Source organism: Episyrphus balteatus, chromosome 4 (genome assembly GCF_945859705.1).
Source record: "Episyrphus balteatus chromosome 4, idEpiBalt1.1, whole genome shotgun sequence".
In the NCBI taxonomy this organism is placed as follows: domain Eukaryota; kingdom Metazoa; phylum Arthropoda; class Insecta; order Diptera; family Syrphidae; genus Episyrphus; species Episyrphus balteatus.
The window spans coordinates 79,319,408-79,452,061 of NC_079137.1; the positions used below are offsets into that span (position 1 = coordinate 79,319,408).

The 132,654-nt window shown below is 31.7% G+C and overlaps 6 protein-coding genes and 1 long non-coding RNA gene across 11 annotated transcripts; 3 read left to right on the forward strand and 4 right to left on the reverse strand.

The window, feature by feature from the left end:
- Window positions 1-284: 284 nt before the first annotated feature.
- LOC129918225 (probable E3 ubiquitin-protein ligase makorin-1) lies at window positions 285-12,809 on the reverse strand. Of its 3 annotated transcripts, none has more exons than XM_055998629.1 (5): window positions 12,559-12,797; window positions 7,122-8,101; window positions 6,917-7,055; window positions 3,290-3,427; window positions 285-616 (listed from the first exon to the last, which is right to left on the reverse strand). In XM_055998629.1, exons 2-5 carry the CDS (start codon window positions 7,928-7,930, stop codon window positions 515-517), a joined length of 1,188 nt encoding a protein of 395 aa, XP_055854604.1. In that variant the 5' UTR covers window positions 7,931-8,101; window positions 12,559-12,797; the 3' UTR covers window positions 285-514. The 3 variants fall into 3 exon arrangements, with proteins under 3 accessions (XP_055854604.1, XP_055854605.1, XP_055854606.1); XM_055998630.1 differs by lacking the exon at window positions 12,559-12,797 and adding an exon at window positions 12,180-12,292; XM_055998631.1 differs by lacking the exon at window positions 285-616 and adding an exon at window positions 2,785-3,021 and having other exon boundaries at window positions 12,559-12,809.
- Window positions 12,810-16,241: 3,432 nt separating this feature from the next.
- LOC129918183 (cyclin-dependent kinase 12) lies at window positions 16,242-33,860 on the reverse strand. Of its 2 annotated transcripts, none has more exons than XM_055998567.1 (8): window positions 32,983-33,860; window positions 21,375-22,966; window positions 21,153-21,312; window positions 20,757-21,087; window positions 19,859-20,695; window positions 19,415-19,803; window positions 17,099-17,572; window positions 16,242-17,036 (listed from the first exon to the last, which is right to left on the reverse strand). In XM_055998567.1, exons 2-8 carry the CDS (start codon window positions 22,714-22,716, stop codon window positions 16,886-16,888), a joined length of 3,684 nt encoding a protein of 1,227 aa, XP_055854542.1. In that variant the 5' UTR covers window positions 22,717-22,966; window positions 32,983-33,860; the 3' UTR covers window positions 16,242-16,885. The 2 variants fall into 2 exon arrangements, with proteins under 2 accessions (XP_055854542.1, XP_055854543.1); XM_055998568.1 differs by lacking the exon at window positions 32,983-33,860 and adding an exon at window positions 32,432-32,722.
- Window positions 33,861-37,642: 3,782 nt separating this feature from the next.
- Window positions 37,643-46,240, forward strand: LOC129919547 (serine/threonine-protein kinase PLK4). The gene is made up of 8 exons (XM_056000464.1): window positions 37,643-37,784; window positions 37,847-37,942; window positions 37,999-38,389; window positions 43,886-44,245; window positions 44,299-44,887; window positions 44,942-45,458; window positions 45,521-45,649; window positions 45,713-46,240. The coding sequence occupies exons 1-8, from the start codon at window positions 37,746-37,748 to the stop codon at window positions 46,022-46,024; spliced, it is 2,433 nt and encodes an 810-aa protein (XP_055856439.1). The 5' UTR covers window positions 37,643-37,745; the 3' UTR covers window positions 46,025-46,240.
- A 2,891-nt stretch (window positions 46,241-49,131) lies between these two features.
- LOC129917848 (neuronal membrane glycoprotein M6-a) lies at window positions 49,132-77,953 on the reverse strand. Of its 2 annotated transcripts, XM_055998035.1 has the most exons (6): window positions 77,635-77,953; window positions 77,492-77,554; window positions 52,622-52,781; window positions 52,356-52,515; window positions 52,120-52,264; window positions 49,132-49,738 (listed from the first exon to the last, which is right to left on the reverse strand). In XM_055998035.1, the coding sequence occupies exons 2-6, from the start codon at window positions 77,493-77,495 to the stop codon at window positions 49,461-49,463; spliced, it is 747 nt and encodes a 248-aa protein (XP_055854010.1). In that variant the 5' UTR covers window positions 77,496-77,554; window positions 77,635-77,953; the 3' UTR covers window positions 49,132-49,460. The 2 variants fall into 2 exon arrangements, with proteins under 2 accessions (XP_055854010.1, XP_055854009.1); XM_055998034.1 differs by lacking the exons at window positions 77,492-77,554; window positions 77,635-77,953 and adding an exon at window positions 60,522-60,869.
- LOC129917849 (uncharacterized) lies at window positions 75,049-77,475 on the reverse strand. The gene is made up of 2 exons (XR_008772887.1): window positions 75,970-77,475; window positions 75,049-75,911 (listed from the first exon to the last, which is right to left on the reverse strand). It is a non-coding gene; the product is annotated as an uncharacterized LOC129917849 (long non-coding RNA).
- A 3,235-nt stretch (window positions 77,954-81,188) lies between the features above and the next one.
- Window positions 81,189-86,430, forward strand: LOC129918581 (lipoyl synthase, mitochondrial). The gene is made up of 4 exons (XM_055999200.1): window positions 81,189-81,342; window positions 81,400-81,741; window positions 81,811-81,967; window positions 85,772-86,430. Exons 1-4 carry the CDS (start codon window positions 81,304-81,306, stop codon window positions 86,347-86,349), a joined length of 1,116 nt encoding a protein of 371 aa, XP_055855175.1. The 5' UTR covers window positions 81,189-81,303; the 3' UTR covers window positions 86,350-86,430.
- Window positions 86,431-86,566: 136 nt separating this feature from the next.
- Window positions 86,567-93,155, forward strand: LOC129918580 (cationic amino acid transporter 4). The gene is made up of 2 exons (XM_055999199.1): window positions 86,567-87,207; window positions 90,156-93,155. Exons 1-2 carry the CDS (start codon window positions 87,066-87,068, stop codon window positions 91,985-91,987), a joined length of 1,974 nt encoding a protein of 657 aa, XP_055855174.1. The 5' UTR covers window positions 86,567-87,065; the 3' UTR covers window positions 91,988-93,155.
- The last annotated feature ends 39,499 nt before the right edge of the window (window positions 93,156-132,654 follow it).

The window sequence follows — 132,654 nt, forward strand, 5'->3', positions numbered from 1 at the left end:
TAATTAAAAAATTATAAATCAAATTAAAAAAAAAAAAATCAAAAAAAAATTAATGAATGTATTGATTTAATTAATTTTTGTATATTTTTTTTCTTTAAGCACAGAAAGCAGTTTTTTTTGTTTTTGTTTTTACTTAATTACATTTAATTTCATAGAATTTAAATTAATTATTTTTTTATTTGTTTTGTATATGAATGAGTGAATTAACAATTTTGTGTGTATTTATTTTTTTAAGTTAAGAGAAGCAAAAAATTAATAAACTATACAACAACACAGTTGGTATATTCTTTTTTTGTTTTTTTTTTTCTTCTTTATGTTGGATGGATTTTTAAAGAGAAAAAAAAAATTAAACAGAGATATTTTTTGTTGTGTTTCATTTTTTTTTTAACGTGGGACAGATTAACATTTTTGTTTTGTTTGTTTTTTTTGTTTACACATTGAATGTTTATATTATTTTCAATTTTTTCAAGGTGTTTTTATGTATGTGTGTTTATGTTGGGTGAAGAAAATTCGTCTATTCTTCTTCAGACCAGTCAGAGTCATCACTATCAGTTGGATTTGAGTGATTTTCAAGCCAATGATAGTCACGTTGATCAACGAATTCCCATAGATAGATCTAAAAGAAGAGGAAATTCGAAGTGAGCTCACAGTGAAAAGTTTGATTTGTTTTTTGATTTTTTTTTTATTGGACTTTGAGCCTTTGGAGTAGGAGAAATGGTTGTCACATCACCACTTTATAATAATTTTATTTTTTTTTTAAAGAATTTAAAATTTTATTTATTTACATGGAGCTGAAAGTACTAGGAGGAAGAAAATAAAGGAAGAATCAAGAGTGACTGTTTTTGAGGAAAAATACCACAGAAAAAAAAATTGCACTAATTTTTTTTTTATTAATTTGATAAAGTTGTTTCTGCACATTGCAATTATTATACAGGATGTTTTACATAAAACGCAAAAAATGGCATGAGCCTGTAGTAGCCAATAGAAGAACAAACTTATAGGAGGGATACAATTTAAAAATTAAAAAAAACACAACAAAGATAGCGTGTTCTACCAACCATTACTTATTTCAAGGAATAGTTTTTGAAATATTTATTTTCAAACTCAAGTTCTGAAAACCCAGATGTTACTACAAAAGTTCAAAAATGATATACAACACCTTTTAATTCATATCGAAGCTGCTGCTAATAGAGTGATGCGTATTTCTACCACGTCTAAGTTTGGTATACCTATCAAACTGGTACGCCTTTTAAAAATGAGACTGAAGAATGTCATTTGCGGACTCATTTGATGTTAGAGTTCTGAATGGAAGTTGTTCAGGAAATGTTCAAGGCGAATACACATTTAACCGAGGAATGGGGTATTCAACACGACTGTTCTCTAGTTTCGGGAGGGTGGAATGCTTTTTGAGCAATTTTATTGTGGAACACAAAAATTCTTCGGATCATATACTTTTAGAAATTACATGCAAATTTGGCCCTGATGAATTATCTTTTTCAAAGACACTTGAGCTCTTGGACTATCGCTTAAATATCTCCTTGATCCACCTTTTACAGTTCTGAACTTTTACAGACTTGATCTGTAAAAGCGCCAGGAGAATTATATATTAACTGTACGTCCGTGTACCTGTTTTCGCATACCAAAGAGCATAAAAAAGGTGCGTTTGATAACCCCTAACTTATAAATTCTTCAGTGAAGCTATCAAGTACACTTACATATATGTATTTGAAAGGCTTACGAAGTGGGTCAACGATAAAAACATATTTAACATGTTTCAAATGGGTTTTAAAAAAATCCACTCGACTATGGATCAGATTTTCATCTTATTCCACTTTGCCGATTACTTTAAAAGCAGAAAAAAAGTCGTTGTAATGCTTTCTTCGTAGATTTCTGAGAAACCCGTGAATCATTATTTATTATAAGCTTTATGCTTTGGGAATCTCGAACAGTTTTGAATCAGCTGAAAGCAATGTATGAAAGCAATGTATGAAAACAATGTGTCCCATGTTTGGGACGGACAATTTATGTCAGATGACGCAATGGGAGTAAGGCAACAATGTGTGTTGAGTACTTTGCACTTAATTTCGTTTATAAATGATATTGTCAAGGAAGATGGAAGTGGAATTGAGTTCGGAGGTTGCTGACAGTTCTACAAAGTGATTCTTTGTTCTAAGTTTGGCTTGCGTAAAAAAAGATCCTCAAATCGTATTGATTTATTTCGGAAAAGGTCCGGCAGTTTGCTCATCGTCTATATGCAAATATCTTGAAAGCAAGGATTCAGACAAGTATGTACACAAGTTACAACTTAACGGAGTTCTTACTTGGTGGAAAGAGCATTTCCTTTCACTTTTGTGTAGAATTTTCTCCAGCTATGCGCACAAAAAATATTAATGACCCCCACACCCAATGTATTCCCGTTAAGATTTATTTCTTATATTGGCCCACCTTCGCATTCCAGCCATTTATCGCCATTTAATGCAAAACATCCTGTATAAAGTAAAATCAAACCACATTAATATTCTAACCAAACACATCAATGTTACATCAGGATCAGGAAGAAGAGGAAGAGATGGAATTAAAAAGAATTAATTAATGGCACTTAAATAACGAACGTATTGCTAGTTTCTTATTTTTTTTTAAACAAAATAAACTTAGGACTACTTAAGAATTAAACCTTAAGTACTAAGACTAGCCTAAGGCTTAGAAATCTAATTTATTTTGGGCTTATTTAAAGAATGATAATTGTTTTTTCGTTTTTTTTTTATTAATTTTTTTTTTAATTATTTAGTTCCTTCTGTGGTCTAGATTTAGTTTTTCTTTTTATTTAATTATTTTTTTTTTTTTATTTGGGAGAAAGTATTGTAGTTTGTAGATATATATTTTAATTGTTTTTTTGTTTTGTTTGTTTCTTTTGTTTATCACATTTTAGAGTATATATTCAATAGCATCAGCTCCGACACATTTAAAGTGTTGGTTCCGACCGATTGGAAGAAGGTTTGATAAGTTTTTAATATATCAGCCCTGTACAGAGTGAAATTAATGGAAAATTTGGAAAAGGGAAGTATACTGTTATTACTAATAAATATATATATTTATTTAATATTTCTTAGGTATTAAAAAAAAATTAAAACATAAAATAAAAATAATTAAAAAATATAATAAACACTTTCGCAAATGAAATTTACAAATTTCTATCATTTATTGATAGTTTTGGTTTTGTTTTTTTTTTTTAACACTGCGAAAGTGTTTTTATTAAGAAATTTAATGTTAAAACAATATTACTACTTACATCGAGTAAATCAATCAACTCATCGGTATTTCGATGTAATTTTCTGGCACGTTGTGGTAATCCAACATCAACTAATTCACCATTCGGGAGAGCATGTTTGTAGAAACATTTATTGCCAAAGGGACATTTGCCATCACCCTGAAAAAATTTATGAAATTAAATTAAATTATGTGGATAAATGATAAAAATAAAACTTTTTTTTTTTTGGAAAAAAATAACAAACTGAACACGCTGGTTGAGAAATAAGAAGTTTTTTTTTCGGAAAGAGCGTTTTTGCTTTTAATTTTTATGGACTTATTGACCCACCCTTCTTCATAAACTCGTATGATAGGTAAGATGTTTGCTAAGCTGTCAATTTAAAAAAAAAATAACCTCAAAGCTTAGAACATATTCATTAACTTTGATTAACAAAAAAAAAAAAAAAGTATCACGGTTGTTATGATTTCCATTCGAATTTTATTTTCTTCCGTTTTCTTCTCCCAATTCCGTTTTCGAACACATTTTGCGGATTCATAAGTGTTTCGAAAAACGAACGGATCTACAATCCGATAAATGTTTGCCGTTTTCAATCCGGGTAGCAATTTTCTACAAGAAAAAAGATTCTCCAACAAAAAAGTCGAATGGAAATCAGAACAACCGTTTTAAATCCGTACGGATTCAATTTTCGTTTCCGTTTTCAAATTCGAACAAATATTAGAACAGACGTGAATAGCTGAATTAAGAATAAGGGCAACTAATTTCGTATCAAAATCGTACAACGTACATTCAGAGTTAATATTATCAGAAATAAGGATAATGGTTAATTGGAACATCTTGTTATTTAACTTCAAAGGCATGTTTTAACATTAGTAAGACATCAAAACAATCTTGCGCGAACATTTATTGGCTAGAAAGCTATGTGCGCTTTGGATTCCACAAAAATTGACAGATACTCGAAAAAAGAATCAAGTCAATTGGTGGCGGCAAATGCTTCCGAAATTATTAACAATATTATTTGTTAAATTTGACCAATTTTTTGGTGTAAATATTCCACTGTTGTTAGGCTGTTTTGGTCCACATAAAGAAAATGCGAATAAAAACAAGTTCTATCCCATTATTTTCCCAATGGACCGATAGCATTAAACAAAGCTATGCTGTAGCAATTTAATTAAAGTACCTGATACCCAGCTGTGATATAAGTGTCATATTTGAATTTTGCCGTCTCCGGGATTTATGCAATAGGAGCAGAAGAGAAGCAAATTATGTATTATGTTTTGATTACTTAAATTTAATAGGTACCCCTTATAAAGGAAGGAAGCACTTACGAAACGTTGGGAAAATAATGGGATAGAACTTGTTTTTATTCGCATTTTCTTTATGTGGACCAAAACAGCCTAACAACAGTAGAATATTAACAATATTGTCACAGGAATAAAATCGAGATCGGAGGGTTTTAAAGCAAATGGCGTTTTCCGTTTTTCCTTAGCAAAATGTTTTGAACAATTCCGTGAAACTGAGGAAATGAGGATCATTATGCATCACCATAAAGTAAGTTCATCAGCTCAAAGAAGTGATAATTTGGCTAATCAATAGATCCAATTGATTAGTCATCCGCCTTACAACCCCGAATTGGCATCTAATGAGTCCTTCCTGTTTCCAAAAATCAACGATAAGATCTCAACAAGCAGTTGAAATTTTAAAAACAAACGTTTCAGAGCAGTAATCTTCAGACTTATGAAAGTGCTTCAAAAAATGATTTGAACCAATGTACAAATGCATAGGTCTTAAAGGCGAATATTTTTAACAGGAATATAGTCATTTCTATTCAAAAATTGTAGTTTTTTTATTACCATTTATCGGAACTTTTAAGATAACTTACGTACAAAAAAATGCTAACATGTTAATATAGTAGGAGCACTTAAAACCGAATTCACCCTCGAAATGTGAACACAACCAAGGCAAACCAAAAACTAGTACATCATAGGTATAACAATTTCTCCAAGGGTAATTATTTTTTTCAGTGAGATTTAACAAATCTCTCTCTAATAAGCAAAATATTTGTCCAACACTCAAATAAGTAACCGATAGGTTTTCAAACATTCTTTGATCATTAAAATTCTTTATTATTCTTCATAGTGCTTAATGTTCATTTTATGAAGAAGTTTTATCTAAAGACTTTTGGATTAGATCGACACATTTATGTTCTAACAATTGAATATTTATCGCTTCCTCGGTTTGTATGCATTGTTTGTTTATACTTTTGACTTTATTACCCTCACAGAAAGTATAACATACAAATAGTAATATGATGATTTCGTCGTTTGTTGACTGCTTAGAGAAAACCATTACTTTTAATTATGGGATAAAAGAATCGAATTAGGTTAGAAGTAAAAATTTTAATTGTTTTATGACAATAAATGAAGTGGTCCCTGATTCGATTCTACCAAATCTGAAGACCGTTCGTTTCTTATTATGATCTGATATCAACCAAAAACAAACAAAACAAGCCATCTTAGACAGAGAGCTCACAGCCCGTAGACGGTTAAAAACAAAAACAAATGTTATATAGATTCGTCTTTCTCCACCGAGAGGGCGTGCGGCAGTGTTGCCATTAGTGCAGATTTATCTGCGTTTTGCAGATTTTCAACCCATTCCCAGACTTTTAAGAACCATAAATCTGCAGTGCAGATTCTATCTGCAACTGAAACTTAACGTTTCAAAAACGGAAATGGATTTCATTAAAAATAATCCAGTAAATTGGTAATTAAAGTAAGGTCAAGGCCGAATTAAGACATCATTTATCTTCCCAAAACTATCAATTTTTTCGATTATTTAACTTTAGTTTTCAAATCAACTGGAGTTTGATCATAACGGTCTTTAATTTTCCTTCTTGACTTCTAGATTTCATTTTCTCAAATGCAAATTGTAACAAAAATTCAATACTATTTTGCTTTAGAGGAAAAAGTCTAACAATACAATTATTAAGAAAATTTTACAATTTGAGCGTGAAAAAATATTCTCGTAATTAATTTTGCTGACACCTATTCCGCAAGAGTGAATTCCTCTGTGTCCACGAAAAAAAAACTTGTAAATTGCCTATGAAACAAGGCAGAGAGATACTCACTAAGAAAAACTCACTATTGCGGAATTGGGCCCCTGTTCGCAAACTTTTTCAAATTGAGTCTCCCAAATTTTTTCGTCGTTTCTGCAGATTTTTCGAAACATTTTCATGGCAACACTGGCGTGCTATCAGGCTCATATTGCCGATTGAAGTCTTGATACGGATCGTGGTTAGGCACTCGTTGACGCATTCAAAACTCAAAAAATTCTAGCTGAGTTTGCTTCCAACAACGAATCTGCATTCAAATGTGCGCTGTTGGCTGTAGCAATCACCGTAGTAGATGTCATGGGTCTTCAATTTTCTCTGACCCGACCCTTTGCATATCAAACTTTGAAATTCTTTTTAAACATTATGGTTATTCATGCCATGCCCTAAACTAATGGTAAACGTGGAAAAGTGGTAAATGCTGTAGCGAACTGTTAGTTCCCATAAAAACAAATTCAAGCATTTATCAATCTTACCTCGAGTTATGAAACTAGACTACCGTGCAGTTAATCAAATAAAATATTTTATATTTTATTTCTTACCTTTTTGAAGTACTTGCAGTCTTTGATGCCAAGCGCATTTCTGTAATCAACCAAGAGTTTGTCCTTTTCTTCCTTTGTTTCTACCCAAAAGGCACTTGGACAGACGAAGTCCGAAGCCACACGACATTCAGGACAAGCTCTGAAAATTAATTTAAAATTAAAACAAACATTCTTCTTCCACTCCCAACAAAATCCAACAACATACCTGGTGATCTTGTGTTCAAATTGCTTAGCTTGACGCCACTTCCGTATGCATTCCAAACAGAATATATGACTGCAATTGGGCAGGATGCCGAATCTCTTCTCACGTCCGGCCTTTTCCATTATAGTATCGAAACAGATTCCACATTGCTTGTCCTTTGACCTGGCAATGGCAAACGACAATTCCATGTCGCGTTCGTGCTGCTGCAGGCATTCCTGTATGTGCTTCCGCCTCTGTTGGGTATCCGTTGGATGCAGACAATACGAATCGCACATTTCGCACAGCTCAATATGCTGATAGGTACAGGCCAATCCAAAGGGACAATCATATTCATATGGACACAAGCCACCGGGAATAGGTACACCCTGTATTTGGTTAGCTATGCCAGCATTGCCACCACCACCAGCGCCTCCGGCCACTTCGGCCCAGCTGCGATTAGGATCAACATCTTTGCTGCTATCCAACCCAATCGATTGTTGGCGGAATTTTGGAATGAAAACAGGAGCATTTGCCCATGACTTGCTAGTACTTGGTCTGGCAGTTTCGGTGGTTGGGCCCACTTTCGTCGACGTCGTCGTTGGTGTTGTTGTAATTGCTGTTGGGGCGGAGGAGGAGGAATTTGTTGTTCCAGCTGCTGCTGTTGGATTCCATGATAGATCATGCGAAAACCGGCACATTTCACCAAAGCGACAAATGCCGCGCACAAAGAATCGACACAGCGCTGGATTAGCATCTCCTGTTCCAGGTGCAGTACCAGCTGCAGCTGCTATAGCGGCTGCGGATGTTGTTGTTGCAATCGCTGTTGCACTCATTGTGAAATGATTATTTTCGTAATTCTCTTTTTTTCAGATTTTGTTTTTGTAATTTTTAAGCAAAATTGATTAGGAAGTATAATTCTGGCAGAAAAAATAATGATCTCTTCTTTATTTCTAACAACTTTAGAGTGTCGGTAAACGAACTTAAAGTTGTTGTTATTGTTTTGCCTGAAATGGACAACAAGAAATTTAAAAAAAAAGGTTGAATTCGAATTGACAACCAGCAATTGGCTGTCAACATTATTGAAAAAATATGTATTCCGATTGACAAATACATTTTTGCTGTTAATATGTTACATTCATAAAAATTACATTCATAACACAGGAAAATTATCAATCATCTCTTGGGTTAAATGTAAGGAGTTTTGGATAATATGAGGAGACCAACTACTTAGAAGCTTACATACCACTATCTTCTGAAAGTGAAGCGACGAAAAGAGTAAAGAGAAAACTTAAATTTTCTCATATTATCAACGAATAGTTCCAAAAAAGATTAGATACACTATCAAACCTGGATATAATGCTCTTAAAACTCAACATGTTAATTTGAAGGACTTAAATTTTTTTCCAAACTCTAGTACAGAAGGTATGGGATGGATAGTTAGAATATGAAGTTGTTTAATTTTCTACAAGCTTACTGATTCCCGATTGGACAATAATATCATGATCAGAATTAAATGAACTAATGATACAAATGAAGATTCAGTAAAAATTATGTAAAGCTGAGAGTTGTTTTGTTAGCCCTGTTCCATTGGGAGGTGGCAAAGTACTACTAGTAGTTTACTAGCGATTTTCAATGGAACGCACTTTCAACGAATACAATATATGTAAATCGTATCTATTCGGGAAGACGAGCATGAGTAGTTGATAAAACTAGATTAACCAAAACATCTACTATTAGTAGACTACCACCTCCAATGGAACAGGGCTTTGTTAAAAAAAAAGTCTCGTTAACAAATTTTTTTCTCTAAATCGGGGAACCCCCGCAATGACTGTTGTTTTCGTATTCTCTATCAAAGCAAATGTCGACTTTTTCTACGACCCGATTTTAGCCGCAAAATATGTCGCACTAGAATTATTCTATGATGATTGTCACTTTAGTCACCTGCGACTTACGTTCACACGAATCGATAGCATCACCGCACGGCAAAAATCGAATCTTGAAAAGTCGGCATAGCGATTTGATGGCGGATTTTCTATCAGGAAAGATACTGATAATATCCGATGAAAATATCACGTTCAGTACAGTTTGTATAAGTTTGGAGGTGTTTCCCTAATACGGTAATAGCGACATATTAAGCGTATGCAATCACTTTCAAACCATCTATTTCTAGAATAACTAGTATGTAGTTAATAAACAACAAGTTCCACAGGAGTAGTAAAAAAACAATTGTAAGCTTTTATACAAGACATTTTTAAACGCGGTCTAATCGTGCTCTATCAAAGTTTTCCTCCGTCTGATGTTTTGCAACATAAACCACATAAAACCAAGACTAGAATATCGAGAAAAGTTTTGTATAAAGTTTCCTTTTTTTGGATCGTTCTTTGTTCATATAAAATACAGTCAATTAAAAACCAGTTGGAATTGCTTGTGAATTAAAACTGCGCCTTTTCCTCTATTATACTTTTACGGCCAATTTCTTCACATGAGTCCTAAGTCTGCCTAGTACCCGATCTAGCTAGACCAGGTCCTAGCACTAGTTCTATTACTCGGTCCTAACGAAAAGTTAGTACCTGAGCATTTATAGGACCTGATCTAAGTTCACAACGCAGTCCTAAGAATTAATTCTACCTACAACTGTTTTTAATTGCTGGACAGATGTCGTTTTCTAATTGTGCATCAAAAATTAAATCCATTTTCTTCAAACAAAAATTACAAAATGCACAATTTCGACAAAAAATAAAATGCCAAAATCAGAATAAAAATCAATAAAAGAAAAGATTATCTATATAAAAAGACATCAAATCTCCAAACAGCTAATTAAATTTTCGATGAATGCAAAAAATCCCACCAATTCAAGTTTTATCGTCGCTAGACTGCCGATTTTTAGGTTCTAACTTTTAGGACGTCCTAAGCAAAAATCGGTACCAATTTGACAGTTCTAGGGTTTAGAACTTGTGTGAAGAAATCACTTGGTACCGATTTGAGTACTAACGATTGGTATAATAACCAGGTACTAGCAGATTTTGAGGAGCTAGCTAGTACCGAGTCCTAACTAGTACTCGGTCCTAAATTGACAGTTCTTAGGCTTAGTACTTGAGTGAAGAAATGAGTTGATACCGATTTGAGTACTAACTTTAGGACTAGGACCGGTACTAGCGCTAGGACTCTGTGAAGAAATCGGCCGTTAATTATCCCAACTCATTTTTACTGGAAGAACAAAAGTGAAGTAATTCCCAGTAGGTTTTTGTTGTTGGATTTAATTTTTACCTACTAAACTTCGAAATCTCATGGCTTTCCCCCATTAATTTCTATAAGTGGAGTAGAAGAACACGTGAAGCGCCTTCGAAAACGTATCTACGAAACTAGGGACATTATTCAACTCCCCTAAAATCCGGACTTACAAACTACCTAAATGGCTTAAAAAACACCACCATACGTTGAACGAAAAACTACAGAAGCAGTTCCGACTCCCCGATGGATTAAAAAATAAAAGGTAAGTCAAAAGTCAAGTGCCTGAATGTAACTTTGAGATAAATAGGAGGATTACAATTTACTCATCCTCAAAATCTCAAATTTCGCCACCACAAGCAATTACTTATTGGCTTCCATACTTATTGCTGTTTTATTGGTAACTCAGTACTTAGCTCAGTAAAATTTAGCACGAGAAACAACAACAAATGATTACTAAGGATAAATAAGAGTTTTTTGTTTGTTGGTTTACAGAGAATTTTTTTTTTATAAACTTATACATTTGTAACCCTTTAACAATAAAGGATTGTTAATAATAAAATAAGGTAATCGTTTATTGTTGTTAACAGCAGAAAATGTTTACTCAGTAAAATACTAAGTACCACCGAAACACGGCTCATATCAAAAAGCAAATCCTCCACGATAGAAATCAAAAATTCTTTGTATGGAGCTTCATCAATGAATAAATTCATACTAAACACTGCATAATAAAAAAAAAAAAAAAACTATTACTGATGAAGAGGGATACCTATTTTACAAGGACCCAGCGTCATATATGACTTCTTAACAATGGCTAAAGGTAAAACTTATTTCTATGCAAAGCAAAAAAAACAACACCAATCACGTGTTTTTCATGCGTTAACATGAATTTTTGAAAAGATTTCATACACGTGGGATTAAAAAATGTCCTTTTAAATAAATAAGAAGCCAAAATATTCATTTTCTTGAAAAGAAGTCTTTCAAGGGTCAGAATATTGTTGACGAGAAAATATCATCAAATGATACAAGTAAAACCTGGGTTATTACTCCCATACACTCTAGAATTCATCCATCCATCAATAACAGACCCATTGGAGAAGATCTTTCTACTCCAACGTATGTAAATCCATCATTGACATTTTACCTTATCCTTTTCAATGATGTCATTACCATGGTTTTTTTTTTTTTGCATTTTACCTACTAACTACTATACCATGTGCATTGACACGAGAATTGTCATCGTCTTCGTCATTAAGTTTCTTCTTCAAGATTCCTATCAAATTGTAACCAAACAAAACCCCACTTGTAGAAATGTCTCTCTCATTTCATATATTGGGGAATCAAAGGATTATGAAAAAAGGCCAAATAAGTTCTTAAAACGAAGCATATCATAAAATAAGTTAACTTTTAACTTGCACTATGAAGAAAAATGTTTGCGAGCGAAGAGGAGTGGAAATGGAAATGGAGACACCATAGAGCGTCATCGCGACGATGCAGGTCAAAATTGTTTAAGATTCAAGGCCATTTACACAAATTGCTTTGAGCTTGTTAAATGTATTCAAGTAACACGATGTGAAATTCAATACAACAACAACAACAACAAACCAACAAACTATAATCATCGTTATAGCAGCTCTTAAAGTGCGTAATTTAAATTCCATTGCATCATGGCAAGAGAATTTCATGATTCTCAGTCTCGTGGGCCATTGGAGCACCAACCAAAAAAAAAAAAAAACTAATTACACATACAAAAGGGGCAAGTGGATAGTGGAATAATAGAAGAAATGGAAATACAAAGACAAATTACCAAACTAATTAAGAAATTGCTTCCCAAAAAATAATGTATTTATTTACTTTCAAGTAAAAAGTTCCAAGAGGAGAGGATTTTTTTTGTGAAATAGGTTTTTGACTACACCAAAAGAAGAAGGAGACAAGTCTTTTGTAGTCTCAGAAAAAAAGTGGCTTCTCCGTTTTTTTTCTTTTTTTTTGCTTCTTCCAAATTTGAGTGCGAAGTTTGCAACAGCAGTTTTTTTTTTTGTCTCAGCCAGAGTACATATACATACACTACCACTACTACTACTACTATCACCATTTTGCAACACAAACAATTTTTCGGGTTAAAATGCACTTTTTTCGAAATGATTTTTTTAGTCATTTTGAGATGAAAAATTGATGTATTTTCATATAATTTCAATTGGTAAGATATTAATGAAGAATTTAATTAATAAATTACCTGAAATTGAGGCTTTTTTTCAACACAATTAGATGAGTTTTTTTTTTTGTATGAATTTTTTTTATTTGTAGCTCATCTATTCTCACTCACAGTCACTCTTTATTTCCACCCTTCCAAGTTCACTACTTTTTTGCTTCTGTCTTTTTTTTGAAAATATATAAATTCTGTGTGTCTGTTGTTTTCGGAATTCGTTTTGGTGCGCTCTTTCTTGTGTGGACCGTTGGGTCGAATGGTATAAAAATATGATAAATGGTCGAAAAGTTAGTGAAGTTTGTTGCAGTTTTGAATGTGTAATACTTTAAAGTGATGCCAAATTTATATCAATTATGAATTTTGTTTAGATGGATTTAGAACGATTTTTTATTCGATTATTTTTAAAAGGTTTGAAATTGTTTTTGTACACCTCTGTAAAGCGAAATTGGAACAAAAATTCTTTTTTTGTCGAATCAATCAATCTGGGTTATATTCACAACAAAACACCTATGGTTTTTTATTTTATAAGGATAGAAATGATCAAAACCTCGCGATATGCTTTATAATGTCTAGGTTTACATTCAACGATTTTTCCAATGACGATTTTTTTTTTGTTGTTGTAAACGTGGGAGAAAAAAGGAAGGCAGAGCTTTCTTGTGGAATGATATCTTCGTGATAACAACAAAAGAAACCAATCGTCATTGAAAAAATCGTCGAATGTAAACCCTCTCTTAAAGATTTTTATCGGTCAGGTTCAGAAAATTGTTAATCTAAATTCTAGCTGCCATACAAATTATCGATAAAATGCTCATATAAATTTTAGCTCGGCTAAATTTTTGCGATAATTTGCATGGGAGTTAAAATTTAGCTCGATCTGCGTACCAGGCTTAAAGTTCAATTTTTGTTGCTATTGTAGTATTCTGACAAACCTCACAAGGTCACAAGTCACAAAAACCTCACAAGGTATTCATAATTCGATTTTGTGAGGATTTTTTTCACAAACTTCTTACTAGCAAAAATCAAACCTGTGAGTTTTGTGACCTCCTTCTCCTTCAGAGTAGATCACAAATTCGAAAGTTTTTGTGGCGCAAAAACCTCACAAAATCAAATTCAGCTCACCTTGTGAGGTTCTTATAACTTATGAGGTTTGCCAGAATAGGGCTGTAAAACTCAGCTTTGCTATTGATTTCAACTGGCTTCTAAACACTTCTTATTTAAGACGCAAGTGTGAATCAAACCAATATATCAAAGTACATATCATCATATATGACAACTCATCATGGACAGCTCATCACAAGTTTCGATTAGAACAAATTCATTTTTAGTGCAATTTATTTGAATGTTTTTCTTCTAGGAAGGGAATTTCACTGACGATTTTTGTTTTCCTTAAAAATGGTTTCTTTTAATGAAATGTTCCCTATGATTACTTGCCCTGTGATATTAGGCATGAATAGTTGAGTTCAAACCCTCAATTGAAATAAATAGCAGAATGAGGGTGAATGCTTTATTTATATTTCCACGTGAACAAGATTACACCTGTAAATAACTATTTACTCTTTTGCGAAAATTGAGTGCGACGCCCTCTAGATTGGTTCCAAATCAGGAAAAAAAGCCTTCCTGGCCCTATTTTGATAAGAAGTTGTTAGTAGAGCAGGGGCGATATTCTGTGTCCAGTATAGGTATGATAGTTATACGTATGAAAGTATAAAAGTAAAGAGGCCCCACTGTTTTTTTTTTTTTTTTTGAAGAGGCTATAAACTGTAATTTTTTTCCTTTAAAAGCAAATAATATATCGAAAAATTGAAAAAAAAAAAACAAAAACTTCTTAATGAAATAGGGTCAGGAAGGGTTAGGAATTAAAATTTGAAAAAGTAGGGCTTTTTTCCCTGATTTGGAACCAATCTAGAGGGCGTCCCCAATTTTTTTTTGAAAATTGGAAATATTATTATAAATATGCATTTTATTGAATAAAAATTTTGTACAATTTTAAAGTTCAAGTGACCTCAACTCCAAAGCGTTTCGCCCAGGTACGACAGTGGGCTCATCAGTTAGATCTGTCGTACCCTTACTTCAGACGCCTTATTTTGGTCGTTGTTTACCGAAAACTCATAAAACTCACAGCATGTAGGTAAACATCGACCAAAATAAGGCGTCTTAGTAGGGGTACGACAAATATAACTGATGAGCCCACTATCGTACCTGGGCGAAAAGCTTTGGAGTTGAGGTCACTTGAACTTTAAAATTGAATTATATTCAATCGCTTAAAATTAAAATAATTTTTTCTTCGTTAAAAATTTTGCATTTATCTTTCTATCTTTCCACATAGTGTGCATATCAAAAATAGCTTATAATTGTCAATTCTCTAGTAAAGGTATTTATACTCGGCCTTATCACGAATTCCATTCGTATCGGAAATTTTCTACGATTCCCGAAAATAACAATCAAAAAATTTGATCGTACTGCCGATTTGTATGAAATTTTCCATTGCGAACGGATTTCGTGTTTGTTCATTTTATATAACTTTGTTCATAATAAGTTAAATTCAAATTCATTGGTTGTGATGTTTTCAATAAATCAGCTCAATTATTAAATTCGAAATCATTTAATTCATGTTTCATTCCTTCGGATTTGGCTTATCAAATTTACTATCTTTCTATTCCTTCTTATTAGTGTCGTGCAATTTGCATTTAAAAAGACCTTAGCTCTTAGAGGCATAGGTATAGTTAAAATAAGAACCACTAATCAAAGCAATTTTTAATTCACTACCACCTAACTTTTATAAGGTTGGATCATACTTACTGAAAGTGAATCGCTGATTTAAAAATTATGAGTTTCCGTTATCCTTCTTGCTTTCTTTTAACCTTGATGGTGTTTTAAATCGACAGTGGTGCATGAACTACCAATATCCAAGATTTTCACTTTTTTTGAATATCTACATCTACATTAACGAGAAAAATCCCAAAATATTTGTTGATATAAGTTGTTTATACTCGTATAATAATGACATTTTTTGTTTTTTTTATTATTATATTCGTTAAGATAAAACATTTTTGTTTTTTTTTTATACAGATTTCAAATAAATGTATTTATGTATCATTTTTGTTTTATTTTGTTTTAAATTTTATAATTACTTTACTACATTTATTTCTTAATATTTTTTGTTTGTTTTATTATTAAATCATTTTGTTCTCTTCAAGACCAGAAAAAAAAATAATAATAATATAATAATGTATGCGTGAAAAAATTGCTAAATATAAAAACAACATTAAGAATTACATAAACTGAAATATTTCCGTAAAGAACGCATTTTCGATTTTTTGTTTGTTTTGTTTCTTTTATTTTCTTAAATCAACAAATGTATCCATGCACCCATTTGAGAAATATGTATTTTTTTTTCTTTATTTTTTGTATTACATTTATTATACTAGTAGTTTAGTCCATAATAATAATTTTTTTATTATTACATTTAAATATACATATTTTTGCTCTTAATTGTTTTAATCTTTTATTTCATTGTTGTTTATTATACTTTTATTTTTTGTTCTATTTCCTGTTTTATTTTTTAATATATTTTATTTTAAACAACCAAAAATAGTCAATTGTTTCTTATTTTTTGTTTGCTTAAAATGATTTTTTTCTTTTCTCTATAAATTTCTTTGTGTTTGCTAAAATTTGATTTATGTCGATTTTTTTCTTTAAGAATATTTCAGTTTACTGTTTTTTTTTTTTTTTTTTTTTTTTTGTTATTTTCAGTCTCTCTCACACCTTTATTTATTTATTTATTTAATTTTATTTTTTAAGTTTAAATTCTTTTCTTACATACATACATATTAAATTGCAATAATATAAAAATATACAGTTATTTTATTTCAATAAGAATTATTTTATTTATTTTTCAATTTTATTTTTATTTATTTAAAATTGTTTTAAAGTTGAGTGAAACTAAGAAAGAAAGAAAAAAATATATAAATGTAGGAGATGTATGTAATTAAATTGCATGTGAATTTATTTTAAATATATATATTTTTTTGTTTTGTTTTAATTTGTATTCAAAATTTACAAACTTATTGAGGATAAAGAGTTTTTTTATGTGTTTTTTGTTAATTTTTTTTATATTTGTAAAAATGTAACTAAAATTATTAGTTAAATACAGTTTATTTCCTTTAGGAAGAATAATATTTTTTTTGTTTATATAATTTTTTTACACCTATTATTTAATGTAACAAATAAAATTGTAATGAAATTTAACAAAAAAAAAAAAAACTTAAATATGCTAATTGTTTTTTTTTTATGAACAAAAATAATAAAACTATTTATTATATGTTTCGTTATAATTCATTTTATACAGCTGCTGCTAGGCATTGCTATCGATAATGGCCGCTGATGGCCTTACAACAGGACCAGATGCTGCTACGGGCGCCTGTTCTTGTTTTTCGCGCTTTCGGCGCATCTTGCTCCAGAGTTCGTGACAATCCTGCCATGTTGGCAATTCTGGAGTTGGCATTCTAAAAAATAAATACAAAATTTATTTAAGTAAATTGAAGATACAAAATAAATAAAAACTTACTGCTCTGGGAAGACATTCTTTAGCCATGGTGATTTGAGCGCATCTTCAGCTGTTATCCGCTTATCGGGATTAAGCTCGAGCATTTTATCAAGTAAATCTAACGCAGGTGTTGGCATAAATTCAAATTCTTCACGCAATCGTCGACGATGGAGTTTCTTTTGTTTGATTGCATGGAAGAGAGGCAATTTGATAACATTCGGCCAGACAGCGGGTGTTGGTGAACCACATAGTCGGGCTATTGTATCTAATTGGGGCATTTCTGAACTCGCCTGGAAGAGGGGTCGTTTCATAAAAAGCTCACCCAATATACAGCCACAGCTCCAAACGTCAATTGACGGACCATAACGTTCTTCGCCAAGTAGAAGCTCTGGCGATCGATACCACAGGGTTATGACTTTATTAGTGTATGGACGCTCTCGATCTTCGGCGTTGTAGAGGCGAGCAAGACCAAAATCAGCCAACTTGACTTCACCCCTGTTAATTAGATTAATTATTTATTTTTGTAATTTGTAATTAAGTGAAATTACGTACAATTTCTTTTTTCAACAGTTACAAACAGTAATTATAAAAGATTTATGCGTATTTATTTTAAACGAGATGAAGCGCATCAAACATATTACGTAAAGAAACTATATAATTGCAGTTACATAAAAGCATGATACAATCAAATCTTTCGATTCGAGTGATTATTTGCTTTATACTGGTTTTGGAGTTTTATTTCTTGTTCAATCGAGAGCAAAGCATTACATCTATATTTTTTTTTTCCTAAATTTAAATTAATTTTTGACTACGTTTAAACGTTTCAAAGTGGATTTGATAAATGAATAAAACTATTAAGTTTGTGTTCGTGACCAATTCTTTATAATTTAATAATTTAAGTAGTTTAATTGGGCTTTTTTGGTCAATTTGTTTTGTTTATGTAAATAAAAAATTAAAACATAAATTTATGGGGCGCTTAATTATTACGTCTACATACATACATACATAAAATAAAAATTCTTTAATTTGTAATTTGTAAACTGTATTTGATCGAAATGCTTTCACCCTTAGAAACAACATCAGTTTTAACTATTGCAAAGATTAAGAAAAAGGCAAAGATTAAGAAAAAGGCAGAGCTGCGGCGTACTAGGACCTTGGGGTATTCAATTACCAAAATCACCATAGTTCACCGCTCTCAAAGAGCTGTTTTACATTCGTTCCTATGTCTTAAGATTTTAATTATAGGAAAAACCGTCAAAGTATATGGTTAACTTCAAATTCACCAGAGTTTCAGAGACCAACATGGAACTTCTAGATTAACCATTAAAAGAACTGTCAAAAATTAAGGTCTAAATATCTCGGAAGACCACCATCGCAAAAGGTGTAAAAAACTCTTGTAGAAAAGGGTTGTTTAGGGTTGGAACACTAAACCTAATATTCCTCTTCCATTCTCTTTGAATGAAACTATTTTTCAACCGAGAGCGACAGAAATACTATAGCAACAAGCGACTCTACGAGCAAAAATCATAGCACTAAATGAGTATCTACTGCAATTGGCGGAGATACTTGTAGGAAATATCGCGAACCACCCCAATTAATTGATTTGCCAACAAAATTTTGTGTGAATCAATGCATCTTAGAAATAAGTTAATTTTACGTAAATTGTAAATAGCAACTTCAACCAAAATTGAAAATGAATCTTCAAGATTTTTCTAGTCTTTTGATAACTTGAGCTATTCTTAACGTGGAAAAAACCAACGCGTTTTTAAACATTCTAGTGTAGGAATAAGAAAGGAAAAATTTTGAAATAAATGTTTAGCATTCCTTAAGTCTCCTCAGTATAATAAGTATAATAATAAGTATAATAATTTATTAATATTTTTTGTTTATATTTTCCGTTTTTTTTTCGCGCGTAATCTTTTTGATATTGAGTCTATTAAAGACTGATAAATTGATGGTATTTGTTCCAATTCTGATCAATTTTTTTCTATTAGATCTGTGCAATTTGAATGTTTTCGCTTCGGGAGATTGCGGTGGCCACTCAAAAACATCGACATTAATAAAAAGCTTTTTACTAACTGACTGGTGTTGTTGGGGTCGCTATCATATGGAAATAAGTTGTTTTCGAGGCCAAACTTTTTGCAAGGCGACCGGCCAATAAACCTTACAAAAGTTCAATTAAGAGGAGGAAGCGGGTTGATTTCACGAAGCGCCATATGCACTGGACAAGTGAACAGTGAAATTAAAACGAACAGAAAACTAACCCAAATTCACTGTCAAATAATATAAACTACCTATTGAAAACATGTAATAGAAATACATTTAAATATATCTTACTTGTTGTTCATTAAAATATTAGAACACTTAATATCTCGGTGCAAGAAATTCCTTTTGTGGCAGTAATTCAATCCATCGAGCAATTGCTTCATAATGCTGGCATTATTTTCCTCACTAAACGCCACCATTCCAGATTCTAACAATCCCATCAAATCATGATCCATATACTCAAAGACCAAGTAAAATGAACCCTTGTCTTTGCGGAATTCCAAAGCATCTTGCTTATCAGTAACTATCTCATGAAGATTCACAATATTTCTATGATTGAGTTGGCGTAGAATTTTAATTTCACGCACAGCTGTAATGGGGAAACCTTCTTTTTCGTGTTCCAATCGCACTTTTTTCAAAGCAACCAACTCTGATGTGTGATTATCACGAGCTTTGTAGACCTTTAAATAAATACATTCATAAATGATAGGAAAATAAAAATAGAACTAGATTTACCTCTCCATATGTACCCTCGCCAATTCTTGAAATAATTTCAAAAACATCAACACACCGTTCGCCCCAATCTCTCACATTACTTCTCGAATCTCGACGATTTAGAATCACTGGTCGTTTTCTCTTCATCGAATCGGAATTGTTCGAACTCCGCGCTCCACTAACCAAGTCCATATCATCCGGACTACCTATAATCTCATCATCTCCACTTAAATCTTCACTACCCGGCACCATTGGAGGCATAGGCAGATTCAAAAGACTCTTATTTGCAACAGAAGCAGGTGTTTTGGTAATGATAATTTTCTTCTCAGGCGTCGGTGTTGGTGTAGGCGATTTAGGCGACGGCATTAAATCCTCCCGTGGAGGACTAGGTGTTGGAGCATTAACTAAATCAGCGACACTAACTCCCGGCGGCATTGGTAGCGCTGTAAGGCTTTTCGGTTTGCTATTGACTTTGGTTTTATTCAAGACATCATTCTCTCTGTCTGAGTTGGGTTTATTATTATTATCGTTACTGCTACTGTGGCTATTATTGTTACTTATTGGCGCCTCGTCGCCAATATTGGGATGTTTGAGGAAACCTACAGGTGGCGCTGAACCATCTATTGCGTCTAAATTCACTGTGTTGCCCGTTGGCATAGGAATGTTAACTATATCTAAATTGTTATTGCCTAATTTAACACCATTCGCTACGCGCTGTTGCTGCTGTTGTGAGGAGGAATCATTATTACCTGCTTCCTCTGAAGGTTTCACTAACGTTGGAGAGTCATTCGAGAGACTGCTATCGTTAACATTGATCAAACCACCATTGCTATTTTCTTCTTGCTTTTCAATGATTTCCTAGAACAAAAACATATGAAATTTATCAAAATTTCTACGAAAGGTTTGTATGTCAGCTTACCTTTAGAGCCTTCTCTCGCTTATGCTTGTCCTTGACCAGCTCAGCAAATAAGCTCGTTTCACTAATCTTCTTGCTATAATCCAGTCGCTTTTGTTTCATTTCGTCTATGGGCGAAAGAGAATAGGACCGTGAGCGCGAATGGCGTTTTCTCGGAGATGACGACTCATATTGATGTGAGGAGGTTCGCGGCGATCGGCTGCGTGAGTAGCGGTCTCTTCTCGGGGACCTCGATCGTACTGGCGATGGACTGGACACCGTGTATTTGTGTTTATGCGAACGTGTTGATGAAGATGAGTGTCGACTATATTGCGCATACGGCGGACTACTTGGACTAGGGGGATAAAAAAGTTTTATAGTTAACAAGCAGTATCAAGAGAAAAAACATAACCGACAGACCTTGCATAACGCTTGTTAAAGTTGTATTTGTTCTTATTGAACCGGTTGTAGTTGTGGAAGTCTTGGCGGGAAACATGATGCCTTGCTTCATAGGTACGGCCCTCATTAGCTTTTCGCCGTTTGTGTGGTGGAGTGGCGGGTTGATGGTGATAACGATCATCTACAAAGACAGTTCTCTTAGAAATTATACTCTTTTGGGATAAAATTGATAATAAAACTTACCTGGCGATATTGCATTTATTTTTCTCGATTCTATTTGGCCCGCTGGCTGCCTATGATGATGATGGTGATGACTTCCCATGCTGCCAGTGTTCCTATGATGGTGATGATGATAATGCTCCATGGGTGGAACTTTTGGGCTTCCGTACATGTCACCCTTTGTCTTACTGCTATTGTACAGTGGCGGTGTGTGCGGCGAGGCAGCATACCGTGTCTTTCCACTACTGCCGGGCATTTGGCGCATTGGAGGCGTCCGATGCTTGGGATTGGGCGTTGTGCGCCTATGTGATGAAGCTGTCACATGAATGCTGGTAGTCGCGGTGGGTAATGTATTCGGCACATTAAGATGTTGATTACTACCGACGCCGCCACTGCCACTTGCACCGGGCAAGTTCGAGGCTGACTCTGAGTAATAGCTGTTACTACTGTTGGGACGTAAGGGTGGCGTTTCTACCGACAGCGGACTGACTTCTTTCATGGGCGTGTATGTTGAAGCACTGTTGTGAGTTGCACCACGATTCCAACGATCAGATGGCGAGCCACCAGACTTGCCCATGGACATGGATTTCTTGCCAATGGGTGGTGGTGTGTAATTGGGCCGCTCCAAGAGTTCTTCCAAATCGGATAGAGTCTCTATGCTGGATATTGACTTTTGTCGCTTCTTCTTGCGTTTTTTGGATTTTTTTGATTTTTTATGTTTTTTGTCTTTTTTGCTTTTTTTGCGCTTTCGTTTGTGCTCCAATTCAGAATCATCATCATCATCGTCTAATAATGAATTGTCATCTGTCGACAGGTACTCGTCGATGTCGTCTTCTTCGGCTGCCAATTCCATTTCAGCCAGGCGTTTTTGATCGCTGCTCGTAGTGGACTTTTGCATTGATGATGAATTCGATGAGGAATTTATCGGCGAACCAATTATGATGCGACGTAATTGGCTAGGTGACATTTTTGCGACTTTTTCTTCAATTTCAAGGCTTTCTTTGCGTTTAAGACTGTAGCCATCATCACTGCTGGTTGAGTCAATGGTCCCCTTGGTGGTGGTTTTTGAGTCAGTTTTGGTGACTGGCGGTACAGTCTTTTCAATACTATCGTCGTTGATTTCACCAGCTTCGGGATCGGAAAAGTCTTCCGAACTTACATCGGAGTATTCGACCAATGCATTGACGCTTTTTGTTGATTTATCCACTTTTGTGGAAGTGGATCGGTGACGATGTCGGGATATTGATTCGTCTGAGATTGATAGGGAATCGGTTCGAGAACGTTTGCGTCTTTTGTCTTTTTTGGAACTTTTTCTTGTGTGATTTTTACTTGACTTGTGACGTACCGATTGACGGTCTTTGTCCATTTTTTTCTTTTATTTTTTAAAGAGTAAGAAAAACTTTATGTATTTTTATTTACTTCCAAGCTGAGATTTATATTTTTTTCAGCAGGATTTTAAATGTTTGTCTCCTCTTAGGTTGGCTTATTTTGTAGTCAAAGTCAATGCTTTTAAGATCAGACAACCATAAAATTTATTCGCCGATTCGATTACATTTCTGGCTTTCAATTAATGGGTTTTACAAGAGTATTTTCATGGGAGCATTGATACTGAAGACCTGGAATAAAACACAAGACTTTTTTAATGTAATGTTCTGATAATTATTTAAATATAAACTATTTGCAGCGAAATATATATTTCAGCACTGAAAGTGTTTTAGAACAGCAAAAAAGCTACATAGTACATACTGCCATTGATCACATCAAAAGCAGGTAGCAATGAGGTTTTCATTAAAAAAAAAATTAATCACAAAAAGCGGCGATACTAATTCATTATGTAGAACTTCGATCGAAAATGTTCAACCAAATTATGAATGAGTCAATGCAAGACCCAAAATAGACCCAAATTTAGCAAACCTCGATTCTAACAACAAAAAAAATTAATGGTAATAAAACATACATACTTCCAAACTAAGAGGCTTAGAGGCTTAGAGGCAGTTCACCTATAGCTAAGTTGATTTTAAAATCATAGCACTTTTTTTAATTTGGAAGTGAGATGTATGTTTTATTTTTTGTTTAAATCGAGCTTTCGCTAAATTGGGTCTATTACTTAGGACCAATGTTTATAGTTTTCAACCCTCCAACCCTTCCAAAAAAAAGAAGAAAACTATAACTTTTCATACAAAGCTCGAAGCCAACGAACTTCTTTTAGACCTAGAGGTAGAAGGTTTCAAGGTTATTACTTTCGTCGATAATGCGGAAGCAGAAGGGTTATAGGGCTGACCTGGAAGGTCAGTATCGAAAAATCAGTGGCACTCTATTTATACAAAAAAAAAAAGCTGTCGGTAGCAATTGTTCATTGATTGCACATCTCGGGTACAAGACTGCAAAGGCGCCAATACCATCGTGTTTTCATCACAATGACTCCGACTAACTACAATATTAATCGGTTACCTATCCCTCACGCAAAATCTGCTGCCAACTCTCGGTCTAATTGGAACAAGAGAAGTTTGGAAAACCAAAGCGCTGTCTTTTCATGTTAAAAAGAATGTTTACCCGCAATTAAATATTGGATTCGAAACTCCCTCCACGGACATACAGTGTGGAAAACAAATAAAAAACACGCTGTTTCTTTGGAAAATTTAAGTAAGTATGTATGTTCTTAACCCTTTCGAACCCAAGCTAGGAAAATCAATATTAAAAAATGTTTTTTTTCAGTATTATTGTGTCAAAAACATAACAACTAAGAAATATGAATAGCAAAAAGTTATTTTCTAAAATAATAAATAGCTAAACTAATGTGTTACTCTCATGTTACAGTGTAAGCAAAGCACTGCCTATGACCAGCAAAAAAAGTCGGACAACTGAGAAAATAACATTTTATGGAACAATAATGTATGCTACTTCTTCTAAGCCAAAAAACAAAAACACTTTCTGCATTAACATTTTTTTATCTTTTTTTCAAAATTATGACCATAATATAAAAAAAAAATTGCAAAAAAAAACAAAAAAAATGTGAATTTCAGTCCCTTTTTCGATAAAAAAAAATTAAAGGTATGATATTTGACTAACTTTTTGTAATAATCCAGTAACTAGGCATTATTATCTTTCAATTAAGCCATCGTAACCTACAAAATAATTTAATTTTCTAAAATATGTTACATAAGAGTAACGCTGGGACCCAGCGGACCGAAAGGGTTAATATAAATACAAAATATTAGAAATATTTTTTAGTAAAGATATTATGACGAATTCTATATCTTTTCAGTACACCTAAAATATAAGGGGTTGACCTGCCAATTTACCATGTTCGGTAAATTTCCTTGCTAAAAAACAGCATATCGACGGTTAAACTTCATAACCTCGTAAGTCGTTTTTGACTTTTTTTAGAAATCGAAAAAAACCTCTTAAAACAATTTTTTTTAAATGAAAGAAATAAAAAAATTGTCGATTTGAGTTTTTAAAAAAACAATTTTTTTATTTCTTTCATTTTTTAAATTGTTTTAAAAGGTTTTTTCGATTTCCAAAAAAAAAGTCAAAAACGACTTACGAGGTTATGAAGTTTAACCGTCGATATTTCTTAATAATATTTTTACAATGTTTCTTATTCTTACTATGACCCTTAATGCGAGTGTCGTTTGTCGGTAGTCGATCATTGAAAATAAATTTGGGTATTGTGAATCTCTTTTGTGAACGATATTTGTTGTTTATCGATTCCATCGACTTTTATCGCATCGAAAGTTGAACGATAGGGCCTATGTTTCCACACAAAGTTCTATTTTATTGAATAAATTCTCTCATTATCTTCTTAATTATGTTACAATGATTATCTCATCATTCGTGTTTGCTAAAATTTTGTCTAATAATTAGTAATCATATTAACAAATAGCTAACATTTTTTAAACAAAGTAGGGTATTTCTAATCATTTTTTCACCACTATATGTGTGTATGTGTGTTTAACGGCAAAAATTTCAAATAGAAATTTAAAAAAATTAAAATTTTTGATTTATACACAAATTTTTGAATGCAATATTTGAAAAGAATTAAAAACCAATAAAACTGCATTTAAAATTATGTGATAGGTGAAAGCAAAAACTACGAAAACAGCTAATAATTTCAAAAGCCGAAATAAAATATAAAAAATTTTTAACGGGAAATTTTGAATGTAATCTTTTAAAGAAACTATTTTCCAACCAGAATCAACAAACATTTTAAAAATAGATGATTTAACTCGAGAGAAAAAAAATTTTATGTATGAGTTAAAAATTTCCCATACAAATTTGTATGGGGGAAAGTATGATCTTAGAGATCTAAACTTTCGATCTGGGGGGTGTCACCCCCGAAAACATCACTTTGGGAAATAACGGACACCCTAATGTACAGTGTACATCATGCATGTCAAACTCGCGGCATTAAACATTTTTAATAATTTTGAGCTTAAGGTTATAATTTATATTTTTTGTTCAACGCACATCCACTTCTTTTTCTACGTGCAGTATGTCAAATTTAGGTAAATCTTCATCCTCGTATGAAAAATGCTTTCATGCTCTTCATTTTCTTTGATTTTTTCCATGCATAGAATAAATTCCAAATGATTTTAAAATGAAGTCATGCGTTTCTAGTGTTGCTGCGAAGTAAGTTTCGAATTTCTGTGAAGTGGATTTGGCCGAATTTTATAAGTATTTTTCAGTCGGATTGGTTTTGTGAACAAAATGGTAGTAGAGAAGAAATTCCAAGTATCAGGAAGAAAACATTAATGTTACCATTCCTCTTATTTTTATAAAACTGTTTTATAAAAGCTCTAATTTTACTTTTTACTTTTTTTGCGGCCATACAAATTTAGATTTCGCTGTTTTGGCCCGTAGTAGCCATTGAGTTTGACATGCCTGGTGTACATGTACATGTACAATGTACATATGTAAATACAGGGTGCACCGGGATGAGATAAGAAGATTTTGAGGGATGATTTTTGGGTATATTCTAAGAAAAAAATTGTTCTACAGTAACTCTCTATCTGCAAAGTTGATACCCTTTAGCGATGATTTAAGAAAACGCTTACTTTGGTATGCTTTTACTCATGTTAATGTTAAAAACTCCGTTAATACTAATGATAAAAACTTCATTAATGTCTTGATTTTTAGAAGAAATGCTATTCTTTGTGCCTGCATTTAAAAAATATTAATATCTTTTTTTATTGCTCAGATTTTAATTTTTAAATGGAATTATTTTTTTCTTACCCATGATAATTTTTGTCTTTGGGGACGATTTTCTTCGATAAATGTCATCCCTGAAAATCTTCTTATCTCATCCCGGGACACCATGTATATTGGTGGTAAGTCAGTTAAGAATAAAATCAACGATAAATGTTTTTGATGACGTTAAAATCATCCAAGGGCTGGAAATACAGTGGCTGAAATAGCAAGCTATATATTCATCCAATCACAACTCGAACGAAACTCAAATCCTCATGGAAACCGTGGCAGAAGAAAACTTCACCTTAATTCGAGCACAAAAGTAGAGAGTGACATCAACCAACCTGAAGAAGGTACTTAAAAAGGCTTGTTACTTGAAGTCCACGTTGACGTAGAAGCTCCATTTAAAATTAAAATTAAGATTTGTTAAAGCATGGTTCCAATCAGGACTTAGGTATTACAATGAAAACCAGACTTTTGCTCCTCAACTTAGTCTAAATTAGATATGAAAAAAAAAATCAATGAATCCTGATTAACACCTTATTTGTTTCCAGCTAACAAAGCAAATACAAGAAGTAAATCTGGTGGAAAAGCAAATAAAGGAACGAGATCTTGTGGAACACAAAATATGTCAATCTCGGAGAATTTCTGGAACTAAGTGAGGTTCATACTTATAAGATTGGTGCACAGTATTCATGAAATTCATGATAAAAGGAAATAGAAACCCAAAATATAAGAAGGACAAACTATCTTAACGTTTACCAAATTTCAGTCTTTTTCTTTGCAAAACAGACAGGAAAGTTATAAAAACATTTTGGATGTTTGAAACCCTTTAATAAGACTTTTCAAGAAAAAAAAAAAAAAACTCCCAATTAGGGTAAACTACCCAGTGACCGACACCCTTGCCATTTACCGACACCTGGCACAGTTTTTCCGTTTTCTTAAGGTTTTGTTAGGGTGTAGCGTACGAAAACTATTTTCAACGCGTTCAGGCATGTATATTCCATCAGAAAACACTTTACTTCATAGTTGGTAGTGATTGGTTTTGTTGTAATAAACTGGGCAAGTTTCGAACCTCTGTGAAGTGCATGAAACTTGAGAAATTCTTAAGAAAGACGTAAGTACAAATCATTGTTTAAACAATATATATCTGTATATTGTACAAAAATTAAAATTGAATATTTTGTTAGAGAATTGCTTTGTAGATCTATTTCAATTTAAGTTATTACAAAAATAATAACATACATAATTTAATTTTACGTGGGGTGTTCATAACTAGGATATAATGTTCAACGAAATTCAGTCACCGACACTGGTGTCCATAACTGGAGCAATTAGACACGTTTGATGATATTAGTTATGGACACCGTTCTTTTGCTGCCATTATTTTCAAACAACTTTTTGTTTGCTCCTAAGGCTTAGTTTACAGTTCACCGTGTAAAACAAAAACCAAAGATTCAAAGCATCGCGTAGCGCTTTAAAATAAGTTTAAAAAGTTGGTTAGCTTTCGATTGTGTAAATTTACTTTAAAAAAGTGTGAAAGGAATCTGAAAACGGTTCATTTGATTTATGCAAGGTGTGTGTATTGTTTGACAATCATTTTCATGCACACGCTAAAAACTTAGCCCTTGTTTGCCTATTTTTATTTCCCTTAAGTTCACACATAGGTACTAGCTTTTAATTTACAAAGAAAACTTCCACCTTCAAGTTTGCGGTCAAATCTTCTTTGTGTTCCTAAATCTTTCTTTTTAATTTTAAGGCATGTAACGTTTTGTCTGGGTCCTTATTCTGGTTCTGTGAAAAAATGAAATGATAAAATTTTCACCATCGACTTTTCATTTTATCATTCCATTTTTGCTTTTAAGCTACCTGTCCCTACATTTTTCTACTGATTAAATAGATACGGCAATAGTCAAAACGTTAACGTATGATCGTAAAAATATAACTTTTGACGTATTCTATGGCAACTTTTAATTTTCTTGTTAAAAAAAAGGATGTATTTCCTTTTTCCATCAAAATTTGTGTCTTGATATATGTAGGTACGCAGTTCAACGGTTGTTTGTATTGCTCGACTGCTAATCTTTGTTATCATGGCAGGTACGTATTGTTCTTTTCACAGAAAATATTTCGATGAGAAAATTATTTTCATATGATAGAATTTTGACTTTAATTTCCATGTTTCCACTGAATCAGAATCGATGAAAACTATTTTTATCAAACTTTTTACAGAACCAGAATAGCCCACCTAAAGTAGAACATAGAACAGGGGTCGAATCACGGCACACGGTTGTTAACGTATGAACGCTATTGAAAATTAAGTTTTGTTATGCGTTGAACTGTAAGCTAGGTTTAAGCCGTTATTTTCTTGAGTGTTCGTCGGCGTCGACATTTCAGGCTATAGTTTAAAAAGGCCAAAATAGAAGCAAAACAATCTACAAAGTGCATTAAATGCAGTTCAATGCTTAGCTGCATTTACACTCTCAGTTTTATCGCCGGTGTACCATCTTCCTTCTTGAACTAACACCGTACAACGAGTAATGGGTGTCCATTACTAAAAAAATTGGGTCCACTACTGAAAAAATGGTATCGGTAACTAAAAAACCGGTAAGGTATTACATTTTTAATTTTGATATTTTTAAGGAATTACTAAATTATTTATGCTTTCATTATACTTAAAAACCATTTCTTATAGTTAAATTAACCATTTAAATAATTAAAATTGAAGCAGTGTAGGTATTGGAATTATATCAATAACAACAAACAGTTTTTAGAAAAAAACGTTATAATGTATTTCAATGTTTTTATAATGTATTTCAATGTTTAACGAAGAGTAAAAATAAATATTTTCATATTAATAAACAAAAGTGATAGGTTGCTTGGATTTAAAAGTACATAGTAGTTTAGGAACAAGTAGGTAATATAATATTTCAACACACCCACTTATTAAAATATTTAAGGGCGATTTTGTTCACTAGAAGTTAAACATAACTTGAGGATTTTTATCTTAAACTTCTGAATTTGGTTTTGTTCACGAAAAGTTGACGTTTTCAACTTTCGATTTTTAACTCGAGAGTTAATAAACTTTCGGTTTTCTTAACTTCCGGAAAAAGTAGAAGTTGGGCAAGAAAACTTGAGATTTTTATAGCAAAGTTTCATGTTTTATTATAAACTCTTATTTTAAACAATTTATCGTGGTAAACAAAATTATTTATCGACAAAATAGACGTTAAACGAACGGAAATGGCTCTTAGAAGTTGAAAGATTTATTAAATAATCAAATATCAAGGTGAACATCACTCATGGTTGCACTTTGTATTAAATATCAAAACACTAGTTTCCTGCCGAAGACAATTATAATTCATCAAATGAATCATTCACATTTCCCGCCGTTTTGTATTTACACACATATAAAAATATATATAACTTCCGAGTTTCGGTTGTCAAACGGCACATTTAAACTTTTACAAAAAAGACAATTGTTTGCTTAAAAATTCAAGTAAAATGAAACAAAATAAAGTTAAATACCGATTGTTAACACAAATTTCATATTTTAAACACAAAAAATGCACGAAATATAAAAAAATTTCGATAAAAATGACAATTAACTGGCAGTATTTTGTTTGCTGTCACAAATATCCTAGGGATATTTTTAAAACTGAAAGTTAGCCAACTTTTGTTTTATAAACTCGAGAGTTAAGAAAAAATAGTGAACAAAATCAATTCTCAACTTTTGTTTTAACTCTCGAGTTAAAGTCAACTCTCAAGTTCGTCAACTTGAGAGTTTGCTAGAAGTTGAGCAATAGTGAACAAAATGGCCCTAAATAAGATAGAATTTCAATTTTTAATATTCAATCCCATCTTGTTCACACATAGTTGATGTTTGTTACTAGGAACTGCTTTCGTTAGATTATCAGCAGCCATTTCTTCGGTTGATATGTAACGTACAGCAATAGTTCCATCATTAATTCGATCACGGATATGATGATGCCGAACTTCGATGTGTTTGGATCTTGATCTAAAACAGTTTGTTTCAGCAATTTTGATTGCACTTTGGTTATCACATGCAATCAAAATGTATTCGTTTTTGAAACATTCGTCAATTTCAGCTCCAAATTGCTTAAGCCAAGTTGCCTCCTGAACAGCTGCCGACAACGCCATATACTCTGCTTCAGTGCTAGAAAGAGCGACGGTTGGTTGTCTCTTACTTCCCCACGATATTGCACCACCACATAGATTAAATACAAATCCTGTACAAGAGCGACGTTTGTCAATGTCTGAGGCCCAATCAGCATCCGAAAAACCATTTAGAGTTTCAGAACCTTTGAAATGTAACTTTAAATTTATAGTGCCTTTTAAGTACCTGAAGATACGCTTCACTGCAGTCCAATGTGCCTTTCCATGTTTTGCATTAAATCGACTTACATCATTTACTGCAAATGCAATGTCTGGTCTCGAACCTTGCACTAGATATAAAAGACATCCAACAGCTTCCTGGTATGGCACGTTTTCGGTTTCGTCTTCTTCGTTACACATTTGTATAGATAATTTTTGATTAGAATCACTCGGTGTTCCAACTGGCTTACAGTCAGACATACCAAACCGTTTCAAAATCTCTGATATGTATCTTGATTGATCTAGCCAAATGCCATTTGAGTTTTCATCATACGTGATGCTTAGGCCAATGCAACTTCTAGCCGTTCCTATATTCTTCATTTTGAAAGTTTCACTTAAGGATTTCTTCAAAGCTTCTAGAAGTTTTTCATCACGCCAGAAAATGAGAAGATCTTCAACATAAATACCCACTATAATTTTTCCATTTGGATTGAAATAAACACAAGGGTCTAATTGAGATTGAAAAAGTCCAAAAGACTTCAATGCTGTATCCAATTTAATGTTCCATTGTCGACTGCTTTGCTTGAGACCATAAATAGATTTATGTAATTTACATACCCGTTCTGTACCATCACTGTACCCTCTGGGTTGTTCCATGTAAATCTCTTCAGACAAATCGCCTTGCAAAAAAGCAGTCACAGCATCCATTTGATCAATCTTCATTCCACTTTTAGCAGCCCATGCTATCAAAAAACGAATAGATGTATAACGAACGACAGGAGAGTAAGTTTCATTATAATCTATCCCCATTTGCTGAGAAAAACCTTTTGCCACTAATCTTGCCTTGTGACATTTAATATGACCATCACCGTCTAGCTTGGTTTTAAACACCCACTTGGACTTAACCGCTTTTCTCCCTTTTGGTAAGTCTACAAGTGTCCAGGTATTGTTCTCTTGCAAAGACTGTAGCTCATTTTTAATGGCGGCTTTCCAAAGTTTTTTGTCATCACTGGCCATTGCTTCTTCTATTGTTATTGGATCCGAATTCATTTCATTTGCAAAAGATGAGTACGTAACAAAATCTTCAAAGTTTCGAGGAACTGGAACTCTTTTTGATCTTCTCAGCTGTGTTGTTGGAGGTTCTGAGTTGTCAAAAATTTCATCCTCTTCAGATTCAGCAGTTAGCATTTCTTCATCTACATCAGCGTCTTCGTCTTCAACATTCAACAGTAGGGAAAGTTATGAATTTTCAAACACAAATTATCCCTTAAGGGTGTCGGTCACTGGGTACGTTACCCTACTCTACCCTTCACGGGAGTAACTCCCCTTTTTAGAAGGCACATCTCTAAAGTCAAAAAGGCATAGCGTCTTCTTGATGGATACTTTGTTATTAAGAATAAAATTTGAAGTTATAATGTAATAACGCCAATTTTACTTTAATGGGGTTAGGGTTCAAGATTCAGGTATTAAAAGTACCTCAACTTTGAGTCTACACATCCTTTTTTCTTACCATTGTAACTAAATGACTTATTCTTAAGTAATATACTTTTGGAACTTACTAATAAATTGTGTCATGCTGATTATCATCAGAAGAATATCTTCTTTGATCACTTTTTTCTTCATACACTTTCAAGCCTAGCTTAGAAAAATCTTCCAAAAAAAAAAACATTCTACATTCACATTTTTTATAAAAACACACTCCAAAACTTTATTTTTAATTTCACTCAACACAAATAATAAATTCTTTTAAACATTTTCAAATTTATTAAAATAATTTCCAATAAATTTTACAAAAGTTCAAAGAAAATCCTTAAAACAACATATCGATAAACTTTTTTTTTTTAACTCGAACCTGTCATTTTGAGGTTAGGTTGAATTTTCGACAGCTGTCAAGAAACAAAAAAAAAAAAAATGACAACTAAAACGAAAGAGTAACAAGGACAACTATTGTTGTTTTTTATCGTTTTTCTTCTCCTACTGCGGTGGTGATTATTCACTTTTCATGATTTAACCCAGAAAAAAATTTTAAAAATCAAAAAATTTTATCATAAAAAGAAAAGAAATTAAATAAATATTTGTCGCAAATGCAAATCAGATAACAACAACTCACCTGAGATAAGAAAGCCGACGACAACGACGACGAATTATAAATATGAAACCTGCACTCGCATCAACCTGTCATGGGTTTAGGATGCCTCTTCTTCTTCTCGGGCTCTCTCGGCCACAAAAACCTTGTCTTGCCTCTGCCGTGTCCCGTGGCCAGATTCAAATCAAAACTTAAATCACTCGCGCGACCGCAAAGAAAACAATATTTTTTTTTTCCACTTTCTGAACTTTCCCGATCGAAGTCCTTTTTTTTTTTTGTTTTTATCACAATTTCACTGGTTTATTACTTAAATAATTTTTTTTAATTTGGGAATTTTAGTACAATCACTTTTTTTCGTTTCTTACTTTTTTTTTTTGAGGGAGAGCAAATCACTTTTTCGTTTACACGTTTTTTAGCAAATAATTTTGTCACTTTGCTTGCATTTTTGTTTATCACAAATCACGATTTATTTTTTAACAAAAAAACGTCCGATTTTTTTTCGGGTTCAACCCAAACGATTGGAGGAAAAAAAAATAATAAACTCCAACTCGGGGATATTTTCAATTCATTTTTGCGATGGCGAGTGAGAATTTTCTTATTCTCATGAACGAGTGCGAGTGGGATGGAAGTAGTATTTTTTTTTGCTTTGCAAAAAAAAAAAGGAAAAAGTGAACTCTCTACTACAACTGGAAGAAGTGGTGAAGGAAGATGATGAGAAAATTTCATATGAATTGCATTTGTTCAACAACGGGGGGGAAAGTAAAAGGGAAATCCTTTTTTTTTTGTGTGATTTATTTGATATAAATCACGAAAATTGCATTATTAATTTCATAAGATGTAAATCTTTTCTCTTTTTTTTTTTTTGGGGTGTTGTATGATGGAGTTTGTGTGGAAAAGGAAATTTTTCTTTTTCGATTTTTTCTCGTCGTTTAGCAAAGAGGTTCTCTGTAATGCGTGTGTGATTACGACAGAAAAGATGGAAGAAGAATGTCTGAATCTGAATGGTGCGAGTGAATTGTGAGAGAGTGAAATGACAAGTAGAGATGAGCAAAAAATCACGACCTGTGATTTTTAACCTGTGATTGACAAATCACAATCACTACCTGTGAACAGTCTTCAAATAACCTGTGATTACCTTAACCGTGAATTGGATATTCACTTTTTACTTTACAGTTCGCACTTAAGCCTGGTACGCTGTTCGCGCTAAATTTTAGCCGAGATAAAATTCCCATACAAGTTATCGATAATTTGTACGGGATCCATTTTAGCTCGGCTAAAATTTTTCGATAATTTGTATGGAAGCTAAAATCTAGCGCGAGTGGCGTACCAGGCTTTAGCACAAATACAGCATTTACCCTGAATGTCATTTTCGACAAGTTTGTTTAGGATATGGCGTGATTTCTCTCACATAGATCAATCATAAAAAATATCTCTATGTTTGAACTAACTTGAAGGCTTGAAGTGAGGCAAAATTTTTTGTCAAAATTAAATTAAAGTGCATTTGCGGGTTCAAAACAATTCCCTTTAAGGTATACTAGAAGTCTTGTAAAAAGTTATTTTTTCCAAAATCACAAATCAAAAGTCATTTTCAATGCGTTTTCGTGAATTCCGCGTAAAATAATTCACGTTACACAAGTGCATTTGAAATTCAAATTATAACCTGCAATTTTTCAGTTTTTTCTTTATTAAACGTGAATTGGTTTGACTGGAATTCACGCAATTGCTTTGGAATATTTTTTAACCTGTGATTTTTCCCAAAACAACTTTTCAACAGTTCTTGTGTAAATGTGAACTGTTTTTACCGGAATTCACGCACGTTCGGTAAAATTAATGTTTTGTTTACCCCTTACAATCACGTATGGCTCCGGAAGAATCACGTTTTGCCTGCGAATATTTGCTGTGAAATAGCAGGTTGCACGTTTTCAACGTTACTTTCCCCGTGAAATAATAAATTTCTCCCGTAAAATCAAGAGTCGCTTAGACAAAATAATGTTTTCCCCAGTATAATCACGGATGTCTTTGGTAAATCGCGGATCTGTTTGCTTAAACCAGGAGTTTTCCTCGTAAAATCAGCTCCATTGTTTCAAATACACTCGTATTTCATCTTCAATATTACTTCCTACGTGAAAAATCGTAAAAAAATGTGTATATTGGAAAATACAAAACGTTAATAATGCTACGTGTAATTTTTTTTTTTTTGGGATTTTCATAAAAAAAATGAAATCACGGTTAATAATCACAGGTTACAATCACCGTGAATTCAAAATCACAGTCACAGGTACCTATACCTGTGATTGAAAAATCACGACTTAGCTCATCTCTAATGACAAGTGTGGGAAAAACTGTTGCGAACGAGATAGTTTTTTTTTTGTCTTTTTTTTTTTTGTGTGTTGGAAATGTAATTGTAGTAGATTGGTATAATTAAATTAATAGTTTTGTCTCGTTTTAGCTTGGTATGATTTGGTATATGCTAGAGGTTGATGGAAGATGATTCGAAATTTTCTTTTCACTATAACAAGAGTTTTAGATTAGTAAAAAAACATAGTAGTAGTTTAAAGGGTATACTTACACTTTTATATGAACCGTAGCTCAGCAGTTGAAACCAACAATAGATTTTTTTTCGTCTGAAAGAAACAATAGAATATTTTTTAAAAATGTTATCTCGACAATTTTTATCTCTACACGCGTCCGCTAAAAGCCAAGATAAATTTCAAAATATAAGGGGACTCATAAGTACCTACATTTATATCTACATTCAAGAGTTTTAAGTATTAAGGCCTTAAGCCTGGTACGCAGCTCGAGCTAAATTTTAGCTCCCATACAAATTATAGACAAATTTTAGCCGAGCTAAACTGAATCCTATACAAATTATCGATAACTTGTATCGGAATTTTATCTCCGCTAAAATTTAGCTCGATCTGCGTACCACCTGACAAACAATTTTGGTTCTATAAGGCTTTACAGATGCAATTGTTGCTTCTGTAAAGCATTATAGAAGCAAAATTGTTAGTAGGGCAGGCCTTAACTAAAATGACCTAACAAGTGGGAAATTTACAAAAGTAAACATTTTTTATTTCTTTCAAGTTCCATTTGTTTTTGAAAAAAAAACTACAAAAATTGTTTTTTAAACCAAAAAATAAGCTTTCTGCATCATTATTTTTAAGTTTTGGGTCTGAAAAACTATCACAAAATGAGTTTGGAAAATTTTCACTTTTTGACTTCTTGCAAATGGCGCGTTGTAGTTATACCTTTAGATGAGTAAAAAAAAGATGGCAATAGTTTTAAGGGTAAATTAATATTTGATTACGATTTTATTTCGGATTGAAAGGCTCAACTACATTTTGCCAATTTTTGCAAAAGTAAAGTAAACATCGCAGTTTATTTATGACAAAATAAGTGCAAATTGTTTTTAAAACCAAAATTTTTTTCTGTATCATTTATACAAATTTTTCTGGGACATTGGTACATAAAAGAACGCATGGTAACATGGTAATAGGCATGAAAATAAATTGTCAAAAATGCTAGGTCAATTTGAATTTCAAATCAAATCAATTTCCTATACGATTTGACATTTGAAATGAGAAAAATGGCGAATATATCTCATTTTTGGGCTCTAATGAAAACACGCTATAACCAACCAACAACAAAAAAGGTATATGACTTAAAAATTTTTGATTTCTTCGTTTTTATGAAAGCTGTAGACCAATCAGATCTCGTAAATTACTTTTTGTCCAATTGGTCCTAGCTAAAGTGACACATACACAAACGGCAACATTTCATTGCTATTGCTATTTTCTGCCATTGATTTCTTTGTTATATACTATTGGTTATTCTAGTAAAACATTATGACAGGAGCGCTTTTGTCTGTTGTATCACAAAACTACTGGAAAATTTTCAATCACAAAAAAACTAAAAACATAAATACCCTTCTATTAACTATTTGACAGAACAATGCCAAAATTTTCCAAACACAGTAGCTTTAAAATAGGACGCAACCTTAAAAATTCTATTAGGTGTGTTTTTTATTACCACCGGTCTTAACTGGACAAAAAAAAACGCAGTCGGGGCTAAGCAATTTACATGTTAAATGCAACAACACTTTAGGGCTTAGTTGTTTAGCCCGGAGAATTCTCTGGGCTTAACTTTTTCAACAGATTTAAATCTGTGCTACCAAATTAACTTGTTCGTAAATTGTTTAGAATTTGTTTAAAAACATCAAAACTGATGTTTGGAATGACAATTATTATTTCAAATATGTATTTAATAGTTAGTTAAACTTTTTATTTTTCAAAAACATACTAGAAAACCCAAAAGCGAAAAATATGACAACTCTATATTTTTTTGTGTCAGCTGATTTCGGAACATTTAATATGCAGTGCTGCCAATTTTTCTCGGTAAGCCCCGAGGCGTTTTTTTTATCCACTTAAGACCGGTGGTAATAAAAAACACACCTATTGTCGTTTATTTTAAGACTAGTATAGAGATGACTTTCATTTTTTTTTTTTGAAAATTTTCACTTAAGTTTTTCATGCCAATGTAAACATGGTGTTAAATTTCACAAAAACAAAATTTTCATTTTCGAACGCACTTTTAGTACTAAAATAGTACTAGATTTGTATTTGTCTAACAAAAAACCTACCTTACCGACACGCCACTTTTCAGTTTGACTTTTGAGTTTCTTTTTTGAATTTATATTGAAAAAAAATGTTTTGTTTTTATTTACATTTTATTTCTCAAAATTTTAATAAATTTTCATAAACAATTCAATTGTATCAAGTGAATAAATAATGTCTATACATTCCGCCAGCTTGGGTGAAAAAATTGAAGTAAGTTTTTGAGTGATTTTGATGTAAATTTGTGCATAAAAAAATGTTTCTCTTCCCAATAGGACTACGAAGTCTTGCAATTATTAGGAAAAGGTGGCTTTGCCAGCGTCTACAAGGCAAGATGTTTAAAAACAAATATAATGGTTGCTATAAAAATGGTAAATTAAATTAAATTTAATTAAATAAAGTCGAAATATATGGAATTTTTGTTTAGATCGACAAAAAACTCATCCAAGGTGCCGGAATGTCGAATCGTGTCCGCCAAGAAGTTGAAATCCATTCACGACTCAAACATCCTTCAATTCTCGAATTATACACATTCTTCCAAGACCAAAACTATGTTTATCTTGTCTTGGAATTGGCTCACAATGGAGAATTGCATCGTTATTTGAAACAAAGTATGCGTCCGATGAATGAAGCCGAAGCTGCCAGCATTATGAGACAAGTTATTTCGGGTTTGTTGTATCTACACTCCCATCAAATCCTCCATCGAGATATCTCGTTGTCCAATCTTCTACTCACCAAAGACATGCATGTAAAAATTGGAGATTTCGGTTTGGCCACTCAGCTCAAGACGCCACATGAAAAACATATGACAATGTGTGGTAAGTTTGTAGGTTGTCTTAAGCTTCCCTCCTTGCTAATGTATAGGCCCATAGGGCCCTAACGCTAATACTGTCAGACTTTGTGTTGGATAGTTGTATAAGATGTTTACTTGCTGTTTTATTACTGTGCTATTTTATAATAATCAATTTGTTGTTCATTTATTATAGTCGAGTCAAATTAGACATAAAATTTGTAAAATCTCGGAATCCAGGGAAAGTCGATGCATCTAAAAAACGAGTATAGGGCTGCATTATAAAAGGGTCAAATAAGAAAGTTAAAAAAAAAAATTTCACCGCTCTCGATTACAACAGTTTTTATAGACCGTTTACTGTCATTCCGTATGCAAGCGTCAATCGGAATTGCTGTCTCATTTTAGATTTTGATCAAACTTTGTAGGGATGTTCTCTAGGACTGTAAGGAAGCAAATCCATTATGATTTAATTTTAAGTTGCGTGGTTTCCCCGCTACCCGGATTCGAACTTTTTCAGAAGGTCATTTTTATGTTATTATAGCTTTGCGTCTACTAAAGATATCTTTTTGTTTGAAACGCCATTTTAAAGCTTAAGAGTAGTAATTTTTGAATATATATTAAAAAATTACGTAATAATTATCCCTGAATTAAAAATAGTTTTTGAAAAACTGGTCATTTTGCTGATTTTTCATGGTTTTTGACTGGCTCCAGAACCTTGGCTATTATATGTAGGAAGCTTATACTTACCAAATATTAAATATAGATATTTTTCAACAAAATAAATCTAAAATGAACTCGATGGCTGTACTCCTTATGTAAAAATTTTAAGTTCAAAGTATAGAGAATTTTAAAAAAGCTAATTTTTATACTGTCATTTTCTACGATTTGACTAAACGAAGAAACGTGAAACTTACAGTATGTTAAGCTAAGAGTACGAACTAAATATACTATTAATTTCATGCTTCTATCTTATGTCAAACATAGTGCAATCATAGCCTTAAGTAGGGTTTTTTTGGCTTTTTAGCATTTTTGCGAATTTTCAAACAAGCGGTACACTAAGAAGATATGAAAATAACACAATTTTATTTAGAGGACTTAAAGTTAAAAGTTTCAACTTAACACACTGTTAGTTTCATGTTTCTATCTTTAGTCAAATCGTAAAAAATCATAGTATAAAAAAATATTTTTTCAAAAAACTCAAAACTTTGAACTTAAAATTTTTGCATAAGGAGTACAGCCATCGAGTTCATTTTAGATTTATTTTGTTGAAAAATATCTATATTTAATATTTGGTAAGTATAAGCTTCCTACATATAATAGCCAAGGTTCTGGAGCCAGTCAAAAACCATGAAAAATCAGCAAAATGACCAGTTTTTCAAAAACTATTTTTAATTCAGGGATAATTATTACGTAATTTTTTAATATATATTCAAAAATTACTACTCTTAAGCTTTAAAATGGCGTTTCAAACAAAAAGATATCTTTAGTAGACGCAAAGCTATAATAACATAAAAATGACCTTCTGAAAAAGTTCGAATCCGGGTAGCGGGGAAACCACGCAACTTAAAATTAAATCATAATGGATTTGCTTCCTTACAGTCCTAGAGAACATCCCTACAAAGTTTGATCAAAATCTAAAATGAGACAGCAATTCCGATTGACGCTTGCATACGGAATGACAGTAAACGGTCTATAAAAACTGTTGTAATCGAGAGCGGTGAATTTTTTTTTTAACTTTCTTATTTGACCCTATTATAATGCAGCCCTATACTCGTTTTTCAGATGCATCGACTTTCCATGGATTCCGAGGTATAAAGCTAATTTGACTCCACTATTAGTAGAGTAACTAAAGCAAATTATTGGGGAACCCAGCCGAACAGCTCTGATCAGGGTTCGGACTTTACTTCGATCGAAGTAGATTTACTTCGATTTTGGGAAAAAAAATAAAATCTACTTCCTTACTTCTCTTTTTCAGGATCTACTTCTATTTCTTGATTGAAAAATATTTTTCAAATAATAAATTTAGAGAAAGGGATTTAACTTCAATTTTAAATCTGGTCGAGGCATTGAGAAATAAAGCTCAAATTAAATCTCAAATGATGAATGGAGGTCAATTATTCTTCGAATTCAAGATATAAATAAAGTTTATATAAATAAAGTAATTTGACTGATTTTGGAGAATTCCTGATCAAAAATTTGTAAGATTATGCTGAATTAACCGTTTTACCCCAAAGCACCGTTACAACCACTAGATGAGAAAGGTTTTTTGAAAAAGATTATAATAAAAAAAGTAAAGAAAAATAATTTTGTTGAAAAATAATTTTTTTAGAATAAATTTTTGTAAATAAATGTTCTGAAAGTTTAATTTTGAAATCTACTTCCGAAATTTGGGATCTACTTCACTTTTTTTTTCAAATTTGCTTCGAAATTTTGAAACTGAAGTCCGAACCCTGGCTCTGATTTTGACGATTTTTTTTTTTTAAACGTAGGTAATTAAAAATACTTTAAACTTTAAAGTCTATAGATTAAAAATTGCCGATGTTTTCGTATTGTTTTTTAAAATTAAAATAAAATTTTTTTTTAACAAAACCATTTTTTTTGCTTAAATTTCATAAAACAAATGATAGCAAAACATTCTCTAGGTAATTTAAGGAAAACAAGTATAAGGCAGTAAGGGACAATCTTCCATCGTTTAAGCGATAAATGCAATTTTCTCACAATCTGACCTCAAACACAAAAAAAATATTTTGAAAACAACGGCAACACCTACAATATTTTAAAATACATTTTTAAAAAGCCAGAAGCTCATTCTTATCTCTTAAATTTAAATCCACTAAATTTAATGAAGAGTTTTTGAAAAAATGGTCCTCAAACTCAGAATTAAAAAAAAAATGTAAAAAAAAAAAAATTTAAATGACTTTTCCAAACTTTTTGTAATAAAATATGAATTTATTTAAAAAAAATTTTTGGCCATAAATATTATCAGTTGAATTCCGAAGAGGAAAAGGTAATATATATTACAGTTTAAAAAAAAAAATTAAAAATTACTTCAATTTCAATGGGTTTTTTTGATATATTTAGCTTTCAACAGTAAGGGTTATTAAATTAATAAAAAATAATTTTATATTTAGAAGTTGAACTTTAAAAAAAAAATAAGTTAAATTTTTTTCCAAAACTTCTGTTCAAAATAGTTCTTCGAAAATGAATTACTTTTTAATTTTTTTCATAAACCGTAATACATATTGACATTTCCTTTTAAATTTTCAAATCATAATAAATGTGGCCAAAAAAAAATTGAAAAAAAAAAATGCATTTTATATTACGAAAAAGTTTTAAAAACGACATGTTAAAATTTTTTCAATAATTTTTTTTTTTTTTTTCAAAAACCTGAGTTGAGTTACCATTCTTTCAAAAGCCCTTAATTCAATTAACTTAATTTTAATTTTACAAATATGACTAGGCTTCTAGCTTTTTAAAAATGTACATTTAAATATTGTAGGTGTTGCCGTTGTGTTCAAATATTTTTTTTTGTGTTTGAAGTCAATTAATAAGAAAATTGCATCTATCGCTTGAACGATGAAAGATTGTCCATCACTCCCATATATTTTTTTTTCCTTGAATTTCCTAGACAATCTTTTGGCATCAATTAATTTATGAAATTTAAGAAAAATTTTTGAAAAAAAAATTTTTTTGTTCACAAAAATCTTCAATAAAATTTAAAAAATCCAAACGGCAACATCGGCAATTTTTAATCTATAGACTTTAAAGTATTTTTAATTACCGACGTTTGAAAAAAAAGATCATCAAAATCTAAGCTGTTCGGCCGGGTTCCCTAATATTGCCAATTTTTGAGCTTTAGTTACTCCACTATATATGTTTGTTCTAAAACATTATAATTTGTTTATTGTTTTTTTTTTTCAATTTTCAATGCGAATGTACTAACGCGACCCCTATTTTCATTTTAAAATTAAAAAAAAATAATCTTTTTATCCTTTTCTTGGACCCAATGCAACTTTTGCAGGGGTATGTTTTTTATTTTCAATTTTATTTGTTCCCTATGATCGGCCGAATGGCAGGATGGATTCACAATCTGCAACAGGATAAAACGATGTTAATTTAAAGATACTTTTACATACCTAATAATAAATTAAATTTATTCTTAAAAGGGGTCCGCAAACAGAGTTGCCACTTCCAAACAAAATTTGCGCAGTAGATCCATAAAAAAATGCAGTAGATTAAAAAAATTCGCAGTAGATTGTATTTAACACAAACAAAATACTCGTATGTTGAACTAACAGTCTAACTTTTCTTATTACTATTTACTAAAAATAACTGTACCTGTCATATACAAATTTCGGAAAAGTTGAATTTTCTCAAAAACGGCTGCAACGATTTTCTTTAAAATAATTTAAATACATAGTTTTTACGCAAGGTCTATCTTTCCATGAAAAACATTTTTTTTTTTTTTAAACAATTTTTAACCATTTTGAAACGTTTTTTTCATATCTGGTTTTCTGTTAAACTAATTCTTCAATTTCAACGAAATTTTTCAAATAATAATTTCAAATAATAATGGGCAATTTCAGCGCCCAGCCGAATTTCATCTATTTGACGACCTCTTCGTCGATTATTTTTCGTGCTTAAAATTTAATAATTCCACCATACCCAAACAGCAAGAAACCATCGGATCTTATTTAACAAAACCCTGTCTTGGGATACCCACATTAAAGTGGCAGTGGGTAAAGGGTATTATACCCCTCTCAAAACATATTTGATGCTGGCAAAATCACTTGTGGTCCCAATACTTACATACGAGTGTGAATTTTTTTTGCAATTGTGATGCTTAATGTTTAGGCTACATTAAGCATCACAATTGCAAAAAAAAGGCGTGTTTTGTTGTTACTCAGTATTTTACTGAGTTGATATTTTATGCTGTAAACAACAACAAACGATTACATTTATTTATTTTTGATAATCCTTGTTGAAATTTAAAAAATGTATAAGCTTATGGCGTTTTCGATTGGCAGTCCGGAAGCGTCCGGAATCATTCTGAAAAAATTTTATTCACACAAAACTGTCAGTTTTGTACGAATAAAACGCTTTCAGAATGATTCCGGACGCTTCCGGACTGCCAATCGAAAACGCCATTAGTAAACCCACAAATAAAAAAACTTTTGTTTATCCTTAGCAATTATTTGTTTTGAGCTAAGTTACCAAAAAATGGCGGCTTATAACAATATAGCCCGTTACTTATTTGGATTGCGTCGATTTGATCGCATTTCAAAATTTGCAATGCGTATTTACGACACTTCCTTCGATAATCTCTTGCGTTATAGAACTCTTGTTTACTGTTCAATTTAATTTAGACTCAACAGCCCTGCAGTCTGTAGGTTTAGTTCCTCAAACAGAACCCAACAGCTTATTCTTGCCTAACAATTTCTTATTAGCGCCATTTTTTTAAGGAATTTGTTAAATTTGCTTACTTTTTACAAAAATAAATAAACTAAACTAAACTCACTTCTAGGAACTCCAAACTACATATCTCCCGAAGTTGTTTCCAGACTCTCGCATGGTCTCCCGGCTGATATCTGGGGACTCGGCTGCATGTTCTATACTCTACTCGTTGGACGACCTCCATTCGACACCGATGCAGTGCAATCTACGCTAACAAAAGTCGTCATGTCCGACTTCCATATGCCCGAACATCTTTCCTACGAAGCCAAGGATCTGATTGACAAGTTTCTGCGAAAGAATCCTAACGAACGTATTTCTCTGGAAGAAGTTCTTCGACATCCTTTTATGATAAAGCATTCGGTTGCAGAGGATAAGACTTACAATACTACTGTGTCATCAGTAGACAGTGGAATCATTACTTTTTCAAGTGGTAAGGTGGCCTACTCTCTGATTTGTTTGAAGAATTCATTAAAAATCTTTCAGGATCATCTGGGAACTCTCGTCAACTCTTGCGTTCTCGATCGAATGAGAAGTTCACACCGATGGCTCTTGGCCAAATCCAAGAACATCATCCTTACAATACCTCCAACTACTCCTCATTCCAAAATCCTAAACCACAGCAGTTTGATAGTATGGAAACTGATTCGACCCGATGGCCTCCTCAATCAGAGCCACCAACTTATGCTCAAAACTTTAACCAGTTCTCTCACAAACCCGTCGATCCAGGTGGTGGATACTTTTGCAATGAAAATCAACCTCCTGCTATGCATTATGACCAATTCGAATGTTTGCCACCAAAATCTATCCTTACTCCTTCTCCTCCTCCACCCCCGATGATTCCCGTAGCTCCCAAAGTCGAAGAGAAAATCAGTGTTCCGCCTTTGAACACTGAAAGACTCCAGCCGACGAGGCATAAAACTAAGAATGCCATCATGAGTATTCTGAAAACAGGTGAAGTTGTAATCGAGTTTATTAAGTACAAAAGTCGGGTTCAGGAAGACCGAATCACAGATATCATTTGGATCTCTAAAGATGGCATGAGAGTTGTTCTTTATCAACCAGATTCTGGACGGTAAGATCCAAACTCTCCTTTTCTCTTTCCAAACTAACTTTTCTCCCCTTTCAGAGGCCTTCAAATTCGTGATGAACCGCCAGAAATGCCGACAACAGGTGCTGATGGGATCTTCAGTTATGAAAATCTACCATCAAAGCACTGGAAAAAATATATATATGCCTATCGCTTTGTTAGCTTGGTCAAGGGTAAGACTCCGAAAATCACTTATTACAGTTCGCAGGCAAAGTGTCAACTGATGGAGAGTATGGTGGACTTTGAAGCTTGCTTCTATAATGGCGCCAAGATTGGTAAATCCTCAAACACTCTCAAATTTGTTGATCAGAATGGAAGAACACTGACTGAGGCGGCGAATATGCTTCCAACGGCAATGCAATGTCTGCATCAACACTTTGAGGAGAGTCTTAAGCATTGTCATGCCATTTCGAATGCCTTGGAGTTGGTTCAAGGTAATGGTAGTTTGTGTTTTCCAGCGATTATTGGCAGGAGACCAGTTCATGAGGTGACTGGACAGATATCGAGTATAAGGGACAACTCGAATTTTGCATATTCGACTCCAAAGTCACAACAGGTAAAACGAGGGAATTCAAACATAAACGAACATTTTCTAACCTAGATTACTTTTATCAAAAGGGTTCATTCAACTTCTCTGTCAGTACTCTTTCATCGGTGAGAGGAGGATCGAATAGTAATTCTGCTGCAGTTCATTCGAATGTTCCAATTAAGAGGGTTAATGTTCCTGGAATTGGTATTGCAACTGAGGTAGTTTTATCTTAATTGTTTATTTTGTTCTTCTTGATTGGATCTTTTTTCTTCCTCATAAAGCTATCCCATGGAATTGTACAAATTCAATACCACGACGGATCGCACATCTCGGTGATACCTCAAGAGCAAGGAGGTGGCATTACATTCACACAATCTTGTGGAACATCCACACACTTTGCCCACCATGAAGATTTGCCACATTTGGTGAGAGAGAAATTAAATGACTTGCCTTTGGTAACGAGACATTTGAATAATGCCTCACAGACGAGACAAATTCAAAGGGATTTTTATCCATCGACACCACAAACTGGCAAATTGCAACCACCAGCTTCTCAGCAACAAATAAATCATCAAATGAAATATTTTAGATAAAATGTTTATATTTTGTTGTTGTTTGTTTTTTTTTACTCTATATATATTTTTTTAATATTAATAATTATAGATTTATTACTTTTTTTTTATATATTTAAACGAATACATTATATTTAGAGACAATTTATTTTCCACAAATAAACGTTATTTTTGTAAAAAAAAAAAAAAACATGTAAAGACTGTTAGTCTTCATTTTTAAAACGAGGCACATATAAACTATTATAAATCGATTTGACATAAATTAAAAATAAAAAAATATTCTATACTTTTATGATAGCAATAAAAACTATAAAAAAAAAGCAGCCTAACTATAAAATAAAATTACTTTAATAGAGAACAAAAGCATTTTCATTTACCAAAAATAAAAATTGAAATCTAGTTTTGTAATTGTGTACGAAATCTGTGCGTATAAAAAAAAACCTTTTTAAAATAAAACAACAACAAATGTTCAGACAAATGTCAAACAGAGGAGTGTGTGTGAAAGTGCGTGTGCTTGTATGCGTGAATCTTGATAAAAATACAGAATCAGATTTTTGAATCTCAGATTCTTTTTTTTTTAATCTCAAACCGCAAATAGATCATGAAATCTGAGATTTTTCCACTTTATCCCCTCTTCACCCCCTCTTTCAGCTGTCAGATTCACAAATCTGATTCTGAATCTCGTCAATAGAAAACGACAATAGTTTTGGTTTGCTATACAAATAGTACGTATACGCCACAGTGACCGTATTTATATTTTTCTGGAGAATAAATAGGAAGATACAAAAAATGTTGTTTGTGAATTCAAGTCATTATCAGGTGATTATTATATAACTTTAACCGGGACTCGAAGCAAAAACTCCAGGTTAGCAGTTGAGCTGTGATGTGATGGTGTACTACTCCGCTGTACAATTGGGGATACCTTTAAGCTTTTTTTTTTACCAATTTAACTGCAAACTTCTTAGCTGTTTGGTAGTTTTAACTTAGGTTTTTATTGTAAGATTAATATATACAGCTTAGTTTTAAATATTTTTTTGCACTTTTATAAAGAAAGTTTGCTTAATTATTTTATTTTTTTCATTTATCTAAGAAATTTTTCATTACAACCTTTTATTTACTTTTTTTTAAATAATTGTTATGGTTCCATTTTAAATCGAATTCTGTTACTTTTATTTTTTTGTTACTCATCCTAATAACAAGTATCTATGTAGGTTATGTTAATAGATTTTGTGTGTATTATTTTATTTATTTGAAAATGTAAAATTACAAAATTACAAAAGGACGTATTCCTTGTTTCAAGACTTTTTCTATTTTTGATATTATGTATGTAAATTTTTTATTGAATATTTCAATATAAACTTTTTTAAATGACTTTGCCAAAGGACAGATTCGATTTTTAAATTCTTAAATTTTGAATGTTTTTAGTATCTATTACATACATGTATTTGTTTAAATATAAAATTTTGTTGATATATATTTTTATTTAAGTTAAACATTGCTTCTTACTGATTGTATATTGTTGAGTTTTTTAATGATATTTTTTATGATTAAAGTTTAAATTCTATTTTAATATAATTTATATAATTTGTATATAGATATATTTAATAGAGACTATAATATAAAGAATAGCATTTTTGTGTATATATTATTAACAATTGAATGCAATTATTTATCTAAGTACCTACTGGTGCTTTACTTGTTAAAAAGTGATAGTTTTATATTGTTCTTTTTTTTTTTTTAATTCTTATTACATAAATAGTTTTATACATATTACATTACATAAGTTATTAAAATTAATATTGCTTAGTTTTTTAGTAAAAAATTGTTTCTTGTTGTTTCGTAGAAAATGTCAAATATTTCATCAGGTGGTTGTTTCGTTAAGTGAAAGCTTAAGAAAATTAAAAATAATTTCAAAAGTAAACAAAAATAAATAATAATAAGCGAACAAAAAAATCCTCCGTATAACTCTTTTAATACACAAGATAAACACTTGTGCCACACACAAAAATATTGCGCTCATCGAGAATTTTTCAACAATAATCCCAAAGGATATTACACAAAAGTAATGCTGTAACATTTGTCATATTGGAAGCTGTAAAAAAAAAATAAATAAACAAAAAAATATGTATGTTTTAAAGTAAAATTTTATTAAAAAAATAAGATTAAAAGATTTTAAATCTTTACAAATTTATTGCATATATTTTGAACTAAAATCTAAAAAAAAAAACAAATTTTAAAACTAAAATAATTCAACTAAACAAGTCAAAAATAATCTTAAAGATAGAAAAGAAACTCAGGAAAAAAAAGATATTTATAAAATTATTTAAAATTCATTTGCTTCACTTTATTTTTCATTTTATTATTAATTTTTTTTTAAAACTTAACCTACAAATTTATTAAAATTTGTAATTTTTAATATTTTTTTAATTTTGTTTAAATTGTGTACAAAATCATATGTATGTAAAATTAAATTTATCTTATATCTAAATTATTTATTTTATTTATATGCTTCAAATAAAACTTCATTCTTATGTGTGAATATTATTGTTACAAATATGTGTTTTTTTAAAACTTAATTTTATAACAAATAAAAATCATAACCGTTAATTCGTTGGTAGAAATGGAAGGAAGAATGATGTTTTGTTTCAAGCTTATAATAAAGTTTTAAATACAATATTCTGAAGAAAACTTTAGTCTTCTGTTTTTTTTTTTTTGTATTAAATAGTTTTTTTTTTATACATAAAATAGTTTTTGTACATAAAAATACAAAGATATTTTGTAATAATTTTGTGTGATTTTTTGTTTGTTTGTGTAATAGCAGAATTACAGAAGAATCATTTTGAGCAAACTGTGTTGTGTATGTGTTGTATATAATAATAAAAGAAGATTAATTATAAATCATTAATTAAATATTAAATAATACAAAACCCAAAAATAATTAAATTGGACGGAATATACGGGAATTGTTTTGTAGAAAGAAATTATATTAAAAAAAATAACTAAACTAAGTTAAAATATTATAATTAAGAAAAAAGATAAAAATTAGATTTAAAAAAATAAAACTAACAGCTGCCTTGCATTTGTTGCACAATCTTAAATTAAAAAAATGTGATTTTTTTGTTTTGCGCTGTGTGATGTATCGATGTTGTTTGTGTGATTGTTTTTTTTTTTTGTTTTATTTAATATTACATTCTAGTGATATGTTGATCTCTTGGTGGCTTGGCAATTAGTTTTGATTTTTTCATTTTGTTTAAAACAAATATAATTCAAAAAAAAAGAAAAACAACTGAATTTAAGCCAAAGAAATATAAAATTAAACTAATCTTAAAAAATAATATACAAAAGGGGATAAAAATGAACGTGTTGAACGGTTTGTGGCAGGTTTGGAATTTAATAATAATTAAATTAAAAAATTTAATTTTTATTTTAGCTCAAAATGAATCTTCTGGAATATGTCCTAGAAACGATCTTTTGATGTTGCACTATACTCGAGTTCGTTTAGATTTTGTATTTCTTGGAGTTCTTGGAATTTTTCATGATCTCTGATGTGGGCATAGTTTGCTGAGAGGCACATAAGATAATGCACCAAGCTAAGAATGACCAATAGAGTTGCCAGAGTAGCTAGAATGAACATTACTTCGGCATTTTCAACACCATCTTTGCAGAATGCTTTAATTTCGTATTTATCGCAAATTTTCATTTCTTCAATTTTCGTACTTGCTGGGAACATGAAATCTTAAAAAAAAAAATAGAAAAATATTCATTAATGGCGTTTTCGATTGGCAGTCCGGAAGCGTCCGGAATCATTCTGAAAAAATTTTATTCATACAAAACTGTCAGTTTTGTGCGAATAAAACGCTTTCAGAATGATTCCGGACTGCCAATCGAAATTACTATAAGTAAAATAACAAATACTTGCTTTTTTTATAATATTAAGCATTTTTATGTACAAATTAATAACAATAGGCGTGTTTTTTCTACAACTCAGTAGCCACTCATTTTTTTATTTTATTCGAAAAACAATAAAAACAAATACTTACTTGTGTAATTTTTATTATTGTTTTGCGAATAAAATGAAAAATGAGTAGCTACTGAGTTGTAGAAAAAAAACACGCCTGATAATTAATAATTTTAATTTTATTTTATAAGAAATGTAAAAATGTATAAAAATATAAAACTGGTTTTAAAATTACTTTTATGTATTTAGTAATTTTTAATGCTTTTGACTAAAATTCAAATATTCGTAACCTGCGTTTGAGTAGAGTTGCCAAGTACCTACTTGTTCGAAGTTTAAAATGGCATCTAGGAGGACCTTACCTTAAATTTGATGTCTTGCCTTTAACTCAATCAGATATCATACATTGACCCCCTTATTGCAAGTGTCGTTTAACATTGGAGGCGATATAAGTCGATCGAATCGATAAATATCTGTTTTGGCAATCTCTTTCGGTATCTTTTTCGACAAAGATACTTGCTATTGTGAATTATGAACTTGATTTGAGCCCATAGCAAAATTGTAAACGAAAAATATCTAACGATAAAAAAAATTGTTGACAGTAGTTAGAGATTCATAGCAGCAAAATTCATTTTCGATGATCGACAATCGACAAAAAAGTCGTCTATCGATGGATAACTGACACTCGTCTTAGGCTAAACAAAAAAGTGTTTTTGGTGTTTTTTAGAATTTGAGTAGGTTTGCCGAGTACTTAATTAGTTATATTTTGGAATTAGATCCTTTAGGCGTAAAAGAAATCAAACATTTTTTTTTTTCAAAAAAGATTTTTTGTTGTCAATTTTTTAAACATTTGAATAGGGTTGCCCCATTTGTAAGTCCGCATTCTTAAAATTATTTTTTTTTTACAGTGTAACGGCGAAGCACAGTGGTGCCTTTGTTGCTTTTTGGCTTCAGAATTCATTTGCACGGCCATTTCTTGACGAAATGTCATGAAATTTGGTACACTGAAGGATGTTTATATGGAGAATACGAAAAAGCGGTCAACTTTTTTTGATTTAAAATGGCGGCTCCAAAATGGCTGCCAGAATAAGCCTTTAAATAGAATTTTCTATTTCAAAATTGTATATAAGCTAGAAATTTTGCCTCATTCAGGTTTAAATGTTTTTAGATCTTAAATATAGAATTTATAGATTCATATTCCATAAAAAAAAATCAGAAATTTTTAAAACACACTTTTAGACCTCTTATTACGCTATTTCATGGATATTTTTGCACCATTTACACATCTCTTTTATTTATGTTTTATACAAAAATTGAGTATTTCGGGGTTATATGATTGCCAACAATGTTTTTAAATCAATATTATAAAACATGATATATTGAAAAATTTCAATGTTCAATAAAACTAAGAATTTATTTTTCCGGTAAACCAAAATATATCTTTCTAATAGATTTTAATATATTAAATTCAAATCCGAAGTCGAAAAAATCTATGACGTTTTTGAGATATAAGAAGTTCAAAACGAATTTTTATCTACGAAACGTGAAGTCATAGATTTTTTTTTACTTCGGATTTGAATTTAGAATATTAAAATCTATTAGAAAAGTAGATTTTGGTTTACCGAAAAAACAAATTCTTAGCTTTATTCTACATTGAAATTTTTCAATATATCATGTTTTATTTGTATTATTGTATTATTTATTTGTAAAATTCGTAGTTTATCATAGAGAAAATAGTCTCATGCAAACCCAAAAACTAATTGCCTGAGTATTTGTCACAAAATTAAGCCCTTATTGTCTAGCATTTTGTTGGTAATAACAGAGTGCTTTATTTTCTTTTTGAAATTTAATAAACCTATTTAAATAAGAGCCTTCAAATTTTCTTGAATAGAATAACAAGAACAAGGTAGTTCCTAATTACAAATATTCAAACAATATTCAATTGCCTCTCTACAATCTATATGTATAAGGTATTGCTCTAATAAATTGTGACTTCCTTCCGTAACAGTCCCTATAATTTATATAAATTTGCTCTTGTTTCTACTTCAAAATCCACACAAAACCTCTTCATTTATACTCAACAAGCATCATTGCTATGTTTACTTCAAATTTCTATACTCTATCCCTATGTTTATGTATATTAAATGCATGATATACTTACAAAATTGTGTCAAGTCAATGCAGCTCAACGACCTCTCAACACTCGAGCACATATTCCAGAACATCGTGTAAATAAATGTTACAATCACAAGGAAGCATAAAATCAACGTCCAAACGAAATTCAACAAATATGTCAGTCCCATCAACTAGAAACGAAAGCAAAGAAGAACCGTCGTCAATAAAAAAAGAAGAAAGAGTTCTATATTTCTTTTACTAAAATCCCATGCAATAACTTACCACTGCACAGGAAATTCGTCCGCCCACTCGAGACCGCCACGCTCGATACACTTTGTACCGAGTTGCACCAGTTGCAAGGAATCCCACAAATAGTATCATAAATCCAAGAGCAGCCATCCCTGCTGCAATTATCGTGAATATCATCTGCACGGCTTCAATCCTAGAAAAAAAAATAGGTACATAAACAAACCAACATTTATTTGATGGCAAATACTACATTGCTAGTACTCAATTTCGCCAGTAGAGAGAGTAGTTTACACACTTACCATATTAGTCGCAAGTGGAAAACCTGGTCCATCATGATTATCGTGAGCGAAGCACCACGATACATCGTTCCACAGAATATACCCACCCCCAGTAAACACATGAGGGTGGCTATTAGAGTGGCATATGGTATTCGCGCCATGCATGATTGACAGCAGTCACCTAACGGTACAGAAAAGAAAATAATTAAAGTCAATGTCAATAGAGTGTGGAAATGGAGAAAGAGACGAAAAAGGAAAAACGAAAAACGAAGCACATCTCTGTGGATGACGGATACACTACTTTAAGGGATACCCTTGATGGTGGTGTGGTATATTGGCACCCCATTGGGCGCCAATTAAAACCGAATCTGACATCCACACAGAAGGAAGAATACTCAACAGAGACGACACAAAGCGCAATGGTGATGATGATGATGGCGTTTGTGATTATATATTTGCCAGGTTTAATGAGCCACAAGGTGGCACTTGTGATGATTATTTATGGTTAAGATGGTAGTATGGCAAAAGCTATTTGGTCTTTCTCTTTCTTCTTTCTATACGCCATCATCCAATTCAACATCCAGGATGCTGCTGTTCATTTAAGTGAAACGGTAAACGCACGGTTAAGACTGGGTTCCCTTTTTCAGCAAAGTCAAATCTCATGTAAAAGCATTTGTGTGTATTAGTGAATGTGTTTCGCTCTCTCGCCATCGAATTCTCTGGTTTTTTACTCTCAGGATGTTGGTTATGGTTTTCATTCATTGTCTCTTTGTGAGATCGCCATCGCACTCACGCTTGCGGGGTGACATGCAAGTGGATGTAGGTATACATAGATCTTTATATAGATATGGTGTTTAGGACGAAAACTGGTTTGAAATTCAATATTTTCATGAAAGATTTCTGGAGTGTATATCTATTTATTTTTGAAATGAAAAAGAAACTTGTTTCCATGTTGCTGTTGTGGATGGCATTTGAGTTTTTTGTGTATCAGAGAAATTTTTTGCATTATAATAATAATTATAGTTGTTCAGCGGAGAAGCAGGTAGAGGATGTGTTATATGGGTGCATTGATATAATATACTTGACAGTATCCTTTGTGTAGTTTGTATAAAAATATGAGTAGATGCGCAGAAGGATTGATTTTCAGGTTCTTGCTCACTTTTGAGTTGTTCTTCGTTGAGAAATTTTTTGTCTCGCACTCGCGCGTGCCGGCTGACATGGAAATGTATTTACATACAATATATAGAATGTTAAGGTTCTTATGTGTATGTTGTTTGAGGATGGACTCGATATCAATCCAATTTACTTTCAACACCTTTTTAATAAAGATTTTATTAGAGTCACCAATGCAATGAACTCAGTTCGTAACTGAATCGATTTTGTTTTTTATTTACCTATACGTACATTATTAGGAAACAAAAATAAGGCAGCATTAATAACTTATAAGTTACTTTTTTTTAAACCTTGAAATTAATTTTTCAATTATGTACCTAATCAAAGTTTAGGGAAGTTTTCAAAAATAATTTTCAAGCTCAACACTTTGAAAAAAAAATGATCTATTTTTTCAAACTGATATTTTATTTATAAATTCAGATAGGCATTAGCTACTTTTTTGCTTCTGTTTCCTCAGTAGGTGTAATTTTAAAAACTTTTTTTTGCTAAGGAAACATACTGAGCATCTTCACCTATTCAAAACTATTTCTATAAATACCATCAAGTGCATTCTAACCACAAATACACTTATATAACCCTTTACCCATTCCCCCGCGAAAATATTACTTTTATACCTACAAACCTACAAAAAAAAAAAAACCGAATCCGCAACATATAAACAAAGACAATGAAAAACAAAAGGACATATTTATATTATATAACCCCGCACGCACGCGCGAGTGTAGTATAATAAACAATACAACCCAGAAATCAACCTAAATATGGAAATAAATCATTGTGCACATGTCAAATGTCAATACACATTTTTACACACAAACAAATGCATACCACATATCTAATCCTTTACCTATATCCCCGCACGAGCAATGTGAATATTACACAATGCAAAGAATTTCGCTGACACAAAAAAAAACCCAAAAGTGTCAACTCGCAAGCGCGGGTGCGCTATTATAAACACGAAATGAATTGTTAGGAAAAACCCAAGAGTCAACAAGAACAAAACAACCCTTTTTGAAAACCAAAGATATTGATCTTGCAAAAAATATCTACTATCTACCTACTCTCTGCATCATCTTCATAATTTCATGAATGATTTCTGCCTGCCTGAGTGAGGAAATAGGAAACAAAAAAAAAGTATTATGTAAACACAAAAAAAAAAAACAAAATATAACGAGAAAATGAGAGCGCAGGTTTTTTTTTTTCAATAAATAGAAAAGAACAGAAAAAAAAGAGTTCATCAGCGCCAGCTTATGCGTGGCATTCTTTTGAACTAAATTTGCATGTGTGCGTGATCAATGGAATTTTCAAAGTAAAAAAAGCTAAAATAGACACTTTTTCAACAATTTATATTAAAATTACTGTGAGCAAAAATATATATTTTTTTTTTGAAACTGATTTGAAATATAATGAAAAAAAATAATAAAAATAAATTGTGGATGATTTGACTGCCCCTTCCTCAAAAACAGAATGCAAATATTGGTTTATTAAAATCAAATTTTTAGTGTGTAAATAAAAAAAATATTTTTTTTTGGCAAACGGGTTGCATGAACAACTTTATTAACTTCTCATTAAAAAATACAAAAACATTTTAAAAAATAATCACGCTTTGCCCCACGACTAAAATGCTAAAAAAGTGCATTTTGACACCTTTCCTTCAAATTAACCGTTCGAACTAACTTCAAATTAAATTTTAGAAATTTTATTGGATTCTCCTTATTTCACTTTATTGTTTTCTTTTTGTTTCATCTAAAAACACCAATAAACGGTAAAGTTATTCTAAGAAGAGTGAGTAAAAAAACATGAAATTACAACAAATTAACGAAGCTTTTTTTCTAACAAAAAAAAAAAAAAAAAAAATCTGTTTCACGCATTGCATGAAAACACAATTAATCATTATAAAACAAAAAAAAAAAAAATAAAAAGTTTATAAACAACGGTGCCCCAACCAAAATTCTGATTCAATCTAAATTTGCAGGAAAAAAATCATTTTCGACCCTTATAAAAATCGCACAAGAAATGTTTCTAAAATTAAAATGATGCAAAAATATTCGTACGTTTATTACCTTTTCAAAAAAGTACGTTTCATAAGATTATCTTATAAACTGCAAAAGTTATACAACAATTAGTCAACCATCTTCCATTAAAATGCTATGGAAACCCCCCCTTAAGTGTACACAATGGATGAGAGTATATTATAATGGAGCACTAGACATTGCACATTAAGCTCACACAAGTGCAGTATTAGGGAGAACGACATTTATTAGACATTCAAGCTCAAGAAACAAAACCAACAACAACAAAAATAAATAAATAAAGAAAAAAACAAATAAGATGAAGTGCTATACTATATGTGTGCTGGTTGGTGGTGATGGCGTGCGAGTGCATGTTAAATGGGTTGAAAAATTTTGTCAACGAGTGATTCCATTAGCTGAGGCATTTTTTGTGCTCGCAGTTATTGTCGTCGGATATATTAATTGGAGCGCAATAATATATGGAATGTATCAATTAATTGTTAATTAATTTAACCCAAAAGAGAAAGCAATCAAAAAGTCAATGTATCACGTACAAATTGAATTTGAACATTTTTATGTTTTTTTTTTATGTTTCGCTGATCGTTTAAAGTGAGATAAATCATTTTCATTCATGCTCGTATTATATTAAAGCATTTTTATTAACTCAACTAAAAACTGCACAAATTATCATAGGACAAGTCATCATGGACAGCGTATCACAGGACAAATCAACTCAAAAAAGCATTTGAAGAGAACAAAATTATAAAAAAGCACAAAAAACTGTTCTTTTTACAAAAGAAAAACACTCAAATAATATGAACTGAAAATGAATGTATTCCAATCAAAGCTTGTGATAACATTAATCATGATGGGATGTCTATGATGAGTTGTCCTATGATGATTTTTGCTGTAATTTATTGGGTTGATTTTCCTCGAAAGACTATAAAACGTTGATATTTTGACTTCTTTACATTTTTACTGAAAATTACTCACTTGATATTACTTATCTAAATTTTTTTGACTTTGTAGGTCTTCTAAGCTTGATAGCCGTTTTATCTCAAAATAAACTTTATTCACATAATACGGGCATGAGGATTTGTTTTAAACATCAAGCTAAAACTAATAACGTTTTCAACCCTCAATTTTCCCAGTGTAGAAAGATTAATTTCTATTTTTAGAAATCAATCCAATCAATCAAACAAAATTTAAAATGGTCACTTCTTTTCCATTGCTCACTTAAATAGAAATAATTTTCCTTCTTTGTCTTTGTTATGAAATTAATTTTAATTCAAATACTTTTTATAATCAATTTAGTTATTGAAATGATAAATGAATACAATCATCTAAAATGGAGATTATACCTATAAATCCACAAAGCAAATTGCCCTGCCTATGTAATGTCCTTTCTCTGCCAAATGTATACTCATTTTTTTGTTTTGTTTAAGGTATGTATTAACCAGAACAACCCTAACATTTAAATATTAAATTAAAGTAACAAAGCGTGAAATTTAATCAATTTTGTGGCGAATTACCGTAATCATTCACTATGGAATGGAAGCAAATCTCTTAGGAATTTCAAAGTATTAAAAGGATAGAATTTTTTGGGTTAACCCAGGTTAATATTAATTTAGAATAATTGAGGGAAAAGGGTTTATTTTTGGAAAAAAAAATGTCTAAAATAATTTTTGAATGAAATACAAAAGAAATGAATTATTGTGTTTTTGGGTATTTAAGAATAAATGAAAGGATATATTATTTTTGCTAAGTAAAAATATAGAAATGGTTTGTTTTTCATTTAAGTATACATTTTTACTTGCGGTTTGAAATGAATACGAATAAAATAGTGAAATTTGAAAGGTTAAAAAAATTTGTGGGTGTTTTCTTTTTTAATTTTCTATTTTCTTTTTTTTTGCGGTCGATAAAAGATTATTTGCTTAATTTTAATAAAATTTCGAGCTCGTGAATCCAGAACTGCCACCTCAAAACTTTTTGACAGACTAGTCTAATCTGTATGTCCACCTTGTCCATGTTTGTCCACCCAAAATTTTTGTTTGTCCACCCTTCAAAAGTTTTTTTTTAAATAAATGCCCACGGCATTTGAGGTAGACGTATAAAATCAATTGAAATCGTTTTCCACCTAGAGTTCTTAATCCATACCAAAAATCCGTTCGGGAAATACATACCTATTCAAAAAAAAAACACTTATTCGCGATATATGTAGGTAAAATAGGAAAAGTTTAAGATTCGGAAAAAAATCGAATTCAAGATATCAATTTTACATGACATTACGATGATGAAGCGATGATGAGCGGTTTTCTTCCCTTGAGGAAAATTTGAATTGAAAACTAATGGTAAACCTGTCATATAACGGAAATAGAAAAGATAATTTTTTTCGAAAACGGCTCTAACGATTTTGATTAAAATTTGTGTGTGTAGTAAAACACATAAGAGCCAACTTTTGAAATAAAAAAATATTTTTATTACCGTTATTAACGGTACTTGCTATAGAACGTTTTTTTTGTTAGAAAATATCTCGTACAAGACTAAACCGATTTCAACAAAAAATTTAATACGAAAGATAAGAAAATTTAAAAACACATTTTTTGGATTTTTAAAAAATATTTCAAATTTTTTTTCAACTTTTTGAAAACGGTTGGTGAAAAATTTTTAAATTTCGTTTTTATGTGTAAATTAATTATTTCTTCAAAATGGCATTCCAACTTTTTTATATATAAAAATTCTTTTCTTAAATAACGGCTCTAACGATTTTCGAAATATTTTTTCTAAAAAAACTTGGCATACTTGGTTTTTTGTAAAAGATCATTTAAAACGGTGTTTAATTTATTATAACAACAGATTTTATTTTTTTTACTCTACTTATGAATCTCTTGAAAATATCAATTTTTAAATTTTCCTAATTGTCTCGAATAAAAAGCTTTATCAATAGAGTTACTTTTACACGGAGAAAAAAGTGTCACCTTAATTTAAAGTGACAGTCATCTTAGCAAAAAACCATGCAGAAATCCGCTTAAATTAAGGTGCGATCCGCTTTATTCTATGTGGTCTGTTTTCTCCGTGCACTAAATTTAACTGAGTTTAAGTCGAATCACCTTATTTTAAGCGGATATCACCTTAATTTAAAGTGGTGTAATGTGCGCATCATCTTATTTTAAGTTGACACTTTTTTCTCCGTGTAGCATAAGAGCAAGTACGTGCGACCCCAGTTGTGAATTTTATTTATAAAAACTTTCAAACAAAACATCGTTTTTTCAAAAAATTTTATTTTAATAATTATTTAAATAAAAATATTTGTGTTAAGATTGTTACATAAACAAAAGTTACGCATACGCCACAGTGACTTTTTTAGTTTTCTCGTTTGATACATTTTTTTAAAGTTTAAATTAAAAAAAAAATTAGATCTTTTTCAATCCTTGATCAAATGGCGGTTTGACAGTGACTGCGAAACACTTTATTAAGCCTGGGTTGGCATCTTTTCTTTATAATACAGATCCAAATTATCAAAATGAAAAAAAAAAACTATTCAGTCCTTAAATTTGGTAATTATGAAGCCAAATGGGACCATTTTCGTATTGTAAATGTTTTTCCATGGCAAAATAGCTGAGTTGGAAAAGTAGCAAAATGTCACTAATTGACAGTATAACATTGCATTAAGGAATTACGTTGTTACGTCTCAATGTCACATTTTTTAACTTTAACTTTTTTTAGGAATCGCTGAAATTGGTCGAGATAACTGTCATTTGGAACAAAATCTATTGTTTTTAATGAACTTTATTCCGATTCAAAATGTTTCTGAACCACTTTTCACATTGTGAATTGCGGAACTAAGTAAAGGTAGGTACACAAACTAAATAAATGCTACGATCATTATTATTCAAATTATACTTTTTCGAATAGGTATTATAGATATTAATTGAATCAACAACGTTTTGGCTTAAATAAAGCTTACTAGCAGAATACGTACTTATAAAATGTCAACGCTATTACCGTTGACATTACACAGTAATTATATAATAACTACTTTTGTTTATTTTACCAAGCTCGATCGCACATGCGTACCCTAGAATTAATGTCAACTAATTTACTCTTGTTACGCAAACTATAAAATGTCATAACAAAGCGACTCATCATCGCCATGTAGGTATATTTTTTATCTTTCTTCGTTGTGTTTACCGTTGTTTTGCATTTCAACAACAACTGTCATAAAAACCACTTGCAGCTGATGCTATAACCGTGTCACTATATTGTCAATGAAATCTGACACTTGATATAAATTTAAATTAAAAGATTTATTTATGAAATACACAGATGCAAGTGTGAATTAGAATTACGAATAATGTGCATAAAAAAGAATATAGAATGCGAAACGAATGAAAAAAAAAAACAAAAATTAAACAAAACACACAAACAAAAATTATTACGAAAGCTTATGACGTGTTTAGCGTTTTTAATTAACAAACAAACGAATAAAATCGCATAATACAAACAAACAAAATAAATGCAAAGAGAAAAAATGAAAAAACGGTTATAAAAATAGTAAAGTGCACAAACAACAACAACAACAATGAATAGAAAAAAAAGAAGAATACCCAGTAGCTGTATAAATGGTTAAACTTTTTTAAAGCGGAAACTAATACAAAAAAAAAAGACCATAGATAAGGTGTGGCTTGAAGCTGAAGTGTTCTTTTCTTCTTCTACTTTTGTATGTTATTCTTCACCTTTTTTATTATTCCATCCACGATCAGAGTACCTATCCAGCGAATGATCGGATCGATAAGTTGCACTTCGATGCCGATTTGGTTGATGTGTGCTATAAGCGCGGGTTAATATTCCATCATCTTCGAAATTTGTCTCCAAGAGAATATCTTCGCGTGGATCACGCACTCGATCGCGATTGATCTTTGAAGTCATAATGAACAATATGTGTCTTTATTCAATTTCTCATGCAATTTTGTCGGCCTCTTAGAACTAGGCCGAATACTCGTTATTTTATTTCGTATATTTTTGTAGTTCTAAAATTAAATAAAAAAAAAATAAAAATATAAAGAAGAACAAAAATCTAGAACTTCACTTCCCGGTGCAAGACCACGACTCAGACTGAGAGAAAGAGAAAAATAGTTACTCAAAAACCCAGTAAATTCACTTGTTGAAATGAAAATGATGGCAAAAATATGATTCATCCATCATCAGCTTGGGCAATGAATGATATCGAATTGGTTTTGTTCTACGAAACGTATATACGAATAGTATTCACATTGTGTGACACATAATTAGTGTTAATTTAATCTAATCTTTTGCTTGAACTCTCTTTTATAAACGGCGACTCTGATAACAGCAAGCATACAAGAGAATATTTAGGGGGATCCATTACGTTGTTGTAGGTTGTATAGGAATGAAACATTAGGGTTGAGAAATAATTAAATCATATCAGTTTTTTTCGTAGATATTATTTTTTTATCGCTGAAATAACCCTGAGGTTACATATTATATTGTTTATTAACGGAGGCAAGTTGTGATGAAATATTTAGAACATAAATAATTGAACTTGCAGGTTTTTTTTAAATGTCAGCGATAAACATAGAAAATTTCGTTGTTTATTTGATGAAGTGCATTAGTTTACGAATTGGTTTGAGAAGACAAATTTTCTTTACCTACGATGTATAGATCCCATCCTTTATTTGTTAAACTCTCATTTATACTTCGCTCATAGAAATTCACTTTTACCAAAACTGTTTTAGTAGTTGCGTGAACGTGAACATGCCTTTTAAAATTTAGCAGTTTTGCACAATAATAATGCACATGTAGCAGCTAGGTTAATATAAGGAAATGTCATTTAGACATCTGTCAAACACAACTAAATGGGGAAGAGAGGGGATGATGTGAGAAGAGAATTTCGTTTGTTTCCATATTTGAAATTATTGAATGCATATTTTTGTTTCAATTTGCTAAGAATTCAATTAAAAAGAATTACTTCAGTACCAAATTAATTATGTCTTGTTTATTCATTCATAAAATTAATCTCAAAAATTTTGTTTTGACAGATCAACAAAATGTAACATTAGTCGTTCCTAAATCAAAGTTGACATTTTGTAACAAAATCTAACAAAAACAAATACAACGATTTTTTTGACATAACAACAATAGTTAACTTTATTCAATAAAAGAACAGACCAATGGTATAAGAAAAGAAGGTATGATCACGCGAAGAAAGTCTGTATCGAGAACTGTCAGATGAAAGAAAAAAAAGATGGCTTCCTAAGTTTTTGACAGCTACCACATTGAAATTGTTGTTAATTTTAACAAAATTGTCTTGGAAATTGTTGTTGCTTTTGACTTTGCCAAATTAAGCGCCAAAAACTTATTACTCCATTTTGTAAAATGGCGTCTCTAATGATCATACCTTCTCTTCTTATACCATGATTTTGACATTTTTCAAAAAGTAAATTTTTACTCTGATGCAAACGCCGGAAAAGAAGTTTAACTTCAAAAAATGCTCTGCCTCCTTAAAGAATTACAATTTCTTTATCTTAAGGGCCAATTTTTCAATAGTCAGTTAAACAGTCAGTTAGTACTTATTCCTAAGGATAGAGAAAAAATCAATTTTTCAACAAGCAAATATAGCTTATTCCTAAGAATAAAACTATCTGCTTCTTTCAGAGACGAATAAAAATTATTCTAAGGAATAATCTCAACAAAAATATTGTGTCAGTTGTCAAAGCTGTTTTGAAAGAATTTTGAAAAAAATACAGTGGAACACAAGAAAACAAAAACAATCATGAATAAAAATGACGTTTATTTTAAATATTTTTGAATTTGACAAATTTTTTTTTGTTATTCTGTAGAATAAATTACTCTTGATTGAAAAATTCAATGTTTTTATCTGATTGTTTATGAGCCTAATAACTTTATTCGTCGAACAGTTAACTGACTGTTTATTAGAAGATTGAAAAATTGGCTCTAAATCTAACAAAACTCCCTTTTTTCGCTATAATAAAGTATACCAGCAGCCTAACCCATCAATTTTGCTTAGCAATTTATTTTATTCTCAAATTTTTCAATGTAAATTTTTTTCTATTCCTGTAGGGATTTCTAATTTGAACTAACGAGCTTAATGGTACTAAAATCTCTCTTCTCATCGAAAATATATCTTCTTCTTTGCAATCACAAAACTGTATTCAACCGTCTTTCTTTTTGTATCCTTTTTAAATTCACTCTCGTTCTAATCTTTCCGCTTAAAGAATACAACCCTCTTAGGACAACGAAAAAAACACCCACTGCCACCCTTGAAACTGAATTAATCTGCAGTTAAATTCCTTTAAAATGTCACAGTTGTTAGAAACGTTAAAGCAGCTGCTTTGATTGCGTACACAATAACTGAACGCCATTTTAAGGGGATAGCGGCGTAACTTATACAAAATTGCAACATTTAAATATACACAGCATAAGTTTTTTTTAGAACGTTGAAAAGAAACTGCTGTTTCACTAAATTTTCTAATAACTGTCAGTGGTATTTTTGTGTGAAATGTCGCTTAATAGGCATAAAAGTTGGAAACTTAAATATGTCCCCTTTGATTGAGGCAAAATTAAGGGAGAAGCAAATTTTTGCGCGGAATGTAGTTTTGTCAGCTAGGGGTTCCTGACAGTGACTTTGTCATTTCGCTTTGGGCTTTTCAATGTTTTTATAAAAAAAAAAATAAATCAAATTCGCTTGGGATTTCAAGGGTTTGTTTTTAATTAATCGTTTCGATTGAAGGAAGTCTTCTATTTTTAAGGAATTCGTAAAGAGTTTCAAGGGTTTAAACAAGTCATGTATTGGTGTACAGATTTGGCTTGATATTGACCTAGGTTTTCTATTTATCTCTATAGTGTTACAATCATTGACGTTTTAGAAGAATGTAATCGCAAAAGATCGTACTCTCCTAAACAAACAGATTTGAACACTTCTCAGTCCGAAATCGTGTTTGCGTACGAAAAAAATATAAGTGTTTTACTACGTCAAGAAAAGCTTTCATGAGAGTGAAAGTTTATTAACCCTCTTGAAAAATTCAGCCTAAAGAATTTCTTACGGCCGTAATATGAGTTTTGTCAAAATTCGTTTGACATCAAAAATTAATATTCGTTTGTGTAGTTTTTAAGATTATTTCACCCCGACTCCAAAAAAAATGTTAGTTTTCATATTTTGACCCAGAAAGTACCCAAACGGAGCTAATGACTCTAATAGCTCTGTTCCATTAGCATTGTTCCTTTGGGAGGTAGCAAAGTACTATTAGTTGTTTACTAAGATTAAGATTAAGATTAGGGTGAGAGGTGGGAATAATTCGCCTTATCACTGCGGCCTCTGATGGGCCTATTGTGATGTCCTCTTTTTAGAGTTCACGTAGAAATCCTGAGTTTAGAAAACTTAGTATGTTTTTGGGTGAACTAGCGGCAATGTTTTCCGCTTCGAGATAATACCCTCCGAGGTGACGTCGACGTGTATTGATTAAGCAATTACAGTGACACAATATGTGTTCTGCTGTTTCTTCGTCTTCGTTACACATTCTGCAGGTATCGTCTTGTGTGATGCCCATGGTCTTGAGATGTTTTTTTACTGAGCAGTGTCCAGTAAGGAAGCCTGTGGTTATGCGAATCTGACTCCTGGTGAGTGTGAGGAGTTGTTTCGTTCTGGCGTGGGAGATGTTTGGTATAAATTTTTTGGCTTGTCTGTTACCTTCCGTATGCGTCCAGTAATGATTAGCCATATCTCTTAGCCATTTATTAATGTAATGTTTTGCAGTGCTTGTTGGTATGCCACAGAATGGTCTTGGCATCATGAATGTAGATGCGGAACCTTTTCTGGCTAGTGTGTCTGCTATTTCATTCCCAACGTGACCGCTGTGACCAGGTATCCAAATGAGTTGAACTCTGTTTGTACTGGCAAGCTGGTGTAGAAGTTGTATACAGTCCCATACCAGCTTTGAGGTGACTTCATTGCTCCTAAGAGCTTGGAGTGCCGCCTTGCTGTCAGAGAGAATATAAATTTTTTTGTTTATTACAGCTCTGTTTAAGTTTTCTCTGAGGCAGAGTTCAATTGCGAATATCTCTGCTTGGAATACGGAATTGAAGCTGTCCATGCTCTGGTGCAGATAAGTTTTGGTGTTCATTCCGAATACTCCGGCCCCAACACCTTCATTTGTTTTGGAGCCATCTGTGTACCATACATGAGACTCGCTATTGAAGATGGGTCTGTTCTGTTCCCATTCATGTCGTGAGGGGAATGTGACCTTATAGTTTTGGGTGAAGTTATATCTTGGGAGACAATTGTCTACTAGACATATTTTAAGTAATTCTTCCCTATTTAATTCAGTGAGAATATCAGAGTGGATTATCTTGGAATTAGAGTTATCTTCTGCGATGAGCCTGTAGCCGTTGACCATGGCTTCTTTCTTTAGTAGGAGATGGAGTGGTGGTAGATCTGTGATAACTTCTAACGCTGCTGTGGGGGCTGTTCTCATTGCTCCTGTAATATTTATACAAGCTAGTCTTTGTAGTTTATTGAGCTTGGCTTGTACTGTTTTTTGTTTTGTTTTATGCCACCAGACCGGTGCAGCGTATGTTATAATTGGTCTGGCAATGGCTGTATAGAGCCAGCGAGAGATTTTGGGGTTGGCACCCCAGTTTTTACCAGTTAGACATTTGCTGGTCCATAAGGCAGTCCTGGCTTTGTCAATGGTTTTCTGTATATGAGAGTTCCAGTTGAGTTTTTCGTCTAGGGTAATCCCTAGATATTTAACTTCCTTTGAGAATTCTATCGCTTCACCGAAAAGAGTAGGCTTTATAAGTTTGTGTTTATTTCTTTTTCTGGTGAAGGCGACTATGGTACTTTTTTTAGGGTTGACATTAAGTCCAACTTTTAGGCACCAGTTTGCGACTATATTGAGTGCTCTTTGTAGAAGATTCGAGATCGTGTCTTCGAATTTACCTTTAATGAGGATCACAATGTCGTCAGCATAGCCCTGAACATAAAATCCAGCATTGCTAAGTATGACAATCAGTTCATTAACTACAATGGACCACAGAAGTGGGGAGAGAACCCCGCCTTGAGGGCATCCTTTTGCAGCTGTGATTCTGATTTTGTCATTGCCCAATGTGGCATTAATTTTTCTGTGACTGAGCATATGTTGAATCCATCTGCATGTGGTAGGATCTACCCCTGTGCTGAGGATGCAGCGTTGTATTTGAGCATAATCAGTGTTATCGAAAGCACCCTCAATGTCTAGGAAGCAACCTATTGCAGTCTCTTTGTCGTTAAGGGATTTATCAATCCGCATTGTTAATTCCTGAAGAGCAAGCGTGGTTGATTTTCCTGGCTGGTAGGCATATTGGTTGTTGTGAAGAGGTGTTGTTTTCAATGGCCCGTCCCTGATATGCCTGTCTAGTATCTTTTCCATTGTTTTCAGGAAGAATGAGGTAAGACTAATTGGTCTGAAGGATTTAGCTTGGTCAGTTGGTCTTCGTCCTGATTTAGGAATGAATTTGACCGTTACTTCTTTCCAGCTTGTTGGTAAGTAACCCCATGCGTAGCTTGTTCTAAATATGTTTATTAGCATAGGTGTAATTAACTCATTTCCTTTCTGAAGGAGTGCTGGAAAGATTCCATCTTCTCCGGGAGATTTATATGGGTCGAAGGAATTTATTGCCCATTTTATATTTCCCTCATAGAACATATCCCTTGCTCTTTTCCAATCCTCTCTGTTTGGTCTGGTAAGCCTGAACTGGGGAGAAGGACTAGATAGATCTGAGGGTATGACTACAGAGTTTGGAAAGTGAGTGTCCGTAAGGATTTGTAACGTATCTGGACCATTTTCCGCACGCGTGCCATCCGTGTTTTTTAAGAGACCAATATGATTAGTGTGCTCTTTAGCGAGAATTCTGTGGATGCGAGCGCTGCTTTGTATATCAGATAGATCATTGCAGAACTTTTTCCATGATTCTCTTTTGGCTCTTCTAATCTCTGTATTGTAGTTGGTTAGAGAAGTGCGGTATGAGGTCCAGTCTCCATTGCGCTTGGCTTTGTTGAATAGTTTTCTGGTCAGCGTTCTTAGCTTTGAGAGCTTGGCATTCCACCATGGTGTTTTTCGTGTGCCTGATTTCGTTTTCTCTGGGCATGCGTTATGGTAGGCAGTAGTGATTGTTGCATTAAGACTGTTGCAGCTTATTTCTAGGCTGTCAATGTCTCTGATGCTGTTTGGACAGTTTCTGATCGTTTGCGAGATTTCTAGGCAGTAGTCGTCCCAGTTCGTCGCTCTCGGTTGTCTGTACGTTAAGGGGAGTTTTGATTCTATACATATATCAAAGCAAATTTGCCGGTGATCTGACATTGATGTTTCAGTCGAAACATGCCAGTTTTGTATAGCATTACCTATGAATGAAGTGGATAGGGTGAGATCAAGGACTTCTTCCCTGATTCTGTTCATGAAGGTAGGGCTATTCCCATAGTTTAAGATTTCAAGATTATTTTTAAAAATGAATTCTAGAAGGTACTCACCCCTTTTGTTTATGTTGGAGCTGCCCCATACAGTGTGATGGGCGTTAGCATCACAACTAATGATGATTTGCCGGCCTGTTCTGCCACAGTAGTCTATAAGATCCTGCAGTGGTGTGAAGCTTAGGTCGGCAGAATCCCCTGCCAGGTAGGCTGAGCAGATGACAGCTTCTGACCTACCCTCCGAGGTCTGCAGCTGGATGATAGCTGCTACCATGTCCTTGTTGGTGTACTGTGGAATAGGAATGGTTATTATAGATTTATTTATCATAATGCAAGCTCTAGGTCTACCTTCACTACTAGAATCATAAATTAGCTCACCTGATAGGCCTTTTATCTGGTCTTTCACTATGTAAGGTTCCTGGATAAAGGCTATATCAAGGTGTTCCTTATTGAATCTGTGGCTTAGTACTGCCGAGGCAGCCTTCGCATGCTGCAGATTAATTTGGATACACCTCAATCCCATGTTATTGTTGAGCGGGTTTACTGGCAGGAGCGCCAGTATCAGTTCCAGGTGCCGCGATAGAGTTATCCCCAGGGGTCTCGTCGGTCTGAGATAAGTCTTCAGACGTCTTAGACTTCCTGGGGTTGGCAACTTCTACCGTTGACCCACTGATTGTAGGAGCATCTGTTTTTGCTTCCTCTGTTGTTGCAAGGTCCTTAGAACTATCGCCCTTGTTGTTTCCTTGCGTGCCAGTGCCTTCCTGTCTTGAGTTTGCCTTGATCCTAATTTGGATCTGAGAGAAATTCAAGAACAGTTTGCACTTTGACTTCAGAATGGAGTCCTTGGATTTCTCATCGACAGAGAAAGTGACGTGATGACCGCCACTTTTTTCTTTGATGATCCTGAGGACTCTCCATCCTTTGGTGTTTAAATCGGTGTTTTGTTTTCCAAGCCGATTTAGAAAAATGTCTTTGGTGAGATTTTCATCTTCCGGGACATAAGTAACGCAAACGTGTTGCTTGGGTATATCGTTGCCCTGAGTGACACGTAGTTTTGCGTCCTTCCATGGCTTTATTTTTTCTGCCGTAGACATGAGCCATTTTTTGGTCTCTGTGTCGTGACAGGTAAACGAGAGCCATCCGTCTCTGTCCGAGACGGCTACAAACTTAATTGCTGGACAGTTTTTGTCTGCTTTGTCCATTTCTTCCAGAACGCTTTTTCTGACCAGTTTGGTTTCGCGCTCCGTAAGTGTTTGTAAAGGATGGAGAAAGTGCATAATCGCGACCTTACATTGGGCTGTGGCATCCCGATAGGAGCCCCCTGATGTGCTTGGTCGTGATTGATTACCTTCTTTTCCATGGTTGGATCCAGTTTTGGCGGCACTGCTGGGCTTGTCTTTGCTGGTATTAGGGCTGAATCTGGTCTTCTCGTGAGCACGATGCTTCTTCGAGGCTGCTCCTGCAGGGGAGTTGTCAGCTGACCGTTCCCTTTTGCCCTTGTTAGTTGGTTGCACCGATGTGCCAGCCTGCTTGTCTTATTAGCATATCTAGCCTTTTCTCTGCGCCTGGCTTCTTCGGGCTCAATGCCGTCTCTTATCTGCGCAGCTATACGTCGCTTCTGAGCCCCAGTGAAATAATCTTTCTGCTGGGGCTTGTTGACGTGTTCGTTACCCTCAATCATAGAGCTTGGACCTTGTGGTGCCTGAGCATCTAGATTGCCCTTTGCATTGGGAACGGGCACGGCTCCTGTATATGGCGGTTGTTCGACGAAATCCACGTCCATATCAGTCCCTGGTGAGCGGAGTAGAGCTTCTTCATCTGACTCCGTTATTGCGTTGTCAACCAGTAAATGATTTTTGTTTTTGTTTTTATTTTGGTTTGTGTTTTTTTGTTTGTTTGTTTCCATTTGAATCCCACGAGTATGGCGAGAAATATAAGGTCAACTATCTACAGAGCTCCCATGTAGACGTAAGGCTAGTTACTATGCGAGGTCGCCCGGTATCGCATAGGGACAGTACGTTCGCGATGCACATGTTTTGTTCCCTGCACCATTCAGTCCTCGGCACGTATTCCAACTACCTTGACTTGGGAATTTTTGTTTGTGGAGGGTAAGGGAAGGTAAGTTGAGTAGGGAAATAGGAAAGAAGGGGGGAGGGGTAGAGGAGGGGAGGGGATGGCTGCATCTTAGCTTCGAATCTCCTCATAGGGAATGTTTTAGTCCCAAGAGTCATTGACCTCTACTAAGCCTCCGCACCGCGACAAGGTGTACAGCCCCGCCGAGGGCTGTACACTAGTTTACTAGCGATTTCATCAATCAATGGAACGTACTTTCAACGAATTCAAACAAATCTACTATTAGTAGACTTTCACCTCCAATGGAACAGGATTATTGGAGGTGGTAGTTTACTTATTAGTAAAAATCTAGTACAACAACTACATATTCCTATCTCCTTGAATAGATCATGTGTTAATTGTATAGTACTAGACTTACTCATTAGTAAAGTACCACCTCCAATGGAACGGGGCTAATGACGTTTACCAAATAAAATTGTCAAATATGATGGAATGCGTTCATTGGTTCTACAAAATAAATGCGTTCATGGTATTCACAAAAAAAAAAATAGATAGAACTACACTGCTAACCAAGAAGACAATGAATATACGGTTCAGGTTGTCTGCTTATATATCCGGTCGTGCACTTTGGTGGTACGATATAGAAGTTGTATTCGATTCAAAATTTAATTTCGTGTTTCTAAAAATTTGAACCTCTTGGAAAGTCTGGAAAACAATCAAGAGATTTCTATCCCAAATTCATGTGCAATGTCCAAATAACAAGAAAAGTATTTTAACAGAATAACTTTGAAACAAACCTATAAACTGACATAACTTAATTTTTTTAAGATATTGTTTTAATTTCCAGTTCGTCATAATACGTGAAACGAATATACAGTTGTTATTCTTCTATATGATACTGCAATCTAGCAACACTATTTTTATATAAAAGTACCCACAAAAATGCGTGTTCAAGAAAACAAAAAACCCGTTCATTTAACTGAAGTTGCTAAAGTTTTACGACATCCTTTTGCCATAGGACAAGAAGAATTCTCTTCATCTTCCGCCTACTTCCTTTTCCCGACTATATGCGGCATTATCTCATTCACCAAGGATGTAATTATGAACTGGGGAGCAATGATTCCCTGCCATTCATCCCTCTAGACAATAATTATACTTACACACTGGCATAGAGAAATAAAAAAAAAAAATAGGTAGGGAACTGGAGTGAGCCTACATTTCCAAACAGACTCATTCTTATAAATATCTCCACTTCTTCACCGCCACCACCCATTCAACCTAGATAGTTAGTTAAGAAGAAAAGACTGTGTAAAGCTTTTTGAAATTAATTTTATACTCTCAGCAGCACTCCGTTTCGCGCAAAGCGAAATTCCACTTTTTTTGTTTGTTGTTTCTCATTCTCGTAGTCGTCGTCGTCCTCTCATATTGTCATCCTGGCTACATAGTTCTTCTTTTTTTTAAATGAACAATTATCATTGAGATAAGAGTAAGCAGGTAGGTTGCAGTAGAAACCATGGTTGTTGGAGTGGTAGCAGCGGTGTATTTAAAGCAGTCAGACGGCAACTAGCGACGCGAGGCGGCGAAAAAAGAGAAGAGCAACTATTATCATCATCATCATTATTAAAACATCGTGAGGAAGAACTTTTGTAAGGTTGTTGTAGGCCGTATTTGCATTTTGGATATGGAATTGGAACTGGGAGAGTATAAAACACGGTATCCTGCGGGCCCTAACATTCACCCTTCACCAGTTAATGGGTTTTCTACTGGTTTATCCGCTCCACCTACCTCGTTTAATTGTTTGAGCTTCGTTGTAAATTTTAAGTAAAAAAAATAGGGGGGATAGGGTGATGGTAAATTGTAGGATTTTTCTTTTCTTTTTTTTTCGAGTAGTTTAAGTAGTTTTTCTATGGATTTTTTTTTGCCATCATCATTTGCATCTCCTGACTGACGAGGACGAACGTCATAAAGAACCCTTAAACAGATATGATGGTTTAAATTAAAGTGTCATTTACACACGATGACAGATATGATGAGTATAGTATATGTCTGAGGCAAATATTATAGAACTGTCATTTTTTTTTGCAAGTTACTATAATTTCGAGATATAATATTTTTGCTCAAAGTTTGCGCGGTTTAGATTTGATAGCATTGCAAGCATACCCGCAGACAAATGTGGGAAAATAGAGAAAAGTCAAAGACCTTTTATAACATTTAAGAGGACATATAACACATAAACAAGGATATATAGAAGATAGTGGCTGGGCTGAGGCATGAGAAATGTCATCTTGTTATAATGTCAAACCCTCTTATGTTATAGTTTTGTTTTTTTTTTTTTTTCTTCGTTTTCTTATCACACATTTATACTCAAGTGGGAGTCTCAGTGTAAACGAGGAAAGATAAAACCTCTCTTGTAGGCACTTTATTTTAACGGTTGAAGACATGAAGAAGACACATTACACATCAATTTGTACACAGAGAATACACAAAAAACTTTTAGCCACGTTCAACTATGTACGCTTCAAATTTAAGTGATGGTTTTTTGTAATTTTATCCTGGAACATAACTCTCTGTTTGCACATCTATATACTAAAGCTTCTTATGTAGGGTTTTGGGGTAACGAATTTGATACTTTATTAAAAAAAAAAAAAGTCAATACCCTAGTAGTGTTGCAATGAATTTAAGGCGAAATCCTTGATGGAAGGATAGGATAGAATATCGTAAAACTTTTCAAACAAAGAAAGGCGCCACAAAACTGTTGTTCTTGCACGACTACACGACTTATATATGACTGTAAAAGTTTTCGCAAAGTCAAATCGCGTCTGTATAGGGAAGAAGAACAAAGTTTATCGCAATTTCCAAGAAGTAAAATAGGATTACAAATGTAAGACAAGACTTCAATTTGAAAAACTTTTGTAAGAGGGTTTTGTTTTTACAGGTGTTGAGGTATTGAATGAGAAGTTTTGTTCGATTACCTACTTCTTTAAGTTCAGAAGTAGGTATGTAAACACTATAGAATGTTAACACATTTTCTGTGATAAGAGTTTTCTTTTTTCCCGCAAAACAAAAGTTGATTTGGGTTAAGATAAGAATTGTTGGAATTTTTATTTCAACATAAAAGGAAAAAAGTTAGGAAAAGAAAATTCTGAAAAAAATACAAGTGCAAAATGGAATTTGTAATATTAACTAGAAAAAAGTCCTACATTAGAGTGGTCCTTAAATTCTTATTTTATGGAATATCTTTCCTTTTGAATGCGAATGTCAATGAGTTTGTATTAGGGTTAGTATTCATTTAAAAACAGCTAGAAAATTTTTTTGGAACAAAACAGGGATTTTCAGTTGTTGAGGTTAAACACGTTTAGCTTAAGTTAAAGTCAGGGTTGACTGTATCCGCGGATAGTGGGCGCTAACTTGATAGAACACTGATTAAGATAGTCACCTATTTTCTAGTAAATAATCGGAAATTCATATTACACGAATCAGAGTTTTTACCATTTGGAAGCACACATCGACGCATGATTCGTATGAAATCGGAGAAATTTCCGAAGTTTCAAATTTTTGAAGTGTTCCCTTACTCTTGATTAAAAGATATTAGAAGACTGTTGTTCGTTTGAAATTGTGAAGTTTTTTTTAAGTTCCAGGTTTCTGGATTCTTTTTAAAGAAGCAACAAGTCTTGGCCTTCTTTGTATCCTTCGCTTCTTTGTTATTCGCAACGTTTCAATCAGTTTTCTACAAAGGAAATAAGAAGGTATTTCTTATAATTGTGTCCGGCACTTAATCCGGAGAAAAATTTTGGTCGCAACTACAAAGGACAACCTATGTCCAAAGAGATTCTTGGAGAAGAATTCGAGGTAGTAGTTCGTGGGATCCTAATGGAATCCCTAATATATGTAATATCCCTGCTTTAAACTCTGAAGATCAGCGAAGAAAGTTGTACGTCAAACAAGAAAATTGATTTTATACAGTGTTTACAATGAGGAAAAGATCTCTACCTTGGAAACACGTACCTAGCCGTATCCATTAACTTTGGAACAATGGTTCGAAAGTGAATTTACTTCTCGGATTAGACGCTTTTGACTCAGTTTCCGTTCTGAAACTGAGTGTTTTTGGATCTAATTTGCATCATTGGTAGAAGCAAAATTTGTATCTCTAAACTTTACTCTCCAGCTGAACGGACTTTTTTAAAAGACTTTTTTAGTTCAGTGCGTTGAGGTAGAAGTAATGTCTGAACAAGAGTTGCCTTCAGAGATGTTAACTCCAATTTTTGTCAAAAATTGTCATTATTAATGTATCCTTATTTGTCTCATAACCCGTATAACCCCAAATACAACATTTCATTGTTTCTTTGAAATTGCTAGTGCAATTCCAGGAAACATACGTCGGATAGCTAGAATTTTAAAAGATATCCAAATGCTTCGCTCATCATTCCTCTAAGAACCTTCTGAGAGGAACCATACTGTTCACATAAAATATTAAAAATGCCAAATAACCGCAGGAGATGTTGTTTCTGCAATGTTGAGTTTCATACGGACACAACAGGAAGCAGCAGAATCCCTTCTAAAATGTAAGGCAGGATAAAATATTTAACCTGACCGACAAATAGATGAAGTGAATGTAGCTTAGTTAAACAAATCTGATGAAGCTTACATCCTGGCTGTAGTAAAAAAAATCCTTCAATAAGGGATGGAACCACTTATTATAGCTTGAGGCCGGGACTTAACGGCATTTTAGTTAAAAGAAACAAGAAAATGTAATAATAATACCGATAAAAGACCCCACAAAGAAATACAAAAATTAAAAGGTGATTAATGGTTTTCCTTGCGGCAAAGAACAAAAAACTTTTGCATATTTATAATTTATTGCGTATTATTCAAGATTTGAAATTTCAACAAAAGTCGTAAACTTTAAACTTTCAAATTGATAAAGTTAAGAATATATTTTCAATTGTTTTGTTTTAACCCAGTTCATAATTTCCATTTTTTCTTGATTGCCTGACAAAAGCAAATGAATACTATACCCTTAAACCTTCAAGATTCTCAATCCACATTTACATTTTTTACATTTGCATTCTTATTACATTTTTATAAAAGTTGGGTTTTTATTTAATTTATCCTTAAAAAACTTTTTTTTTTGTTTTTCGACCCTTTTTGTTTGCATACTTGGCCCCTTTTTTATATTTGGGAGCCTTTTTGACTTATATTTTTGCTCTCCAATATATTTCGCTTTAATTGCTTCATAAAGCACACCAAAACGTATAATCTCTTGACTTAAATGTTATGCCTTCATTATTGGAGGAATGTCCCCTGCTGGCTGGCCTAGCTATGTATACACAAATAATATTTGTAGACACATATGTGGTAGTTATATGTTCATATGTCCTGAAGGGCTAAAAGCGTTTAATAAAACCAGAACAACAATATTCATGAGGGAAAATTGGAAAAGCATAATAACCACGCATAATTACTATATGTGGAGGATTTCGTTCTTTTTTGGTGTAAAGTTATGTTTATCTGTGTATAGTGTTTTTGCTGTTTGCGTTCATTATGAACATAATTGAACAAGGGTTATGGTGGTTGGTTGGTTTGTGATGGGCCCATATGGAGAATATACTCATGTGTATGGGTATGTATGAGACTTTTATGGGTTTGTTTATGTTAAAACTGTACCCTCGGGTTATTTTCTTTCATCCACATACCTTAACATTCAGTTTTATAATTGAAAAAAGATTTAATCTCATTAGTTTTTTTTTTTTTTTTTTGAGGATAAAGGATGAATAAAGGATATGGTAATATTAATTTGTTTTTTGATAATGCATAGTTTGTCTTGTGAATTATATTGATTTTGTCTTAACTTTAAAGGACTCAATATAGGGTTTTGGTTATATCAATTAGTTTTCGATTATTTTGCACAGATACTTGGCAGTTTTGGGTTCTTGGAATGAGAACTTTGATAATGTAAGAAGCAACTGAGTGTTTCTCAAAATTTGGAGACATTGGTTAATGTCGAGGTTTTCTATTAATTTTTCAAGTAATGGGGACTTTTTACGAGTCGATTTTTGCCGTGCGGCGAAGCTTTTCGACTCGTGTGAACGTAAGTCGCAATCGACTAAATCGACATACCCATAGAAAAATCCTAGTCGACCGACATGTCGTGCGGCTAAAATCGACTCGTGAAAAGTGGGCATAACTAGACAGGACGGGCAATGCTTCTTTTAATATAGTGGTCAGTATACCCTGTTATAATATTTTATTTTTCCTCGATAGTATAGTGGTCAGTATATCCTTTTATTTATTTTTAAAAATCATTCCTCGATAATTTAGTGGTCAGTATATCCTGTTACCATTTTTTAAACATTCCTCGATAGTATAGTAGTCAGTATACGCTGTTACTATTTTTTTTTTTAATATTCCTCGATAGTATAGTGGTCAGTATCGCCTTTTACTTAATTTTAAAAAGCGTTGCATTTTTTATTAAATCATAATTTCTTGATACTTTAGTGTTCAATAAGGACCTTTACTGATTTTCCTTTTTAATGATAGCATTCCTCGATAGTATAGTAGTCAGTGTACCCTGTAACCATTTTATTTAAATATTCCTCGATAGTATAGTGCTCAGTATATCCTGTTACCATTTTATTTAAATATTCCTCAATAGTATAGTGGTCAGTATCGCCTTTCACTAAGTTATAAAAAGCACTCCTCGATAGTATAGTGGTCAGTCTACCCTCTAACTTATATTATGTTGTATAGCACACGTTTCCCATCTTCACATTAAATTTGGTAAAAACTAATTTAAATTTAAAAATTATTTAAACTGTGAAACGGTCCATTTTCCAGGATTTTCATTTGGATTATTTTTATAGCAACCCTGTAAACATAAAAATTTAAACTCTGTTTTATTTTTTGTTGCCTTTACTTACTTACCTAATTCGTAGGACTCACTTTTACCCTGACCCAATCTAATAGGGTAAATTGGTTTAGGCCATTTTTTCTTCTTACTTGATGAACCAAAACCCATAAAAAAAAGGGATTCGCTTAATTTTTTTTAGGTAGTCATTTTTGTGTGTTCTTGCCTTCTAGCGCAATTAACCGCATCAAAGCTTAATGATGATTTCAGATTATTAGGACTTGATCCACTTAAGTAAATAACAAAGATAAAAACTCCCAAACCAAAAACCTATCTCTGTCAATTTAATCCAAGCTGAGTATTTTTTAAGTTGATTGCACAAAGTTATCCGTAATCCCTTGAAAAAAGTCCTATTTTTTTTTGTCTAAATACCGACATATTTCATCTACAATTCGTCCTGCCTTAAGAAACTCATAAACTTGTCATGCTACAATTGATTTACGTCACAAAAAACACCCCAAATCTACCAAAATCACACCAAAAAAAAAGAAAGAAAACAAAATCTCAAGTAAAATAAATCCCCAAGCGAAGGAATCATGCAAAAACTCATGCAAATGTCTTCTCTAACAAACACAACAAGTCTCTACGTCTACACCAATTTCGAGGACCACATGCCGTTGCCATTGCCGCCTTCTCTTTGTATAAATTGAAAAGTAACACCAAAACCGAACACAACACCAACATAACTTCATTTTCGCCTACGAAAAAAAGTGTCTTACTCCATTTCACAGAGACATGGGGATAAAATAGGCAAAAAAAAAAGTGATGAAGACAAAAAATAAAATCCAGTGGAAGGGGGAAATTGAGAGATGCGTTACCGTTGTTTGGCATTGCCTTTGGTGCGGGTGGTTTTTGGATTTAGGTTTTCAACAAATCCCCCAAAGGGTAATGATAACAAAGATAAACGAAAAAAGGATAATAAAAATAAAAAGAAAAAAAAATCAAAATAAAAAATGAAAAAAAGAAAACAACAAAAAAAAAAATATAACCGTAAAAACTGTTATCTTGGCCATTCAAGTAAATTGGTGTGGGGAATTGAGAGGTGGTAAACTGAGACTCCCCAAACAAAACGAGACTAACAAGAGAAGACAGGGGCTAACAAACAAAAAGAAAGAAAAAAAAAACTGGTTTTATTGGTCAACCAACTCCAAATTCATGTTCCATCGGATTTCTTCCATCTGACCGTCGTCGTCAATGCAAATGTAAATTAGAAAGAAAGAAAGAAAAACCCTCAACCCACTTACCCATAGTGTTTAAAGATTGGCCTCAATTGATAAATTGCATCCAATAAACTAAACTAAAAAAAACTTCAAAATACACAAATTGAATTAGAAGAAACAATAAACTGTGTTTAAATGTTGCACTGCACTTGTTTTTGTTTACGCACAATTGTGAATGGTTTTAAGTATGGATGGAATGGATCGACGACGACGGGTGTGAGTGAGACAAAGGCTTAACTTTTTAGTTGAATTTATGGGCTGGGCACACTGCACTCTTGACACAAAACATGGAAAACTTATTTATGTTTTGCATAGCTTTGAATGTAAATTAATTATTAATTTTAGCTTTATATAAAATTAGAAGAAGCTAATTTTAATTAAAATTCACACTTGTGCTAATTGGAAAAAACGAAAATACTTTAGCGCGAAATGAATGTGTCGTGCGAAAGCTAACGAAAAATTCCAACGTACTTGTACTCCGCGAACCAACCAAACAGAAACTGATGGAAAGAAAACATACAAAAGTCCAATGGAGTCGAAATACTGGGAAAATGCATGGTAAGTTTGAGAGTGCGTGTGGTAGAATCTAGTACAATTAGAGATGTGCTATACAAAAATCGCTTTAAAAAAAGAAATGAACATCAGTGGTTGTTTTGAAAACACAAATCCTGCTCGAAATTAATCCACGGCTTTAGCCCTGGGGTCGAACTACAGCATACGTACGTCAACGTATTGACGCCTTATGTCTCTATCATTTTCTTCTTATTAAATAGAGAGAGCAATAGTCAAAACGTTAACGGACGTATGCGGTAGTTCGACCCCTGTTTCTTTGCGGACTGTTAGAGGGTGACGCGAATGCTTGATTATTTCCAAAATCTAATAAGAGCAAAGGCGATTCTGGATGAACTTTCTTCTTCACATTTTTTACCAGTTGTACAAATATTTAATCCGTGGTTCAGCAACTTTTATCTTCTGAATTCGGTGGAAAAGTTGAGGGTTAGGACTGGTTCAATGTCCATAAATGTTAAAATAGCTTAGTTCATGCTTGAACCAAGGTTTATCCACAGCTAATCCGCGGAAATCAGCGATTTAAATTCCTGATCCGAGGCTGAACCACGTTGGTACAACTGGCCCTTAACCTAGTTCACAGATCGGGATACATTTCAGCTGACGTTTTTTTATCCGTTTTTTTCCAGAATTATTTTTCCTTCGCTTAGTTGGGAGTGACTGATAAAAAATGTATAGTTGGAAACGAATGTGTAATTTTCTAGGTGAGTAGATAGATTTTAGCTCGGCTAAATTTTTGAAACATTTTTGAATGAAAGCTAAAATTTATCTCAATCTGCGCACTAAGCTTTATTGAATTTTGATAGGAATCTAACCTCATGGGTCACCGTGTAATAGACCACTTTGGAGTGATCTTGAATGGAACTCACTTTTGACGAAATCAATAGAATTCCCATATCCTACCCAACTAACATTTCAGCTTAGGTTAAGGTATTACAAAAGCTACATTTTAGCTTCTTTTAAGCTTTAGTAAGGTTGTTGGTCATGGAAAAAGGAGAACGTTATACAAGTTTGACCCAAGAAGTTTAAACGAAGCTTTACCGAAGCTCTACAGAAGCTTTGAGATTTGACAGATAGCTTCGGAAGAGCTTGTATAGCTCTTTAATACATGTCTTATCGAAATAAAAAAAAACTACTACAAAAACAAAAAATAATTCTTTTTTAAATGGTTTTTATTTGATTTTAAATCATGAATTTTATCTTTTAATCTGAAATTATATTATTATTCCATTAGTTTTTAGTATATCTATTAATAATAATTTTAAAAGTATATAATTTTTTTACCACACCCAGGAATCGAACTTCGTATCTGCTTGGTGGCAGTCCACCACTCTACGCACTCGGCCATCCTCGTATATTAATTAATGAAATCAAAAACTTAATCAGTTCAAATAGCAGAAATGTAAAAAAAAATTTCTGAGCTAAATTATTCAATGTCAAAACCAAAAAGTGTCCCAGCTAGATTATTCAATATCAAAACCAAAAACCAAATACTAAACTTGGTAATTTCTGTAAATCTTCTATAAATTCATTAAGCAGGCTTTTCCGAAAATTAGCTTTTTTCGTTTAAGTTTCTTTAACAATAGGTGTGTTTTTTTGTTTATCTATATAGATTTTGTGCAAAAAAACGACATCGAGATTTTTGAAATCAAAACAATTTACGTGTTAAAAACAACAAAAACTTTATCTGTATAGATTTTTGAAAAATCCAGATAATTATCCAGATTTTACTTTCTCTCGATAAAAACAGTAGTGCCAAGGTACTTTATTTGGTGTGTTCATACAAAAATATCTGAAAATATTAACAAAAAAAAAAAAGCGGAGAAAACGAGGTTTGACAAAAACTCTCATAGAAAAAAATAATCAAAAATTTGTTTGACATGGTTGCATTGAAATGTTAATATCTCGAGATATACGCAATGCACTTTTCAGATAAAAGTCTTAAATGGATCCTGATAAGATTGTTGAACAGATATGTATATAAAATTACCAAAGTTTTTTCGAAAAATTAGAAATAAAAATAAAAAAGTTTTCACATTTGATTTTTAAAAAATCGAAAAAAAATTCAATATGGCTACCTTCAAACGCTTATAACACAAGAACGACGCAACTAATGTTAATGGTCATGGTCTTAAAATGTAGCTAAGAATATACAGATTATTTTTGGTTTTTTTGTGAAAAAACAATTTTTTTGAATCCAACATGGATGCCATGGCCATATGAAAATTTTTGTTTGCATCCAACATTTATGTAATGGCCTTCCCACTTCGGAGTTAAAATAAAAAAAAAAAACAAAAGCAACATTTTTGACAGACAGCTGCCAAAGTATATGTACAGTGGTGCCAAATGTTTGCATGGATTTCAAAAATCCCGATGTCGTTTTTTTGCACAAAATCTATATAGATAAACAAAAAAACACACCTAATATTTAAACAACTTATTAGAAGTTGTTAAACAAGTTCAAACTTCTATAAGAAATTAAATTCTGAAGCAAGCTCAATACAAGCTGTATAAAAAGTAGATCCTGCGAGATCTCAATTTATAGAAGCTGTTGTGCTAGTTGGGTATCTATTTGGTAAGAAGAGCAGCTTGTTTTTACTACAGCCCAAATGAGATTATTTCACAAATTAGGTCAGTTAAAATTTAACATTAAGAGCCCTATTCTGGCAAACCTTACAAGTTATGAGAACCCCACAAGATGAGCTGAATTTGATTTTGTGAGATTTTTGCGCCATAAAAACTTTCGAATTTGTGATCTGCTCTGAAAAGGAGGTCACACCCTACTAACAATTTTGCTTCTATAATGCTTTACAGAAGCAACAATTGCATCTGTAAAGCTTTATAGAACCAAAATTGTTTGTCGGGCAACTCACAAGTTGGATTTTTGTTAGTTAAGAAGTTTGTGAGAAATAAATCCTCACGAAATCGAGTTATGATCACCTTGTGAGGTTTGCAAGAATAGGGGGAAACCTCTTTTAATGTAATTCACACAACAAAAAATTTATTGAACGTGATTAAACCATCATCCCAAAGTAAATTGATATACGGCACTACAAAAAAGTACCTACAAATTGTAGTAGATTACCTCGTTTCACACATCTCTAGGAAATCCCAGTATTATTTATTTTGACACATGACATTTCTTTTCACACCTTTCAAAATAAAAAAAATTTGACCATCAGCTGTGTCTTTGTGGTATTATTCAATTTTCTGCAATATTTTTGTTTTATTTATATTTTTATTCCGCGACATAATTTCACCACAAAACCATGTTACGACAGTGCGTTCCCAAATCTCCAGTCAAATCTGTAAATTATATAAAATTCATTTAAAAACAATTCACAACTAAATTTCCAACATTTCAGCTTGTTTATCGTTGCCAACACACTGGTGCTGAGAAAATCGAAGAAATCCGTGAACGTTTGGCCAAAGGACCAAAATTTCAAGATTTCGTTCAAAATCCAAATTACACAAAAGAAGAATGGAATGAATATGAGGGAAAACTACGTCGTGAAAAAGGAGAAAATGAAAGACTTCGATTGCCTCCATGGTTAAAGACAACCATTCCAACTGGCAAGAGTTTTAATAAAATCAAGGAACAATTAAGAGATCTTAAATTGGCAACTGTTTGCGAAGAAGCTCGATGTCCTAATATAGGCGAGTGCTGGGGTGGTGGTGAACATGGAACTCAAACTGCCACTATCATGGTGACGTCAATTTTATAAGTTATCATTAAGTGACTTTGTGATAACCTTTTGTTTGTTTATGAATTCTAGTTGATGGGGGACACTTGTACACGCGGTTGTCGCTTTTGTTCGGTTAAAACTGCGAGGAACCCTCCTCCATTAGATCCTAATGAGCCCGTGAATACGGCTACAGCTATTGCTTCATGGGGATTGGACTATATTGTCCTAACTTCAGTCGATAGAGATGGTAAGCTACTCAGTTAACTTTAAAACACATTCGACATATTAAAATTTAAAACTCAGAAGGTTTGGGTGAAATTGAATCGATCCTGGAGTGTCGAGGCGCAAAATGACTATACTATACTAAGAGATGAATTTATTAACTACTCTAATTTTCTTTATTCGAACTTTATATCTAAAATTGAAGATGATCTTAAATCTAACCCGCGAAATTTCTGTAAATATACAGGGTGTCCCGGAATGAGATAAGAACATTTTGGGATATGATTCTTGGGTATATTCTAAGAAAAAAATTAGTTCTACAGTAACTCTCTATCTGCAAAGTTGATACCCTTTAGCGATGATATAAGAAAACGCTTACTTTGGTATGCCTTTACTCATGTTAATGTTAATAACTCCGTTAGTACTTATGATAGAAACTTCATTAATGTCTTGATTTTTAGAAGAAATGCTATTCTTTGTAACTGCATTTAAAAACTTTGTTTATTGCTCAGATATTAATTTTTAAAAGGTATTCTTTTTGTCTTGTCCATAATAATTTTGGACTTTGGGAACGATGCAATATTTAAGTATAATGAGTTATCTATTTCGTATGATATCTTAATTAATTCAATTTATGAGGCGGTTGATCTTTATGTACCTAAGAAAAATACCATATCGAATTCTAAACCTCAATGGTTCAACAATCGGTTATGCAATTTAAACAATAAGAAACATAAAGCATACAAGTTATTTCGAAAATCCAATAACGATTCCACTCTGTTTAATAACTATAAACAAGCTCAGAAAAATTTGGATGTTCTTAACAAATTCTTATATAAAGACTACTTGTTACGTACTGAATTAAATTTGAAACAAAATAGCAAATCTTTCTGAAGTTATATAAATGGAAAAAGAAATTCTAATGGCATTCCTAAAAATATGTTTTATTTAAATAAAAGCTCAACTGATATTCATATAATTTGCAATTTCTTTGCTCACTTCGGATGTACCTACTTCTTCTATTTCTGACTGCATAAACCGTCCATTTAATATAGGAAACGTTTATATAAGCAAATTTGATGTCATGGAAGCTTTATATAGCCTGAAATTTGACAAGCAACCCGGTCTCGATGGTATATCTCCTGTTTTTGTTAAACAATGTGCCAGCGCTCTTTGCTTACCATTGATACTTCTTTTTAACAATTCACTTAAAAAAGGTGCTTTAAAAAAAAAATGGAAAAATTCTTTTATAACTCTAATTCAAAAAGCTGGTCCTAAGCAAGATGTAACAAATTATCGTCCAATTTGTAAACATTTAGTTTTTCCTAAACTTTTCGAAAACATTATTTATACAAAATTATGCTTAAAGGTATTTCACCTCATCAACATGGTTTTGCCGCTGGGAGATCTACCGCAACGAATCTTACGATTTTTTGCAACAGTGTTGTTAATTTCTTGGAAAGTGGATCTCAATGTGATGTTATCTACACAGACTTCGCCAAAGCTTTCGATTGAGTAAATCACCATATCTTGATGAACAATTTAAATAATTAAGGTTTTCATTCCAACATTCTTAGGGCGATTTTGTTCACTATTGGTCAACTTGAAGCAAACTCTCAAGTTAACAAACTTGAGAGTTGACTCAAACTCGAGAGTTAAAACAAAAGTTGAGAATCTATTTTGTTCACTATTTTTTTCTTAACTCTCGAGTTTAAAAAACAAAAGTTGGCTAACTTTTAGTTTTTAAAATATCCCTGGGATATTTGTGACAGTAAACATAAAAATTGTCAGTTTATAATCATATTTTGAATGCTTTACGTCAGTTAGAATTTTATAAAGGTTTGTGTTGTATTTGGTGTTCAAAATGTCGAATTCTTTTTATTATTAACAACGAAACGATTTTTGTCCGATTGTATGTGCGCCGTTTTTCAAGAATTACAAATCCAAATCAAAACAATTTTGCCATACGAATTCATTTGATAAAATTATATTTTTTGTGTGGCTGTTAATAATTGTACCTAAATGCGGAATAATTGAAATGTATGGAATTGGACAGAAGTGAAATTATTCAAGCCTTTGCCCCATCGGGAGTGATCTTAAACAGAAACTTTAAAAAAATTCAAGAAAAATACTACAAAATCATATACTTCAAGATCCATAACACCAGAAAAAAAAGAGTTTTGTCTTAAACAGAATAAAAACACATAATAAAATATACAATGCAGTTCTTTCTCTGTTTTATGTTTTATTTTTTTCATTAATTTGTTCTTTATTCGTTAACGCCAACAAAATTTTGACAGAAAAATAAAAAAAAAAATTATTTTGAAGCAAACTCTCAAGTTTGGTTGCCTAACTTCTACTTTTTCGGGAAGTTGAGAAAACTGGAAGTTGATAAACTCTCGAGTTGAAAATCGAAAGTTAAAAATGTCAACTTTCAGTGAACAAAAGCAAATTGGGAAGTTGAAGATAAAAATCCTCAAGTTATGTTCAACTTCGAGTGAACAAAATGGCCCTTAAATGGTTAGAGTCGTATTTATGTAATCGTATCCAATGTGTCCGTTTAAATAATGTAAATTCCATCCTATCAATGTTTCCTCCGGCGTCCCTGAAGGAAGCCACCTAGGTCCCTCTATTTTTAGTTCTTATTAACGATATTTCCTCTCATATTCAATTCTCTAACAAACTTTTATTTGCCGACGACTTAAAAACCTACTGTCAAATAAAGTCGTATTCTGATTGTATACTTCTTCAAGAAGATCTTTTCGTCTTGATGCGTGGTGTAAAAAAAAACAACTTTTTCTCAATGTGTTCAAGTGCTGAGTTATGTCTTATTTTCGTTCCCAGTCTCCCCTGTTTTATACGTATAAAATTGGTGATACACCTCTGATCAGAATTAATGAACATTGACTACATTGTAGCTAAGGGAATTCTATGTTAGGTTTCATATCGAGGTACACGAAAGAGTTCACAGATCCGTATACCCTCAAATCCCTTTTCAATTCCCTTGTTCGATCCGTTCTAGAATATGTTGACTTCTGTTATTGAATTAAAACCAATTCCAGACAATAACAATAAATATAATTAAGTTTATTTAATATAAAGAAACAATCCAACTCAATTCGCAGTTTAACAAGAAGTGAAAATTTAAATAGAAAATTATTGACAAGAAAAATAAAATAATAAATTGTTAACTTAGATTCAAAAACACACAGTAGATTTATATTAAGTGTCGTATTTCAACAGAATAGTGCTCTGTTAATTAGAGCCCTTTTTATAAAAATGCCTCAGAAAGGCTTGAAAACATACAATAACGTTTTAAAAGACTTGTGATGTATCGTTTGCATTGGAACATTCGAATGCCCTTGTATGAAACTCGTTGTTAACTTATTGGCCTAATGAATAAAATATGTATAAAAATGTATAATATCTGTTTCATGAAATAATAATACAATAATAATAATAAACCATGGGAGCTTGAAACAAGGTTTTTTCCTTAAAACCGGAAGAAACTGTTCAATACCAGAAAATATTATTTCTTTAAAAACTACATAGCTACGTACATATCATTAACAGATCTGTTGCAAAGTCTAAATTCCCAACCAATTGAACTATAGAAATTGTTATGTCCTGTAAAGTCGGCCTTATTAAAATTAAACTTAAAGCAATTCAAAGTTTCACGTTTTTTTTTTGTTAAATTCATAAAATTCAAAAATTACATAAACTGCTGTATGATGAATTTGGTTACTATTAATTAAAGGAAAATCTCATTCATATATATAATATTTAATATCACTATTACATTATTATTATATTCCTGTTTCTTTTATAGATCTCCCAGATGGCGGAGCTGCCCATATCGCAGAAACAGTCAAAGAAATCAAAGAGAGGAATCCCAATATCTTTGTGGAGTGTCTAGTCCCCGACTTCCGTGGAAATCTCGATTCAGTAAAGACCATCGCTCGTTCAGGACTCGATGTCTACGCACACAACATCGAAACAGTCGAGAAACTCACTCCCTTCGTCCGTGATCGTCGTGCTGAATACCGACAAACCTTGGCCGTTCTCAAGGAAGCCAAGCAATTCAACCCAAAACTCGTCACAAAGAGTTCCATAATGCTGGGTCTCGGTGAAACCGATGAGCAAATCGAACAAACTCTCAATGACCTTCGTGAGGTTGGTGTCGAGTGTGTGACACTCGGTCAATACATGCAACCCACAAAGAAACACTTGAAAGTCATCGAATACGTGACTCCAGAGAAGTTCAAACATTGGGAAGAACGAGGCCAACAATTGGGATTCCTCTATACAGCCAGTGGGCCATTGGTTCGGAGTTCATACAAAGCTGGAGAGTTCTTCATAACGAGCATTTTGAAAACTAGGCAAGAAACACCCGCCGATAAGTTGTAATCGCCCACAAACAAAATAAAGCTTAGCTAACCTAGTTACAATTGTTGTTGACATAATAAATAACAAAAATCTCGATTAAAATGTTGTTGTTTTTTCTTTCACTCAATTCATTCATTCATAATCAATCAATTCAACAAGTTGCCGCAAGCATCTTTTGCTTATGGGCATGCGCCATGCAACGTCATCTATTTTTTGTCCTTTCTTGACAGGAATTGACATTCTGAGAATCATTGGTTTTTTTTTTTCTTGTCTCTCATTCGTCTAACAAGTGAGGAAAGGTTTGCTAATCGGATTCATTGAAATCCTTTCTTAATTTAATCCTTTTTTCCAAAACCATCCCAAGACCAGTTGAAAAGTTAACCAATCATAATTTTAAAGTCGAATCGTTATCGTTTTCATCTAAAAGTATGCAATCAATATAAAAAATCGAACATATGTCGTGAAAAGGAAAGCTTTGCATAACGCGTAGGCGGTCAAAGTCAAGGAAACCATCGAGAAAAAAACGTCCATCGAGTGTTTCTTTTTTTTTTGTAAAGTGTTTTTTTTTTTTCTTCTACTGCCGTTGGACAAAATCGAAACAAAAAACGAAAAAGATACACAAAACTGTGCATCTGGAATATAAACGAGAAACGAATAATAACAATCTTTTGAAGACACAATAAAGCGCTATTTAAATAAATAAAAAGAAGAGATAGAAAAGAAAAAAATATCAACAAATGCCCGGCACACGTCGCATTATACTCGGACATGTCATGTCCGGGTTATGCTCGAAAATGAATCGCACTAAACCAGTTCCAGCTGATGTCATGGAGACTCCACTCAATCGATGTTTAAATACATTCGATATTACTTTGTTGGGTAAAATTGTTTAAAATTTCAATTTCTTTCTTATAAATATTTGTTTTAAACTCTTATTTGTTTAATTGAGTTGTAGAGTTTGTATTTTATTGGAAGTAAAAGAAGAAGCTCTCTGGTTCTAACACATTTCTGTAGACAGGGTTTATTTTAAGTTGATATAAAAATCGATAGCAATCAACAGTGGCATTCTATTGTGGATGAATGTAATTTGATATCAAAATTTTTATTTAATTTTGTTTTTTCTCATCAATTTTAGAAAAAAATTGATATGAATTTTTGTTTGTTTAATGGAAATATGAGAATTATGGGATATGTGTCTACACAGAGATGATTACATATTGGAAGTTTTTTTTTAGGGTAGCCATACTTACTAAAATGGCTAAAGTTAGGTTTTTGAAAAAATAACGCTTAGAGCAAAGAAGATTTCAGAATAAGTTTTATAATCCATTGAACCAACATTTTATAATTATGAAATTAAAGTGAAATCTGGTAAAAGGAGGTAATACGAGATTCATGAGCGAGTTAAGTTTATTTGTAAAGTAGGTACCTACTGGATGACCAATCTCAAAAATTTGTATAATGTAGGTAGGTACTAAAAGCAAGTCAACGATATGGTGGAGAGTGTCAAACAAATAGATATCGCAATTTTGGCTCGCTGTGTGCCTACTTCTATCTCAAGCTACAGTAAAAGCCACTGACGCAATTTGCTTTAAATTTGGTAGTTAAGAGTTTTAAGTGATTCCCTAGATGGGAAATTTAAATTTATAGGACCAAAATTAACGTTATTTAGTATGAACAAAATGCAAAAGCTTGTTTTTATCAAGAGCGGTTCTGAATATTTTGATTTAAAATACCTGTGGCAAATAAGATCCTACTTTTGAAATGAAAATAAAATAATTTTTAAACGGTTATTAAACCTTTCGGACCCAGCGTTACTCTCATGTAACATTTTTTTTTAAAATTCGTAAAAAATATTAAATTAAACAATTTTTTAGGTTACGATGGCTTGTTTTATGTTTTAACTACAGTGGTAAATATTCGTTTACAAAAATTGGCCAATATAGTTAAGGTTTAATATTCGCAAATATTTTTCTAAATCCAAATTATTAATATGGATGTAAATTTAAAAATATTTACATATAAAAGTATTTAACATAAAAAATCTTTTATATGTTAATATTTTTAAATTTACCTTCATATTATTTAAAAAAAAAAAAAAAAAATTCACAAGTTAAAATTTCAAATAAGCAACACATTTTTAAGTTAAAGGATGATTTTACAAAGTTCTGAAAAAAATAAGAAAGCAGAATTTTGACCCTGGCAATTATTGAAAAATCGTTTTCGAAAACGGAAAAAAGAATTTTTTTGTAACTTTGTTTTTTTTTTTCCTTAATAATTTCGATTTGATTTTATGGTCAAATATTTCTTTGGACAGATCTGGTTGCTTTATCTAAGACTTAAACTGCTTTTTCCAATGGAATAATCTGTAAGCTTAGTTCAGGATTTTCCTGTATTAAATTCCATTACGACATGTATCAAAATTAGTGCTTTTTAAGAATGGCGTTGACATTGTTAAATATTAATATTTCATAAAATTGAAATTGCACATTAAAAAAATAAAATCCGTTGAGCTAGTGAAAAACTAGAAATGTAAACAAATAGGTATATCTGTAACAGGTATCGGTTTTCCTAAGCTAAAGTTTTTTTTTTTTGCAAATTCTAAACCGGGCCTTAAAAGTGCATTCAATATATAAAACTTAGCGTAACTAATGCCATTTAAAAGGTTAAATTATTGTTAACAAAGGTCAATTCGTCAGATTCATTGCACACGATTAGAACAATGTTAATTAATCTTTAAGATTTTTCAATAAAAAAAAATGTTACGTATACACCACAGTGAACTTCGAAGTTAAATAGCAAATATATAAATAAATAAATTTTTTTAATAAGGATTGCGTATTAGTAACTTTATATTTTATGCAAAGGCAGTGTTTAAACACTAAATTTTCCTAAATTAAGTAAAAAATATAATATATTTTATATGAGAACATATTATGTTCTCATCGTCAAATTACTGAATATGAAATTTGGTCGAGAGATTCATCTAATTTTTAATGAAAATTCGTAAACTGAATTTTTAATAGAGTTTTTATTTTTTTACTTGCTCTATAGGGCAAGTATTGGTTTCGTGTAGAAAAAAAAATCGAGGTTTTAATCAAAACCAACATTACGGTGATGGAGAAGATCAAAAAAGTGGTTTTCGTCATGCCGTCCGTCGGTCTGTGCGTCTGTGCGTGTGTGCGTCTGTGCGTCCATCTGTACATCGAGCTAGGGCCTAAACGGATGGATGGATTCGCTTGAAACTTGGTACAGATGATTTTTACGTAATTCCCTAGACCCGTTTTTTTTATTTTTTTAATATCTCCATTTTAACGCATACCTCCCATATAACGTTTTCGAGGTATTGCAAATTTCTCGAAAACGGCTCTAACGATTTCGATCAAATTTGGTGTGCGGAATACTCTTATTGATTCCAACAAAACTGCGTTTTTAGTTTTTCTCAAAAAATGCGGAGAACGGAAATATGGCGTTGCCGTTTTTCAAAAATTGACATATTTTTTAAGTTTATATATTTCATCAGAGCATTAGTTAATTTTATTCAAAATTTAGAGACATAATTTTGAAGTGTCAAAAATAAAAAAAAAATTTTAAAAAGTTTTTGAAAATAATTTTTTTTAAGTTTTTGAAAAAAAAATTTTAATTTTAATTTTTTTAACTTGCAATTTTTTTTGATTTTTTTTTCTCGACACTAAAGAAAATCTTAAATTTCCAATAGCTATTTAAGATAACGATACTTTGAGCAAGTACGTGCGACCCCAGTCGTGCATTTTATTAATTTTATACGTACTTGAATAATTTAATATTTTTAAAATTTTATTTTATTGCAGGAATCGGCCATATGGTCGGTGCTGGAATCTATGTCCTCACTGGCACCGTTGCCAAGGATATGGCTGGTCCTGGTATAATTCTATCCTTCATCTTGGCTGGTTTCGTATCAATGTTATCAGCCCTCTGCTACGCTGAATTTGGCACAAGAATCCCCAAAGCTGGATCGGCTTACGTCTACACTTATGTCTCAATCGGTGAATTCTGGGCTTTTGTAATCGGATGGAATATCTTACTGGAACACATGCTGGGAGCTGCTTCAGTCGCTCGTGCCTGGAGTGGTTATGTTGACTCAATGCTTGATGGATGGGTAACAAACACCACTGTTTCAGTTACCGGTGAACTTCACGAACAACTTTTTGCTAGACATCCCGATCTAATGGCATTCACAGTTTGTTTAGTCTATGCAGCTGCCTTAGGTATGGGCGTTAAAGCCACTGCAGTTTTCAATGGAATTCTAACAGTAGTTAATATTTTGGTAATGTTACTTGTTATTGGTGTTGGTTTTTGGTATGCCAATCCTAAAAATTGGTCTGAAGCTGAAGGCGGTTTCTTGCCATATGGATTTGGTGGAGTTGTTGCTGGGGCAGCAACATGTTTCTATGCTTTTGTTGGTTTCGATAGTATTGCAACGTCTAGTGAGGAGGCTAAGAATCCAATATCATCTATTCCGATTGCAACGATTCTTTCTTTAATTGCTGTAAGTGTGGGATATATTTTGGTAAGTGCAGCTTTGACTTTAATGATTCCAATTAGGGAAATCAATCCAGCTGCTTCTTTACCCGAAGCTTTTGGCTCGATGCATCTTCCTTGGGCTAAATATCTTATATCGGTTGGAGCTATTTGTGGAATGACCACCACTTTGCTGGGATCACTTTTTGCTCTGCCAAGGTGTATGTATGCCATGGCTTCCGATGGACTTTTATTCTCTTGCTTTGGGAAGATCAATGTCAGTACACAGGTTCCAGTCTTGAATTTGATAGTTTCTGGAATTCTTAGTGCGATTTTGGCCTTGCTCTTCGATCTGGAAAAACTAGTGGAGTTTATGTCCATTGGGACTTTATTAGCTTACACTATTGTCAGTGCAAGTGTTATTATTCTGCGTTATCGACCACTTCCTTTGGAAGAAACTGCAGTCTATGCTCCTGACACTCCTGACGAAGATGAAGACAATTCATCCCAATCCAGCATCGATACAGCTTCACCAACAAGTGATCTGATAGAAGTTGCTTTGGCTGGCAGACTTAAGACCCAATTTCGCTGGCTCGAACCACTTCTTGGTCGTTTCGAACCTGGTGCAGCAGTTTCAGCTTCAGTTCTACTTTTCACCATGTTAAGCTTTGCAATTTGCTTTCAACTTGAGGTTTCATGGTCAGAATTGTACTCGGGCACTTGGTGGGCTCTGATTCTCTATGGTTTCTTGATTTTCTTTGCCGGAGCTTGTGTGGCTGTGATTGCAGTCCACCATCAAAATACTAGAGGTTTGAACTTTAAAGTTCCCCTGGTGCCTTATGTACCTACTTTGAGTATATTCTGCAATGTGGTTTTAATGGTTCACCTTAGTGCATTAACATGGTTAAGATTTTTCATTTGGGTTTCAATTGGAATGTTAGTTTATTTCCTATATGGAATTCATCATAGTAAAGAAGGTGAGGCATGTTCGACTTATTCGATGTTAATGACATCTTCTGAGGCTGCGAAGAGTCACTGGGGAGCTACGGGAGGACGAATGGGAAGTAATGGAAAGAAGTCTGTATTCCATCGATTGATTGGAGCTAAAAAGGTCATTGATGACAAGAAACCCATTGTCGAAGAAGACGAAGAGGAGCCTTAAGTTGATTGTTAGGGTTACCGTTTTTTGATTTCTTTTTATACCTACCTTCTGTTCGTCATCTATCATTTCTAAATGAGGTCTATGGAGTCAGTGACCAAAGAAGACTAGTCTTTTGTATACCTTCTTTTTATATTGTTTTGGCAGTTTAAAGACCTTAACGTGAATATCATTTTGGTTTTTGTAGAAGCTTACCTCATTTCTCGGAGTATGTACCTATCTCTCACATCAGCTCCTTTGTTTTGTATTTTTATATTTTGCGATCATTTATTTGTGCTTATTCAGTTGGCAAGATCCAAGAGAAGAATGGGATCTCAAAGCTTGCTCGATCTTGTTGGGACCTGTTGCCTCTGATTGTATGAAATAAATTTTTATTATGCAGCTGAAAACGTGCTGATTTTGTGGAAGAAGATGGGGGGAAATGAAATGAGTGAGGGTTTTTGTTTATAACCGGCACAAGTTTGAAGCAGCCTGATGGGAGCTTGTGTAGTGCATGACATATAGATAGAACAACAACGCATTTAGAGAAAGAAAGTCAAATGAATGTTGGAGTGTCTTGAGTGTGTGGCATTAGTCATTAAAACACTGAGGCTTACAATGGCGCAGTAAGTGTCAAGACTTACAACAAGTTCTAAGAAGATGAATGACTTTGAAACTACAATCTTAAAGTAGATAGGTTGTTTTATTTTTTTTTATAGTAAAACGGGGATACCCCTTTGTTTAAAAATTTCAGTGACAAGGTTTTTTTTTTATCGACAATAAATAGTTTTTTATTTGTACATATTTACAATCTTCAAGTATTAATCGAATGTACTTGAAATATGACACAGCATGATCATTAAATTAATTGGAATTAATAGGTCAAGCTATTTAAGCTTGACAATTGCGATGGGTTAATGATCTTGTCAGTGATTTTTTATTGATCATGCAAATTTCAAGTTAGTAGGTAGGTACTAATGTTGTCGTGTATTAAAATAGTTAAAATTATTGCTTCTATAAAAATTCTTAAGATTTCAAGAAAAACGTGTTCTTTAAATGAAAAAAACTTTTTCTTGATACTTTAACTTATTTTATTTAAGAGCTTAAAGAGAATTTTTCTAGGAGTGACTCTGAGTGAAGCTTAAGTTTAGTTCCATAGTGTTTTTGCTGCATGAAATTTTATGCTTGGTCAATAGACCCGTTGCTAAAACGTTTGGTTCAGTTGTGGTACAAGTTTTCATCTCACCGATTTCGTTGGGTAAACTGTAATGCAAGTTTGGTTCAAACACGAACTTCAAGATTTTAAAGTTTATGAATCTTGAACCAGAACCGTAGTTGTCATATTGATACCAAAATTGTCATATTGACCACAAAAAGTTGTTATATTGACTACCAAAAGTTTTTACTTAATCTGTCATATTGACTACCAAAGTTTTCATTTTGACTCCCAAAAATTGTTAATTGGGCTACAAAAATTTTCACATTGACTACCAAAAGTTGTAAAATTTACTATCAAAGTTGTTATATTAATTACTGAAGTAGTCATTTTTACTACCAAAAGTTATCATTTGACTACACAAACCTGCGTTTGTGTGAGAAGGCCTTTTTTTCGGGTTGGGGTCAAAATTCTGCCGGGGTCAAAATTCTTTTATCAAAATTCTGCTTTCAAAATTCTGCTTTACAAAATTCTGCTTTCAAAATTCTGCTTTTCAAAATTCTGTTTTTCAAACTTCTGTTTTTCAAAATTCTGCTTTTCATAATTCTGCTTTTCAAAATTCTGCAAAAAATTAAAAAAGGGTTTGGAAAATGTTAAAAAGCGCGCGCGTTTTAGCATTTTCCAAACCCTTTTTTAATTTATTGCAGAATTCTGTAAGATCATCTTTTTGAAAATTTGTCATTTTCTAAATGCGTATTAGGTAATTTTTGTTTTATGAATGAATAAATTTGAAAATTTTAAGAAAAGGTTTAATATAAAACATTTCCGAAAATAATTAAAAATTTATTAATTTATCAAAAATTTGAATAAGAAAAAGAATATTTTGTATCAAACAACATTGGTTCCAATTAGTTTACATATTTTATATGAAAGAAAGCCAGTATATGGAATTCAAAAAATATTTGCGACACTTAAATAAAAAAAAATTAGGAAAGTACCAATGTTGAATTACATTAATGAGGTGTATTTTTCTTTAGCCAGTGCATATGCTATAAAAAAAAAAACAGAATTGGCAGAATTTTTTTGTTCAAATATAATGCTGGCAGAATTTTGAAAAGCAGAATTTTAAAAAGTAGAATTTTGAAAAACAGAGTAGAAAAAGAGCAGAATTTTGAAAAACAGAATTTTCGTTAAAAAAGCAGAGTTTTGAAAAGCAGAATTTTGAAGCCAGAATTTTGACCCGATCCCCTTTTTTTCTTCTTCATCGTAAAACTTTTTGCTCAAATAACAAAGTTTATTTTCTATATGTATGAGTTTTTAAAATATTAAGTTAATTTTAATTAAGTTTATTTCAAAATTTCAAAAAGATAATAATAACTTGGAAACTCACAAATGACCAAAGAAGATTTCTCTGCAAATTTTTTCTAATTTCAAAAACACATATTTTTTACTGCGATATAATAAGAATATTTTAACTATTAATTTAAAATCAAAGCTTAAAAATCAGCCATTTTAAGTTTTGATTTTATAAAAAAAGAAAACAATTATATTTTTTCTACTATTTTAGAAACTTAGCACAAAATAAAGACACAAAATGTTATGTTTTTTTTTTATTATTTTCTTCAGGCACATGTTAAACGAAACACACAAATTAGTTTATAAACAAATATTTTTAATTTTAATAAATGTTGAAAAAAAAATTACAAAAAATGGTAAAAATGGTTAATATTAAATAAAACAATTTAAAAACAGAATTTATCACAAGAAGAAATATATTTAAATGTATATCTACCAATAGCTATTACCAACAAAAAATATTTAGGTGTAATTAAAAAAAAAAATAATTCTATTAATAAATAGATAGAATAAATAAACAAAAAGTGTTACAATGAAAATGTCTATTAAATATTATATTATTAGAAAAAAAAAACAGTGAAACATACATACAATAATTATTATACAAAAATCAAACAAAATTGAAAAGAAATAATAAAAGAAAAAAACCCTACCACAAGTACCTAGTTGTAAAATTGTAACTATACAAACTATTTGAATGATGTATTTATTATCTGATAAATAAACATTAATCATTGGAGGAGTGACATTACATTTTTTTTTGTATAAAACCAATAGTCATAGTTAAAAGTGTGAAACTTTTAATCAAAATCTAATCAGCGATTTCTGACTTCTTATACTTCTTGCCTACAACTACCCAAAATTACCCAACATTATCAATATTGGTAGCAACTAAAATATAAATTTTCAGAAAGATATTAACGCATGGCAATGGAAAATATAACATAATCCAGTAATTAAAATAACAAATCGCAAGAGAATGACTTTCGCATTTTATAAGTTTGACTTGTCATTCTGACTTGGTAAGTTTTTTTTAAAGATAAACTTGATGTGTCTTAATATGGAAATTTAACCAACAAGGTAATTTACCAATTTTTGTATGTTGCATTCCATCGTTACGGGTGAGACATTTGTGCAGTCAATTTATTATTTGCCTTTCAAATTCTTCACATAATTGTACAATGCAGTTTTTCATACTTCCGAGAAGAAAATTTGTGGATTCATTAAACTAGGCAAAAAAAAAAATTTATAATTTGATTATATTTAAAAACTGACAGTGTCACGGGTAGGACAAAAAAGAAGTCAATATCAGAACACAACACATTCGTAACTTCTATAATATAAAGTGAATTAATATTAAAAAGGTTGTAATGTATGTATGTAGGTACATATATGTATATAAAAAAAATTAAAGTTATAAATGTCACGTGTGGGACAACTTAGTGTCACAGGATGGGACACATGCAAATATTCTTATTTGCATCCAAATATATTTTTCTTGCATTCGGAGGCAGATATCTGCCGACCAAAGTCTCGAAACGAGTTTTTGTTTACAGATATGAGTCCACAACGAACAGGCCTATGCATTTATGTAAAAAAAATAATTTTGAGTTTTTTCAGATTTTCGAGAAAAAATCAAGGTTAACCTCTTGCCGAAAAAAATTGCATTTTAAATAATTTTCTCCAAATTTATCGAGTGAGATATCAAAAGACAGGTATTTTCAAGCTCTATTCATAACGTTAAACAAAAAGTTTTTTGGAGCTCAGATTGGTGAGTTATTTGCATCCAAATATATACACCGAAAAAAAAAAACCAATATCAATTTAACATTTTTTATATCAAATTAACATTTTTTAAATATCAGCATTAAATGCTCTATAAAATGTGTTTTATGATAGTTAAAATATTAAAACAATATTTTCATTTTATTTAAATATCACATTTTTGAAATTTTGTTTTTGATATTTTACTATCAGTTTTTCATATTAATTTTTCATCTGCTTCTCATTCCAAATTATTGAAAAATATTAAATAAAAAACTCTTAATGTGTACTAATTTAAAGGCGCTTTGTGTTTTTTCGTAGTAAAATGTATGATTTCACATATCGTCGGTGAAACCAGAAAAGTGTGTAACTCCAAATTTTCTGAAAATTAGATTTGAGTGCCATCTGTTAGCCAAACCTGATATCTACCGTTCCTCAAACTGGGAATCCCCTTAAAGTCAATAGTTTTTATTTTATTAGCAAATAAAAAAATGGAAACTCATACAAATGCCTTCAAAACGATGATGTTTTTTTGCTCTCCTATAAAATTTGCTAAAATGGAGTTACACACTTTTCTGTCACATGGGACATGTCTCATGGGACATGTCTCATGGGACATGTGTCACGGCAAATGTCTCATAGCAAATGTCTTACGGTAAATGTCTCACGGGAAATGTCTCATGGAACATGTCTCATGGGAAATGTCTCATGGGACATGTCTCATGGGACATGTCTCATGGGACATGTCTCATGGGACATGTCTCATGGTACATGTCTCATGGGACATGTCTCATGGGACATGTCTCATGGGACATGTCTCATGGCGCATGTCTCATGGGACTTGTCTTACCGGAAATGTCTCACGGTAAGTGTCTCACGGGCAAAGTCTCACGGCAAATTTCCCACGGTAAATGTCTCACGGGAAAATTTCTCATGGGACATGTATCACGGCAAATGTCTCACGGCAAATATCTCACGGTAAATGTCTCATGGGAAAGCCTCATGGAACTAGCAATTATATCACTTAAACAACGAATGCCCTACATGATAAGATTGTTGCCCTACCTTAAATTCAACTATGGCTACGCTCCTGGGAGACTTTTTTAATAAAGCTAACTAGCTTATTATAATTAAAAACTTTTCATTTTAACAATTGCGAAACGGAGTTTTTCAGTTCTCTGTTGGGCGCCATTTTCATTTTTTCGCTATTTACTGATAAATTTGTATTAATAATCCTAAATAAGATGATTAATTTCAATACAACCTGAAAAAAAAATCTTTTTAAGTCTAAGAATATAATTTTGAGATTAATTTGTATTATCTTTGCTTTGGGCACCATCAAATAGCAAAACAATCGAACTGAAACACAAAGCATGCAAAATATTTGTCGGATATTGAACAATCTTAAAAAGTTCAATAATTTTCAGATATTTTGGGTCTTGTGATTTGTGACTGATATGTCTTTGATTTCCCTCATAATATTGCAAAATACTTTTTTCTGTCGTGTTCTTAAATTCATGTCAAAATGAAATAGTTAACCGCTAATTAATGAGAACTTTGTAAAATGCCAATTTTTGAATAAATTCCTTCTCCAATATAATCTCTAAATTGATATTTAAATCAACACCAATTTAAAGACAAAACCAAGAACATAATATACCATACAATATAAATAAATAACAAATAAAAAACAAAAATAAAAACAAATATTGGGTGCGCAAATGCACGCCTGACGCGCACGTTTGCTCTTCGCAAAGTCACGCGTCTCTCAAAACCCAAACTCCAACCAACCGACAGAGAAGTATCCATAACCAAAATGTTAAAGTTGAGACAACTTCAACCCAAAAAACAAAAAATAGCGATGTAAGAAGAACGATTAAGTCAGTTTGGCAAAGTGCAATATTTACCAAGACCAACCTGTCTCAAATCATTTATTGTAGAATTGTAATACATATTTTGGTTGGTTCAGGTGCACCCTACCTTACATTTGCGTCACATTATCGCCAAGTTCCTAAGTCAAAACGTGCATTTGCAGTTTTTTTTTTTTTTTCAGTCTTAATTGAATCAAATTCGAATCTACAAGAAATACCTCTAATGATACAAAAAGTAACATTCATCCCATCACAAGGAAACATCGAAGCAGGTGCAACCAAAAAGTTTAGAGGCGTGTTTTTTTTATGTTGGCTTTCAAATTTAAATTTGGACTTTTTTTTGCAAGACTTTTTTTGGTACTCCTTAACGCATTTTGGGGTTTATTCTTCTTTTTTTTTCGAAAAAAAATAATAACTTAAAAAACAAAAAAAAGCAAGTTAAACTGAAGAACTACACGAAAACGAAGAAGTCAAAATGACGAGCAGATGTTTCTGATCGAGGTTCGTTTGGAATTGGATGCGTGGATTTTTTTTGTTCCTTCTTACCTTTGCCATGTCAATAGAAAACGAAAAAATATATCTACAGTGCAGGCGGACTACGAACTGAATACTCTGCTACCATCATCATCAACCACCACCGTAATCATCCGAAGGAATCCTTTGTCCTTTCGCTTTGAATCAAGTAGAATAAAATAGTTGAGTGGTGGCATGCATCGATTGAGAATGGTGTATACCTATAGAGTGTACAACAGTGCGTTGCACAGGAATGAGAATTTGAGGATTTTATAGAATGTTATCTGTGTGTGAGTGGATATCCTGCGCGACAGATGCACGCATAGCAAATGTTTCCTGTTTCTTTGAACAGCAGAGTCCTGTGCGTGGTTTGTGTTTTTTTTTTGGTTGTTTGTCAATTTTGTTTTGGAATCCATTTTTAAAATACGGTAACATAAACTTTGTTTGGTAAAATTTAACATCAATAAGTTAATTAATTTGCCTTAATGAACATCCCTATTAACAATTTTGCTTCTATAATGCTTTACAGAAGCAACAATTGCATCTGTAAAGCTTTATAGAACCAAAATTGTTTGTCGGGATACAAGACTTGAAACTTAAATTTATAGGCTTTTCCATAAATCATACAATGTTTACTTTTAAATTGGAAATTCTCTAAGGAAAAAAACCCTTTAATCCAGATTCAAAATCATCGCTTCATTTTAAATTTTACTCTATTATACCGCGCCAAAAGAAGTATAACTTAAAAAGTTAAAAGCGTCACATTAAATTCTGGTAATAATTTTTCTATAGAAATAAATGTTACACATACGCCAGAGTGACCGTTTAAGTTATTAAATTACACTGGTCAACAAGATTTTTGACATAAGAACCAAAATATACTTTTCAGAAGGTTTTTGGGGTGCTGCACTCGAATCTGAAGTCAGAAAAGTTTAATTGGCCTTCGTTCCTGAAAAATTACCGTTATAAAATGCCAAAAATTCAGAAAAGTATATTTTGGTTCTTGTGGGCAAAAAAAAGTTCCATTTTGTTGACCAGTGTTATTAATAAATAATGTACATTTAGATTTTGAGCTCTACCTTCATAGAGGTAGGAGTTGTTTTACAAAATCATATAAAAATAAGGAACTACCTATGTAGCTTCTCTATATGTTTTTCTTTATTTTTTTTAATAAACATTGAATCTGAAGTAAGGTACAACAAGATTGCGTTGGAGGCAACGCACTCGTTGTATAACCATTTCGTGCACTGTTTTTTTCTTTCTTTTTTTTCTCTCGAAAAGGACATGAAAAAGCAGAAGGCAAATCAAACGGATACTTAAATCCTATGTATATGAAAGAAAGCAGCAGATATTTCTTTGTAGAGGTTTGATTACATTTCTGATTGGTTTTAAGTTTGACAAAAAATCAATGAAGATAAGGTTTACTTCTTAATTTCATTTGAAGAAAAGGTTACATACGACGCCGACCAAAAATTATAAATAAGTATAATTTTTTGTAAGCAAAGTAAATTTTAACTCTTTATTCACCACTCAAGTGCCAAAATTTAGCCAAGGTGAACAATTTTAACGCAATTCATACACGACCTTATTTTGAGAAAAATAAGACACTTTAAAATAAGATGATGTCCACTTTAAGCCCATTATTTTTTAAACAAAAATATTTCTTACTAATCCAAATGGAATCCATTTAAACTCTGTTAAATTTAAAGTAAACTTCATTTAATTTAATAATAAAAAAAAACCATTAAAAATGGAAAGATTTCTTATCAATTTATTCACTCTCCATTATATTAAATTTGACGTCCCCATTAAAAATTAAAATTCTGTCAAATCGTATACACATTTTAAAATTTCCCATTTTTAATGGTCACTCTAAATTTAATGGATTGTGAATAAATTGGACCTAAGTGGATACTTTGAAAAAGGAAATCATTTATAATGAATATGAAAAATCTTCTTAATTGTTTGTTAGTCCTTTTTTTTTACTGTGAGATGCATTGTTTTTGAATGAAGTCAACGATTTAAGCAGTGGAAATTAATGTTGTAAAAAAGTATAGGTAAGTTTAGAAACATGAAGCCTTCAGCAGGTAGTTTAGTAAAAATTAAACTTATTTGTATCAACGTAAAATTTCTCATAGACTCCTTAAGAGAAAAATTTAAAAGATTTTTCGATAAAAATAAAGAATTTGGCCTTTAATTTATTATCAGTTTCATTTTCATCGAATAATCAAATTAAATAGAATAATATTTAATTTTCGCTTCAGGAGTCTTTGAAGGCAACGATTTCAAGGTAAAATTTATCTTTTGACGTGTATTATTTAAATTAAGACAATTTGTTTCATAGGATTCCTCCTGAAAACAAAGCTATATTGATAAATCTAATTCGCTGCTTGCTGTATTGTATTTAAGTGCCTTACACTTTATTTTAAATGGAAATCCACTTTAAATTGAAATGCCTTCAAATAAAAAGGTTTTCTTATTAAAATAAATGGATTTAAGAAGAAAGACTTCTTGGCCAAAATCATGCAGGAATCTTCTTAATTTAATATAGAATCCATTTGATTACATCTTTTTTGTTAAAGCGCTAAAAAACGAATTTCGAAAAAACTTTGCTGCCTTCTATATCTTCTCGGGGTGAATAGGGGAGAAGCCTGGTGATGGTGGGCACTCCAATTTGTTAATTACCTTCAAGGAACAATAAAATGGAAAGAAAGTCCTGTTTATATAAATCGAAAATCTTTAAAAAATTGACCCATGTGTTTGAAGGCAAAATTTTAACAGCTAATATTAATTTTTTTTATTTATATAGATAATGGAAAGGATACTCTATACAGGGTGTCCCAAAAGTAATGGATCAAACGAAATATGCTGATAGGCCAACTTAAGGGCTCTCAGAATTTGGTAACTTGTTCATCCTAAATCCTTACGGTTTTCGATTTAATGCAGTTTTTGTGAAATTTCAAAAAATCCCGACTTGGCAACAGTATTTTGCTTCCTCTGCCCATAATTGATTTTTGTTTTTTACAATTCTTTCACTAAAACATTGCCTAATAATAAGAAATAACTAATTAATCAAAATATTTTTTATTTCATATGCCATTTTGCTGCAAATTAATTAACAGTTCCATGTTTAATAAAAACTCAATTTCTTACTTTTATTTCAGAGCAACATCCCGAAAAAAATTTGTATGGTGTGACACTGGTTTATTATTTTAAAAACTTGCCGTGTTATTGCAGTTTTCAAAAATGTAAAAAAGTTTATAAAGTTGAAATTAGAACGAAAGATATTACAATTTGAATACAACAAAACAGGGCTTTTCAGAGAAAAATAACAAAGAAAAATAAACACATTTTCTCGACTGTTGTTTGTTTATTTATTTTTGAATAAAAGACTCGATTTTTGTTTGTTATTTTGCTCTGCAAACCCCTGTTTTGTTGCATTCAAATTGTAATATCTTTCGTTCTAATTTCAACTTTATAGACTTTTATACATTTTTGAAAACTGCAATAACACGGCAAGTTTTTAAAATAATAAACCAGTGTCACACCATACAAATTTTTTTCGGGATGATGCTCTAAAATAAAAGTAAAAAATTGAGTTTTTATAAAACATGGAACTGTTAATTAATTTGCAGCAAAATGGCATATGAAATAAAAAATATTTTGATTAATTAGTTATTTCTTATTATTAGGCAATGTTTTAGTGAAAGAATTGTAAAAAACAAAAATCAATTATGGGCAGACGAAGCAAAATACTATTGCCAAGTCGGGATTTTTCGAAATTTCACAAAAACTGCATTAAATCGAAAACCGTAAGGATTTGGGATGAACAAGTTACCAAATTCTGAGAGCCCTAAAGTTGGCCTATCAGCATATTTCGTTTGATCCATTACTTTTGGGACACCCTGTATAAGCTTGGAAATCTTGAATAAATCTTAAATCGTTGAACTTTTTTATTTAATAAATCTAAAAACTGGTATTTGTATTTCTTGCTGTTTTGATTAATCAAATTCCTGAGATATTAGGGTTTATTTTTAATACAATTATTTCAGCTGTTGGCAAGAGTTTATAATTAAATATAAATTTAGAAAACTATTTATAATTTCCAAAAAAATTTGAAATCTGATAAAATTAATCATACATTTTAGAAATTCTAAAGGGGACGAAAATATTGTGCCAATCACGAAACGATGGATAATGAAATCTAATGATAAAAAGAATAGATGTTAAAGTTTAACAGTCACATATAGGCTCTCTCATATACATCTACAAAAAAAGAAAAACACCTTAAACTCCACCAAACGTTTAAAAATGATCAAATCTACTCCTCCCTCTAGTGATGATCATAACGATGCTTCGGCTTCCATAAAAAAAAAAACTACCTTTCCCTTAAGGTGCTGCTGCTGTTACTTTGCCTCCTCTGATGCTGCTTCCAAGCAATGCATAGTGTAGATTTTATAGAGAGCTACAGGCTGTTTTCGATCTTTTTTTTTTTATTTTGTTCTGCTTTCAATCGAAGAGCAGATGTATCCATTCAGGACAAAACACACAGGACTTTTGATCTTCTCAGTGAGGATGATTATGATGATGATCAACACCACCCGGCAGACATGTAGAGATATCATGATTCCTCGTCCACCAACATTTGTGATGCAAGAAGAAATTCAGATTCTTCTCTGCTTTACAAGAAATTTTTGATGATGAATTTGAAACATTTACAAGGACCAAAGAAGATGAAAGAGGAGACCAACAAAAATATAAGAACAAAATAAAGAAAGAAAAAAAAAAACAAAACAAAAAAAAACCAAAACAAGTCACAAACCAGAGCAGATGCAATCATTAAATTTATTATTTTTTTGGTCAAAGTGGATTGCACCTTGATTCGATTTTTTTTTTCGTTTTCGCCTTCACATTTGGCTCTTTAATGTAATCAGTTTTTTTTTTAAGATGATTTTTGAAGAAAAAATGTCCAGGTGAAATTTTGATTTAAAAAAGGAGGGAAATCTTTTTTATTTTCTTAGGATTTATTGAAGAACTTTAATGATAGTTATAGAACAGACACAATTAGATGGCGGAAAAAAAGGACACACTCTGGCATGTGGCACGCTTAAATAGAAAAAGGATCATCTATAAAATCTGTGAAGGAAAAAAACAAAATGATTTTTTTTTTGGTGTAGTGTATCAACAAAACATCTGCTGCTGGTGCCTTGAGTGGGTCAACAAGTATAATGAAAGTGTTTCCTTTTTGTGTTACTCGAAGAAGTCTCTTTGATTTAATTTTGGTGGTGCGTGGTGTCGCTTAGTTGTTTAATGTTTCTTGCCACCTGCCAGAGATATCGATAACTCTGGTTTCTAAATTTATTTCAAATAAAGGCATGCTGCTAGGAAAATCTGTCAGTATTTTTTTTGTATGCTAGACTTGGTTTCTTATCAAGATTTTGTCGAGAAATCTCTCAACAGAATGCAACAGGGTTGGGGAGAGATTTTCTAAATCTAGTTAGAAGGAAGGTGGTTAGTAGGACTTGTTGCAGAAGTGTTAAACGGGAATTATATATTAAAAACAGACTACGCATTTGCAATGAGTCTAAATGAATATATATTAAGAAGATAAGGTCCAATGAACCTTTACGAGTATGTTTTTTGAAATTCGAATGATTTTGGGAGAAACTGTCTACTATTACTTTTACTTTGTATCTGTAAAAAAACATAACCTGCCGAATTACCTTGAGTTGATTTGCTGACATTAACGCCTTCCCAAGCTAAATTGAATGAAAACTCAACGAGGAATAGTAATTAAACGAGTTATTTGTATTGTCTTGCCTCACTGTACGCTATCAAAAGTTGGACATGTTAATCTTTGTTCACCGCTGATATATATTGGATAATAGGAATAGCATCAGTTTCAGAGCCAAATTTTGTGTGGTCAAACTAATTTGGTGGTATTGGCATCTTCAACTCCCTGCTGGCAACAAACTAGATCTGAAGGGATATATGTCACAAAAAAAGGTTGGGAAGCCCTGATTTAGTTAAAAGAATGTAATTGGAAGGCTTTTAAGGACGTCAAAATAAGTCTCTGGTGGCTCGAATTTGCGATTCGAATCTGGGAGTCCACTTCTCTATAAGTTGAATGTTTTAAGGTCTTTAAAATTAAGTTTTTAGTTTAATCATAAATAGAATGAATGAAAGAAATTCTGGAGTCATCGAGCTATTAATCTTTTACACATTTTTTGCAGAGTTAATTTAGTTCTTAAGAAAGAGCTTCTCAAAATTCAAATGAACTTGACCCTTTATTTTTCTGAGCGCCTCATTTGCGACTGGAGTCTGTGACTTTAATTTGCACCTCAAATTAGCGAATCAAATTTTTAACACAAAACTGTGACTCGAATCTACACGACTCAAATCAACGACTCTAATCTCCGATTCAAATCTGTGGCTCAAATCTGCAATTCAAATCTTCGACTCAAATCTGCGACTCAAATACAACTCAAGTCTTCGTCTCGAATCTTTGACTCAAATCGGTGAATCGAATCTGCAGCTCAAATTTGCGGCTCAAACATCCGACTTAAATCAGCGCCTGTAGATGTTTGAAGTTAATTTAGGGCGAAATTCATAGTCGTTACTCAAGTTAAGGTTTTTCTCAACTTAAGCATTCACTTGAGTAAAGTAAAATCTTGACTTGACAATATAACTTTTTTTAATCAAACTAACAATAAAATTTGACTGATTTCAGAAAACATTCATCTAAAAATATATATTTTTTAATAATTCCCAATTCGTTTATTTCTTTAATGTTAAAATATCGTCTATCGCAACAAAAACAAAACCAAATAGATGAAAAATAAAATGCACGACTGGGTCGCACGAACTTGCTCTTAGAGTTTAAGTTGCTTAAGTTTTTAAGACTTTTTATATAGAAACTTGGGAAATGTAGTAGGTATATAAAAAAAAAAAAAAAAAAAAAAAAAATAAATAAAAAAAAACATAAAATTCAAAAAAATAAAACAATATCTGAATTCAAATCGCCCCCCAAAACAAGTACGCAGTTTTATTTGATATATTAACCCCTTGTAACCCAACATCGTAAATTTTAAAATTAATAATGTCAATCGAAAGGGCTTTAGCTATAATAAAACACGTATTTTTTAAAAATTCAATAAATTCATTATTTGCTTAGTTATTTCGAAATTTACGCAGTAAAAAAAAAAGTTTAAATAATTTATTTTTGTATATAAATGCAAAAATTCAAACAAAAAGCTATCTAATATTTATTTTTAGGCGCATTCCTAAAATCCAAAAATAAAACCCCAGTAGTTTATGCACGAAAAATATTTTTTCTGAATTTCGTAATTTTTACATAAATTTGCTTGTTTTCCAAAAAAGCCAAACTTTCAACATTAACTGCCAATTAAAAACTATTGTTGCTATTTATTAGAAATATGGCGCATTATTTCGATAAAGCAATTCTTAAAGCTTATGTAAGAAGCTTTAAAAGAATACAAATATGTTTTTCACAGCTTTTGGGCGATTTTTTCGGTTTGTTACAGAAATGTCACATGGGGCTACAAGGGGTTAAGGTGCATTTTTAGACAAAAAAATTTCAAAATCGTTAGAGCCGTTTTTTAAAAAACAAATTTTTTATAAATAATTTTTGAAAAAAAAGTTTTAAAACAAAATTGGTATGCCATTTTGTACAAATCACTAATCAAAATCTAAACACAAAATTTCAAAAAAATTCAATGTCCCGTTTTCGAAAATTTGATTTTTCAAAAAAAAATGTTTAAAATCCAAAAATTATTTTTTTCAAAATTTTATTTTAAATTTCTATTAAAATTAAATAAGTGCTTCTTTATAAAAAAAATCGTTCAGCTAGAACTAGTAGTTTGGCAGCAAATCAGATTACAAAAAGAACGGTTCTATGGCAGGTACCGTTAATAATGATTTTCGAACAAAAAATTTCTTATCATAAGATAGACCTTTTTATAAAAATAATACTTGATTTTTTTTAACAAAATCGTTGGAGCCGTTTTCGAGCAATTAAACTTTTCCGAAATTTTTATATGACAGGTACCGTTATTTTTGGACCAACAGAATTAAATCCAAAAACCCCTCTGGAGAGCCTCCAAAAAATGCTACATACCAAGTTTGAAGTCAATCGGTCTTATACAGACAGACTGACAGACAGACGGACAGACGGACTTCCGGGACCCACTTTTTTGGCATTCTCTACCATCGTAATGTCATGGAAAAATGTTATCTCAACTTGGTACGAATGCATAACTTGATATTATAGTACCTATCGCAAGTAAAAATATTTTTTCAGATGACAGCTGGATTGAGAACATTTTTTCCTCAAGACGAGATTTTACTTTACTCAAGTGGATCGCTCTATTCTTGCTGCGAATAATGACATTACTTGAGGCAATGCTTAAGTTGATAAAAATCTCAACTTGAGCAAAAACTATGAATTCGGCTCTTAATCTAACTCATAAAAGCGTCAATTATAGATTGGTGCTTCGCCCGGGTTAAAATTTGAACAAGGTCTTATTTGTTTTTTGTTTACACAATCATAATTTAGTGAGTGTTTCAAGAGTGGTTTAAACAGCGGATCAAGTATATGAACAATTTGAACAGATGATCAGTGCTCATCAACGGTTGCAAAGTGGACCATAAGTTAGTCAGAACTTTTGAGTTTCCTTGAAGCCTGTGAACGCATCTCAAAGATATTTCAAAGAATGGAGTCAATTGATAATGCTGTCATTTCTATTGTCAAACTATTGACTTTACTTTTGATTGCATGTAAGCTGATACCTAATATTATTAAAAAATAAACAGTCAATAATAAATGGGAACCTACTGATATTCTGACTGTAACAGCCTTATTGTGATTTTAATACAGTCAAATAAGGAGAAAAAAGGGATAAATCTCGGAATAAATGTTAGTAGAAATTTTTTTTGCTCAATATCTTCCTTTTGCCATTCTATAATATATCTCAAAAGTCTAGAAAAATCTCATGTCCGCTTGTCGCGATTTCAAGGTCAAATCGCGAAATGGAGATTTTCAAAATTAGCAAAAATAGGCTATGGTATTATATACACATATGATACATGATTTCAAGGTATTTTTTAATGCTGATTCCAAAAAATCTAAAATCAAGACAATCTGACGTCTCTGGAAAAAGTTAGTTTTATCTTTGTTTGGATATTCTTTAACTACCCTCAAAAATCTAAAAAAATCTCATGTCCGCAAGTCCTAATTTTCTTGGTTTGAAAATAAGGTGCAGATTTTAAAAAAATTAATAAGAAAAGTTTAAATTTTTTATGTATACCAACATAAGCGACATGATTTAAAGGTATTTTTTAACTAGGTATATAATAAAACACTTCTTATCCTCGTACAATAGTTGTATTTATTTACAAACGTTTTCGAAAAGTTAACTTTTCATCTTCAGGTGATAGCAAAAAATATAATTTTAAAAAATTTTTGATAAGTTTACAAATTAATCAAAAATATTTTTATATAAATTGAAATTTTAATAATTTTGTTAAGTAATTGAAATTTAAAGTTATTTTAATAATGTCTAATAATGATAATTTTATAATAACAAGAAGAAAAGGGAAGTGAATAAATGCGTTTAAAATTTTTTCTCAAAAATGTCCTTAGATGATAATGGTTTTAAGAATTTATGCAAAGAAGATCGTTCAAAAGTTTTGTTTTTATTCATGTTTTTTGTACGATTTATGAACATTTCTTCATAAGCATTTAATAAATTTGGGTTGTTAATTTCTTTTAACAAACGAAAACCTGCTATTTTATGATTTTTATCAATCATATGATCTGCTGGTGTTGATTCGTGTAATGTTTTTGAGTGTATCGCTTTATAGTGTTCTGACCATCTAATTTTAGTTTTTCTTCTTGTTTGGCCTATATATATTTCATCACAGTCTTGACAAATCACTGAATAAATTCCAGATTTCTCAAGAATATCTGTTTTGTCTTTTATGGTCCCAATTAGATTTTTGACTTTATTACCATTGCTATTTGGTGATAGTTTTATTGAAAAATTATTTAGTACTCTTTTTAAAGAGTAAGTCAACCCTTCAATGAATGTACCACCCATATATGCTAATACATTTTCTTTAATAGGAACTAAAGAGGTTAAATTCTTCAAATCTTTTTTCTCTCGATGTTTTTTTAATAAACTATTGACTATTCTATTAGTATAACCGTTTATTTTTGCTATTCTTTGAATATTTTCAACCTCTTTATTATAATTGTTTTTGCTAAGAGGAACATTAATAGCACGGTAACAATAGGAATTCAAAGCTGCAAATTTAGTTTGTTTTGGATGATTTGAGTTGGATGGAATACATCTGTCAGTGTTTGTTGGTTTTCGGTATATATCAAACTCTATCTGATTATCGACTCTTTTAACCATGACATCTAAAAATGGTAACTGAAAATCAATTTCACTTTCAAAAGTAAATCTTATTACTCCTTGCATGACATTATTTAAAAAATCGAGAAAATTTGCAAGTTTGTCTTTATGGATGATAATATAGGTATCGTCAACATATCTGACCCATAATAATGGAAAGTCAGGGTAGTTTTCTTTAGCTTTTGTTTCGAATTCAGCCATTATTAAAATAACTTTAAATTTCAATTACTTAACAAAATTATTAAAATTTCAATTTATATAAAAATATTTTTGATTAATTTGTAAACTTATCAAAAAATTTTTTAAAATTATATTTTTTGCTATCACCTGAAGATGAAAAGTTAACTTTTCGAAAACGTTTGTAAATAAATACAACTATTGTACGAGGATAAGAAGTGTTTTATTATATACCTAATTATAAAACTCGTACAGAAATTCCAAATATAATTCAATACGAATTAATAGATAATGTATTTTTTAACACTTATTCCAACAAAACTCACAAACAAGTCAACCTGACCATCCCTGAAAAGTAATGCACCTTATTCATGTTGATGTGACACAAATATCTGAAGTGTAGTTTTTCAATTTTTTAAAATCTGCAACTTATTTTCAAACCAAGAAAATTAGGACTTGCGGACATGAGATTTTTTTAGATTTTTGAGGGTAGTTAAAGAATATCCAAACAAAGATTAAAATGAAAAAGTTAGCCTATTAGCACTTATTCCTAAGATGAACAAGAATCTTCTTTAGTGCATATCCTAAAATTTGCCCCTCCATCAAAAAATACTATTATTTCGTAGGTATATATATTTTTTGTAATGGATTGTTTTGATTTTTAATAATGATGGATTCTAAAATTTTCATGCAAAATTTGGTTCATCTACCATAACTTTTAAGGGTTTTTCGGGGGAATGGTTTGTTTCGCTTTTCTTATTTCGGTTTTTGGTTGTTTCGTCTTTAGTCGATTCGCTATTTTATTGTTTCGAATTTTTGTTGTTGAGTTTTTTATTTATTTCGTTTTTCCTTATTTCGACAAACTTATACTCCGTTTTCTTATGACTTCGTTTTTAGTTTATTTTGTTATTGATTACTTCGTTTTTTCATTATTTCGTTTTGGAATTAAGTCGCCTTTAGTTCACTTGGACTTTTATTATTTCGCCACCAATTGTTTCGCCCATTTTTTTGTGGATGTTAATAGACTAAGGGCGTTAAAATTAGCGCTAATTTTAACGCCCTTAGGCTATTAACATCCACAAAAAAAATGGCGAAACAAATGGTGGCGAATAATTCGCGTCATTTTTAGTGCCTGTTAATTTTAAAAATGCCCAAAAAATAAAAAAAACAACGAATTCGTTACAATTTAAGGTAACAGATCTCTTATATTAAAACGATTTGCTTATCTTTAATCCAAAAGTCTTCAAAACCCAAAACAATCCACAAAACTGAAGACGGAATAACCAGATGCCAAAATAAACTAAAAGCGAAATGAACCTTGGCGAAACAACTCATTGGACTTGTAATGAAAATGCGAAATAAATAAAAATCAAGAAGACACAAGGCGAAGTTATAGTTGGGCGAAGTGATCGAAATACGAAGTAAACGAAAAACCAAATAAAGGATGGCGAGATAATCAAAAATAATTGTGTCAAAAACGAAATAACAGAAATCGAAGTAAAAAGGGCGAAACAATAGGCACCCGTTTTTCGGCAGTAAGTTTGCAACTGTTATAATAATATGAGTTGACAGATAAAAAACAGGTATAACTTTTTCCAGAGACGTCAGATTGTCTTGATTTTAGATTTTTTGGAATCAGCATTAAAAAATACCTTGAAATCATGTATCATATGTGTATATACTACCATAGCCTATTTTTGCTAATTTTGAAAATCTCCATTTCGCGATATGACCTTGAAATCGCGACAAGCGGACATGAGATTTTTCTAGACTTTTGAGATATATTATAGAATGGCAAAAGGAAGATATTGAGCAAAAAAAATTTCTACTAACATTCATTCCGAGGTTAAACCCTTATTTGACTGGATTATTTACAAAACTATCAATATAAAGTTGATAACTTCTGAAATTTCGGATTTTTAAACCTAATTCATAGGAAAACTGGTCAATTTTGTAATGGAATTTTGTAATTAGATTTCATTTAATAATGGTAGGGACCATTCTCTGCTTTCAAAACTTTTCTTAATTAAGTAATAATAAGATATCGAAACCTATTTTTTATCAACTATCGATTGATAGTTGCAAATCGCAATAAGGCTGTAAATTTGATTTTGCTATTTTTTTGAATTTATTCAATCTTGTTTAAATATTTTCAGATTGTTGATTGAATTTGGAAGTAGCAAATTATGTATGTTTACAGATTCTTATTACAACCACATCTATTGCCAATTTTGGTTTTTAAAATTCCTTATCACAAAATAAACTAAATTCAATATAAAAATGTATTTTCTCATGCAATTTATTTAGCATTTAACAAGCTATGTTAAAAAATATATCCCACGAGCCCATCCATCCAGCCACCTAAACATTAACACGATATTTTTTTTTTGTTTCCATTCAAAATGTGTCTGTGCTCGATGCCATTTTCGGAAATTCGAAACATTAAAGTGTAAAGATCAAAAGAGTGGCGCAACTTAAGTCAATTCACTTGTGACTTGTGTAAAACTTGTAATCGATTGGGTCACATTTAAAATTATTGCAAATTCTGTCAGTATATGGTTCGGATGTATGATTATTTTTTTTTTTCAATTTTTTTTTGAAAATATTCAACACCAGTTCGCCTTGATTTAAAATGTTGCTAAACAAGTCACTGACAAAGTGAACTGCTGCGTTGCACAGTATTGGTTTTGTTTGTTTTGTTGTTTTTTTTTTTTGACATGATGGTGCAACCAGCCAGATGTATACAATATCACCTTACAGATGGTCACTGGCATATTTGACCTGGTCAAGCAAAGCACAGAGGGAGGTACTAAAAAATCTAATAAATCAATTATTCTTGGATGATATTGCCTATGTTTGCAATTTTTCACTTTCATTCAAGTCGATTTTTATATACCTTGACCGCCCTGCTGACATTTCAAGGTGAAATATACAAAAAGAGTGGTCAATGAAAAGATAAAGTAAAGGAAGGTGTCTTTCATAAAAGTCACCAACTGGACAATGACAGTGACCATCCAGCACACTTGCTTGTAGATTTCGAGCAAAAACTGATGTAGGTCCAATATGGTTGATTCAATTGTATGATTAGTGACAATAGCTTGAGTGGTCATAAAAAAGGAAATTTGATTTATTATTTTTTGCAGGCTTTTTTACCTGTATTCTTTAAATAAAACAAACAAATAAAATAATATAAAATTTTACATTGAACGACTACTGTTTTATAAGACAAGTCCTCAGGTAGAAGTTTATAGTTTAGGAACCGTATGCACTAGAATAATCTGAAAAGGTTTGTATGGAAAGACAAGTTAAAAAAAAAACTGGCATTCAAATTTAATGGTAAATATTTAAATAGCACAACGTATATCTGGTTTTAATTTAAAAAAAAAACGACTTTCATCGGAGCATGACACTAAATAAAAATAGTTCGCAAACTCTTACTTGGTCATTATCACAACAAAATTTATAAATCTCTCAATTTGTACTACACAAAAGGTATACCTATAACACTAATTTTAAAACTCGTTTTTGATAGTAAATAGTTATTTTACATTTCACCCAAGAAAAGTTCTTCAACGTGCAAAATTAACTCCCTCTCTTTGAAATAAACACCCTTTCATTATTCATTATTTCATTATTTTTTGCGTTTTCTTTTTTTGGTTATCTGCTCTGAGAAAAAAAAAAAGAAAAACGCTATTTATGAAGTTTCTTAATTCGTGGTTTCTATCCTAAATGTAAAGTTATTCCCAAATTTCACTCGGGTGATGGGCTATCAATTTGTTTCTAATAAAAAGACACCCTTTTAACCATGACATTCTTATAGACAAGATTCATGCTTCCGACTCAAATGTAACATAATTACTGAATTTCAATAGAGTACCATTGTTGTTACTCAGTTTTTGAAATAAACACACATTTTGTTTTTATCTACATCTAAAAAAAACACCCTTTGACATGTATAGACTAAGTATAGACTTTTTTATTCGTAATTCCTATAGCAAAGAAAAAATTTTTAATAAACTTCGTAAGAGTACGATTTATACCATTGATTCTATCAGAATTATCGCGGATTTACATATCGCACCCTCAGTGCAAAAGAGAAATAAGTCAAAAAATGACATTTTTGAGATAATGATGAGGAAATGTTGCTTTTTAAATTACCTTTTTTTTTGAAGGGCTTGTTGTTAACGTAAACGAAAAATTCGAAAGATTATGACTGTTTTTATCCAATTCCTACTATATTAACTCAAACTCTTTCCTAATTTAAACAATTTAAAAAAATAAACTAAAATAAAAACTACAAAATAAACATAATGGTCTTGTAATAGAGCTTTGACATTATGGAAATTGCTGTCCCATGGAAAGTTATAGGGGAAAGTTTAGAGTCAGTATGTATATTGCAGAAGCGTTTTCTCGAAATGAACTTTTTTGAGTTCTCGCTCTTTTGCACTGAGGGTGCGATATTTTCAAAACAAAATAACCTTTCACCTAAAATATTTGTATGGGCTGTTTCTTTTGTAAATTAAACATTTTTAGCAATTTTCATGGGGTATCATTTTAGTCACAATTTTGTATGGAGCTAATTCTTGCATTTTATCTTTTCTTTAAAAAAAAAAACACCCTTTCACTTAAGATTATTCTATAAACCTTTTAGATGCTTATTCTTATACCTAACAAATAAAACTTTTACATCAAGTTTAAAAAATAAACAAAATGTATGTCAAATGTTATGAAACCTTTCTCACACAAAGCTTAGCTCTTAAAAAAAAACACCCTTTCGCCATAAATCCACAAGGAATTTTTTTGCCAAGTTTTATGAGTGTAACAATTTTTTTTTTTAATTTATGCGTACACTAGTCAAAAACAGAATTAGGATCACACTGTAATCGGCACGTAAATTAGGCACTGGGACTGTTTTAACACAGATGATAAGTCGTTAATAGAGAAAGTAAAAAGAATGGTACCTAAATGACTGCCCTGTGGAATTCCAGAATTTATTTTGAATTTATTTGATTCGCAACCATAACAACACGAAATACTTGAACCTGGTCCTGTGTATTTGAAAAAATCACCATGAGCAGATGATTTCTCTCATCAATGACAAAATAGACAAATTTTTCAATAACAACTGCTTTCAATTCTTTTGACTCCTTTAAACTAACCTCTTCACCATCCGTAACCGATCTTTATTCATGAAAATAACACCACGTCCAGTTTCAAATAAAATAACAAAAACTAGACAAAAACCTACACAAAACACAATTAGGCAGCACATTTCGATACTTAGCAAAGCAAAGCATCTGCATTCATATTAAATGTCATATATGCAATTGTACTTTTATTTCATATAATTACCCTTAATACCCCTCCTATCTTTTTCATACCGAAATGCAGCTGAAATTATAAGTGAACCCTTTTATTTGAATAACAAATCACCTGGAATCACTCATCGTGATATTTTTTCTTCAAATAAATCAACGTATAAATTTTTGTAAAATATTCTGTTTGGGGTTAAAATTTCAATCATTCCAACAAAACTTAACCCTGGCATTTTTGAATTTTTTGATTGATCATGTTGACACTCAAATTCGAGAATGCAATTGACCCAAATTATCATCAGTCGTCACATTTTTTTTTTTTACTTTAACAAGGAATGTAAATGTACAGTACCTCTGCGAGTGAATTCATAGACATGGGGGCTTGAAAATTGAGAAGTATGTGATCGCATGTGAATCGCATTACAAGATCAAGTTAAAGATAGAGACGGTCTCTTTATAGAAAGTGATGTTTCAAGGGATGGATAAGTTGAATTTTTAGAATGAAGGGCTTATGAAATATAGTTTTTTTGGGGGCTAAAGGTTATCTGCATCCAATTAGGAGCTGTCGCGTCTTTTTTTTTTTGTGTTGGAAATTCTTAAGGAAATTATTCAAAAAATTAACTGAAATGTCATCCGCGTCTAGTTGCTATTTTAGGAGCTAGGCGAGTAAAGTTATCTTTGACCCGTAGAATAAACCGTTGACGGTTTTACATTTCAAAATTTATGATCGCCCCCAATTAGACAAAGTTTTGAATTTAAATTTATCGTGTGGGAAGAATCTTTGACTTTTTGAAAAAAAAAAAAACAAATATCCTTCATCCTTTCTTATCAACATTTTTCCTCGAAAAAAAAAAACAACAAACCACATTTAAACATGTGCGACTGTACCAACAGTCAACATGAGGTTTGTAAACAAAGAGTAAAAGAGACAACATACAAATCCAACAAGCCCTTGAATCAGATACAAATGAAAATGTTGCCAGAGTGATCTTCAGCAACATGTTGCAACGAAAAACCAAAACAACCACTGGCAAGCAGCGAAATTCATGCTGGTGTTTTGCGAAAAAAAGTACAGTTGTGGTCGCATGCGTAGTTATTTTTTTTTTTTCATATTTATTTTTTCTGTCTGTCGGATTGTCTCGATCTCGATCATGGTAATAATATAGCCAGCAGCGTGGTGGTGTTTTCTTTTGATTTTTTTCTTTCTTGTTGGGATTTGTGAGAAACTGGATGTGATATCACAGAGAAGAGCAGAGAGGCAAAAGCAAAGGCACTCTTCACTCTAGTTTTATGTGACATGGCTATAGGCATCCTTGAAAATTCAAGGGAAGGGATGAAATTCCTTTATCTACGAATTCCACGTTATACACGTAGCCAGTAGTCAACTTATTCGTAGCAGCAATGTAGCGAGATTTTTTATACTTTTTTATGTTTTGGAAGAAATAAAATCAAGCGTGGCCTATGGAATCGGATGTGGATTGTTGCTAGGTCAATGGATTACATATCTTTTGCTATTGGTGGTGGTTTGGTTGGGTTTTTATACAATTCCTGCGCTCTATGATTGATGAATTGGATTGCCATGGTTACAGAGGGACACGCATAGCAATCTATGTATCTGTGACCCGAATTACGCGAGACCATAAGAAAAATAAAAAGGCATGGGAATGTGGGCTTTCTTTCAGCAGGACGACGACGACAGAATCTCCCGCATAATATATAATTTTCTATGGTTGATTGTTATGAGTTCAAGTTGTCTTTTAAACACAACATGACAGTTGGTTTGGAAGAGTTTTTGCTCCTTTTTTTTTCTATGCCAGCTCCTAGCAGATAGATTCAATTAAAATAATCCTACTACTGTATGCAGACAGGGAAGATTTCATTTTTATACAAAACAGAAAAAATGTAGATGCATAGTAATTTAACGAAATGGAAAAGATACGAATGGGAATGCACATTGATCTGATCTTCTGATGGTGTTCGGATTATTTTGTGGGTTGATGAAAATGATGGTGGTCGGTTGGTTGGTGGATGTTTAAACAGATGGCAAGCAAAATAAGATCAGGGAATAGGTATCAAGGTGATTCGTAGATGAATGTGAGAATAAATTAAAGATGTTTTCTTGTAGTAAAATTTGTAAAAGGTGTGTAAAAAGAAAATTTTCTCACGATGATGATCTTTGAAGGATGTGTGGTGTATTTTGGGAGGAGGATTTTAATTTGAAAAATGAGACAGTATTGTGTAGATTTTGGTAGAAATTTGCATATACCTAGTTAGAGAGACAGATATACCTAGGTGAATTGTGAAATAACTGAACTTTGGAAAAAACTCGGCGTTATCCACGTAAAAACGATGAAAAACAAAGAGTTCTGGCTTTTGGAAGGTTCTTTAAAAATTCTTCCAAACAAATGCGTTTTGTGTTTTGACGACAGTGTTGCGTTCAGGTGTCAAAGGGAATACCCTTACTATGGAGCCATGGCCTTGCGTGTACAGATATGTGTTTGGTATTAAATGAAAGGTGGCATTGAGCTTGTCATATGTGTGAAATATTTTAAAAATCTTTCATGGGAGAGTCGAGATATTTGAGGTTGAAGTTGCCTATCTCAAATCGAAATTTCAGCTATTTTTTTATTTATTTTATTTTTACTGTCTATATAAATCTGTATCAAAAATATTTGTTTTATTTCTAAGCAAACTTAGAAAAATTAAGTGTATATTTCTGAGGAATTCATTTTGTGTATGAGGCTTTTTCGAAATATCAATATATTCAGTAAGGACATTTATAGTTTTTTTGTCATTATTAAAATCTTATAATAAGCAAAAATCTTATAATAAACAAAGTACACATAAAAAGGCACTTAAATATGCTTTTTAAACTAATAAAAATAGATTCTAGGGTTAAACAAGTAATTCATATACACGGTGTCCCAGAATAAAGTAAGGCAAATTAAAGAGAACAAAGTTAATACCACTTAGTGATGAAATAAAAAAAAAAAACGATACGCCTTTACTCATGTAATTGATTATATCTCTGCGAATACTTACTTTTACTGTAAAAACTTCGTGAAGTTGTTGATTTTTAGGCAAAATTTTATTCTTTGTAACTGCGTTTAAATAATGTAATATTGGTTTAATTATTAAAGCTGTTAATTTTTTCTTGCATATGATACTTTTTGACTTTGAGAACATTTTCAAGCGTCAAAAAGTTTCAATTTTTTTTTTGGAAAATCAGTTTTTTGAAAACGAGTGAAACTTTATTTTTATATGTCAATTAAAATTTTCTTTTCAATGGCATAACATTTTTTTTAAGTTTTGTAATTTTTAGATTTAGAAAAAAAAATGTTAAAATAAAACAGCTATGTATGTATGTATAAAACTATTTTTTTTTTAATTTTATTTGCTTTTCAAGGAATTAAAAAGCATACCTCGTTTTGGGTAAAAAATATATCTTAGTAGATATTTTTGTAACTTTAAACCAATTTTATTATTAGTTGTTTTTTCTTATTTTTTTAAAAAAGCAATTTAAAAAAAAAGTTTATTTTTTTTTTTTGTAAATTAAATTTGCACCTTGTTTTGATGTCAAAACCATTTTATGAAATATTTTTGTAACTTTAAACCAATTTTTTTTATATATTAGTTTTTTTTATTTTGTTCTTAAATTTTTAAAAAGCTTTAATATTCCAAGCAACTTTGTACATAACACATAAGACAGATATGTGAATTACCATAATTTTTTTTTGTGCCAAAAAACTTTGAACTCTATTAATAACTTTATCAATTTAAATCCGGCGAAAAATAAAAACGTGAGAACTTAATTTACTACAATTTTCTTTAAACACAAATATGTATCTACATTACGTCACATTATTCTTCTAATACCCTATTATCATAAAAAATAATACAGATAGATATTATACTTTAATCACAATATTCTATATAATAATAAATTAATTATAATACAAAAACATCTCATCACCAAGATTATATGAAGATTGCATCATAAGATTTTTACTTTCAACTAAATTGTGTACCCTACACACAATAACCATCTACAAAACGTAATATCAATTGCGTAGCAAAAAATACAATGCGACACGCGCTAGAATAAATAACATAAACTTCACAAAATTAGTGGCATCATTTTGTAAAGTCAATGTACAAGTCGCATGGTTTTGCTTATATAAATATATCCAAAATGTAACTAAAATAAGTTTGGTACACAATTTATATTCTAGCTGAGTGTTAAATATAGAAAAAATTATTTAACATTGTTTATCTGCTATTAAGTATCTTTTATTTGGCCCTTGAAGCCCATGTACATGTATACAAAAATACCTATACATATTTCTTTTTTAAGAATACGTTAATGACCCTTACAACAAATATCGCGTGTAGAACTATTTATTATCACGATAAAAAAAGAGTAAAAACAGAATATAAATAACAATAATTGAGAAAAGAATGGTGCTACAACTTTTACTATAAAATGTAGTGACGAATTTTAGTTAAAGATAGATTTTAAGTATTCTTAATAATCAAGGGGCACGGTAGTGCCCAGCCAAGTTCTCTAGCAACTTTGGCACTACACCCTTATTTACAGGAAACAACTCAGGCCATTTTCGACCCCCCTCTAATCTCCACACCAAAGATGCTAGAAATTTCAAACTCACTACATTTGTTGAGCTGGTCAAAACCAAACACCTCACAAAATTTCAGCCTCCTACGATGAGTAGTTTCTGAGATATAGGGCTTCAAAAATCGCAAAAACCGTAACTGACTCACTGACTCACTGACTCACTGACTCACTGACTCACTGATTCACTGACTCACTGACAGATCATCAAAATTATGGAGAACTTCCCGATATCGTAGAAACTTGAAATTTTACACGGTGATAGGACTTGTGGTGTATACAAAGGAAAAAATCGAAAATTTGAGATTTTCAATTCAGGGGGCGTGGCATCCGCCCATTTCCGCTGAATTTTCATCAAATATTATAGAGCACTTCTGATTATCGTAGAATCTTGAAATTTGGTAGAATGGTAGAGCTGGTAGTTTATACAAAGGAAAAAATTTAATATTTGAGAATTTCACCCAGGGGGCGTGGCAATCGCCCATTTCCGCTGAATTTTCATCAAATATTATAGAGCACTTCTGATTATCGTAGAATCTTGAAATTTGGTAGAATGGTAGAGATGGTAATTCATACAAAAGAAAAAATTTAAAATTTGAGAATTTCAGCCAGGGGGCGTGGCATCCGCCCATTTCCGCTGAATTTTCATTAAATATAATAGAGCACTTCTGATTATCGTAGAATCTTGAAATTTGGTAGAATGGTAGAGATGGTAGTTTATACAAAGGAAAAAATTTAAAGTTTGAAAATTTCAGCCAGGGGGCGTGGCAACCGCCCATTTTCACTGAATTTTCATCAAATATAGAGATTTTCAATTCTACAGCCATACCTTGCAAAAAGTAGTGAAATCACAACAAAAACATTACTGTTAAAAAAAGAGCCAAGTTCTCCTATGTTGAAATTATGCTGGCACAAAAAGTACTGAGATGTAAAAGTGTACCAAGTTCTAAAGTTTGGGTTCAAATTCGTATCAATAAAATTTTGATTGTTTACTTGGCAAATTTTTGAAATAACTTTAAAAATCGGTAATTCAAAGAAAAATTGTCAAGAGAACAATCAAAATTTTATTGATACGAATTTGAACCCAAACTTTAGAACTTGGTACACTTTTACATCTCAGTACTTTTTGTGCCAGCATAATTTCAACATAGGAGAACTTGGCTCTTTTTTTAACAGTAATGTTTTTGTTGTGATCAAGGGGCACGGTAGTGCCCAGCCAAGTTCTCTAGCAACTTTGGCACTACACCCTTATTTACAGGAAACAACTCAGGCCATTTTCGACCCCCTTCTAACTTCCACACCAAAGATGCTAGAAATTTCAAACTCGCTACATTTGTTGAGCTGGTCAAAACCAAACACCTCACAAAATTTCAGCTTCCTACGATGAGTAGTTTCTGATATATAGGGCTTCAAAAATCGCAAAAACCGTAACTGACTCACTGACTCACTGACTCACTGATTCACTGACTCACTGACTCACTGACAGATCATCAAAATTATGGCGAACTTCCCGATATCGTAGAAACTTGAAATTTTACACAGTGATAGGACTTGTGGTGTATACAAAGGAAAAAATCGAAAATTTGAGATTTTCAATTCAGGGGGCGTGGCATCCGCCCATTTCCGCTGAATTTTCATTAAATATTATAGAGCACTTCTGATTATCGTAGAATCTTGAAATTTAGTAGAATGGTAGAGCTGGTAGTTTATACAAAGGAAAAAATTTAAAATTTGAGAGTTTCAGCCTGGGGGCGTGGCAATCGCCCATTTCCGCTGAATTTTCATCAAATATCATAGAGCACTTCTGATTGTCGTAGAATCTTGAAATTTGGTACAATGGTAGAGTTTGTAGTTTATACAAGGGAAAAAATTTTAAATATGAGAATTTCAGCCAGGGGGCGTGGCAACCGCCCATTTCCGCTGAATATTCATAAAATATTATGGAGCACTTCTGATTATGGTAGAATCTTGAAATTTGGTAGAATGGTAGAGCTGGTAGTTTATACAAAGGAAAAAAATTTAAATTTGAGAATTTCAGCCAGGGGGCGTGGCAACCGCCCACTTTCACTGAATTTTCATCAAATATAGAGATTTTCAATTCTACAGTCATACCTTGCAAAAAGTAGTGAAATCACAACAAAAACATTACTGTTAAAAAAGAGCCAAGTTCTCCTATGTTGAAATGATGCTGGCACAAAAAGTATTGAGATGTAAAAGTGTACCAAGTTCTAAAGTTTGGGTTCAAATTCGTATCAATAAAATCTTGATTGTTTACTTGGCAATTTTTTAAATAACTTTAAAAATCGGTAATAAAAAGAAAAATTGTCAAGAGAACAATCAAGATTTTATTGATACGAATTTGAACCCAAACTTTAGAACTTGGTACACTTTTACATCTCAATACTTTTTGTGCCAGCATCATTTCAACATAGGAGAACTTGGCTCTTTTTTAACAGTAATGTTTTTGTTGTTATAAATTTCTTGATAATACTTCAGCTAAAAATAGTCATTTTAAGCAATCTTGTTCATTTTAAATGTAAAAATACTTTGAAATGTTTTGTTCAATACCTACTGCTAATTTTGGGGAATTTTTTGAAAACCCTCAATTTACGTGAAATCAAGACTTATCAAGATGACAAAACGAAAATTTATCAATGATTTTCAAATACGTTTGTATACGTTTATTATGTCTATCAAAATATAATGAAACTAAAACTAACTTATTATTAAACGGAATTATACCGCACAATGAAGATAATAAACAAAAGTATCATTTGCTGAATATAATTTAGAAGATAATTTTACTCTAATTAAGCAAATATTGAGTAGTCAATTCCAAATTCCACGCGCATACCATATTACTATTAGGTATTTGAATGCTCGTGATAAGATAAAAATGTTATTATTAATTAATAGTCTGGGGAGTAATGTTGTAATATTTAAGGTTGATAGAAACATGATACTTATGTTAAATGAAGCCGGGGTACAAATGACTTAAACTTACCTTTAACCGATTTCAGTAAAAAAATTATATAAAAAATTATGAATTTTCTTGAGTTTTAGTGACTTTTTTTAGTTTCAGTTTTAGTTTAGTGTGTTCAATTCTCTTTTCAAAATGGTACAACATTGTTGGGAATATTCCATAAATAACCGAGATACATTTTTTTTTCTTAAGAAATCCGACTTTTTTATGAGGTAATTTTTCCATATTATTCAAGTTTTGTACCCTTTCAGAACCTTTCAGAAAACAAAAACTTAAATAATATGGACAAATTACCTAAAAAAACAGTCGGATTTCTTAAGAAAAAAAATTTTATCTCTGTTTTTTATGAACTATTCCCAACAATGTTATACCATTTTGAAAAGAGAATTGAACACACCAACTTTTAAGGCAACTTGCCGAAACATTGTAGTGCATTATTTTTACACTACGGCTCATTGAATTAGAGTCATGCAAAATTGTTTAGTACTAAGTTGGGTAAAAAAGTAATATTTACTTTAAAACTGATACAGCTGAGTTAAAATTGTTGAATGCATTTGATAGCAGGGTTATTCAAGGTTCCGTAACAAAAGAAAAAAATGAGAAAAATTAAGATTTGTAGTCACGGCACATGAAAAACCGTCACAGGGTGACCATTTTTTCGACTTTTTTTCAAATGCCCATAACTCCCAAAATACAGGGTGTCCCAAAAGTAATGGATCAAACGAAATATGCTGATAGGCCAACTTTAGGACTCTCAGAATTTGGTAACTTGTTCATCCCAAATCCTTACGGTTTTCGATTTAATGCAGTTTTAGTGAAATTTCGAAAAATCCCGACTTGGCAACAGTATTTTGCTTCCTCCGCTCATAATTGATTTTTGTTTTATACAATTCTTTCACTAAAACATTGCCTAATAATAAGAAATAATTAATTAATCAAAATATGTTTTATTTCATGCGCCATTTTGCTGCAAATTAATTAACAGTTCCATGTTTTATAAAAACTCAATTTCTTTCTTTTATTTCAGAGCAACACCCTGAAAAAAATTTGTATGGCGTGGCACTGGTTTATTATTTTGAAAACTTGCTGTGTTATTGCAGTTTTCAAAAATGTATAAAAATTTCCAAAGTTGAAATTAGAACGAAAGATATTTTAATTTGAATGCAAAAAAACAGACGTTTTCAGAGCAAAATAACAAACAAAAATCGAGGCTTTTTTTCAAAAAGAAATAAACAAACAACAGTCGAGAAAATGTGTTTATTTTTCTTTGTTATTTTTCTCTGAAAAGCCCTGTTTTGTTGCTTTTAAATTGTAATATCTTCAGTTCTATCTTCAACTTTGGAAACTTTTATACATTTTTGAAAACTGCAATAACACGACAAGTTTTCAAAATAATAAACCAGTGCCACACAATACAAATTTTTTTCAGGGTGTTGCTCTGAAATAAAAGAAAGAAATTGAGTTTTTATAAAACATTCAACTGTTAATTAATTTGCAGCAAAATGGCGTATGAAATAAAAAATATTTTGATTAATTAATTATTTCTTATTATTACTCAATGTTTTAGTGAAAGAATTGTAAAAAACAAAAATCAATTATGAGCGGAGGAATCAAAATACTGTTGCCAAGTCGGGATTTTTCGAAATTTCACAAAAACTGCATTAAATCGAAAACCGTAAGGATTTGGGATGAACAAGTTACCAAATTCTGAGAGCCCTAAAGTTGGCCTATCAGCATATTTCGTTTGATCCATTACTTATGGGACACCCTGTATATGGCTGCGATTTTTTAAATTATTTTTCTGATAACTATCACCACCTACCCTAACTACCGTTTTCGTTTCGACGTTAACTTTTGGGACACCCTGTATACTCAATATAAATTTACAAATATATGTACGTTAAAAAATAGGTCACACAGAAAAAAAAAATCTTTTTTTGCTTTTTCTTAAAAAAAAATAACTATTAAACATGATGACTTCACAGAAATTACATAGTTAATTACTTTTTCTTAACATCGCAGTTAAATATCACTTTGTCGTTTCGACGAATAGTTAGCTTAAACGTACTAAAAATATGATTAGCTTTCTAGGGTTAATACTCCATTAGTCTACGGCTACATTAACCTAAGCTTTGTATGATGAAAAAAAGGTAAAACAGGTAAGAACTGAAGTATAAAAAAATTGCTCTGAACTATTCTACACACTGTCATTAAAAACTACATCAAACTCTGTTCGGAAAAAAAATGTTCTCATTAATTCTCAAAAAGTTGTGTTTTTTGTTCCGAACAATCCAAAACAGAGAATTTTAACATCCAGTGCCACGATTTATTTCGGCCTCATCTTATTCGAAACGAAGAATGTGGTTCAAGTCACTTTAACTTTTAATTTACCTCCAGGGTTGCCTTATATCGTGTTTTCAATAAAATATACCTCCTATGACTGATCAAGGCAATCAAATCTAAGATTTTGACACTTTGACTTCTTCAGGTATATTTAACTTTATTTCTGGTATATTTAACTATATTATGATTAAATCTACCAGATATGAAGTTATCACCGTTATCCTTCGTGTATTAATAAAAATTAAATCAATTCAAGATACGCTTATTATTTTCTCTTTAGTATCTCATGATTTATCTTTCAAAGTTGACTTAGATATTGAAAGTTAGTTGTTAATCACATTATAATTTTAAAACCCATACATTTTTTAGGAATTTAGACTAAATTGTCTCTTCAAGCTTAATATTTTCTAAACTCTAAAAAATATAAGTAACTTTTGTTCCTAATTATATTAATCCATCAAGATTTTTCGAATGAAGACCAATTTTTCGTTTCATTAAAAACAATATCGTCCAGCAATTATAGTATCTATGTAATTACTAGTTTTAGTTTTCTTAAATATCTGGCAATTAAAATTAAATCTTTTTCTATGACAAATTATAATTACTTTTGTATGTATACTATACACACTTAATGAGCTTTAAATAGCTATGAATTTCCCAAAAATATTGTAATAAAATATGGCTGCCACTCTCATTTGTATATCATCTACCTGTTGATAAGATTTTTTTTTCCAAGAAACAGGACACTATTAATTAGTACAAAAATTGTATTCTCTTCCAACCCAACCTCCCAGACTTTGATTCTTATCAAATGAGTATTCTCGAACAATTTGTTTAATATAATTAAATTTAGTTTTTTAGCATGAGTTTGTAGATACGTGCTGTTTGTATCGTTCCTTTCTTTAATGATAATAATATTAATTTATTTTCCAAATTCGCGAAATAATAATATTAAAGTCTAATGAGTATGGATTTAGATAGTGTATTTTGTTGATTTTGATGATAACACTTTCATCTTGATATTTTATATCTTTTTAAGAGTAGTTCAAATCAACACCCACAATATTCAAATTCCTTTTATGTTATTTTTGTTTGCATTATCATTTTGTTTAAAGTTCAATGTTTGTAAATTAATTTAGGTAGGAATTTATGTATCTATATCTATATAGACACTTGAGAATTACCTTATTGATAATTTGAACATGTGTACGATTTTCAAGGTCGATCGAAATAAACGTTGATATATATTGTACAACAAAAAAAAAAAAAGATTTTGGAATGGAATTTGTTAGTGTGTTAATTTTTTTTTTGTTTCGTTCATATTTTATTATTTATATCTGAATTACATTCAAGGTAAATGATTTATGTAGGTATATTGCTGTGGCATGTGGCATAAAACAGGGTTATGATTTTTTAGTTTAACGATGTTTTAAGAGATTTTATTTTATAAATTCCATTAATCATAAAAAAATACAGATATTATGATAATCGTTAAAATTATTAAAAGAACAGCTGTAAACACAACAGAGTACACTCTAGTACATTTACTAATAGATATTTATATCTTTATCTTCCCGCAGAGTATTCATTTTGCATATAGATTTCGTTGAAAGCTGAATTGAAAATTTCTAGTAAAGTAGATACTAGTCAGTATTGTTTACCACATCCAAATAAGCAGGGCTAATAGTGAAGGTAAAGCTAAGGCCCGTATGACATTTACTTTTTATCAGTTTGAATACATTAAATCACATGAAAGTTTTAAATACAAAATTTCGTTAACAAAATCCTGAACGGAAAATTTCGTTTTGCTTTTCGTTTTTCAGTACGCAGCTCTAGCGAAAAATTGGAGAGTTTTCACTCATTTGTCACTTACTTTTTACTGTCCTGTGCATTTTTCTTGACTCAAAATAGCAGTGTTGACTGTTTTTTAACTTTTTATTCATTTATTTCTTGCTTTAAAAATTATTTTCTGTTAATTTTTCATGATTTTAAATTAATTTTGAATTTTTTTATTTTGACTTTGACAGAATACTCGATGATACCTATTTGTTCGTTAGCATTTTCGTTGTAGACTTTGGAGACTTGAAAATTTTTCGTTTCGCATCAACAGCGTACTAGGCTTTAGCCAGTAGCCAAACAGACCTACTAATGTCAGAAAAATGAAAAATGGCTGAAAAATGTAAACTTCTTTTCACTTAAGTTAACTACATTTTTAGATTTTTTTTGAAACTTTCATGTCAAATGGATATTGCTTACAAAATGACTCATAATGTGAATTTTCAGTTAAAACATATTAAACTGTAACGTATGCATTTCTAATGCATTAAAAATGATTTTTAAAAAACGACAAGAACGGAAGGAAAATCTTCGTTGAATTTTTGACATAAGAAAATGTACAAAAAAGTTGTATTACAAGATTTCTTGTGTTGCCATACATTATTACAAAATTTATCAGCAAACAATTTACAAATCATAATAGAGGCATTCATGAAACGACGGTTAACCTGGAAAATATGGTAAAGTGGTAAATGTGTCAAAATTTTACTGGAGGTAGACCTGTTTGTTTACCATATTTACCATTTTACCAGGTTTACCAAGAGTTTACCACACAACAACCAACAAACTCGAACTTTCTGTCAAAAATGTTTCAATTTATCTATGGATGAACTTGTCATCAATTTGTTTTTACATTTAGCTCTACAACCAAACTCAAAATTCAAACATGCTTAAAACAAGTAGTTAAAAAAAAACCCTATATACCTTCAAATTATTTTAACATTGAAATAAATATTCCTATGTACTTAATAAAAACATATAAGCCACTTTTTATCAGTCCGTCTTATTGTCATTTCCTTTCAATCCATCAATTTGTATGTTTTATCTACCAAACAACCTTGTACTTGCACACACTTATTGTCTACCCACCCACAAAACGAAAAATAACGATACCGGAAATTTATCACCTCATTGCCATTTCCTTTGTTCATTCAGACAGACACACAAACTGTCAGGTAGATTCTTGTTGAAATATAAAGTAATGATGACGAAACTTCAAATTCAAATCTCAACGTTCACTTTAATAAAAATAAATGACTAACATATCAAACAGAGCTCATGACAAGATCTTCTGGAAAGTTTTGTTTGTTTATTATTTCTGGCTAAAGATAATATTTACTATTTCTTATCATTTCAATCTTCATTAAAAGTCAGTTCTATAAAGATTAACTAATTTATTATCACTTCACACAAAACATTCGATGTTTTGATTGGTTTTTTTCTTTATCATCCCGACTTGATCCCATTAATTCTTTATGTTTACTTTACCGTTTAAAATTAATGTCTGTTTCCTGGGAATTTCCAAAAATACTTCTGACGTCTTTATCGGTACACAAAAATGACTCATCCATGGATTCCCAATAAAAAAGGGAATGTTCTTATGGGAATCGCCACTGTGATGACGTGCAAGTAGAAGATACCTTTAAATGCCACCGATCATTATATTCCCCACTCTATGACTCATCTTCACCATACAACATACAAAAATTTGATCCACCACACACATCCAATGATGCGAAGCATTTTAAATTTTTTCAACCTCAACTTCTTTTTGAAAGCGAAATTTAAATCTTCAACCGTCAACTTGTTGCTGATTCCAGTTGATGACTAAGCTCCATGAAAATGAACAAACGTCTCTACATTGACTTGGCAACAAGATCGCGCGGGTTTTTTTCATACTATCCCCCAAGTTCTTTGTGTACAATGATCGTTATTTTGTCTGAAATTCAAATCGTTCGGTTTGAATTTAACGGCCAACCGGTCAGTCTTTTACAAGCATTTTTTTTGTTTGTATCCCAAATAGCGACGCATTTCAGTGTTTTCTTTGCATAGTGACAAATAAAATTTGGAGCTTACATCGTCCACATGCGGGTGAATGATTAATTCGGTTACGGGGGACTCTTGTATTTCAATGTTTGATCTGGAATTTATTTTGTCTTGTATAGTTTCTTTGACTGGCGAGCTGTCAGTTCTTTTTTTTTTTTTGTTCGATATTATGCAGACTTGACTGCAAGGAATGTTGTTCGTTGCACATTTTTTAGTGATTGCAGGCGGGGGTTTCAAATTTAAAGTCAGTTTCAATTTACTCGATATCATATAGAGTAGAATTGGAGCATAGGTTTGGTATTTGTTTTCTGTTTGATGAACTAATTGATTTTGAGTTCTATTGACAATAACACTAGAGGGAAACCCCATGTGCGGTAACTTTTATGTTTCTAGATTCAGAAAATCACATTTTATTATTTAAGCATTTTGTTATTCAAATCAAGTTATTTGAGAGAATAATAATACAACACGAACCAATAGTGTAATCGAACATACCTTATTTAATATTTTAAACTGTCAAAAAATTGGTTTCAGTTGTCAAATTTTTTTCAAACTGTCTAATTTAAAGGAAAAAATTTGACAACTGATTGAAAGTTTTCTGATATAATAGGTCTGTTTGGGTTCTTTTTGCACAAAAATATGAAACCTGTCAAATTTTAAGGAGTGGGGATGAAATTCTCTCAGAGAAAGAAAAATTGTGTAAAAGTACCCAAACGCTTTTGGCACAAAATTTGCTGCTACTTTTTCTACAACAACAAAAATGTAAACAACAACACCAATTGAAAAAAAAGAAAGGAAAAATATCAAAACATTTTGTTTTGTTTTACAAACACTTTTTTTTATTCATTTTTTCATAAATAATCCAGTCAAATAAGGGTTTAACCTCGGAATGAATGTTAGTAGAATTTTTTTTTGCTCAATATCTTCCTTTTGCCATTCTATAACATATCTCAAAAGTCTAGAAAAATCTCATGTCCGCTTGTCGCGATTTCAAGGTCAAATCGCGAAATGGAGATTTTCAAAATTAGCAAAAATAGGCTATGGTATTATATACACATATGATACATGATTTCAAGGTATTTTTTAATGTTGATTCCAAAAAATCTAAAATCAAGACAATCTGACGTCTCTGGAAAAAGTTACACCTGTTTTTCATCTGTCAACTCATATTATTATAACAGTTGCAAACTTACTGCCGAAAAACCCTTAAAAGTTATGGTAGATGAACCAAATTTTGCATGAAGATTTTAGAATCCATCATTATTAAAAATCAAAACAATCCATTACAAAAAATATATATAACTACGAAATAATGGCATTTTTTTGATGGAGGGGCAAATTTTAGGATATGCACTAAAGAAGATTCTTGTTCATCTTAGGAATAAGTGCTAATAGGCTGATTTTTTCATTTTAATCTTTGTTTGGATGTTCTTTAACTACCCTCAAAAATCTAAAAAAATCTCATGTCCGCAAGTCCTAATTTTCTTGGTTTGAAAATAAGGTGCAGATTTTAAAAAATTAATAAGAAAAGTTTAAATTTTTATATGTATACCAACATAAGCGACATGATTTAAAGGTATTTTTTAACACTTATTCCAACAAAACTCACAAACAAGTCAACCTGACCATCCCTGAAAAGTAATGCACTTTATTCATGTTGATCTGACACAAATATCTGAAGTGTAGTTTTTCAATTTTTTTAAAATCTGCACCTTATTTTCAAACCAAGAAAATTAGGACTTGCGGACATGAGATTTTTTTAGATTTTTGAGGGTAGCTAAAGAACATCCAAACAAAGATTGAAATGAAAAAAATAGCCTATTAGCACTTATTCCTAACATGAACAAGAATCTTCTTTAGTGCATATCCTAAAATTTGCCCCTCCATCAAAAAAATGCCATTATTTCGTAGGTATATATATTTTTTGTAATGGATTGTTTTGATTTTTAATAATGATGGATTCTAAAATCTTCATGCAAAATTTGGTTCATCTACCATAACTTTAAAGGGTTTTTCGGCAGTAAGTTTGCAACTGTTATAATAATATGAGTTGACAGATGAAAAACAGGTATAACTTTTTCCAGAGACGTCAGATTGTCTTGATTTTAGATTTTTTGGAATCAACGTTAAAAAATACCTTGAAATCATGTATCATATGTGTATATAATACCATAGCCTATTTTTGCTAATTTTGAAAATCTCCATTTCGCGATTTGACCTTGAAATCGCGACAAGCGGACATGCGATTTTTCTAGACTTTTGAGATATGTTATAGAATGGCAAAAGGAAGATATTGAGCAAAAAAAAATTCTACTAACATTCATTCCGAGATTTACCCCTTTTTTCTCCTTATTTTACTGTATTAAAATCATTTATAAAATAAAGCACTTCTTAACAATTAAAACACAAAAAATAAAAATAAAAACACAAAACATAGCCACATCGCCATGTTTGTACTTTGTTTTGTTCATTAAAAAATGTAAACACAAATTTAAAAAAAAAAAGAAATGAATAATATTAAAAACACTTTGTATTATTTTTGAAACACTTTTTTTATTATTTTTTTCATCAAATATTAATTTGTTTTGAGCATTACACCACTAAAACGAAATAAATAAAAAAAAAAACAAGAAAAAAATCCACGCCACCATGTTTGTAGTTTGTTTTCTTTATGTTGTGCGACAAGAACAAATAAAGAAAAACAGAGAAAGCACTACCTTTTGACAGATTTCAGATTTTTGTTCGATGAAATTTTTTGGGCAGAAATTCGCAAGAAGGGGAAATTTTTTTCTCTCTCGCGGCCATCTTTTTTGTGAAAAAATGTACAATTTCAGAGTACCCAAACAGGAATTGGGTAAAAAAAGTTGAAAAAAGTTGAAATATTTCTGTTTTAGGCAGTACCCAAACAGACCTAATGTTTGTATGAGGATGAAATAAAGCTATTTTAAATGCATCTTATTGCACCATTGATTAGTTTCCAGTTTCCACAGTCATTTACGTCAATTGCAAGTCTCGCCGTGGGGAATATTTATGCCAACCAACAACATTTCTAGTAATCGTAAAGCAATATGGGAATACTTTCACTTTCATTATCTTATGCGGAATACGCACTGCGTGTTATTTATTTTTGTTTACATTTTGTTTTTTTTTTTTTTTTTGTATTTTGTTGTCTGTCACCGCTGTGTTGTCGGTGTATCCAGTTTAGTTGGCAGTTGGTTGGAATATTTGTATTTATTTTTTCATTCCAGTGGAGTTTTTTTGTTTATATTTTAAAGGTTGAATAATTTAATTTTGTTATTCTTATTTGATATACACCTTAGTCACTTTCTTAATGTTTCTAGATCGCGATAGGAAAATAAAAGCTTTATCATGATCTCATGAAATCATCATGAATGTAAACAAAAACATACATACGTTCAGAGACATGTATCATGAACATGAATGATCAAAGAAGTTCCAAACTTATGAAAGTGGTTTTGATTTTTTTCTTTTTGAATGCGTAATACTTGGACTGGCGGTTAAAATGTAAATGTTTTGTTGTTATTTTTGTGCGTAAATTATTCTTTGTTTTTTTTTTTTTTTTAATGGAATAGTTTTGACTATTTTGTTTGTGTTAATGTTCTGAAGTTTGTAAGCTCTTTTGTCACAAAAGAAAGAACACTTAGGCTGACGTATTAAGTTATCATGATAGGTACTTGCATAATAAATATTTATTTTCGATGCAATTTTGCAAATTCGTTTTAATTTATTTATGCGTCAGAGAATTGTTCAATTATTGATTGCAAGTGATATTTTATGTGGATCTGAGTGTCAGCACATAGGGCATAGTTGTAGTTCATATAATTTGCACGTTGTCTACGTGCACTGTGGCGTATACGTACTCTAATTTCTACTTTGTATGGTTTTCTTTTTTTTGTACTTAGAAAACTTATAGCTTGCATATTATATGAATGTAATCATTCCCGAAGCGACCACTCTAAAAAATTAATAATCGTTTTTACGAAAATATAAATAATTTTTATATTTTATTTATTATTTTATTGCTTTATTTATTTTTTATTTTTATATTTTATTTAATATTATTGGGTTAGCCAGACTAGAAGTAACAGAGGTAAGAAGTAAGAGCTAAAACAAAACAGTTTTCCGTGAAACTTTTTTCAATGTTTGATACCTAAATAAAAATGTTCACAAGGATCCTGTGTAATGGGCTCTGTTCACTGATATTTTCGCATGAACTGTGGTTCAGACTGAAAATCTTCTTAGCT

Excerpts from the sequence above, each read along its gene's own strand:
- LOC129918225 (XM_055998629.1), bottom strand. The coding sequence starts at position 7,930 with ATGAGTGCAACAGCGATTGCAACAACAACATCCGCAGCCGCTATAGCA. Across the intron at positions 3,428-6,916 it reads ACTGCAAGTACTTCAAAAAG|GGTGATGGCAAATGTCCCTT; the intron begins GTAAGAAATAAA and ends AAATTTTTTCAG. Across the intron at positions 617-3,289 it reads AGTTGATTGATTTACTCGAT|ATCTATCTATGGGAATTCGT; the intron begins GTAAGTAGTAAT and ends CTCTTCTTTTAG.
- LOC129918581 (XM_055999200.1), top strand. The coding sequence starts at position 81,304 with ATGTTACGACAGTGCGTTCCCAAATCTCCAGTCAAATCT. Across the intron at positions 81,343-81,399 it reads CCAAATCTCCAGTCAAATCT|CTTGTTTATCGTTGCCAACA; the intron begins GTAAATTATATA and ends CCAACATTTCAG. Across the intron at positions 81,968-85,771 it reads AACTTCAGTCGATAGAGATG|ATCTCCCAGATGGCGGAGCT; the intron begins GTAAGCTACTCA and ends TTTCTTTTATAG.
- LOC129918580 (XM_055999199.1), top strand. The coding sequence starts at position 87,066 with ATGCCCGGCACACGTCGCATTATACTCGGACATGTCATGTCCGGGTTA. Across the intron at positions 87,208-90,155 it reads ATTCGATATTACTTTGTTGG|GAATCGGCCATATGGTCGGT; the intron begins GTAAAATTGTTT and ends ATTTTATTGCAG.
- LOC129919547 (XM_056000464.1), top strand. The coding sequence starts at position 37,746 with ATGTCTATACATTCCGCCAGCTTGGGTGAAAAAATTGAA. Across the intron at positions 37,943-37,998 it reads TAATGGTTGCTATAAAAATG|ATCGACAAAAAACTCATCCA; the intron begins GTAAATTAAATT and ends ATTTTTGTTTAG. Across the intron at positions 44,246-44,298 it reads AATCATTACTTTTTCAAGTG|GATCATCTGGGAACTCTCGT; the intron begins GTAAGGTGGCCT and ends AAAATCTTTCAG.
- LOC129918183 (XM_055998567.1), bottom strand. The coding sequence starts at position 22,716 with ATGGACAAAGACCGTCAATCGGTACGTCACAAGTCAAGTAAAAATCAC. Across the intron at positions 20,696-20,756 it reads AGCGAGAGAAGGCTCTAAAG|GAAATCATTGAAAAGCAAGA; the intron begins GTAAGCTGACAT and ends TTTTTGTTCTAG. Across the intron at positions 17,573-19,414 it reads AATATTTTAATGAACAACAA|GGGTGAAGTCAAGTTGGCTG; the intron begins GTAAGATATATT and ends TCTAATTAACAG.
- LOC129917848 (XM_055998034.1), bottom strand. The coding sequence starts at position 60,714 with ATGACTTCAAAGATCAATCGCGATCGAGTGCGTGATCCACGCGAAGAT. Across the intron at positions 52,782-60,521 it reads TGGATGGAATAATAAAAAAG|GTGACTGCTGTCAATCATGC; the intron begins GTGAAGAATAAC and ends CTGTACCGTTAG. Across the intron at positions 52,516-52,621 it reads TTCCACTTGCGACTAATATG|GATTGAAGCCGTGCAGATGA; the intron begins GTAAGTGTGTAA and ends TTTTTTTTCTAG.